Here is a 144179-nt window from a genome sequence, read left to right on the forward strand (position 1 = left end):
AATAAGCCGCACAACAAAAAAATGATATATTGTGAATGAAACTTGTCTTACAAGCGAAACCGCAAGGAAGTCATGGTGGCTGAATGCGTGCCGTTCTATGAAAGCAGTCCACTTCAAGAAAAGTTGCATCTACATAAATAAAAGTATAACTCAATTATTGGTACTAACCAAGAGCGAAGGTTGTAAGATCTGACCACCTAAAAAAATTGTAACATAACCATATCAACTCAAACAAGTAACGACCAAGTCAGTTTTGGCTGACTTCTACCGGTTATGTACACGAAACAGCCACAAGGAGAAGAAATAAGCCGTGCAACAAAAAAAGGAAGGATGTATTGTGAAGGAAACTTATCTTACAAGTGAAACCTCAAGGAAGTCATGGTTGTTGCATGTGTGCCGTTCCAAGAAAGCAGCCCACTTCAAGAAAAGCTCCATCTAAATAAACAAAAGTACAACTCAATTATCGGTACTAACCAAGAATGAAGGTTGTGAGATCGGACCACATCAAAAAAGACTATCACATAGACCTATTATCTCAAACAAGTAACAGCCAAGTCAGCTTTGGCTGACTTCTACCAGTTATGTACATGAAACAGCCACAAGGAGAACAAATAAATCGTACAACAAAAAATGAAAAGATATATTGTGAAGGAAACTTATCTTACAAGCGAAACCACAAGAAAACCATGGTTGTTGCTTGCGTGCCGTTCTAAGAAAGCAGCTTACTTCAAGAAAAGTTCCATCTACATAATCAATAGTACAACTCAATTATCGGTACTAACCAAGAGTGAAGGTTGTGAGATCTGACCACCTAAAAAAAACTATTACAGAGACCTATCAGCTCAAACAAGTAACAACCAAGTCAGCTTGGACTGACTTCTACCGGTTATGTACACAAAAGAGCCACAAGGAAAAGAAATAAGCCGCGCCACAAAAAAAAGGATATATTGTGAAAGAAACTTATCTTACAAGCGAAATCGCAAGGAAGTCATGATTGTTGCCTGCGTGCCGTTCCAAGAAAGCAGCTCACTTCAAGAAAAGTTTCATCTACATAATCAATAGTACCACTCAATTATCGGTACTAACCAAAAGAGAATGTTGTAAGATCAGACCACCTCAAAAAAGATTATAACATAGACCTATCACCTCAAACAAGTAACGGCCAAGTCAGCTTTGGCTGACTTCTACCGGTTATGTACACAAAACGACCACAAGGAGAAGAAATAAGCCGTGCAACAAAAAAAATAGAATATATTGTGAAGAAAACTTATCTTATAAGCGAAACCGCAAGGAAGACAAGGTTGTTGCATGCGCGTCGTTCCAAGAAAGAAGCCCACTCCAACAAAAGCTCCATCTACATAAACAAAAAGACAACTCAATTATCGGTACTAACCAAGAGTGAAGGTTGTGAGATCTGACCACCTAAAAAAAACTATAACATAGACCTATCAGCTCAAAAAAGTAACGGCCAAGTCAGCTTTGGCTGACTTCTACCGGTTATGTACACAAAACGGCCACAAGGAGAAGAAATAAGCCGTGCAAAAAAAAAAATAGAATATATTGTGAAGAAAACTTATCTTATAAGCGAAACCGCAAGGAAGACAAGGTTGTTGCATGCGCGCCGTTCCAAGAAAGAAGCCCACTTCAACAAAAGCTCCATCTACATAAACAAAAATTCAACTCAATTATCTTTACTAACCAAGAGTGAAGGTTGTGAGATCTGACCACCTAAAAAAAAACTATAACATAGACCTATCAGCTCAAAAAAGTAACGGCCAAGTCAGCTTTGGCTGAATTCTACCGGTTATGTACACAAAACGGCCACAAGGAGAAGAAATAAGCCGTGCAACAAAAAAAATAGAATTTATTGTGAAGAAAACTTATCTTATAAGCAAAACCGCAAGGAAGACAGGGTTGTTGCATTCGTGCCGTTCCAAGAAAGAAGCCCACTTCAACAAAAGCTTCATCTACATAAAAAAAAATTCAACTCAATTATCGGTACTAACCAAGAGTGAAGGTTGTGAGATCTGACCACCTAAAAAAAACTATAACATAGACCTATCAGCTCAAAAAAGTAACGGCCAAGTCAGCTTTGGCTGACTTCTACCGGTTATGTACACAAAACGGCCACAAGGAGAAGAAATAAGCCGTGCAACAAAAAAAATAGAATTTATTGTGAAGAAAACTTATCTTATAAGCGAAACCGCAAGGAAGTCAAGGTTGTTGGATTCGCGCCGTTCCAAGAAAAAAGCCCACTCCAACAAAAGCTCCATCTACATAAACAAAAATTCAACTCAATTATCGGTACTAACCAAGAGTGAAGGTTGTGAGATCTGACCACCTAAAAAACAACTATAACATAGACCTATCAGCTCAAAAAAGTAACGGCCAAGTCAGCTTTGGCTGACTTCTACCGGTTATATACACAAAACGGCCACCAGGTGAAGAAATAAGTCGCGCAACAAAAAAAATATAATTTATTGTGAAGAAAACTTATCTTATAAGCAAAACCGCAAGTAAGACATGGTTGTTGCATACGCGTCGTTCCAAAAATGCTGCCCACTTCAAGAAAAACTCCATCTACATAAACAAAAAGACAACTCAATTGTCGGTACTAACCAAGAGTGAAGGTTGTGAGATCTGACCACCTAAAAAACAACTATAACATACACCTATCAGCTCAAAAAAGTAACGGCCAAGTCAGCTTTGGCTGACTTCTACCGGTTATATACACAAAACGGCCACCAGGAGAAGAAATAAGTCGTGCAACAAAAAAAATAGAATATATTGTGAAGAAAACTTATCTTATAAGCGAAACCGCAAGTAAGACATGGTTGTTGCATACGCGTCGTTCCAAGAATGCTTCCCACTTCAAGAAAAACTCCATCTACATAAACAAAAAGACAACTCAATTATCGGTACTAACCAAGAGTGAAGGTTGTGAGATCTGACCATCTAAAAAAAAACTATAACATAGACCTATCAGCTCAAAAAAGTAACGGCCAAGTCAGCTTTCGCTGAATTCTACCGGTTATGTACACAAAACGGCCACAAGGAGAAGAAATAAGCCGTGCAACAAAAAAAATAGAATTTATTTTGAAGAAAACTTATCTTATAAGCTAAACCGCAAGTAAACAAGGTTGTTGCATTCGCGCCGTTTCAAGAAAGAAGCCCACTTCAACAAAAGCTTCATCTACATAAACAAAAATTCAACTCAATTATTGGTACAAACCAAGAGTGAAGGTTGTGAGATCTGACCACCTAAAAAAAACTATAACATAGACCTATCAGCTCAAAAAAGTAACGGCCAAGTCAGCTTTGGCTGACTTCTACCGGTTATGAACACAAAACGACCACAAGGAGAAGAAATAAGCCGTGCAACAAAAAAATAGAATATATTGTGAAGAAAACTTATCTTATAAGCGAAACCGCAAGGAAGACAAGGTTGTTGCATGCGCATCGTTCCAAGAAAGAAGCCCACTCCAACAAAAGCTCCATCTACATAAACAAAAAGACAACTCAATTATCGGTACTAACCAAGAGTGAAGGTTGTGAGATCTGACCACCTAAAAAAAACTATAACATAGACCTATCAGCTCAAAAAAGTAACGGCCAAGTCAGCTTTGGCTGACTTCTACCGGTTATGTACACAAAAAGGCCACAAGGAGAAGAAATAAGCCGTGAAACAAAAAAAATAGAATATATTGTGAAGAAAACTTATCTTATAAGCGAAACCGCAAGGAAGACAAGGTTGTTGCATGCGCGCCGTTCCTAAAAGAAGCCCATTCCAACAAAAGCTCCATCTACATAAACAAAAAGACAACTCAATTATCGGTACTAACCAAGAGTGAAGGTTGTGAGATCTGACCACCTAAAAAAAACTATAACATAGACCTATCAGCTCAAAAAAGTAACGGCCAAATCAGCTTTGGCTGACTTCTACCGGTTATGTACAGAAAACGGCCACAAGGAGAAGAAATAAGCCGTGCAACAAAAAAAATAGAATTTATTGTGAAGAAAACTTATCTTATAAGCGAAACCGCAAGGAAGTCAAGGTTGTTGGATTCGCGCCGTTCCAAAAAAGAAGCCCACTCCAACAAAAGCTCCATCTACATAAACAAAAATTCAACTCAATTATCGGTACTAACCAAGAGTGAAGGTTGTGAGATCTGACCACCTAAAAAAAACTATAACATAGACCTATCAGCTCAAAAAAGTAACGGCCAAGTCAGCTTTGGCTGACTTCTACCGGTTATGTACACAAAACGGCCACAAGGAGAAGAAATAAGCCGTGCAACAACAAAAAATAGAATTTATTGTGAAGAAAACTTATCTTATAAGCGAAACCGCAAGGAAGACAAGGTTGTTGCATGCTCGCCGTTCCAAGAAAGAAGCCCACTCCAACAAAAGCTCCATCTACATAAACAAAAAGACAACTCAATTATCGGTACTAACCAAGAGTGAAGGTTGTGAGATCTGACCACCTAAAAAAATCTATAACATAGACCTATCAGCTCAAAAAAGTAACGGCCAAGTCAGCTTTGGCTGACTTCTACCGGTTATGTACACAAAACGGCCACAAGGAGAAGAAATAAGCCGTGCAACAAAAAAAATAGAATTTATTGTGAAGAAAACTTATCTTATAAGCGAAACCGCAAGGAAGTCAAGGTTGTTGGATTCGCGCCGTTCCAAGAAAGAAGCCCACTCCAACAAAAGCTCCATCTACATAAACAAAAATTCAACTCAATTATCGGTACTAACCAAGAGTGAAGGTTGTGAGATCTGACCACCTAAAAAAAACTATAACATAGACCTATCAGCTCAAAAAAGTAACGGCCAAGTCAGCTTTGGCTGACTTCTACCGGTTATGTACACAAAACGGCCACAAGGAGAAGAAATAAGCCATGCAACAAAAAAAATAGAATATATTGTGAAGAAAACTTATCTTATAAGCGAAACCGCAACGAAGAGAAGGTTGTTGCATCCGCGCCGTTCCTAGAAAGAAGCCCACTCCAACAAAAGCTCCATCTACATAAACAAAAATTCAACTCAATTATCGGTACTAACCAAGAGTGAAGGTTGTGAGATCTGACCACCTAAAAAACAACTATAACATAGACCTATCAGCTCAAAAAAGTAACGGCCAAGTCAGCTTTGGCTGACTTCTACCGGTTATATACACAAAACGTCCACAAGGAGAAGAAATAAGCCGTGCAACAAAAAAATAGAATTTATTGTGAAGAAAACTTATCTTATAAGCGAAACCGCAAGGAAGACAAGGTTGTTGCATGCGCGCCGTTCCAAGAAAGAAGTCCATTCCAACAAAAGCTCCATCTACATAAACAAAAAGACAACTCAATTATCGGTACTAACCAAGAGTGAAGGTTGTGAGATCTGACCACCTAAAAAAAACTATAACATAGACCTATCAGCTCAAAAAAGTAACGGCCAAGTCAGCTTTGGCTGACTTCTACCGGTTATGTACACAAAACGGCCACAAGGAGAAGAAATAAGCCGTGCAACAAAAAAAATAGAATTTATTGTGAAGAAAACTTATCTTATAAGCGAAACCGCAAGGAAGTCAAGGTTGTTGGATTCGCGCCGTTCCAAGAAAGAAGCCCACTCCAACAAAAGCTCCATCTACATAAACAAAAATTCAACTCAATTATCGGTACTAACCAAGAGTGAAGGTTGTGAGATCTGACCACCTAAAAAAAACTATAACATAGACCTATCAGCTCAAAAAAGTAACGGCCAAGTCAGCTTTGGCTGACTTCTACCGGTTATGTACACAAAACGGCCACAAGGAGAAGAAATAAGCCGTGCAACAACAAAAAATAGAATTTATTGTGAAGAAAACTTATCTTATAAGCGAAACCGCAAGGAAGACAAGGTTGTTGCATGCTCGCCGTTCCAAGAAAGAAGCCCACTCCAACAAAAGCTCCATCTACATAAACAAAAAGACAACTCAATTATCGGTACTAACCAAGAGTGAAGGTTGTGAGATCTGACCACCTAAAAAAATCTATAACATAGACCTATCAGCTCAAAAAAGTAACGGCTAAGTCAGCTTTGGCTGACTTCTACCGGTTATGTACACAAAACGGCCACAAGGAGAAGAAATAAGCCGTGCAACAAAAAAAATAGAATTTATTGTGAAGAAAACTTATCTTATAAGCGAAACCGCAAGGAAGTCAAGGTTGTTGGATTCGCGCCGTTCCAAGAAAGAAGCCCACTCCAACAAAAGCTCCATCTACATAAACAAAAATTCAACTCAATTATCGGTACTAACCAAGAGTGAAGGTTGTGAGATCTGACCACCTAAAAAAAACTATAACATAGACCTATCAGCTCAAAAAAGTAACGGCCAAGTCAGCTTTGGCTGACTTCAACCGGTTATGTACACAAAACGGCCACAACGAGAAGAAATAAGCCGTGCAACAAAAAAAATAGAATATATTGTGAAGAAAACTTATCTTATAAGCGAAACCGCAAAGAAGAGAAGGTTGTTGCATGCGCGCCGTTCCTAGAAAGAAGCCCACTCCAACAAAAGCTCCATCTACATAAACAACAATTCAACTCAATTATCGGTACTAACCAAGAGTGAAGGTTGTGAGATCTGACCACCTAAAAAACAACTATAACATAGACCTATCAGCTCAAAAAAGTAACGGCCAAGTCAGCTTTGGCTGACTTCTACCGGTTATGTACACAAAACGGCCACAAGGAGAAGAAATAAGCCGTGCAACAAAAAAATAGAATTTATTGTGAAGAAAACTTATCTTATAAGCGAAACCGCAAGGAAGACAAGGTTGTTGCATGCTCGCCGTTCCAAAAAAGAAGCACACTTCAACAAAAGCTCCATCTACATAAACAAAAATTGAACTCAATTATCGGTACTAACCAAGAGTGAAGGTTGTGAGATCTGACCACCTAAAAAACAACTATAACATAGACCTATCAGCTCAAAAAAGTAACGGCCAAGTCAGCTTTGACTGACTTCTACCGGTTATGTACACAAAACGGCCACAAGTAGAAGAAATAAGCTGTGCAACAAAAAAAATAGAATTTATTGTGAAGAAAACTTATCTTATAAGCGAAACCGCAAGGAAAACAAGGTTGTTGCATGCGCGCCGTTCCAAGAAAGAAGCCCACTCCAACAAAAGCTCCATCTACATAAATAAAAATTCAACTTAATTATCGGTACTAACCAAGAGTGAAGGTTGTGAGATCTGACCACCTAAAAAAAACTATAACATAAACCTATCAGCTCAAAAAAGTAACGGCCAAGTCAGCTTTGGCTGACTTCTACCGGTTATGTACACAAAACGGCCACAAGGAGAAGAAATAAGCCGTGCAACAAAAAAAATAGAATTTATTGTGAAGAAAACTTATCTTATAAGCGAAACCGCAAGGAAGTCAAGGTTGTTGGATTCGCGCCGTTCCAAGAAAGAAGCCCACTCCAACAAAAGCTCCATCTACATAAACAAAAATTCAACTCAATTATCGGTACTAACCAAGAGTGAAGGTTGTGAGATCTGACCACCTAAAAAACAACTATAACATAGACCTATCAGCTCAAAAAAGTAACGGCCAAGTCAGCTTTGACTGACTTCTACCGGTTATGTACACAAAACGGCCACAAGTAGAAGAAATAAGCTGTGCAACAAAAAAAATAGAATTTATTGTGAAGAAAACTTATCTTATAAGCGAAACCGCAAGGAAAACAAGGTTGTTGCATGCGCGCCGTTCCAAGAAAGAAGCCCACTCCAACAAAAGCTCCATCTACATAAATAAAAATTCAACTCAATTATCGGTACTAACCAAGAGTGAAGGTTGTGAGATCTGACCACCTAAAAAAAACTATAACATAAACCTATCAGCTCAAAAAAGTAACGGCCAAGTCAGCTTTGGCTGACTTCTACCGGTTATGTACACAAAACGGCCACAAGGAGAAGAAATAAGCCGTGCAACAAAAAAAATAGAATTTATTGTGAAGAAAACTTATCTTATAAGCGAAACCGCAAGGAAGTCAAGGTTGTTGGATGCGCGCCGTTCCAAGAAAGAAGCCCACTCCAACAAAAGCTCCATCTACATAAACAAAAATTCAACTCAATTATCGGTACTAACCAAGAGTGAAGGTTGTCACATTTAACCACCTAAAAAAAACTATAACATAGACCTATCAGCTCAAAAAAGTAACGGCCAAGTCAGCTTTGGCTGACTTCTACCGGTTATGTACACAAAACGGCCACAAGGAGAAGAAATAAGCCGTGCAACAAAAAAAATAGAATATATTGTGAAGAAAACTTATCTTATAAGCGAAACCGCAAGGAAGATAAGGTTGTTGCATGCGCGCCGTTCCAAGAAAGAAGCCCACTTCAACAAAAGCTCCATCTACATAAACAAAAGTAGAACTCAATTATCGGTACTAACCAAGAGTGAAGGTTGTGAGATCTGACCACCTAAAAAAAACTATAACATAGACCTATCAGCTCAAAAAAGTAACGGCCAAGTCAGCTTTGGCTGACTTCTACCGGTTATGTACACAAAACGGCCACAAGGAGAAGAAATAAGCCGTGCAACAAAAAAAATAGAATTTATTGTGAAGAAAACTTATCTTATAAGCGAAACCGCAAGGAAGTCAAGGTTGTTGGATTCGCGCCGTTCCAAGAAAGAAGCCCACTCCAACAAAAGCTTCATCTACATAAACAAAAATTCAACTCAATTATCGGTACTAACCAAGAGTGAAGGTTGTGAGATCTGACCACCTAAAAAACAACTATAACATAGACCTATCAGCTCAAAAAAGTAACGGCCAAGTCAGCTTTGGCTGACTTCTACCGGTTATGTACAAAAAACGGCCACAAGGAGAAGAAATAAGCCGTGCAACATAAAAAATAGAATTTATTGTGAAGAAAACTTATCTTATAAGCGAAACCGCAAGGAAGACAAGGTTGTTGCATGCGCGGCGTTCCAAGAAAGAAGCCCACTTCAACAAAAGCTCCATCTACATAAACAAAAATTCAACTCAATTATCGGTACTAACCAAGAGTGAAGGTTGTGAGATCTGACCAAACAGTCAATTTAAATCGTTCAACACGATCTCTACATTTATATGTACTTCCAGACTAAGTTTTATTTGTTTTAGATAGGTAGAACTCTACTATTGAATGATCTAAAATCTTTAGATAAAGTGATTTTTTACCTATCTAAAAAATCAGTGAAAAATTTCTGAAAATTGTAAAATTTTATCTTCAAGTACATATACATTAGAAGTCTTGTTGCAGTTACGGTGCAGCCGTTTCCTTTGTGTATGCTAACGTACACATTTTATATTCAAAATGTGTGTATATGTTACAAAATGTATAGAAGCATTAAATATTTCTTGAATTTGTATATACTAGACGATACCGTATCCAAAGATATATGTTATAAATTATGCTAGACAGGTAAATATTTCTTGAATTTGTATGTACCAGACGGTACCGTATCCAAGGGTCGTATCCAAAGGTAGTTCCAGTAGTTTGTAAGAAAGGAGCATATATAAAGGTTAAAAGATCTCTTGCTGGTATAGAAGTATATATAAAGATTTATTAGAGAGCAAATAAATATTTGTAAAGGTTTATTACACCACAAACTTATATGGAAGCAGCTAATTTCACAAATAAATTAATATAAGTGCCAGCAATTTTTAAAGTAATCATTAATATTGGAAAATGTAAGCAAGAGTTATTATACAAAACAAAAATTGCAAAAAACATGTCACATATTTTACATGGAAATATAAGTAAGATTTATCAAACAAAACAAAAATTACAACAAGCATATCATATATTTTACATGTACTCCCAATAGTAGGTAACTACATTAGTTATGTAAACATTAGTTTATTACAAAATGATTAGCAAAATAGCAGTAACACAGTCAACTGATATACCCAAGTCTTCAAATATATAAAATACCTACTCCAGAAAAAATAAATGGGAAGAAATGAAATTAAACTAGAAAAAATATTTAGTTAGATTATTGAAGTCAATTACCAGCTTGCACGTACCTTAGCTAGGAAGCCAAATTGACCAAGCATTCTTGTGCTAACTATATCCAGCATTGTCACATTTGATTTCAGAACTATGCTTGTAAGTATGCTCTGCGAATATAGGAAACAAGTTCAACTTATGAATAATCAATGACCATGTAAAAAATGAGACTGAAAATCAGGAATCAATTCAGAACAGAAAAACAAAATTTGAAGGTATTATGGCACAAAAATTACAGAATTAAGCGGACACATTTAAGGCGGTTCCAAAGCTGTGTCAAATTAAATATAAGTTAAAATGTCAAAACACAATTACAAAATAAAGAACAACAATAAATGATTGATACCTTTGATAGTGTGCGTGAATGAGACAGCAACAACAGCGAAGGATATATTGCTAGTGACGTGACCCCATGGCAAACTGCAACTGGAATAAGTAGCTTGACCAGATCCGAGTTGATAGGCTACAAAAACAAACAAGGTATTGTTATATTTCATTAGTATTCTTTCTTTCCAAAGAATGCAACTGGTTCGAGGGCTGAAGAAACACACAAAAAAATAAAAAATGTCGGCGTAGAGACAAAAGAAAGAATAAAAGTCACAGCTACAGTACTATGCATAGTGCATATTGGTTCATGTTATGGATCAATTTCTTCATTTTCAAAGTTTAAACAATCGATCTAAAATGTTCAATAAGATTTTCGTATGAAAATGTAATTGCAGATCAATTTTACATTTTTTTTAGAATTTTTTACTATTTTTTTAAAAAGGTTGAAAATCACTTCATCTAAAGATCCTAGACCTTCAAAAGTAGTGATTTTCTACCTATCTAAAAAATAGTAAAATATCCTAAAAAATGTAAAATTTAGTCTGCAAGTATATTTTTTATATTATTTCACATTGAACGGTTCAGATTAACTACTTGGACATCGAAAACAAAAATATTGATCCGTAGTACGGATTAATCTGCGCTATGCATTGTACCATAGCCTTACTGAAAATTAAAATGTTAACAAAGTTTTCTATTTAACTTACTGCACGTTCTAGTAGACCCATGCCCCGGCTGACAAGGAAATACACTACTCCCACGGTTAGATGAATTGCTTACACAAAACTGCTGAAAAAGAAGGATAGACGTCAGCTTACTATAAGTTCAACAGCCCGACACTGGGCCCCACACTTTTTACACAAAAAATGAAAGGATAGTAAGCAAAGCCAAATAACCATGTACTATGGGTACAAGAAGTAATTGTGAACTTCTTGTTAAGGATGTTGAAGATCACATTGAGGAAATATATGCATGGGATATCATCAATCAAGTGATGCACTAATTAATATATTTGGGAAAAAATGAGATGGTTTTGGAAGTATGTTCACAATGAGGCTGGTCTTGGCGAAGAGGCTTTAACAAATTGGGCTCGAGAAGCAGTGCTGACCTGATCTGTCGACCTGATATTAGGTTTCCACCTTTAGAGATAGCTCGATATTAACTCGCTTCCATAATAATGGTCCATGCCATGTCTAGCACCTACACATAAAAAATCACAGATAAAATCTGGTTATTGTTAAGGCATAATCTTATACAAATAAGAAAGACCCAAACAACACAAGTATACCAGTCTACCAGTGTACATTACATACCAGTAAGTCATGTTTTGATTTCAAACAAATCTGAAGAAAGAAGAAGTGCATCAAGAACCAAAAAGAGAAGACCGACAAGTTATACATATGCATCTGATTTTCCTAAGTTACAAGCATGATCATTTTTCTCAAGGAAGAAAAGGTTGAAGAATCTGATCATGTGAGAAAACATTTAATTAAGGTGAAAACCAGTTGGCAATTTGCAAGCATGAATGGTTTTATTATACCATGCATTTGCAATTTGAAAACCAGTTGGCAATTCTAACAAATTTGAGACCTAAATTGGAAGATGAACCCAACACAATGGAAGGCGCAGAGGATAAACACTAATTAATGTCAATACAAAGAAAAGAAAAGGAGCCTGGAATTAAGAAAGGTTGGAGATTACTGTACCAGATCAATTTAATGCTGGCTTAACTGGGAGAATCAATTAAAATATGAAACTCTATATAGTTGCTCTAGTATTCACATTGCTGGTTCTTGTTCCTCAACCCACATTTTATATAATAGTTGTAAAAATTATGAATTTTTTTAAAGAGAAAAATGGTATAATATCCTTTACTTCAACAAGGCTCAAAGCTGATGTCAAGAAATGGTACAATTTGTTTTATTTTGAGAAGGCTCAGTTCTCATGAAAAAATGTTTGACAAAGCTTAAGGCCATAATACAGATTATTGTTCACTGGTATTATGGTTCTACTTCTTGCTTTGTTTTTTTCTTTCCCATGTGTTAGTCAATGAGTATTGAACCTGCCATGCTGGCATGTTTTTTTACACGTTGCCTTGTAAGCACCAGTACTATAAGTTGCTTGGACAGAACACTTGTATTGTCAATAAAGGCATGGCACCTGGTAGGTATTATATAAAAGATCTAACTGATTGTAAAAAAAATTTCCCTTATCTATGGTTACTTTCTGAGATCATGGCAGTAGCAAGCAATTTGCACTTGTATATGCAGCTGGACATAAACACCGAATTATCCTACGTATTTTGGCAAAAAAATTCACAATAGTTTTATCCACTAACCAGTATATTGGATAATACACCTAATGATGTCTGCTTTCTTCATATGCAGTTCACATCTCACTCCTGCAGTTCTATTGAATATTGCAGTGCCTTTACCTGTCAGCGTAGATTGTTTTAACAGGGGTAACATTAATTATTTGTTACATAATGAATTGAACAGTTCTTCGACACCGTTAGGGGCCAGCTGGTTTCTACTTCTGTTTTGACTGATTGATGGGATTAGTTCAATTCCTTTTGATAGAGGTTGTAAGAGATTGTGCGGATCTAATAGTATATCATCTCAATTTGTACTAACTTATGACATGTCTCTTGAATGCACTTGCAACATTTCTCTTTTTTTTTTTAACCTCAGTTGTAATATGCTTCTATTGCATCTTTATCATTCTAATCATTGTTGTTAAGGTTGTTATAAATTGTTTACAAACTTATGAAGGGAGCAGAAAGATGGTGACAAGCTTGAATATGTATATATTTCTCAACTGATTCCATTGATAAAGAGAAAAGGCAAAGAAGATGGAAAGACAGTACTTTACCTATGTGCAGGAAGAGATAGGAAGAGATACCAGTAAAAACTTAGCTCAGAAGAGACGGGTAGATAAATCTGGAACCTTTGTTCACAAAACAACCAAAAAATTAAATAGGAAGGAAATAAATTGACAATTTGGAAGAACGGTAATGGAAGAAATGAAATAAATATAACCAATTGAAAACCCATCATTGCTGCTTGGATCTACTGTTCTTGACTCGACACTCACCGCTTAATTCCAAAGACAATAGCAACCATGTGAGATCAGCTTTTATGGAATTTCAATTGCACATTATTAAAAAACAGTACCTGCTTGGTTTATTGTTACAATATTTCAAACATTTTTATAATGTCAAGAGAAATGGAATAAATATAACCAAAAAAGAAACTGAAAAGGTAACACTAACCAACAGCCTCTCTTTCTCCTGCTGAGTTGTCTATTCGAGCACAAGTCAAGGAAAATCAGTAGCTAGTGCATGTGCCAACTTTCTGCACCTACAGAATTGAAAATACAAACAGCTTAGGTGTACCCCAGGAACCAGACTACGGCCCAAACCAGCAGCAAATCAAACCGACAATAGATTATCGTAACACAAGATTAATTAGAAGAATAATTCACTTACTACCTCTTCCTCATGCTAGTTGATTGCTCTGGAAGGGACACCAAGGAAGCGCCTTCAAAGCAGCACTATGATTGGGAAACCGGTCAATAGGGTTGGATGAAGTAAGGTGCCACAGACTTGTTACTTGTAGTATAATATACCTTATAACAGCAATGGCAATTGAGATAAGCCAAAAATACCAGCTTTGATCATTTGGATATGTTCTAAATACTGTTACTTTGTGTTTGTTTTCCATGGGAACAAAACTTAAGTGTAAATTATAGACTAAAACTTAGCCTGTTGGTGCCTCCATTTTGCTAAAAAATTAAGTAGAGTTAAGTGCTAACTATCTGATAGTATATTCATTAATAATTATGAAATAGACGTCTTTTTTTTTTACCCGTGTGTGATAGATGATTATGCACGGAGTGAAATTAAATTGTGCCCGAAGAAATAAATTAAACACAAAACCAATCCTGATGAAGAGGGAATGCTCAGCTTCTTGACCCTTCTTCAATGAAGGGTACTTTACCTCATCTTCTCTCCTCTGTCTCTCCATTCTATAATGACGAGAATAACCTCACCAGTCTTGATGGTGATTCTCTATCTGTTAACAGCAATATAATATATTATATTAAATTATCGACTGAAACATGTAAAAAAATCATTAACGACCCAGCAGTTTCATAATAAATGCTCTGTTTAACACTGCACTTAGCAAAACGAAACATGATATCTAGAATCCGAGGTTCACTGCCAAATTATCTCATCAAAATTCCAACATTCACTTACATCCTCTAGCATATTATAAGAAATGAAGTTAGTTTTTCTCAATTTGACGGAAAAAATCTACCTGCTGTGAGTGTGATCTTAGCAATATTTTCATACGAGTTTGATTCAAATGATAGCTTTGTGTTAGAAGTGTAACCTGCTCTAACAGCACCAGATCCTGATCGACTAGATATCTGAAGTGGTTCTGCATCTTAAACCCTCGAAAATCCTTGTTTCTGCATCTTAAACCCTGAGATACACGATTTCTCACTGAAATTGAAACAAAAATGAAGCGTGAATTGATAATCATGCATAAAAACCCTTGAAACCCCTTTATCAAGAAATTATGGTAAAAATCCGAAACTGAAGCAGAAACTAAACGAAATCGAAAATTTTCACAATTGTAAAAGAAACAAAAAAATTGTCAAAATTAAGGTCAAAATGCAAAATACTAGACCAATTGACAGAATTTCAACATTGTAAGGTGAAATCTAGAGAGGAAATTTAGAGAAAAGTACCTAAGAGGGAGAAGACGCTTGTCAGAGCTCCATGGAAGCGCTCTCTCCCGGATCTCTCTCCCCCTCACTTCTCCCTTCCCACCCTCCTCTCCTTCTCAGTTCTCACCCCTTCTATCCCTGATCTCCCTTTCTCCTCTTCCCCTCTCCCTCTCCCCTCCTCCTCCAACTCCTACCGCCTGAAAGACTTGATCCAGCTCAGCTCAGCGAGGGCTACTGCGGTGGTTCGGTGACGATCGCTTCTTATGCGACGAGATCGGAGGTTTTATAGAAATAATCTCACACGCTAGAGGCGGAGGCTTGGAGCGAGAGGAGAGGCGTAAGACAGAGGCACGCTCTCCCGATCTCTCTCTACCTCATGGAACTAAATGCCACTGAATAGAAGAATAGGAGGAGCGGGGCAAATAGCCGTTGTGAACTTGTGATCGAACGAAAATGGAAAGAGGATTTCCCAAGATATCAAACAAACAGATTTGGAATGGTTTTTAGTTTGGGATTTTAGGAAAGATGATGATAGCAAACATATTTGCTAAGATATCAAACAGATTTGGAATGGAGGAGCTGAGAGAGAGAGAGTCACTCAAACTTATTCGTTTGGGGTTTTAGATGATAGCACCTGAGGTAATATAAATTTTGAGTTTAGAAATTACCGGTGCATTCCGCATGAATCATTTTTTACTTGATTGATTCGACAGTTTTAGCGATAGTCCTTTGCGTGCAGAGCAAGCCATATACTTCAGCTTACTTTTATTTCACTAACCTTACAACTTTTATAAAATTTCGTTAAGATTTTTTTTAATTTCAGTAAAAATTTTCACAAATAATGTATTAAATTAGATAAAATTTTATTATTAATGATTGTCATCAAATAATGCACTGAAAATTCTTATAGATCGAATGGATCTACTAAATTAATGATTTTATGAAAATAACAAAGTTATATACATTTTTATTATTAATGATTGTCATCAAATATACTTGTAAATATATCTAATAAATGATGGGTTTGTAATTTTTGTCATGAAAATAATATTCCTCTTCTCCTCTCCTGTGTTCAATTTTATTTTTTACATCTTATTTGACTGAATTTTTTCAAAAATAATAAATAAACAAGTACATCTTATTTTCGCAAAATCCAACCTCACTACTACCCTGAATTTTTTTTACATCTTTTGTTTTTAATAAAATTAAAATTGAGGACCGAAAATTTTGTTTCAAAAGAATATTAGGAAAAACCTTCAAAAATCAAATGAAATGCACTAAACAGGCACTTCAAAAATCAAATGGTGATGCATTTTATACAGAAAATTAATGAAGAAAATCCAAAGGTAAAATGAGATGCACACAATTACAAGAACTAGTAGAAGAAAATAAATGTACATAGATATGTGAGATTTCAAAATAACATATAAATTAATTATGTATGCTACAAAAGAGAAGAACAGACATATATATATATTATTCTTGAGACTCCTTTGTTCCTGGGTTGACATATAAATAAATGGTTTGAATGATCCTGTCGGAGCTGTCAAGTCTCGCCAGATTTTTTGCTTAGAAATTTTTAATGTTTTTTACTGTTCACAGTAAAATAATAATTTTCAAAGTGGCTTAATAATTAATAGTAAAAAAAATTCAAAAAATATACAATTTAGTCTCCAAGCACATTTCAATACAGAGATCGTGTTGAGAATACGGAAATAAATGAGAATAATCGGCCATAATTGGCCGATTAGTCGAAAAAATCCGTAACGATTTGATCACCATCAACTATTAATGGACAGATTAATCGGCCTAAACGGACATTTTTTTACAACATTGGTACCAATTAAATATCGTTAGAATGTTTTTTGAAATTGTTTATTATCTAAAATATAATACAATTTAAAAAATAAGTCAACGGCTAGACATTTTAGATTGTTAAAGATTTAAGTAATCACTTAATCAATGATAATCGTTTCATTGTTAAAAATTCATTTTACATAAATAGGTTCATTTTAATTATTTTTTGCTTATCACTCTGTTTTTGTACACATAAAAAAGGGAACAGTGCATATTTGAAGAGTGAGGTGTACAGTGTACTAGAATTTTAAAATAAAAATATGATTAACTATATATTGCACGAGAGATATATAAATGGTATTTTATTTACCATAATTAACAACACTCTTAATTTACTAGTGGCAATTGTCCACTGCGAATTTACGATTCTTACCTTGTCTAAAATTAGAACTACGATCAGTTTTTAAGTATAACCTTTTGACCTTGTTTATTTCACGTGCGAGTAAGAAAAATAAAATTATATACTTTTGGTTCTCACAATCCTCATATAATAATATACACAGAGTTTTCATGTTCTGATGTGCTTCCGATTTTGGCAAGGAGAAACATCTTAATAATAGGAACAATATTTTTATTTATTTTTGGTTGTAAAATTTTATATTCATTATCATTCATCAGTTTGTTCTGGTACTCTGAAGTCTGAACGAATACTAAACTCCATGCGGCCAATCTTGAGCCGTTTAACATTTTTGAGAGAAAAAATAATTTTTTTGATCAATCAGATCATTTGTTTTTAACAATACGGGAACTGGATTTGTCCCTGATATTTTTCTAAATCGTGAGTTGTCTAATTTTCTTCTCTAGAATGCGGTCAATCTTGATCCGTCTAATATTTTGAGAGAATTAGAAATAAATACTAATTTTCTTCTCTAGAATGTTTTTTCATATCTCGTGTTGTACTCGATCCTCAGATTTGCCTATCTCAATCTTCAACCATAGCAATTAATCTGATATTGTATTATTATATGGAAACACAAATACTGATCACAGCGTGCTCTCTCTTTTTGTTATTGATCCATTAATTCTTCTTTTTGAAAATGAGAAATTAAATTACTTTTAGAAAAAAAAAAAAAGTTGCATACGAGGGAGTACTTTTAGAAATTAAATTACTTTTAGAAAAAAGCATCTTACCAAGCGATCTTTTAGTGCTGGAAGATACAGAGCTATACTTTCTTTAGTGCTAGCTAGAAAACATAAAATTTTATATGTATTAATTCAACTCATTCTCAATGATCCCATATCCTACTATTATATATATATATATATATATATATAGAGAGAGATGGGCTATGGTGCATTGCAATGCATAGGCCATGGTGTGCATTGGACCATAAATCACCGATTCAAAGTCCAAATGACCGATCCAAACTGTTCATCTTGTTCTCCATATTAATATGTGCTTGGAGACCAAATTTTATATTTTTTGGAATTTGTTTACTATTTATTAAGCCACTTTGAAAATCGCTGATCCAACGATGACTGTTTGGAACAGTAAAATCAGAAGCCACCGTTGGATCAGCGATTTTCAAAGTAGCTTAATAAATAGTAAAAAAATTCCAAAAAATATAAAATTTGGTCTCCAAGCACATATTAATATGGAGAACAAGATGAACGGTTTGGATCGGTCATTTGGACTTTGAATCGGTGATTTATGGTCCAATGCACACCATGGCCTATGCATTGCAATGCACCATAGCCCATCTATATATATATATATTGCATTCATTTGTTGAGTTGTCAAGCTAAGATAATAAAAACGTTTTAATAAGATGCAAAAAACAAAAAGTTAAGTTTTATATATATTTGATTATATTCCATATATATGAGATTTGTACACTAAAAATGGCAATAGTTTTGTGTTGGAATAAATATGAACTAATAAAAAATATATACTAAATGTTTGTTATAGTTACAGTAAAAGAAAGTTTGTGATTCAATAAATAATTATTAAAAGCTTAAAATTCATAATTTAAATATAATACAAAATAATTCACGAATAGTTTGTTGTTTTGTAATACAAATAAGTTTTAGAGGTGAGGGAGTGCACAGCGGTTTGACCAAGCGATCCTGTAAAAAGATTATTTTGATACGCGATACAAATTAATAGATGGTTTGCTCCAATTGAATTTGAGTCGATTGAGTCGGTTCTAAGTTAAATTTAACTAATGACGAGTCGAGAGTTTGATTCTAATTAATATTGATCTAAAAGTTCTGATTTGTGATTAGAGATAATTCTTATGTTTATTTATTTAATTGTTATATATTATATATAATATGAAAAAATGAAATTTTTCGATCAGAATATAATTATGATATGAAATAAATTAAATTGAGGTAAAACACTCATATATTTTACTTGACTTGATGAAGTATAATAATAGTTAAACAAGCCATGCATGCATGATGCATCAATATATACTCCAATTAATTTGGCATGGCCTGCTCCAGATTCCAAGTGAGGCAGACAAATTAAGAGCATCCTCTTTTTTTTTTCTTCCTTAATTTCCCATTCATATTCCATGATATCATTACAACGTACTGTTTACAAACTATAAAATAGTTCAGAAAAATTAATGCTCTCAAGTTTCACAAAAATTACAACAATGCGCGCATAACAGTTTAGAAAAGTTCAGTTCTACTTCTAATAAAAATCCGTGTCAGTTTGGACTTGGGATACACAAAAAAAATATGAATGTTCTTTTATTTATTTATTTATATGTTTCTTAAAATTTGGATTGGTCCTACGAGTTAGACTGTGTTATATATGCATAGTGCATATTGATCTGCACTCTTGTTATAGACTTAAATTTTTGTTTTGAAAATTCCAATGATCAATCTGAAGTTCTGAATCATTCAACATAGTCTCCATATTTAAAAATATGTACTTGTAAACTAAATATATTCAAATTGGCTACAACGCGTAGAGGTTGAATCTGGATTTTTTTTTCTCATATATATACAAAATATGTTAAAATTTGTTAACCAATAAAAACTGGTAGATGCCATTGATTCCAATTGAAAATCAGAAGATGTGAATCTGAGTCTCAGAGTGCAAGCACAAAATGACGATAATTCTTTCTTTCTTTCTTTCTTTCCTTTTGAATTGGTCTGTGGTATCGATGGTATCGTATCGGATCATAACTTTTGCAGAAAGATCTAGAAAGATAGATGTTGTTTTCTCAATTGGTCTGTGCAAAAAGATATATGTTTGACCCAGGACGCTAGCTAGCTGCTCTCAAATTTGGTCGGCCACCGCCAGAGTATTGTTATATAACATTAGTCGATCTTTCTAGATTGTGAATTATCAAAAAGGCTCTTGAATCTTCCAGAAGAAATTAACGGGCTGGACATAGAGAAAAAAGGCGAAAAAAAAGAAAAACAAAAAAACAAAAAAGAATAGAGAGATTGAAGATTGAAAAGAAAAAAAACTAAAATTGTCATCATGTCAATTCATCAGCGGCAGATGGATCGCCTGTCGTCGAAATTCGCCGCGCTCGCTTGTAATCAAGGCCCAGAGGTCCATAAGAGGCCATTAATGGCGGTCAAACATGGGCCGAAATTGTTTTCTGAGGTTGTCAAAAGGCCTCTGATTCGTGTGTGGCATTCCAAGTCACAACCTACACAAATTGTGACACGTCGAAGCATTATTCAGCGCCGATTAGAGGAAATTCACAGTAAATCAACGCCATCTAATCCGATCTGCCTTAGATGTGGTAGTGTAGGTCATCAGGCAGCGGATTGACGTAATGCACAGCTTTGCTTTATTTGCAACAAGTTTGGTCACAAATCGATGATCTGTAGACAATCTACGAATATCTTTCCTTATACTCCAAAGAAATACACTGTGCAAGGCCTTTCACGTGACACTACAGTTCCAGCACTTTCTCCTCCCAAAACGCAGTTGAGCACAGCCACAGAACCATCGGAAACCCTAGATCTGGCCATGGTGGCCCCTCGACGCGGAGGCCGCGTTCCTTTACCGGATCGTCGCCCCCTTCACGCTCAAGCACCACCATTGCTGCGTCGACCGCCTCCCCCGATTGCTCACCCCCAGCCTTTGATCCGACCATTGCCACTGCCGATCCGTGCTCCGATCCAAATCTTCACTCCTACACCAGCGGCTGAGGCGCAAGAACGAGAGTTTCAGCAGAGTTTCATCTTGGATGATACCGAGGGCTGGGGACCCGAACAGATAGAGGAGGTTCTCAACCGCCTCCTTGGTGCTCAATTTCTCTGGAAGGTGGCAGTCTTTGATGAGTTCTGCTACATCATCAAAGCACCATCTATGTCATGGAAACATTCTGCCGTGCGCCGAGGTCACATTCTGCTTGACGGGATCCAATTCCCTGTGGTCGCCTGGGACCCAAGCTTGAATGCTGGTAAGCGTCTCACCTCTATGTGGCTTCGAATTTGGGGATTTAATCGCTATATTTGGGATTTCGTTGAATTTGATCGACTACTCAATCCGTTTGGAGCAGTCGTACTTGAACTTGATGCGGCTACCAGAAATAAGTATGACTGGCGGTTTGCACGGGTTAGAGTAGGTGCTGTTGATCCAAAAAATTTCACTGAACAACATTGGCAGATGTATAGAGATGCCACTGGTTATGTATCTGGTTATGATCTTAAAATAGAAGTGGAGAATGAGAATACAGAAGGTGTTAATGATTGGCTAGCTAGAGGCCCCGGTCGAACCAGTCGGGTCACTCAGCCGTCTAGAGCTCCTATCCCTCCCCCTCCCCCTCCCCATCCTCCCATTGTGCAATGCATGGATGAGGATTTGTTGGATGATCAGAACACCAACAAAGAACAAGGGGAGTCTAATAATAGTAGATGCAAAGACCAGTCGGACAGCCGTGATGGGCACTTTACTGATGACTCGGATGATGATCATGAGACATTCATGCGTACCGTTAACAACATGATTAACCCTGTCTATAAAGGGAATGGTGCCAAAACTGAACCCAAAAAACCGAGAACACAACCCCCCATTTCTGGAGGGCACCGGTCTAACACCACTGGCCGGCCCATCCCTGATTCTGAGAAGTTACGATCCCAAGATCCCGGCACGGCTGGGATTCCTTCTCCTGCTACAGCTCCAAAACTTCACTCCTTCCCCCCTCTTACAACAAAAACTGACAAAGGGAAAAAGACTCCAAATTCTTCTCCTGATAAGGGAAAGAATCCTCCCAAAGCTAAATCTACACCCACCTCTCCCAAGTCGGGAAGGATCACCAAACCCAAAGACACATCCCCTACTAAGCATACCATCTCCTCTCCTGCTTTGCCTTCTCCTTCTACACCTCACACATACACACCTTCTCACAAGCTCCCTGCTGCTACTAAAATTTACTCGTCTGAGCTGAGAGTGCAACGAACCAGCAAGTGTAAGAAGACAGGCAAAAAACCACCAAAACTTCCAGCTGTTCCGACTACAGCACCTCCTCCTGAACCTCTTCCAGTTTCGGCTAATGCTCCAGCCAGACCCCCTCTCTCACACGGGGTCTCTATGAGAAAGAGTCTCCGACTCCAAGCCATAGGAGACCCCTCTTCTACCTTGACAAAGGCTAAGAAGCGGGCAAAGGCCAAGGCAGCCGGTAGACATCACTCTAAAGGTATACCACTCTTGAACAACTTCCCTTATAATAGACTTACTGTTGATCAGGTTATGGACTTGTTTGGAATTTATAAAATTAGATTAGGTGCTGATGCTGATGAGGCTGCTCATATTATTCAAAAAATTCAGCAACATGATAGATCTTCTTTTGAGGAAATCATAATTTCCTTATTAGAACAAACCAAATCTTTAGGTTCCTCTACATCTGTCATTTTAGATAAGGCATCTCTTGCTCATTTGTCTTCTCCTGATTTAGGAAACACCCATGATGATGATGAAACTTTCCATGATACAAATTCAATACTAGATAATGTAGATACTGATAATAATGCTTCCAATTTAGTTTCTGGGGTGCCTTTTGTTTCCTCATGAATATCTTGAATTGGAATGCTAGAGGTCTTAATTCTTATAAGAAAAGACAAATTTTGCATGACATAATTGTAGACAATAAGATAGATATGATTGCCATACAAGAAACAAAGCGTGAGACTTTTAACAATAGGATATTACGCACTATCTCTACTAAGTTTGACATCTGGCATTGGGTGCCTTCGAATGGACGGTCCGGAGGGATCCTATTTGGATGTGATAGTTCTCACTTTAAATATATTAGTCATTCTCTCCATCAATATACTCTTAACATCCATGTTGAGTGTAAACTTGATGGTCAAATTTGGCAAATTATGATAGTGTATGGTCCTGTAATTAGAAATAAGAAAAAAGATCTTTGGAAAGAACTAGAGACCATTAGAGGCTCTAATACAGAACCATGGGTACTGTGTGGGGATTTTAATTCCATTAGACATAGAAATGAAAAGTCGGGTAACTTGTTTGACCTACAAACTAGCTCTAGATTCAATAATTTTGTCCATCAGCATCATCTAGTTGAGCAAAAATTAGTCGGGCGAAAATATACTTTGCACAATGGCAATAAATTTGCTTTATTAGATAGGTTTTTTACTAGTTTATCATGGGAAAACCTGTACCCAGCAAGTACCACTCTTGATTTAGGGAGATACGGATCTGACCATTGCCCCATTATCTTACAAATTTCTTCTAAAATAGAATCCACCTCTCTATTTCGATTTGATCCCATATGGCTAGAACAACCCGACTTTGTGTCCTTAGTAAATAAATGGTGGCACCAATTCTCCCTAGATCATAGAAATATTGCCAAAAGTTGGAATGCCAAATTAAAATTTCTTAGACAAAAAATTAGAGGTTGGACTAGGAATTTCTATAGTAGGAAAAAGAAAGAGAAACAACAGCTATTGGCTAAATTAAAACTGCTAGAGCTCATCTTAGAGGATAGAGATTTTACAGCTATTGAACATGAGGACTGGATTTTTACTAAATATACTTTAGATAACATTTACCTAGACGAGGAGAAACATTGGCAAGCACGCTCTAAACAGAGATGGTTAGAAGAGGGAGATAACAATACTAAATATTTTCATACTATTGCAACACATAGGAGCAAGAAAAATAAAATTCTTTCGTTAGAAGTGAATGGCAATACCATTCACACAAAAGCTGAAATTTCTACTCATATTCAACAGTTTTACAAAGAGTTATTAGGACAACCAGGGCATACCTGTGCTGTTTTAGATAAAGACTTTTGGTGTCCAACCGATAAACTCACCACACTCGAACAACAATCATTAGAAATCCCTTTTTCGCTTACAGAGATTAAACATGCAGTTTTTGCTTGTGAACCAAACGGGGCTCCTGGTCCTGATGGTTTTTCTTTTAAGTTTTACCAAGCATTTTGGGAGTTAATTAGTTCTGATCTATACCAATTATGCCTACATTTCCATTCACACAAAACCAAACTGACTAGTCTGAACAGATCTATCATATGCCTCATTCCAAAAGAACAAGAGGCTAAACAAATATCTAAGTACAGACCAATCAGTTTGGTGAATTGTAGCTTCAAAATTATCTCTAAGATTTTAACTTTTCGATTAGAATCAATTATGCATCGGATCATAGACAATAGTCAAGCTGCTTTTATAAAGGGTAGATATATACTTGATAATGTCATTCTTAGTCAAGAAATTATTCATTCGTGTCACACTTCCAATGAGGAAGGGGTAATTGTCAAGGTTGACTTTGAAAAAGCCTATGACAAAATTAATTGGAGATATATGTTAGATATATTAGAAAGTAGAGGATTTGGTACCACTTGGATAAAATGGATTACTGAATGGTTACATAGTTCCCAATCTTGTATTAGTATCAATGGAGATCTCACTGACTATTTCTTTTGTAAACGAGGCGTAAGGCAGGGAGATCCTCTCTCTCCTTACTTGTATATTCTTGCAGCCGATACACTTAGTAAGATTTTTCAGCTAGGCAGAAATTCCAATTCCATAACTGGATTAGGTCCCAATGTATTAGATAAACATGCACATACTAACTGCCACTACGCAGATGATACAATTCTCTTTCTTAAAGCTGATACAACCAATATTGAGCGTACGTGGTGGGCTTTGATCGCTTTTGAAGCACTATCTGGAATTAAAGTTAACTATTCTAAAACATCAATGTATCCTCTCAATATAGCTGATCCTTCTTCTCTTGCTCCATATTTTAGATGTCAACCAGCCACCTTTCCCATGCAATATTTAGGACTTCCCCTCCATAATAAAAAACTAACCACCCTTGAATGGACTTTCCTTATTGATAAAATAGAAAAGAAACTCCAAAATTGGAAAGGTAGTTTACTCTCTATAGGAGGAAGACTTATTTTGATAAATTCAGTTCTCTCATCGGTTCCTTTATACTTCTTATCCGTTTATAAAATTTCGGATACTGTCCTCAACATAATTGATCAATTACGTCGTCGGTTCTTGTGGCAAGGGTCTCTTACAGGAAAAAAGAAATACTCATTACTTAATTGGCAAAAAGCTTGTTTTGCCAAGGAATTTGGAGGATTAGGAATTTTAGATCTTAAACAAATGAACATAGCATTACTCATGAAATGGTGGTGGAAATTCAAAGACCCCACCTATGAGGGGGCTTGGAAAACAATGATTATGCATAAATATCCCTCTCCTAATATTCCTAAATCTGAATTTTGGACCCATATTGTAGCTTTGTCTTCTTTAGGTAATATTAGTGTCTCTTATACCCCTGGCCTCAATACTAACGTCCTATTTTGGACTGACATTTGGTATCAAAACTGTGCTTTGGCTTCGAGATTTTCCTTTTTATTCAATATATGTTCTAACACTGATGTTCTCTTGCAAACTGTCATCAATACACAAGGAGCTGCACTTACTTTTCGTAGGGCATTAGATAATATTCAATATCTAGAATGGTTAGAAATACTTGAAATCATCAGCCACCTGTCGTATACTCATCTTAATGATAAGCTTAGTTGGCGTTGGGAAACTCATGGGAAGTATACGGTTAGCTCCATGTACAAAATTCTTAACTTTTGCGGTATTCTCCCTAGAAATGCAATGTTGTGGTGGCAGGTTCCAATACCTCTTAAGATTCGCATCTTTATGTGGCTTACTCATAAAAATAGGATTTTAACAACCGACAACCTGAAGAAGAAAGGCTGGCCAGGTCCAACTAAATGTCAATTTTGTGACCAAGATGAATCCATTAACCACCTGTTTGTCACATGTTCTTATACCAAACAAATATGGTTCTATATGGGATCGTGCCAAGATGCCAGCATAACCTGGACCAGCTTTGTAGATGTAATCCAGTTTGCTAACCAACTCCCTAATAAACAAAGATCTGCTTTTCTCTTAGTTTGCAGTGCCATATGCTGGTCTATTTGGAAGCACCGTAACGACCTATGCTTTGAACAAGGTAAACAAAAATCAATTAGACATCTCATTTTTCTAATTCTTTCTCTTGTACACTATTGGACAGGTCGGGTGACACAGCCGGTGGCTGCTGCTACAGCGTTTTGGCTTCCCTCTGACCTAGATGTTCTCCCTTTGGCAAGTTGGCTTCCAGATGATGCGGTTGCTTCCTCCACCGTTACTGACGCCCAAGGAGACCAGCTGATGCTTTATGGAGCATAGCCCTTTCAAAATGAATGTGGACACCTTACCAAATTTTGTAGTTACATATACTTTTCATAGCCCCATTGTGTGGCTTCGCTTTTTTGGTTGTGCTAGGCAGCTGCTGTCTGCTCTAGCTTTTTTGGTTGTGCTTGTCATGTTGATGATCTCCTTCCTTGTGAGTTTTGTAAGGGTTTATTGTTTGTGGACCTAGCTGATTTGAACTTCCGTTGAAGGGTGTAATTTAACTGTTCTCTTCAATAGAAGATGGGCTTCGGCCTTTTTAATCAAAAAAAAAAAAAATATCATATATGTGATAAATTAGGGATATCTCTATATATTTCGTCTAGAAAAATTGAGAGGAACCTCATTAATGGATTGACATATATATATACATGCCAGCTGGATGGGTTTTCTTTTTTGGCGGAGACCCATCCGGATGTTTTGTTCATAGAGTTTAATTTATTCAAAATCAGGTTTAATTTTAAATCAATCACGCTAATTAATTAATGATTGTTGTTTATTTTCTACTTAATTTGGACAATAATGAACGAGTGCGTTAGGTTCATTTTGGATTTATTACTAGCAAATGAAGCTTTAGGTTTCTTAAAGAACAAGTGCTTTAGGTTCAACACGATACATGTACGGTACGGTATGGTACGGGTATGAATATGACAATACAATACAATACATATTAGTCGTTGGCGGTAGGTGACCAAACCGTCATGGATTTTCCCGACTAACCGGCCGATTATTCTCGATTATCTATGATTAATCGCTTGACAGTATCATATCCGTCTGACGACCGCAGACCATTATTTACAACATTGATTTAAATTACTTAGATGATAGATATGAGAAGTAAAATATATAGTTGTTGAAAATGAGGAGAGATGATACATTATTTTAAAACAATATTATGTTTATATAAAATTCTTTTTTAAAAAAATCTTTAAATATTTGTTTACGGCACGAACAAGTACATATCCATCAAATATTATTAATTAATTGCGAAAAAAGTATATCACAATATATATATACTGCGAGAGTGATCATGCTATGGAACAAGTTACGTACTACTATTCGATTATTTTTATTAATATTTATGTTCCAACTTGTACAATCGTCAAAAGTAACATGTGCTCCTCATCAACAATGTATCAATTACTTGCTCATAATTTTTATATGTTCTAATCAAATAATGCATCAAATATTTATGCAAACAATGATACTAGAATGTCTCAAAAGCATGTTGGATCATGTTTGTCTTCATAAATTAATTTCAGTTGTATTTTGAATTCTAATGTTAAAAAAAATTGACAAATAATCTTCAAATTCATAAAATATCAAAAATTGAATTTACGACATGTTGTGTATAGTATTTCGTGCTTTTAATCAATTTTATATACATTTTGAGTGATATGGCGGTACGTAACTTGTATTAACTTATTTAAGACAATTCAAAATGATATATTAATTATTGAAAATTTATACATACTTACATACTTCCAGTGTACATCTATATCGTGTTGCGAGGGCAAATCGGTGTTTAATCTATACGGATCATATTTCAAGTCATAAAGTAATAATAACATAACAGTCATGTATTATGTTATTATTAATTTATTATTGATGTCTTTGGGAATACATTTATTTTTTAATGCTGAGAAATGCATAAATTTAATTAAAAAGTTTGATCAAATTGCACGAGTTTTCATGTTGATTTTACAGTTGATGAAAATAATAAATATTTACAACATGTTTACATGCATCTTCTGAATTTTGTTAAATATAATTAAACAAAATTCTCTAGATGAAAGGAGAAATGTTATTTACAAAAAACAGCTTCACTGAAACAAATATTCAGTAGAGATAGAAAACAAATTTATCCATTGCATAAAACAACGGTTCTGTGGATCTAACTAGGTGCTACAAAACAACGGTTTTACTATTTATTAAGTCACTTTGAAAATTGTTGATCCAACGGTTTTACTATTTATTAAGCCACTTTGAAAATTGTTAATCCAACGGTGGCTTAACAAAATAGTAAAACCATTGGATCAACGATTTTTAAAGTGGCTTAATAAATAGTAAAAAAATTCAGAAAAATATAAAATTTGGTCTCCAAGCACATATTAATATGGAGAACAAGATGAACGGTTCAGATCGACTTTTTAAATTTTAAAATTTCAAATTTGGACCATGTGTATTTCAGCCCATATGCTACCGAAAGCACATTAGCCTATCTCTCTCTCTCTCTCTCTCTCTCTATATATATATATATATAGAGTTAGGCTGGGGTGCTATGGATAGCATAGTGGCCTCTATGCTACGGCTCAATATTCGAGTTTCCAAAATCCAAACGGTCGATCCGAACCGTTCATCTTATTCTCCATATTAATATCTGCTTGGAGACCAAATTTTATAATTTTCTGAATTTTTTTACTATTTATTAAGCCACTTTGAAAATCGCTAATCCAACGGTTTTACTGTTTTGTGCAGCTACCGTTGGATCAACAATTTTGTAAAATACTTAATAAATAGTAAAAAAATTCGGAAAAATGTAAAATTTGGTCTCCAAGCAGATATTAATATGGAGAATAAGATGAACGGTTCGGATCGACCGTTTGGATTTTGAAAACTCGAATATTGAGCCGTAGCATAGAGGCCACTATGCTATCCATAGCACCCCAGCCTAACTCTATATATATATATATATATATATATATATATATAGAGGTAGGCTAATAAACAATCGATTGTTCCTAGCCTCCCGTGCAACTAAGTCATTTTTGAATTTTTAAAGTCCAAATGATCGATCCAAACCGTTAGATGTGATCTCCATATTAAAATGTGCCAGGAGACCAAATTTTTCATTTTTTAGAATTTTTTTACTATTTATTAAGCCACTTTGAAAATCGCTGATCCAACGGTAGCTTCTGATTTTACTGTTTGGTTAAGCGACCGTTGGATCAGCGATTTTCAAAGTGGCTTAATAAATAGTAAAAAAATTCCAAAAAATGTAAAATTTGGTCTCCTCACACATTTTAATATGGAGATCACATCTAACGGTTTGGATCGATCATTTGGACTTTAAAAATTCAAAAACGACTTAGTTGCACGGGAGGCTAGGAACAATCGATTGTTTATTAGCCTACCTCTATATATATATATATATATATATATATATATATATATATACATATATACATACCATGACTAGATGGCTTAGTTTTACTTTTTATTTATTTTTATTTTATGTGAGAAGGTGTCAAGATACTTGATATATACTACCGGCCTAAGTCCGCGAGTTGTCTTGTCAAGATACGGCCTTATCTGCAGCATGGTAAATCTCAACAAAATCCCGCAGATTAATAGCGCCGTATCTTCCAAAGGGAGCATATATATATATAGGACGGTGGTACATCTCTTTTCTTTCCGTAACAAATCAATAATTACAGTACCTGAAAAATATGAAATGAAATAAACAAAAAATACCATTAAGAAATTGAAACATGGGTGAAGAAAACATACCTAATTTCACCTAAAGCTCGTTCTTTTCTTTTTTAATTGGCAGAATGTCCGAAGGCTTTGCAATTTGTATAGAATTAATAATAATTAAGTCTGTGCTGATTACAACATTAATTTACATCCAAAAGCCATCACGGATCACATAATATATATATATATAGCATAATACAGATCGCAAATTGCATATTAATTAATACCAGTGTTCAAAATTTCAAGTGAACCCAACCAAATTCGTTTATTTGTGATACATATTTCTTGGGTGGGTGAGTCATGGGTGCAGAATTATACAGGAAGATTTTAGGGAGAATTTCATATATACCACTCAAAAATTATGAAATTGCATATTTATCATCCAAATTTCTATAATTACATATTTACCGTCTAAAAATCTAATAACTCACATATTTATTCAATTAATAAAAATTGAGATTAATTAAGTTTAAGATTATATAAAATATAATTATTAAGATATTTAGTATCTTCTCCTTCTCCGTCCCTTCATCTTTTGCGCACAGATTTCTTTCCCGTCTGTTTTGACATAACTTTCCATTTTTCGCTTAAACTCTCCTCATCTCGTCTCTCCCGCTTAAACTCGGATAGAAGGGGCAGCAAACTAGATTTAAGGATTCAAACTCCAACTTGATTGTTTAAAAACAAGGTAACCACTCTAACTTTTTCAACAAAATAAATCATACTGAATTCGACGATGATATCGCAACCATTATCAAAGTAGTAACTGAGTTTGAGAATACGTGTTTTATTACTGGCTCAATTTGGAATATATGTTTTTAATATTTTATATTGGGTATAAAGGAGAACAATTCTAAGGAAATAAAAAGAGGATGCTAAATTAATCCTTAATTAATTATAATTTTAAGAAAATTAAACATAATTAATATGACTTTTGGATATATTTGATATATACTAAAGTTATATTGGGTAAATATGTGAGTTATTAGATTTTTAGATGGTAAATATGTAATTATAAAAATTTGGATGGTAAATATGTAATTTTAGAGTTTTTGAGTGGTGTATATAAAATTATCCCAAGATTCTATTTTACAATGCGAATAGTGAGATATAATGCGTGACCAAGTGTGAAAACTTAAAGCAAAACCTATTACTGATATAATTACATTTATGACGACAATTCACTTAAGTTTAAATAAATGTCAATTTTAAAGAATTAACGTTAAATATTTAATTACAAAATATAAAAGTAATTAATGCAATTAAGTCTTATATATATAGTTACGAATTAGCAAAATTAAATTAAATTAAATTAATTAATGTTAAAGAATTAACAATTAAATAAATTTTATATATATTCAAGATATATTCTGTAGTATCAAGAACAATATATAGATGAATAGAACAAGTTATAAATCAAATAATGTCATAATCAGTCAATCGTATTTATGTCCATTTTTATTAATTGAGACATGCAGATTTAATTTATGTCCCTGCTTAAATAAATTCAAATAACTAACAAAAATATACTAAAATTACTAAAAAAAAGTAGACACCTGTACGTAATAAGTATTTAAAAATATTAACATAAGAAAGCAGAAGTATAAAAAATAAAATTCTTCCAATAAAAAAATAAAAATATGCATGAAAATAGATAGGATTAATTATAGAAATTACAGATTTACGGTCGGTAGGCACGTGTTGCAAGTATTATTAGACATATTTAAAAATGCATATGCCATCCGGTTTCGTAATTTTTACCGAAAAATAAATATAATAACGACATTTTTTGCTCAATCCAGTATCATGAATGAATTGACATTTAGTGATTTATCAGTGCATGTTCTTTTAATTAAATTTTATATATATGCATGTTTCAGGTGAAACGAGGTCTTGCTATATATATATGTTCTATTGGTTAGATTGTGGTATATATATATATATAGCAATATGTATAACTTGTTGGATGTACGTACTGTAATGCCCCTAAATGCTAATAAATATAACTAATTAAGTTGGATGTCCAGCTTAGTTAGATTAACAGCTTGTTGGATGTACGTACGTACAGCGCATGCTCAGCTCAATGAAGCGATACAAGCTAGCTAGGTGTCATGAAATATATATATAGCTAGAGGCGAAAATGGAGGAACCGATATAGCAACTGGAACAATAAAGCAACAAATTAATTAATTAAGACCCATGCCAATTAAGGAGCTCAAAGATGAAATTGATGCATGCATCCATGCCGTGCCGTCAACAATGCAATCAGCGCAGGTAATTCGATTCTCTTTTAATCTTTGCGGTACACAACACAACACAATATAAGTCCCCAACCATTTAACTGGAACAATTAATATATGCAAGGATCGATTAATTATATTGGGCAGCGTGGGCAGCGAATTGGGCATGAGGCCCGGCCCCCATTTAATTTATTGATATGATAACCTATAAAATCAAGGAAAATGATTGCCAATTAATTTATTGACTTCATCATTTCAATTTCACGCCTTCACACCATATATGCGTAGGCGTAGCGTAGATGCCACCTCAATCATAAAGTTTTTGGGGTTTCGGGTTTTCAGGTTTTGGATTCTTAAAATTTGCTCTGATTCACATTGTTAAATGCATCCTTTTTTTACGTGGCACATAATTTATGTAAGCTAATTTGTTTGTAATAATAAATTTTAATTATTTGAAGCATTGAATCAAGACATGTCAATTAAAAAAATATAGATGATTAATTTAAGAAAATCCAAAGAAAGGATCACAACAAAATATAAATGATTAGTCTCTCAAAACATTACAAAATATAGTTGAAGAAGGCTGGGAGAGACAGAATGAGAGAGAGATATCCGACATGAACATTTAAATAAAATAAAAAATGAGGAGACTTGAATCTTTTACTGGGTAAAAATATTGACAAAGTAGTGTTTGCTTCATGCAGAGCATTAGTCATCAGCAGTTCTGTTTATAATCTATTGTTTATGCGCTGTAAAAAGGGAAAATTGCTCTGTTAATATTATTATCTCATCGATGTTCAAACTACGTTAAACGTTAAGGGTAAAACTAGGGTGTTTCTAAGTTCACTAAATTTTTTTCGTAAACACAATTCTAAAATCTATATGATTAACTTCAAAAAATGAATCCAAATTGTTGAAATCTATCTACTTTACGAGTAATGTGTCAACATACAAAAAATTTAAATTTTCAAATTAATTTTGTATAGAGTCAAGTGGTAAAAAAAAATTCAAAAAATGAATGCATTAAAATTATTTATAAACCTTCTAATTTTGACTGATTGACTTTATACTAAATTAATTCGAAAGTTTAAAGTTTTCCCATGAAGCTCTGCAAATCCTGACTCGTGAGCATAGCAACAAATGAATAGCTCGGGTTGGTTTGACGTCAAAAATTTGTGATTCGGGTAATAATTTGGTTATAATTCGAGAATAATTCGGTACAATAATAAAGTAAAAAAAACCCCAAGTTAACATTTACATTCATATTCTTGGTGAGCTGAAGTTTTGCACATCCTAACTCCTAAGCATAGCAACAAATGAATAGTTTGGATCGGTTTGGCGTCAAAAGTTTGTGGTTCGGGTAATAATTTGAGAATAATTCGGTACAATAAAGAAGCAAAAAAAACCCCAAAAATAAAATTTGGTTTTTTTTTTTTGCGAATAATTTGTGACTCGCATTATATTCATGAATAAAAGGTATTGTATTTTTTTTGCGTTTTATTCAAATTTCGATTCGAATAATTCGCGTATATCGTTACTATGTTTCTCAGTCCTCAGTCCGTCCTGAGCACAAAATTAATATTAACAGTCGCTTTACGAGTTGCTCCAACTAAATTGACACAGAAGAACAAGCCCTTAACGTGCGCTGGACACGTGACAGTGATTACAGGAGAAGATCGCCATCTACATCTAAAGGCTAAAAATTCGAAATTCTTTTTAATGAGATAAAGATAGGGATATATAAAGTCTTCTATCTTTTATAAATAAAATAATCTTCAACGTAACTCAATATTTAAATATATATATAGTCTCTCACTACTAGAATTCTGAACCTTCCCAATGATTGATCAATTAAGTTCTTGAATAATTTCAAAAGGACTAAGAGAAAGAAAGAGGGGAGAAAAGGTATGAAAAATAATATTTAATGCAACTATATATCAATTGAAAAATTAACTACATTAATTTAGAAACCACGTCTTATTTTGATCAACACCGTATTTTTTTATGTGTACTATATAATACATTGTACTATAATTTTTTTGCTAATTTTGTTATAATCACAATTAATTGTTTTAGTGGTAAACTAAAATCTTAACAATTTATAGGAACCTTCGCGGAACTATAATTAATTCTAGTAATAAAATAAGTTTGCACTAATAATTAAAAAGTTTGCTAAACATTTACTGATAGCTTTAGCAACAATTTGTTATAAGTTACTTTTAAAAAATTAGATCTGTTTGAAAAGTGAAAACTATAAATGTTGTGCTTGTGATTTATTAGTGAGAGGAGGGTTAGGGTGTGGACCAAAGAAAACAAATTAAAATACAAGTTGAATTGTTAATCAGACTGTTTATTACTCAGTCAATTTTACTAAAAACTCCATGCAATTGACTTGTACAACACGATTTGGGATTAATTTAAGCAAGTCCGGAGAAAACAATCAATTTCTACCATTTCTCTAATATCCGATAATCTTAAGGGGTGTAAGTCTAATGTCATCGCCTATATATGACTCTTTTAATTTAGGTGGGACGATGCGCAAGTGGAAACAGAGAAGGAATTGAATTTTCCTTATGACGTGATTTCCTAAGGGCATGAGCCTCTTTTACTGTTTGCTCCCATTTTCTCAACCTGATTTGGGTGGAAAGTGCTCACCAACATCTACTGGACCAGCTTCGGATAAGACAAACCAAATTTCCTCCGTCGTTATTACTGGTTTGTGAACTTGTGAGTTGTGAGTTGTGACTGGTGACCTGTTTCCTAGCTGAGGTGCCATCGGTGATCGGACCAGATCACCAGAATCACTTTTTACTTGGAATTAAGGCGAGAGCATCACAGCTCCTAATTTGGATCTAGAATTACAAAAATTGGAAGAATTTGAGAAGGTTAATAAAAAATTTCTCGAGTCTTTGCCTTCTCTTGGGTCAACATTGGTCAAATCAGCGCCTCTCTTTATCAAAGAAGAAAATCAAGAAGATAATTTTGTCAATGAGCCCCTTTTTTAAACTACAGCATCTTGGGAGGGTGTTTTGGACCAAGGGGTTATTACAAGACTTGTAGAAATTAATAAGTTAAAATATGAGTCAGCTCGTGAGCCGAGTTGAATCGAGCCAAAAACAAAATTCAGCCTTTGCAAGAACAACAACTAATAAAAAAAAAAAACCTAATTCAGCTCCCCATGTCCAAATAATACAAAAGAAGAAAAAAACAGGGGGAACTTCTTTGGGGGTCACTAGATATCAATTAGCATCACTGGATCTCATCTTATGACTTGAACATGTGCTTTCTGGGATCAATGTGCTGATGATATATATGTGATATATCCAAACACTTTTGAGAGCAAGTACTGAGATAAGTTGTATCTATATATGTTTGAGCAAGTACAGATTACCATATCTAAAATCCGGTGTTTTATTGCAATGGCACAAGATGTGAAATTTAATTACTTGTCCCCTCCTTGTACTGCTAAAAGCAATATGTGGCGGCCTGATTAAGATCCAACCAACTACAAACCTCTAGGAACACTACTGTTTATGGACAGTGATTAAGATAAATTTGCATCTCTCACCCTTTATATTCCTTTTTGTTGTACACAAGTTCCTGGAACAACCAACCAATATATCATATCAGTAAATAGCATTTGAGAGGGTTACAGAAATTCAATACCGTTTTTACATAATCACACAAAGGTATCAACAGAGAAACAGACAGCTATCCATTGGTATAGCAAGAACTTGAACACAGTATCAGGAAAATCCTAGGGTTTTATGTTTTCAACCAAAACCAAAAACAACCTAGAGGTCCTAAGCTTAGCTCACAAGAAACCAAATGTCAAAAGAAGCGAAATTTCAATCAATCAGCTTGCTCAATCATCATTTACACAAAAATTGACTTGCTTACTTGGTCCTTTACAAGTTACCAAACCAAAAGAGAGAAAAATCAACATCAAGAAAGAACGTCAAGCTACCAGAAGCTTTTTTGAGAGAAAAAGAGCAACCCTGTCAACGACTAAATCGCATTCCAAACCGCGATTTGGTTTACACAAAGAAAAAACCTAGCTAATTGATGAAGAAGAAAAGGAATAGTTGAATAAAGGAAGGGTGGTGAGGGAATTTGGCCAAGCAATGCGAATGATGACTAATTTATTCAATGGAAATTTCATGAAACTTTGCGAGAGAAGAGGTTTGAAACGACGGAAATTGGATTCAAGAGGAGGAGGAAACTAACGGGTGGCAAACTTTTACCAATGCTAAACTGCTAACGGATATCCGTTTTATTAAATTTATGGATACGAGTAATTATCCGTATCCATCTCCGAAATTAAAACTGTATCCGTATCCATATCCGCAAACTATCTATACATTCAAACATCCGAATCTGCAAAAATCCAGATACAGATCCGAATTTTTCGGATAAAATTTGATCCGTTTACACTCCCAACTAAGTTAGGAGTGGATCTGTGACGAATATAATCTAACATTCACATGCAGTGGGGTCACAGCGAACATAGCTATGGAATAGAAAAAAAAAAAAAAAAAAAAAACCGAGACGATTTGGTTCTCAGTTGCAATTTTCACAAGAGAATTTTTTTTCGTCCCGGACAATTTCGGCTCAGCCTCACCCGTTAATGAGGCACAGTCAAACATGTACAAAAACTTGAATTTACAGGTTCTATAATAAGTAATAACAAAACCAAAGCACATAGTAGACCAATCTAATGAAATCTTCTTTCTGCCTGTAAACATTCCCTAGAAAATCAATGCATCCATCAAAGAAGGAAAAACAAAAACATGGTACTACCCTTATTCAGAGGCACCATCGGTAAAAATTCTCTCGGACATCTGAGTGGCAAGCAGAATTCAAAACGCATCTCCCTTTAATTTTTGTAATAAAGTTATATACTAATACTAACCCTATCTATTTGCAAAGAAAACTTGGAGGCAGTATTACTGGAGGAATGGTAAATAACTTGATCAATATATGGAACAGGCGGAAGAGAACAAAAAGAGCCCATGAACAACGTCTACATCAAAAGCTTTAGAAACATCAACAGGCCTAACACCCTATCTACTCCTATGATATTCTTACACACACAAAAACAGAAAAACCAGCAACCATGCATATACCTCAATAACGGGTCATGTTCCTCCACTTGTCCTTCAAGTCAACCTGCGTTAATATATTTGTTATATTAAAAATATTTCATCCTTCATGATAGAAAATTTGACTTTATTTTGAGAAAAAAAAATATCATACTGCAGTTCGACCAGTAAATTCATCCGGGTAAGTATCCAAAATTTCCTTCCAGTTGCCTTTCCCAATCCTTGATTGCGAAATACAAAAATTATGTTAGAAATTACTAATTATACCACCACAACAAAACAAGAGGGGCTTATTTGACCATATAGGATAAGGAATGTACCAAGCACCTTACATTAAAAAAATATAATCTGAAATTATTCTTTCACTCACTAATACAGAGAGGAGCAAGAAGAAAGAAGGAAACAATCGGGTATCTACTAACAATAAGAAGAAAACTGGGGTTATCAACTATTATCGATATACAAGGTATACAACTCTTTTATACAGCCTGCGTAATAATCCCGTGTTTCATAGATGAGTGACTCGTCATGAGGTTTTATAGGAACAATGAAATTATCTTGTCTGAAACATAGGAGGATAGGAAGTATTACCATGTAAATAATAACAGCCATACTTAAGGTCAGACGATCAGACAAGCAAGCATTAAAAGAATTCTTTTCTCAAAAAAGGATAAAAAAATGTTCATACTCCTTTACGGCTTTTCTCAATGCCTCTTCCTCGTGAGGCTGCCATCTGAGCACCCGTCTTCTTTTAGGTATTTGACCTTTTTGATTTTGTATTTGCTGGGTTCTTTTACTCTGCATAACAGTCTGAGCATTCTCCATTTTGGGTGCATCATCTATTGAGTCATTCCACTTCAAATCACAAAAAGGAAGGAAAAAGACTATTAAACTATAAGCTCAAATCTCCTGGTTATAACATAGTCAAACTGAAAAGCATTTCACGGGAAAGATTTTCAATTTTGAAGTTTGTTTGTTTGTTTGTTTTTTAAATTAGTAGGCAAAATGCATTTTTGGATGATATTGTTGTTTGTCCCGTTTACACTGCCGAATTCAGATCTCACGCAAAATAATTCTATGAGAAAAAAAATAAAAGAAATAGAAGGTCGGTCATTAGCTCAACCAGCACCAGGCAAGACCACAACACGTTCAATATAGTACTGCTACAGTAAAGTCCACAAACCTCAAATGTATGGGCACTTGCATTTCGATCCATAAATTTATGTACTGGCACATGACTAAATCGATTATTCATTTTGACATTTGTGTTGTTTGCATGCGATGTAGAAGCATCATTTGCATTTCTTAGAGTCCCTTTGCCATTCTCTTTACTCCTAACTTGTTTTCTTTCATGATTCCCACAGGACTTTGTCGGGTTCTGCTGATTTTCCTCGCAAATATGGTTTCGTTTGACACCAGCAATACCATTTTTACTGGCACTGGTACAGGTGCCATCAGCTTGTCTAGCACCCTTTTTGGCTGGAGATGTTTCTGCTTGGTTTGCTCCTTTGTCAGACTTTTTACTTGGTGTAAAGTCACCATCTACTTGTTTAGCACCAGGCTTGGTCGCCAATGTTTCTCTTTCATTTCCTCGAGTTGAATTTTGGGTTACTACTCTGTCCGACCTTCTACTTGGGGTAAAGGTATCGTCGACTTGTTTATTGCCAGTTTCGATTGGAGATGTTTCTCTCTGAATTGCTTCAGTTTCTTTCTGAGTTGCTCCTTCGTCAGACTTTTTGCTCGGTGCCACACTTGCAACCTTTTGCTTCTCTGTCAGAAATTGTACAGTCAAACAAATAAGTTCCTAAACAAGTCGATAAGGGATTGATGAATCAAGCTGTGGTTGAGGTAGCTGTTGTAATTCTGGCTCCAAAAGGCTTGTATTTATGTTAGGTGTCATGAGAAGAGACGGCAGAAAATAACGAACATCGTTGTGTAGGTGGTGAGAATGGTTGGTCCATTGATCTGACAAGGTTGTGAGAAGAAAGAGGCGACTAGGACTGATTAAAAAAAAACCATAGAAATTTGTGAGGTAAGAATATGATTTCTCTAGTATCCACTTCATACCCAATTATTGGTACCCGCATACTAAACTAGAAGAAATCACAAAAAAAATGCCAATAGATGACCTAATTTGTATAAAATAACACATAACAAGTAATTATACATATTGTGATTAACAAAAAAAAAAAATGCATGACTTGTGAGTTCATTACTCATATTCAGATAACATCAAGTCATTTGATTTTTCAAAATTATCAGATTGGGTAGAATTCAGATCTAAATCAAGAAAGATGGGTTCTTAAGTTGGCGGGGATACAAAATGTACTGATTTAGGATTACGCATTTGATTTCTACGAGTATCTCTGTCTCTGATTTCTTAAGAAGGGAGATTAAAAAGATACCTATTTTGTTGAGCTGAAGAAGAGAGAAGGGGCGATGCTAAGCAATTCAGAGGAGAGGAGGCGGTAACTTGACGAAGCGCTCTGTCAAGTGGAGATCCATCTGATGACACGAATCTTGATGCATAATCGAACGGTACAAATGCCCATCGAACAAGCTCTGGTCCGATGGGCTTTGGAACGCCCCCGCTTCCGAGTCCGGATCCTCTATTCCTCTTGACTCTCAGAAAAATTTAATATGTGATATGATACGGATACGGATACGAATATAATTTTTAATTTTAATTTTAATTAGAGGGAATTTCATGTATACAATTCAAAAACTTCAAAATTAAGTATTTTTTCCTTCTAAATTTTGAAATTACATATTCCTTCTAAACTTTAAAAACTCACAAATTTATACATTTTATTATATTTTTATATTAAAACTCATTCGAAATTTATAAAATATCCATTTTATCCTTTATTAAAAACATAATAAGCTCCGTCAGACTCAAATTTGATTTTGAAGAGTTCCTATACCGTCCGATCCGCGCACATCGCTTCAATATATGTACATGTTCGCTTCAAGATCTGCGTTGATCTAGCACGCACGAATATTAAAGCAATCCTGATCCACGCGCAACACATTAAATCTGTGCATGTTGCTTTAATATATGTGCGTGTTCGCTCAAGATCCGTGCTGATCTAGCGAGTACGGATCTTAAAGCAGTTCAGACAAAGGAACCCTTTAGATTCAAATTTGTGTCAAATGGGCGTTTTATGCTTTTAATGAAACGATAAAATGGATATTTTATAAATTTAGAATGTGTTTTAACATAAAAAACAATAAAATGTATTAATTTGTGAGTTTTTGAAATTTAGAGAGGGGAATATGATATTTCAAAATTTAGAGAAGAAAATACCTAATTTTGAAATTTTTGAGGAGTATACATGAAATTCCCCCTAACTTTTAAGGTTATCATATCTAAATAGTAGATATATTATATATCTGTTGTTTAGACATAATTGAAAAATATAAATAGAACAAAAGGGTTCATAGTTGCTACCGTTGCTTGCGCGAATCTGCATCGTCTGGATTAACTCAAAAGAGCATCTTTTGAGTTAATAGATGTAGGCCGTCCGATTATAAATGGAGCTCTTCCGGCTTATGTTTAAAACACATGGGATTTTCAATATTAATGCGGATTTAATTCGCATGAGTCTTGAAGTTGAATGAACAGTTCAGATGTATTAACTCAAGATTCTTTTTGAGTTAATGCTGAGGATACGAATTCTGCTTGCGCAAGGAAATTAAGAAACAACTTCCACCGCTCGTTGAAATTGAGTAATGGAAAATTTAACCATATAGTCCAGGCAATGTTTGCAAATCTTTCGCCACATTTTATTCATTACATAACAGCACAACTGCATCTTCATATATATACCATTAATTACATATTTGTCCACCCAATAAAACATTTCAATGCCAACACTTCAAGCAACATAAAACATATATAGCTAAGTTAGTAAACTCAAAACATATTGCGCGTGGATGAAGAACTATAATCCTAGACCAAGCTTACCAATGTAGATCCTTAAATGTTAGTAATAAAATAAAAATGAAACATCATTTACCATGGTCGAGGTGACAATGATATAGATATTATCCGATTTATATTTTAAAAATTACATGTGAAAATTCAATATCTGTGTGGATAATATCCTGGACCAAGCTTACCAATGCAGATCCCTTAAATGTTAGTAATTAAAAAAAGAAAAAGAAATGAAACATCATTACCATGGATAGGGTTGAAAACAGTATGGATAATTTCCAATTTGTATTCGAAAAATTAGATGTGAATATCTAATATCTAAATATCCGTGTAAATATGAATACATATATAATTTTGCATTTTAGTCATTTGTATCCAAATAGTATATACCATATATTTTAATATATATTATGAAAACAAATATTTTATTCACAATTATAATTAGATAAATAAAATGGATTTTTAGTATTTTTCAATAAATATCTAATCCGATTCATATCCGTATCCGTATCCGTTTAATTTAATATCTGATATGTATAATTATCCGAAAATTGAGAAGGTATTGGTTTTTACCACTATCTGCTCCGTTTTCACCCAGGAGCCCATGGAGCTAATTAATTGTTTCTTGTCCTCCACATGAGAGTTGCTATCAAAAAAACAATGTATGGAGCTCTCATCCACAGGAGAGTTGTTCTATCGTGTGCTCAATTAATGTTATTATTATTATTATTATTATTATTATTATTATTATTAAAATTAATGAGGTGACGGAAGACAGACAAAGAAATCTAATGAACTGAGTACTCTTGTTCATTCTCCATTCCCGTTGATAATATTTTCTTCCACAATTTTAAATGTAAATAGTAAAATCCCATGAATTTTTTACAATTTCTAAAGAATATATACCTGTTTGTTAAACATTTTTGTCACCTTAAATTTACACAAAGAGTACGTACCTCTGAACTCTGGTTGACACAACACAATTTGATGAATGATGATTTTGATTCATGAACGAACTGATGGATGCAGATCAACTTCGTGATCTTCTCGTCAGCCTATTTATATACTATTAGTATTAGCACTAGGTGTTGCATTGCGATCCACTTTGGCTGGTCATAACATTGTCTGATTGAATTGTGACCTTAATTTGCTTGTTGCTCGGTCAAAAGTCGGAACTCGGAATGCTGTAAATGATAAATGTACATTTCCATATATTATTGAACTGAAAATTAAGTTACGGTGATTATTTTTTCTGCATTTTATAATTTGTAAATCTTACTCTCTGTGTGAACGATACAATACAGAAAGATTCAATAGAATGCAAAAATAAGATTCGTGCTATCTTCTTTCAATTCTCTCTCTAATTCTAAACTTTTAAATACTCGAATTATTATTATTATTTTTTTTACCACTAACTACAAAATCCAAGTCTTTAAGTGTACATTTTGTTAACATGTTTAGTTGACAGTTGTGTAGTTCGAAAAGAAACTAATATGTTACAACGAGCTTATACTCTTTGAGAGAAAATAAGCGGTGCCGGGTGCCCATTAAATGATATTAACATCTCTTAAGGTAACAATTTAATTACAATTAAGTTAATTAAGTTAGTCACATAAACGGGATGGTTCAAATATAATTAGTCACATAAACCGGATACATTGCTTTTGCATTGATCGATCATCAAGGTTTTCTTGAGAATAAGGAGTTGTAACAATTAATTTTGCATATATAGGACTGCTAATGAGTCGAGTCGGCTCGCGAATCAATGAGTTGAGCGGCTTAATATTTCATAACGAATCGGACTCGAAACTGAAAAAAATCCAAACTCGACTCGGCTCAATTTTAAAAGAAAAAGCTCAGCTCAGCTCGACTGGACTCTTGTGAACACTTGACTCAACTTGATTTGGCTCGTGAGCTCGCGAACCGACTCACGAGCCGACTCATATTTATAAACTAATAACTAAATTTTGTCAAATCAACTTGATTTTCTCAGTCCATCGCGAGTTCGCGACCTAACTCGCTGTTCCGGAGAACTCAACCATTCAGGAGAGACCCATGAGCCCCTTATCCCAGTTGCACTTATAGATTATGTTGCGAAGTATTCTTGATGCGGGTCATATTAACTGCATTCCTAACCCGCTACATATAAAAACATTTGTTATCATGTTTTTATAAAAATTCCTTGGTTCACTGTCCCATTCTCTATTATTATATATGTTTTTTAAAATGAAGCTATACCAAGGAATTTTGTAAACCATTCAGAGCCTTTCATGTTATTTTTTGTTATCATTTTTTAAGCTATACCAAGTTATTATTATTTGTTATCATGTTATTTTTTGTAAACCAACGAAAATAAAAAATGTTAACTTATAATGGTTTTAAAATTATCATGTTTGTTATCATCTTATTTGTTATCATGTTATAAAATTATCAGTTTGAATATTTCAACAATTTCATAGAACTTATAATGGTTTTATTTCTAATTAGTTTTTTTTAATGTTTTCTAAGAACTTATTAACTTTTTAATAAACCAGGAATTTTAAAAAACAAAAGACATTTTTAATAAAAACAGGATGCTCTTTAGTGCTTTAATAATTAATTCTTCTCACGCAATAAATTATTTTCTCTTAATTATTAGGAGGATTTCTGTGTTCTTGCATTTATTTAGATATCATAATTTTACTCAATCCTCCATATGAATTTTCCGTTGTTATTAATTAAGTTTCTTTGATAGAATTTCAATTTGTATTAAGGTATGTATGAAAATTGAAAATTAATATTCGCAAATAATATTATGGACGACTTGACTTGGTAATTAAACTCCACTAGTTTTGTTTCTGCAATATATACCCTTGTCTAGAAAGGTTAAAATTAATATAATTATACTAGTCTTCAAAGGACTTACTTAATACAAATAAAAACTTTTGAATTAATTTTTAGAAATAATGGCAAGTTTCTTTATATCTAAATTCTAATTCCGTGGTCGGTAGTAACTATATCTAAATATTAATTACACATAAATAGAAGTTTCATAAAAAGGTATGAAAAGGAAGGTGGGCGTAGTTTTAACATTTTGCAAGAAAATGATGTAATGGAAGAAATGAGAAAGATGTTTTTTAATCGATTAATTCATGAGGAGGGTTCAAATGCCTCCATGTTTTTGTGCCTCCATCATGCCTCCATCTCTCTCCATCATTTTCAAAGTTCAAACAGTCGATCCGAACCGCTCAACCTAACCTCCATACTAAAATATATTTGGAGACCAAATTTTATATTTTTAGGAATATTTTTACTATTTTTTTAGATAGGTAAAAAAATACTGTTTTCAGATGGTTCAGATTTACTGATTTTGTACCTATCTAAGAAAATAGCAAAAAAATTCCTAAAAATATAAAATTTGGTCTCCAAACATATTTTAGTATGGATGTTAGGTTGAACGGTTCGGATTGACTGTTTGAACTTTGAAAATAATGGAGAGAGATGGAGGCACAAAAACATGGAGGCATTTGAACCCTCCTCTTAATTTATTTGCCATTCTAAATTCAATCACCCAAAAACTATATAATTACATATTTATCATCTCAAATTCTATAATTACATACTTATCATCTTAAATTTTAATATTTACCCGATATAATTAAATATATATCAAATATCCGTTAGTGTTAATGCCTCTCCTCATATCTCCCACTACAAGAATCAAAGACTTTTCGCGTGGGATGATAAAGAGTCATGAGGAGAGGCATTAACACTAAAAGAGAGTGGAAGAGACGAGGAGAGATTTTAGCACAAAAGGAAAAGAGTTATGTCAAAATAAAGGGGAAGCTATTATGTGCAGAAGAAGAAGAGAGAAGGGACTAATTAAGTAAATAATTATATTTATATAATTTTAAACATAATTTTATCTCAGTTTTTAATTAATGGAGTAAATATATGTGTTATTAAAATTTAGAATGATAAATATGTAACTATAGAATTTGAGATGATAAATACTATAGTTTTGAGTAATATATATGAAATTCTCCTCTCTTTTTTTAACTAATTCTCAAAAAATAAAAGTGGTCATTGCAACTTCAAAATGCACCAAACATGCTACTAAATGATGATGTACAGATACTTAATTATTTCAAGATTTGCAGCTCTCCAACTCGAAATAGAATCTCAAACAGTGGGTCTACGGTCATGAACTAAGCCCAAAATTAAAAAATCTCAAACAGTCAAACACACCAAGTTATTAATACTCTATTAATCATTCCTGCGGAAAGACTGAAATGAACCATCATCTTTCGTGCAAAAAAGAGAGAGAAGGTGACAAGAACTTTCAACTAATATTCATCGTTTTTCTGTGACAACACGTACGGTTTAACATGACTGTGTTATATATCGGTTAACATTGCTAACAAACAATCTGGATTCTACTTGTTTTTGTGTGCTGTCCCAAGAATGTGAAAATCATAACACATTATTAGGGGTGCACAAAAAATTCGAGATTCGTGATTCGATTCAAAAGTAATTTGGTTAGAAATTAATTCAAACCAGTTCGATTCGAAATTAATTCAATTTCAAATTTGAACCAAAGTAGGTTCGATTCGAGACTTCGCGAATTGTATTCGAAATTAAGTCGTTAACGTCCGAACTGATTTAGAACTTTTCTTGGGCTGAAAGCCTCTTCACAAGGCTTTAGTAGCCCAGCACGAATCTCATTCGTCTTGGCCTAACAAGACCCGTCTCCTCGCCTTCTCTCTTGTTCGCTTCTATGTTCGTCTTTTCCCTCTTCAATCTCCAGTTCTAGAAAGCACAGCACAAGACTGAGCGAGGTGAGAGTGCATGCGAATGGGAGGAGACGAGATGGACGAGGCAATGAGGACTTCCCTATCTCTTTCGGAAAAACCTCGAAACCAGTTGGAATTGCTCTCAATTTAACCGAATTACTCTCAATTTCGAATCAAATCGAACTAGTTCGAATTATACCGAACCAAATTCGAATTGGCCTTTTAGGTTTGAAATCTATTTCAATTTCAAACTGGGTTTGGTTCGAAATAATTTCGAATTCGAATTCGAACTAGGCCCAATTCGATTCGGTTCGGGTCGTTTGCAGCCCTGCACATCATTGATAAAATTAATGGCAGAAACTTGCCACACCATTACATACTCCAGCATGTCAACAGATAATCCTTATCATTTACAGCCGTTAATTTAATGTAGCACGTTTTCAACGCTAAACGAGGTAGGTTGGCCTTCCCCTTTCCGAACTGCCACTGGGCCCCAGCCCAACTAAAAAACCTTTTACCTAGCCTCATAATCATATAATCCATTTTAAAGAACTTAATTTATAATTAGATCACACAGATCCGCATGTTCTTACTAATATTCAGTGTTGTAAAATGCGGTCTATGCGGCCGCATATGCGGCCGTATATGCGTATGCGGTCCTCGACCGCATAGAATCCGAACTATGCGGATTAATATGCGGACTTTAGTCCACTTAAAAATATTTTATGCATTAACAAATAAAGATCCGGATTCGGATCCTAAAAATTTTAATCAAAGAAGGATATCCAGTATAAAACCGAAACCCATTCTTATTCCTCATCCGGATTAGTCCAGTCGAGTCATTTGTTTTGAGGTTCGCTGCTTCTTTTATAGGCTCACAAGAGATGCGCTTTCTTTGGTTTGGAGTGTTAGTTTGTAATAATCTAGAAGTCAATAATACGATAAATTATCATAAAGCTTTGTTCATGAATTGAATGTTTATTTATATGTCATTTTGTTGCCTTGAGTATTATTGAATTTATGGATCATTTCGAGTTCATGACTGAAATTGTGAAACTCCATAATATAGATGATATATACTCTTAAAAAGTCACTGACCAAGGTAATTAGCAGGAACACTAATATAGATGATAATATAGATGATATATACTAATTTAGTGTAAGTTTTTGCCTTTTCGAAAACCTTCGGATAAGTAAAGTTCATCGAAGAATGTGATGAAGCAATAAAGTACCTGAGTAAGAGCTGTCATTTCCACACAAGAAAGAGATGGTTCTGTCTAGGAAAGATTGAGTCTAAGCGGTCCTCGTGACCCCAATCTTTCCTGGGAGCCCCTTTCACGTGTCCTAATGGCTGGCCCAGAAGGAACTTTGTCACGTTACCAAATTGCTTTATGGACCGAAAATAATATCTGATTTTAAAACATATAAATTGTTTATGTGCTTTAAATGGTATAAATAAGAACTGAGCATAGCTGCAAAATAAAGAATTGGTAACTGATAGATTATATACCCGACTTGGTCCCGTATATAAGTAAATTAGATTTACAGCTTAGAGTAAATTAGATTTACCGCTTTAAAATAAAAATGGATAAAACTAGATTTACCGTCTTTCCAAGGAACCGTGAAAGAAAATTTTCTTTGAAGAAAAATATGAATGTGGGATCACATTTGACATTGTTTCTTTCTGACTTCCTTTCCACGACTGCTTGCTGAAGCATATGAAAGAGGTCTTTTAGGAAAATGTAAATGAGATCATATTCACTATTCTTTCTGTCCGACTTCCTTTCCACGACTGCTTACTGAAGCATATGAAAGAGGTCTTTGAGGAAGATAGGAATTGGATCACAATCGATATTTTTTCTAACAAGCAACTTTCACGTGTCTGTAATGCTAACCAAGGTCAACATTACAAACTGAAAGAAATATACGTGACTCGGTCACATATATAGGTAAATCAGATTTACTGCTATCATATAAAAACGTATAGATTAGATTTACCGTTTTTATAAGAAACCATAAAAACTACCTCTACAAGATAGACGGTAGCTAAAGTCAGTTTCAAGAACTGACTGCTTAACCAAGTCAAAGCATATGAAAAAGGTACTGCTAAGAATAGAAAGTAATGGGGATCATATTCGGTATTCTTTCTAGACTTCCTTTCCACGACTGCTTAATGAAGCATATGAAAGAGGTCTCTTTAAATACGAATAGAATCACATTAGTCGTTCTTTCTGGCGAAATGGTACTGCTAAGGATAGAAAGTAATGGGGATCACATTCGGTATTCTTTCTAGACTTCCTTTCCACGTCTGCTTAATGAAACATATGAAAGAGGTCTCTTTAGATACGAATAAAATCACATTAGTCGTTCTTTCTGGCAAACCTCCTTTTAAATATTGCTGGCACTGTTAAGCATAAACACCAACCCATTAAATATTAAGTAGTATGCCCTTCCCACTCTATCCTCCTCAAACCATTGTTCATTGGTTGATGATTAAACTACTCAGTAGACATCGCCTTTTACCTTTGGTGGTCGAGGGTTATGTCCGACATATCAAACCAAATAGGGTGAGGTTACTTACCGATGATTTCCAAAACAATTTTGGGCTCGTGGCACAGTCTTCGTTAAATACACGTGATGTTTTAACGAAACCAAGAATCACAAAGAGATGTGATTAGCAAGTTTGCTTACCTAAGATAACTAATAGCCATGATATGCATACACTGCCTTGGTTATTAGTGAAAATATGGATCTTGGTCCTACTGCAAACGGGAATAGAACAAATTTGCAGTGGGAGTTTTATTATTGGAATAAAACATTACATGAACAAAGCTAAAATCTTTACTTTAAACGTTGTAGAAATATGGCTAAAGAAACGTCTTTCTCTTTACGCTCTCTATTCGAAAGGTAGACATACGTGAGAAAAAAGAATATATCCTAAATACACCGGTCCCTGCTGAAATAGTAGAGAGCAGCTTTGTCAGTACTCACACGCTTTGTATGATAAGCGATGATGAGAAACTGTAAAAGCTTAACTGTCCGTTGAGCCACGAGTTGGCCACGGAAGTTATCCTGAACTCATTTCCTCCCAGCTATTCGGAGTTCATTGTGAACTCCCATAAGCAAGAGTTGGATAAGAGCTTGCAGGAGCCCCAAGGGATGCTGAGGATCACTGATAAAGACATCGAGAATAACTCTCATGTCCTCATGATCCAAGAAGGTGGAAGAAGATCAAGAAAGCAAAAGGGAAAAATGGCTATTAAGTACAAAGGCAAAGGGAAGTTGGTTCTGGGAACGAACTCTCCCAAGATAAATGTTTCTGCTAACTCTGACTACTATTTTAGCAATAGCAAAGGTCACAGGAAGAGAAACTGCCCGGAGTATCTTGGAGATATGAAGTTTGAGAATGTCTCAAAAGTCTCAGTCTCAAGTATTTATGTTATTGAAATTAATGTTGCGACCTCTCTTAATGATTGGGTACTGGATACCGGATCATGTGCTCATATTTGCACGAATATGCACGCACTAAGAGGATGTTACGCAATAAGGAAGTACAACTCCGAGTTGGAAACGGAGCACAAGTTGCAGCCGTTACAGTCGGTAGGATAGAATTGTACTTGCCTAGCGGGTTTATTCTGGAACTAGAAAATGTCTATTTTGTTCCTACCATTTCTAGAAATATCATATCAATCTCGTGTTTAGAGATGAATGGTTTCTCGTTTGTTATAAAGGACAATAGATGTTCTATTTATAAAAATGAGACATATTATGGATCATCTTACTTGTTAAATGGTCTTTATATGCTAGAAATGGAAAACCCCGTGTTTAACATCAATAACATAAGACTCAAAACGTTTCATGAAAGTATTGACTTACATGAGACATAAGTCTGAATCCTTTGACGAGTTCAAGGAATTTAAGACTAAAGTAGAAAATCAACTGAACAAAAGTATTAAGGCATTACGGTAGGACCGTGGAGGCGAATACTTGAGTTATGGTTTTCAAAATGTACTTAAAGGAATGTGAGATAATCTCATAACTCACACCTCTAGGGACACCGCAATGTTACGGTGTTGCCAAGAAAATGAAACAAACCATGTTGGACATGATTCGTTCCATGATGAGTGACGCCACCCTTCCAAAATCATTTTGGGGACACGCACTAGATACTGCCGCACTAACGATAAATATGGTTCCATCCAAGTCAGTTGAAAAGACTCCATACGAGTTATGGTTTGGGAAATCTCAAATATGTCTTATCTTAAAAATGGGGTTGCGAAGTATTTGTCAAACGTCTGACGTCTGACAAACTTGGTCCCAAATCTGACAAGTGCTTTTTCGTAGGGTATCCTAAGGAAATGAAAGGATATTACTTCTATTACCAGTCCGAGAACAAATTAGTTGTTGCTCGTCATGGTATACTTTTGGAGAACGAGTTTCTTGCAAAAGGAAGTAGTGGGAGTAATGTAATACTTGAAGAAATTCAAGATACATCACACAATATAATATCTGAAACAGATCAGATAATCCCACCACTTGATACTTCGGCTGATGAGCATCTGGAAGAACCAAATCCACAAGTAGCTGTGGAAGAGGTTCTAGTCCTGAGCTCAAGTGCTTCAACACAAGTTGAAGAAGAACTAAATCCGCACACTGTTGCGGATGAAGTTCGACAGCCAGAAGAACAAGTGCTACGTAGGTTAACAAGAACAGTCCATGCACCCGAGAGGTACTTGGAACTACACGAGATCTCAGTCTATGATACTGAAGATCCTTGGACCTATGCGGAAGCAATGGATAGACCCGACTCTGATAAATGGCTGGAGGCCATGAGATCCGAAATACAGTCCATGTATGACAACACGGTCTGGAACCTAGTTGTACCACTTGATGGGGTGAAATCCATAGCTAACAAGTGGGTTTTCAAAAGGAAAACAGACATGGATGACAATATGACTATTTACAAAGCACGGCTAGTAGCGAAAAGGTTTCAAACAAATTCTGGGAATTGATGAAACTTTTTCACCCGTGGCTATGTTTAAGTCAATTCGGATACTCCTAGCAATTGCCGCATTTCATGATGATGAAATATGGCAAATGGATGTCAAAACCGCCTTCTTAAATGAAAATTTAAGAAGAAGATGTGTACATGACATAGCCTACGGGTTTTGAAGATCCAGAGAATGCTGGGAATGTATGCAAGCTTCTTGAATCCATTAATGGATTGAAGCATGCATCACGGAGTTGGAATCTTCGATTTGGCGAAGAAGTCAAAAAGCTTGACTTCGTCAGATGCGAAGAAGAATCTTATGTGTACATAAAAACTAGTGGGAGTGTCATCGCCCTTTCTTAATCTTATATGTAGATGACATACTCTTAATAGGAAACGATATTCCTCTATTTCAATTAGCCAAGTCTTCATGAAAGAAGAGTTTTCTCGATGAAGGACTTGGGCGAGGATGTCTATATACTAGGCATAAAGATCTACCGAGGTAGATCAAAGAGACTTATAGGATTAAGTCAAAGCACGTACATTGACAAAGTGCTGAATCGGTTCAGCATGCAGGATTCTAAGAGAGGATTCCTGCCAATGAATCATGGTACACAGCTTAGCAAGACTCAGTGTCTTTCGACAACTGATGAGCAAAGCACTATGAGTAGAGTACCATACGCTTCGGCTATTGGCTCTATCATAAACGCCATGTTGTGCACTCGCCCAGATGTCTCGTACACTTTGAGTGTGACGAGTAGATATCAGGCTAATCCAGACATAAAGCACTGGAATGCTGTAAATAATATCCTTAAGTTCTTGAGGAGAACTAAGGATATGTTTCTCGTCTACAACATTATCACTTAAAATGAGAGATCATAAACATAATAAGATGTTTATAATTTAATTATAAAAGATATAATTAATATAAAGGTGATGTAAAGATATGTAGAGTTGACACAGTCAGCAACACAGCTGATCCACTCACAAAATCTCTTCCTCAAGCCAAGCACGAGATGCTTAATGCTTCTATGAGTCTGGAACAATAGAAGATTGGCTGTGTGACTTTCTCAGGATCTACGAGATCTTAGAGAATATAGAATTTTGTATATAAGTAGGGCCTACGATGATTGGCTCCTAGCTTAAGTGGGAGATTGTTAGTTTGTAATAATCTAGAAGTCAATAATACGATAAATTATCATAAAGCTTTGTTCATGAATTGAATGTTTATTTATATATCATTTTGTTACCTTGAGTATTATTGAATTTATGGATCATTTCGAGTTCATGACTGAAATTGTGAAACTCCATAATATAGATGATATATACTCTTAAAAAGTCACTGACCAAGGTAATTAGCAGGAACACTAATTACCGCGATAAGGTTAGTATGTGGATTAAAAGATGGTTAAGTTTTACAAACCACCTGACACGAGATGTCATTTTAATCACATAGATACATGTTCTAGAAACATGGTATTTGACAGACCCCGAATGAAACATTAAATATAATTGTGTTCTTGTCATTTATGTTTTCATTCAGTGTCACGTTCTACAGTATGAGGTATTTATCGTTCCCACTGAGAAATATGTATGTGTGATTGTTATCTAACACTGTCCGTAAAAAGCAGTCATAACGGTAGCATTCCCATATGTATAGCTTAGCTGAGGAAGTGATAGTCTACCAAAAGTACTATTTGTCCATCGTATCTCTATACGAGCTATAGCATCACTGAGCCCCTTGGTAGAGTTAGATTATCTGCTAGCGGTATAATTACAAGAGTAATTATATTTGATAATCTGCTCAAGATCAAGAAAAGATTCAGTTAGCAAGGATGACACACATCTACCTTGAAACTGATCTGATAGCTATGAGACAGAAGAACAGACACAAGTAAATTGTTTACTGGATCGTGATATTGTACAGTACAGCATCATCTGTGTAATTGGATGGTCATGATGTGTTGCCAGATGCCGCTCATGATTATAGAAGTTAAAACAGTTTTAACTCTGTTTACCAACATAACACAGATCCTATTGGGTCACACCATATAGGAGCTACTCGGAGAATCTTACTGATTAATTATAAATTGATTATAATTAATATTAAGATGGTTATAATTAATTATATGTGTTATAATTAAATTATAAATGTTATGTAAAAATAACAAGCAAAAACATTGGTTAATTTATAAACGTGTGTGACACGTTGTATAAAAGTTAACCGGTTAATTTATAAATGTGCAGGACACGTTGTATAAATTACCGAAACAACAAACCGCAAGAAAAATATATATATAATTGTTCAGAATAATTATACGAATATTATTTATGTTCGGGCCGAGGGCATTCGGGTCTTTTCAGATTCGTCCTTATCCGCATGACATGTCATTGATCCTATCCAGATGATATGTCATCAATCCTATCCACAAGGGAAAATGGTCATTTCACACCTATGCCACCTTGCATGTGTAGAAACATGGAGAAGAGTGTGGAAGGGTGTGGAAGGGGTATTTTGGTCATTTCACATATAAAAGGATGAGGTGTCAATGGCATACCTTGTAAATAGGCCGAACTTGGAGGGCATTTTGGTCTTTTGCAATCGACCCTAAACACTATAAATAGGGGTGGAGGGGTAGAGAGAAAAATCACTAATTCACTCATACCGTTTCGTGTCGAAACGGATCGGTATTTTCTCTCTTTCTCGGTTTCTCTCCCAAATAGTGTTTCAGTTGAGAAAAGAAAGTTATACGTAGTTGACGTATAATCTTGCGGGTTGTTGTGGAGTATATTTACGGGATCGATGAATAGTGTTTTACCGAATTTAGCGGTATGTCAGTTTTGCATATTGATGAAACTGAGCAACCGAAAATTCGTGTTTACAGGTTTTTGTCTTTTTCCCCGTGAATAGTGTTTTTGCAGAATTCTGCGGTTTACGGTATTTCTGGCAGAAGAAACAAACCGCTCTCTGGTTAGTCCTGGTGGATAACCGATAGAGGTATCACACGTGTGATACTCCGAGTCGATTCCTTCCCTGGTGAGGCTCTCTACTAGCTCGGTCTGCATTCCAACTGTGATTTGGAAACAAGGTATAAATATGTTATATTAATCTATTTAATTGGTAAGTAGATTAAAGTTTTAGAAATCAATCATGGAGTAGAGCTGTAAAAGGATTAAATTGGGTTTTGATGCCAAATGAATACTGAAGGTGGACCGCCTTGAAAAGTTTCCTGACATACCCCGTTTAATCCTGAGCTTAAGTTGGCTGTAGAAATTTTTGTTCTACGGTCATTCCGCAACTTAAGCCTAAACGGGTTTTGGTTACAGCACCGTAAACCCCAACATGGAGGTGTGGGACTAAAAAGATTAAATGTACCGGAGTTCTTTGCCTCACGCGCTTTCACTTGCTGAGCGCCACGTGCTTACACACGGTTTCACCTTTATATATTATTTAAAGATTTAAAGAACGGAATGATTGCTGTTGCCAAGTTTGCAAGCATCTTTCACGGGCCTCCTTGAATATGGATTTGGGCTGAATTATATTGGGCTAAACCTTTGAATACCCTTTTAACTCATAAAATATATATTATTATGCATAATTTTTGGGCCTAATAACACATAATATTATTAATATACAGCATTATTTTATTTTATTAACTTTTTAATCCGCATATATAAATCCGCATAAAAATCCGCATATGCGGCCACATACCGTATATGCGGTATGCAGTAGCCTTCCGCATACCGCATAGAAACAGCATTTTACAACACTGCTAATATTATTATTTTTCTCTTTCTTGTTTATTTGTTAATTGTATTTTTCTTGTACAGAGTCTTAGCATCTTCTAAGAAGTCAACTTCAAAACTTTTCAATTTTATCAAGATTCGTACATTTAATACGTACAAATTTTAAAAATATTCATACAAATTTTGATATGAATCAAACAACTTTAACGATCCGAACTACCTCCGATTCCAATCCCGAATTTTAAAAATATTCGTACATAATTTAGAGTACAATATCATCAATACTATAAATTGACTTTTATTTTTAATATAATTTTTATATAATTGATCTCTAATGTATATTAACTCAAATATTTTGGATAAACGTGAATGTCTCAATGTGTATATATCGGTTAGAGGTGTTTGCTTTCCAAAATTATCACAATTTTAAATTTTGTCTTTTTTTTTTGTGATTTGGTCGTCAAAAATATATAAAATTGTATAGAATTTCATGTAGGAATCACAATTTTTATCTCTCTCTTTTTTTCCTTTGTTTTCTATTCCTATAAATTTAGCATTTCTTATGCATATTCTAAAAATATATGTACATTAATTTGTCATAATTTTTCTAATTATAATGTTAGAAATAGTGTATACATTTTGGAACATAATTTTATTTGTAATACTAATAATTAAGATACATAATTTAATTATATTATGAAATAATTATATTCTTTTCAATTGTGAATTCTCCTTGTTCAAATTGCTTCATGTATTTTTAAATATTTGTTAATTATTTTACTAGAAATTCTTTGTTAACTATAAGTTTTTGTTTTATTAACGTTATTGAATCATTTCAATTTTATACTCTATTATATTATCTGAAATTTTTACACTAAAAAAATATTCTCAAATTCATAGCATTTTAAAAAATCAATGTTTTAAACCATTTATATTGATGCTGACTTATTATTATTCTTGTTATTTTACGTCTTTTAAGTATGTTGTAAATTTACTAAATAAAATTTTGTCAGAATTACAAAATATTTTAAAATTTTACGGTTTGTGTTGACTATATATTTTTTTTAGTTACAAGGTGTTCACATTTTTTCTAAATTTTCCTTTGGCTCTATTTTTATATACATAATATTTTGTTTATAATACATGTCACATGTATATACGTTTCTTTCTCTTTCTTGTCAAACGTCGTGTGTGATTTTAATTAAATTCTTACATTATTACAACAAAAATATCATATTATAAAAAAAAAGCCTTCAATTCAATAGTAACTAAATATGATTAATGTAATGAAAGAATTCAAACTGTAATAATAAATATTATAATATTGTATATTTAAATTAAATAGGGCTAAAATGCCTCATATATATCTTTCATGTTTCATCAGTGTCTCACATTTTTGCTTATGGAGATTTATAGATCCAGACCAACTTTGTTTTCTTTAGAATTTTATTTGTTTTCTCGAAAATTTTAATTCATAATTAAAATTAAAATTAGGATTAAAATTACAATAAGTTCCTTGAATTATGATTGTAATTAGGATTAGAACTTAGAGCATTTAAAATTATAAGTTAGGCTATTATTTTTTTTATCTAGTACCCGATTAGCTAATGAGTTTTAAACCATTTATCTATTTAATCCCGATTCGCTATCCCCCCCTACTGAAAATCCCAGATACGTCCTTGTCCTTATTTATGTTTTCAGAGTATAATCAGTCGATCTGAACTGCTCAACATGACCTACATATTAAAATGTGCTTGGAGACCAAATTTAAATTTTTTGAATTTTTTTTAACATTTACATAATCACTATATTTGGATTGTCCAGAATATTTGAAAAACAAATGATTTCATACCTATAGAATAAAAATAATAAAAAGTTTTTAAAGAATATAAAATTTAATCTCTAAATATATTTTAATACACATATCATATTAAGACATAATAATGAAAATAAAAATGTGAAATGTAGATTAAGACATAAAAAGATACAAGACATTTTAAATCTACTTTTAAAAATAAGAAAGAATATTGCTGAGTCCAAATAACATAAATATTTAGTGCAAAATGAACAAGAAACGTAGAAAAGACGCTCCACCAAATAGTATTCTTTGGGCTCAAACTATAGAGACGATAAATAACGATCAACATTGAAAGAGAAAAGTTGCATCAAGGCTGTAAACTAAGTCATCGGAGATATTATGGCATATTTGTACTAACAAAATTGACATCGGTCTAAAATATATTATTCCAAATAAAAAAAAAAGACGATTATTATTTGGAAACTTTTTACTATGGAAATCAGATCCAGTGCAATACCTGACCGTTTAGAATGAAATCTGAGTCATTACTAATGATTTAAAGACATTTAGGTATCTGAGATTATTAGGGCATGTTCGGCCAACAAATGGGAATGGGCACGGGCACGGGAATTGAACTGAAAAACACTGTTCCTGTGGGAAAAAAAAATTCAGTTCAACTGAATTTTTTTTTTCCACGTGAATAGTGTTTCGGCCGAACATGCCCTTAAAGATTAGCTTCTGGCATTAATAAAACAAAAAATAACATAATAAAAGAATAATAAACCGAGGAGACATTTATCTGTAACAGCTAAAATTTAATGAAGTCCAAAATATCAAATACATAAGAGTTGAATATATAAATATAAGAAAATGAAAGCTGAATATATGATACATGAATTTAACAGTGGAACTTCAATCAGCTAATTTTTTTTTATATTAAAAATAGAATGAGATGAAATTAATTGAAATTTCTAATTAAACGAAACCCACGGGTATTCCCGGCGAACCGCCGCTTCCTCCTCCAGTGTGTAATCGTTCTTTATATTAAAAATTTTGCGGATCTCGTCAAGAGACTTATTGGCCATTTGACCAGCCACCTTTTTGCATGTCAGATCCAGTAGTCCTTTGATGTTCAGATAATGTGCTGCCTTAATAAGACCGAAAATCATTGCATGATCGACATTTGTAAATTCTTTATCCCAGTTCTCGATTTCGCTTTTCAGCATTTTGGTGCTCCAATGAAATCCAGTATAAGATGTGACACCCTCTTGCTCGAAGACATGTTTCTCGCAATACTCGATCACCTTTGCTAGGATCTTGGCAGTGATATTAGGCAATGTAATGGAGACCTCAGCGCAGTTGTCTTCAATCATACTGTTGATCGTGTTAGACATCTTTGCCACCTTCTCTGTCACCATAAACTTCTCTCCGTCGGAGCTCATTAGCGTGATCATTTGCTTATTAACGTTGTTTGACATTTTTGTTTCCTTTGAAATTGTATAATTTAGGGTTAAATTATGAGACTATATATAAGTAATAAGAACATACATTTTAAAATCTATAATTGAAATTTATAATTATGCACTTCTGTTTTAGATAATTACTATTTTTATTTTTTTTATTATTGTAAATATACTCATAAAAAATATCTCTTATACTTATTTAAATTGAACTAAAATGTGCATCTTTTTTCAGACAATTTCAGTTTTGACGTTTTATTTCATTGCTTTAAATATAGTAATATACTCACAAAAATATATTTTTTTTTTATTTATTAATCTTGTTCTGTTTAATCTTGCATGAATGATAAAGCGGGCCATCCTAAATTCTAAATAGATACTCAATTAATTTTGGCTCGGCTATGAATATTCTATATAGTCAAGTATTTTAGGGGATACTCGTTACTATGTCTAAATGTGACCAGTGGTTAGGGGTGGTTGGCATAAAATGTAAAATGTAAAATGTGTTGTGACTGGAACTTGAGCCCCAGGTCTCGATTTTTTTTTATAAAAAAGATATAACTAATCTTAATGATTTAAATGGAACAAATGTAGAGAAGTTGAATTTAATTTATAAAAATTAGCTTTGGCAAAATATCAGTATAGCTGCTTTTTATAAAATCTAACTCCTCTTCTGTACTTGTTCCTTCAAATTTATTAAAATTAATTCTATTTTAAAAAAAATCTCCGGGTTTCGATGACCACAAATTGAAATTCTAACCACTAAATTACAACCACATATTTTGCATTTTACGAAGAGGAGTGAATCATATTAAATAGTTATTTAAATTGTTCTTGTTTCAATTTTAATTTTAAACCATTTGGATTTTATGCTACATTATAATTATTTTGGTTATTAGTGTTATTAAAATATGATATAAAATTACTGAATCAAAATAACAAAATATTTCAAGTTCTCATGGTTTGTGTTTGTTATCGGTTATAAAAAATAAAAGTGAAATTTCGTCCAAATTACAAGGTTCTATACATTTTTTTTCTATTGTTTTTCATACATGGTTTTATCATTATATAATGTTTTATTGATGATACATGTCACATGTAGATTTTTTTTTTTTTTTTTTTTTTGCTTATTGTCAAAGATAAGTTTATGATTTTATTAAAAAAAAAAAATTCATTTTTTATAATAAAAATACTTCAACTAACTCATATAATTAACTAAATATGATTGAAGTAATGGGAGGATTTACACTAATAATAAATATTATGTATATTTGAAAAGAATAATGTTGCACCGTCCAATTAACACAATATTCCGTGCAAAAAGAAGAAGAAACATAGAAAATAGAAAAGACTCTCCACCAAAAGCCGTAATAACCATCAACATTAAAAGAGAGAAAAGTTCCATCAAAGTTGTAAACAAGTCATTAGATAAATTGTGACATATATATTTGTACTAACAATATATATATACATCGTTCTAAAATATATTATATATATCAAAGAAAAGAGACATAATTAATTAATTAAGAAAATACACTGACAATAGTTACTGAATTAAATAAGGTAAAAATTATCCAAAAAGTTTTAGAATTACCATTACCCACATTTGATTAAAAAAAAAAGGAACCGAGTTAAAAACAATTTTCACGTAATTTAATTTAATTTAATTTAATATTCTATGATTGATGCACTTACAATTTTAACGTAATTAATTTAAATTCCAATTATTAAGGCAATTCACCGTCCAATTGGAACTAATGGCATGCATGATATTAATATTTAATATATGATGCATCAGCAGTTATATATAATGACATATATATTTTGACGAAGACCAACGTGCAAAGACTTTCAACCTTCAAAATTAATTCTCGCATATATCGCCAATATTTACAAATTCCAAAAGCTTAATTAATTAACCTTGAATTCCATACCTGACATTTGACACTCATGACTCTGCTCTGCTGCAGAAAAGTCTTTGCACAAATTCCAAAGGCTTAACCTGCTTTCTGCATTACAATTTCTTTAGAGTTTAGGATACATGAATATCATAACCAGTTAAGCAAAGCGAAATTAGGAGGCTGTCTGATATCTATGTATCTTTCTTATCCATTCATTGCTTCGAACCAATTCAAGCAAGCATTGCTGCTAATCAATAATTGAATATTTTATAGAATCAATGAAATAAATTAAGGATCCATATTTCTCTTCTTTTTTTCTAGTTCAACCTAGCCTTGTACCAGTTCTGTACCAATCCATGGTCAGAACTCAGAACTGGATTTAGCTATGAAAACATGGCACTGAGACATAATCCAACTTATTGAGTTCTCAGATCTTGCATGTAAATGAAATAAGAATGCTTTGGTTCATGGATATGAAAAGACTAATGTAAATGAGCCATTAATCATCAAGCATTCTATGATTTTCAATATCTAGCTGTTACGATCTTAGCAGTCTATTACAATACGTAATAACAAAAATAGTAAGGACTTAGGTGCATTTTCTTTGTTCTGACAAGCTAAATCTCAACAAATCCCTTTTGTGAATTAATCTTGAAATGTCAGTTATTTCTTCTGGAATGCATTAATTTAATAAAAAAAGACTGTAAATTTCTATTAAGACCAAAAAAATAAACTAGTTTCCAGTTCCAAGCCCTTGTACCGATCCAGACCTTCTCGGTACCAGTACAAAAAATGAACAGATGTTTACTGATATATTAAGCAGTCCATTTTAATAAAAAGACTCAAATGCCTTTGCATATAATTAATCTTTTAAAATCAGAGCAAACAGGTAATAATCAGATATGCACGCTTAAAGCTTGCTTATAATTTTTGAATTTATCAGATAATTAACCAGAACAGGCTAATTAATTTCGGGTTGAATAATAAAAAGGTTAACTAAATGTTAACTAAATGAAACTCCATGTCATTGGTACCAAAGAACATGATGTCGGTTCAATAAAAATACTAAATAATGATAAAAAGAAAACAAAAAGAAAGCAACAACAAAGAATCTGTTTTTAATTTAGATATTTTGAATAAAATAAGCAGGTTAAGTGATATGTCCCTGTTTCTAATTTTGAAAAAAAAATATGTGAATGATAAGTTTACAATGGAGCGCAGAGAGAAATAAAAAAACAAGAAGAAGATGTGAAAAAAAAAAAAAAAAAAAAACTCATAAGCTTAGAGTGGAGAAGGGGATTGAGAGCGGGAGGGAGAGAAGAAAGAATCTCGACGGGTGATTGAGAGCGGGAGCACAGAGAGAAGGTGAAGCAACGAACGATTGAGAGCATGAGCGTAGGGAGAAGGTGAAACCATGCATGAAACGAAGAGAAGAAGAGGAAAAAAGCATGGGAGAGGCACGTGAAAACTTTTCAGAAATTCATTTGGGGCAGACCAAAAATATTATTAAAATAGAAGAACCAATTTAAACCGTGGGATTAAGTTGAACGACTAGGATTGGAGACAAGGACGACGCTGATTTTCTCAAAGAAAAGCAGCAGAGTCGGATCCCAATTGTTTCTCTGTAGGCTGGGCTCCACACGATCCTTACCGGTCCGCACAATTTTAATACCCCGCTTTTTTACTGGCCCCTTATAATTTCGTAGTGTTGAACATGATCCCATGTATAAATTGTTTTTATCAAAAATAATTCTTAAGTTTACTTTTTTTTTCCCGCTATATTCAGTGGCAGATTTAGGTAGAAGGGATGGAGTCAATTAACTTTATGTTAAAAAAATATATATGTATAAAAATCAGTGTTCTAAATAGCTAGCTATAGCGAAGCTATAATGGTTTTGGACCTAGAACGCTAAGTTACGAGGTAAAACTGCGTTAATCGAGCTACGGCCGCTATAGCGTGTAGCTGCAATAGCGGTCCGCTATGCTACATGGGTTTATGATTTTACAATTTTAATGGACCTTAATGTCCAGATGGGTTTTTTCTACTTTATCAAGCTATATCAATACAATGGAACATGTGCGGGCTATACTGTTATATCAATTAAATTTTGTATCATGCATTAATATATGGTAGTGGTATATTTTGAATATAAAATATATCAATAATTTTTGAATAAGAGATATTTTGAATGACAATTTGAACTTTGTATTGGTTCAATATGAATATTAGAACTTTTTAATCAATTTGATATTTTTTTTTCTTGATGAGACATGATTACTATTAGTAGAAATATAAAATATAATTTTTGAAATAAAAAAATATTATTTATGATAGCTTTCGCTATAGTTGCGCTATTCGCTAAAGTTTTTTATTTTGTCTCCCCGCTATGCCGCTATAAACGCTATTTAAGAACCTTGATAAAATTTATATAATTTAGAGTAATGTCATAGTACTATAAAATATAACATGTGTTCAAAATAAGGGATTTAGAAATCTTGGATCCTGAATAGTGTAACCCTTTGAGCAATCGAACTATTTCTTCACAACTTAATTCCAAATTTGCAAGTTTATCTTCTTCTTTGAATAAGTTGTTCTAACAAGTTACTCAAAACCAGTGTTGTAAAAAACGGTCTTAACGACCGATTAAACAGTCGTTTAATCGTTAACGACAATTAAACTGTTACGAATACACTTAACAGATACCTATTTGCAGATGAAAATGATTAATCGGCCGTTTTTTCCGATTAATCGACCGTTTTATCTTTCAATCATCCATTTATTCTCGTTTATTTCCGTTTATTCCAATTTATCCCAGTGAATATTTATTTTCATATTGATTTTTTTTCATGTGATAGTGTGTGATAATAAGTTTTATAAAATCATGTATTGTAGTTTTATTTTAGCTTGGACATACATCCAACTTTTTTTATATATGTTTTTTCTTCTTCTTACTTACTTTGAATTTGATTAATTCTTCTGTTATGGTGAGTTGCGAAGTAAAGATTTTGTTTTAGTTCATGTTCATATTTTTTATATTTGAAATTTTAAAGAGATAATCCGAACCGCTCAATATGATCTCCATATTGAAATGTGCTAGGAGACCAAATTTTACATTTTTTTTTAAATTGTTTACTATATTTTTAGAATATTTCAAAATCATTATTTTTTATGGTCCAAAATCCATCTAAAAACATCAATGTCTACATATCTAAAGTTAGTAAGTTAGTAAAAAATTTTGAAAAAAAACATAAAATTTAGTCTCGAAGCACATTTCAATACGGATATCATGTTGAGTGGTTCGGATCGACTATTTAGTCTTTGAAAACAGATATATGAGCGTGAAGTAAAATAAGATCCTTACTTCGCAACTCAACATAGTCCATCTCTCTCTCTCTCTTTCTCTCCCTATATATATATATATATATAAGGAGGGTTCAAATGCCTCCATTTTTAGTATCTCCACCATGCCTCCATTTTTAAAAACTTTAATAACTCAAAATTTAAAACTTAAAAGTCAAAATAAAACTATTAGATGTGATCTATATTATTTTTTCTATGTGCTCATAAAAAAATATCGCATTTCAATTTTGGTAAATTTTATGTTGATCGGAACCAATAGATCACCACTAAAAGTCAAAATTTGAAGGGAGGGGGGCTGCCCCCTTGTGCTAATATGGAGTATCCAAGTAACAAAGCATCTTAGTAAATCACTAAATCTACAAAAGCACCAATGTTCCACTTTTTAATTTACAATTTATTTGGGAAGATAATTTAATAATTTCTCATTTATTTTTCGTCAACATTTTTTAATTTAAAAATTAATAGTAATTTGACAAACTAATTAGTAAATTTTGGTAATTGAATGTTCTTGTTTAAATAAATAAAATAATTAAGAGTAATATTAATTGAGAGGGGTGGTATTTTGTCAAGAAAATTAGAGAGGGTATTTTGTTTCAATTTTTTTAAAGCAATTAGTTTGTAAAATTTTCCAACATAGCTTAGATTTATCAAAATGTGCAAGTGAAAAAAAAAATCTCTATATCAATCTTTAGTACATTGCAATGTGCGGATTGGTCCGTGCATTGAATTCATAACTCCATTTTCAAAGTTTAAATAATTAATCCGAACCGTTCAACATTATAACCATATGAAAATATAATTGAAAATCAAATTTTATATATATATTTTTAATATCTTTACTATTTTTTTAGACAATTAGAAACAAAAAATTATGGATCATCCAAGAGGAGTGATTTTCCAACTATCTAAAGAGATGTGAATCCTAGTACTACTAAGTACTAAAACTAAAAAGGGAGGTGCTACACAAATTTGGTTTACTTGGTATCTGATTTAAACTGTAATCCAAGACATGTTAATATTTTATACTAAATCGATATTAATTGACTTTGGTGTTAATTAATTCATGTTGGTGGAAATTAAGTTTAATTAAGTAGTTTGTGTTGTTAAATTTGTTGAATTTGAAAATAAATTAAATTATTCAGGTTTCAGATGAAGTAGGTACGTGTGTAATATTGTCTGACTTGATTTCATTTTCTTATCAAGGTATAAACCTAGCTAGCTAGCTAATATGGTTGAATGTGGGATGAAATTAAAGTGTAGACCAATATTAATATCCTTTGGGAGTTCACATATGGAATTAATTTAAAAAGGTTTTAATTTGGACCTCATCCTGAATATATATATAGTACGTCAATATATATATCTGGTTTGATTATAGAATTAGTATATATATATATATGGTGGAACGGGAGATCAGCCTTAGCCTTAGTCTTAGGACCGGAGCCTAGAAAGACTATATATATATACATATATATTAATGCAACAAAAGAACAACATTTGCCGACAAGGCAAATTAAGTCAGGAAGCGGCGACTGGCGACTGGCGAGGCGATGGATGTGTGCACAACTGGTTAGCATTTGGCCGGGTAAACATATATATATATATATATAGTAATGGTAAGATGGTTGTTTGTTTTGACATATTTCATTTTTATTGTTTTGTTCATATTTAGTGGCTGACGCTTGCTGGTTGTGTGTTTGTTCATTAATAAGGCTTTGTTGCTGTTCTCAACCGTTCCACGATGTGACTGACACTCGAAGAATTGGTGAAGATCTCAGCCTTTATCAGCCAAGAGTGACACATGAACCCTTTTGATCTCGTATATATACTAATTAATTAAGTATAAACAATTGTGCTTCCGATATAAATAAGAGTGTAGATCATGGAGTGTAATAATATAAATTTTCTAAATTTTAGGTACTAATTTTAAAGAAATTAAGTGGTTGTCATCATGCATATATACTTTGCATCTCTGTGATGATGTCAAGCGATCTATCTAGTTAAACACAAAATAAAACCCCACAAAAGTACAGTTCTAATATATAAGAAATTTAGAATTTGAATCTGTCAATCAATCAAACATCTATACAAATTATGAAGTTCAATTTACAGCTCAAGTCTTTGAAAAAATTTAAACTCTAATCTCGTTTTTGTAGTCAGCTTTAACAGTATATTTGAAATATTCTAAAATAAGATCTGTAAGTATTACTTTATCTAAGTTTGACCCTTTGAGTGAATTAAGGAAGAACTGGATTTGTCCCTCATATTAATTTTTCCATGCCTAGCTACAGTGGAATGGGAATGGCTCCAAGATCATCGATCGAGGTATAATTTTAGAACTCAGACGTCAATAACTTCAACAATGTTTTGTTTACAACAAAATAATAGAAGTACTAAGATGCTGGAGTGTAAATAGATCGGATACGGACCGATAATAATAAAATTGTATACTTATATATTAATTATAATTATTTCAATATATATATATAATATAAATAAATTGTATACAACAAAATAACCAGTGTAGCTATATATATATAGCGTGTTTTGTGTTGTTCTGTTTTAGATTATGCAATTTTTTAAATTATTGGTAGATTGTAGTGGTACATACGTACTTTCGATACTGGAACAATTGGTGAATCATGAACGGTTGAGATTTTGATTGGAGATATCTCTCTAATTAGCGCACAGCTGCATATCGCAGTCGTTGGATTTAACGACTCTGATTTACATATTTTCTCCTCTAAATTAAGTTCATAATATCATATTTACCCTTTTAAATTTTCAAAATTCACAAATTTACTCAATTAATCAATAACTCAAATTAATCATATATACTTGATATTCTCCTTCTCCTTGATACTTGATATTTACCCTCTTCCTTCTCCTTCTCCTTCTCCTTCTCCTTCTCCTTCTCCTTCTCTGGTGGCCATGGCAGATGGAGCGGATCTCTTTTGGTTGCTAGCTGTGAGAATATTAAAAAGAACAAGTTTCGTTCGATCCTTCCAACTCCTTTTCATCTTTGTTTGGATTCTCTTCACAATCAATTTGAAGGTCAGCTTCTAGCTAGCTTCAAGCAATTAATCAAGTTTCCTGCTTTGTTTCCAGTCTCTTTGAATTTCCTCTCATTTTTCTCAATTCGCAACCAATTCTCCATTTTGCATTGCACCTAAAGGCTCCATGGCAACCGATGGAGACAAACCAAGCCAACAACATAATTCCATTTCTCAAATATAAAAAGCTTTGACTAAAAGACCATCCAAGAATTGATTCGAGAGCTGCCACCGCAAATTGGGATTATCTAGTCTTACATCTATTAGAATCCAAAAAAGGAAGCTGGCTCATGTCTTTTCCAAATGCCCCAAAATTTCCAAAATCCTTTTATGGGAGCCATTCAATGGAAGGAGAAGGACATGGATTAGGGATTAGGTGATTAATTATATTTTAAAGAATATTAACCATAGTTAATTTTAGTTATTGATTAATTGAGTAAATTTGTGACTTTTGAAAATTTAGAAGGGTAAATATGATATTATGAATTTTAGAGGGGAAAATACGTAATTTTGAAGTTTTTGAGGGGCATACGTGAAATTTCTCCTTATTTTTTAAAATTTAGATAGTTGATTCAAATTGTGAAATATGATTTTTATATAAAAAAAATTGTTTTTTTTATAGATAGAAAATTGCTAATGTTGGATGGTCCATAATTTGGTTTTCCCCTTATCTGAAAAAAAGAAATATAAAATTATGTAAAATTAATCTGCAAGTACATTTTTATATGAAGAAAACGTTAAACAGTTCACATCAACAGTTTGGATTTTAAAAAAAGTGATATGCATCCATAGCGATGGTAGTTGTGTGTTAAGGATGTGTTTGGATGCACTAAAAATATGAGCTATTTGGAATAACAATGTGCACACATATAACAGTTTTGCTATCGAAATAGTTAGAACAGTTGTTATTATCTATTTTTTGTAAATGTTGGAATAACTATTATTCGAAAGTTTGAAGATAGATAAAAAATATATCTTTCTCAGATTTTCATCCACACAGTCTCAAAATGACAAAATTAACGATAAATCTGTCATCTCCATGTCGTAACAATTCGTTTGAGACCCTGTGTAACATCCCGAAAAAAAAAAAGTTATTATTATTTTTGGTAACAAATTTTTTTTATATTATAATAAAGATTATATGATGTTTTGAAAACATATTTTATTTATACAACACTAGATTGTCTTTGAAAAAAAAAATGAATAAAATAATTTTAGTCATTAATGCTCATGTTTCTCTGATTCAATCACTGTTAGTATAATCATAACATTATCATCATCTCTATCAGATTTAATTAATATACTGTACAACTCTATTTTGAATAATTATGGTATGTAAGTGCTACACTATATATATATAGTTTACTTTATATATATCTTCATCCTTTATAGCTTTAATAAAACAAGGTTACAAATGCTATTATGTTTAATTTCCAATTTGGCAATAACCACCATTTCACTGTACTTTCGGGAGTTTAATTTTATAAATAACCGTGTCCCCTAAACGCATCCTTTCTAATTCATCCACGCACCCTTTGAATTAAACCGACTCCTATAAATAAGAACTCATATATACCCTTTGATTCATTAAAGCTCACACCATGTGAAATTCCTTCTCCTGCCTTCTACTTTATTCTCTTTTCATAAAATTAAATACTATTATGATATATCTCCATGAATTATATCTTCAACTGGATTGTCAATGATGGTCATTCCAGTCAACGCATATCTCATATGTCAGTAATCCTTTCTCATTTTATTTCAATTTCCAAAATTCTAATTTCAATTATTGATCGATTGTCCGTCTCATTCGTATTCTGACTACGTCGCAGTGATTTTGAGTTGTTGAAATCCGATTTGAAGTTCTGAAAATCTTGCTATCAGGTAACCGGACTTCTTTATAACTGTGTTTTCGTTTTGTATGGTTGATTTGAATATTGGTATATGTTGCATATTGAATTATGATGGTATATTTAACAGGATAGCGGGTCTGAGGTTAGAATTTGATATGTGATTGTAGTCTCTCACTGTTTGATGGATTTCCCAGTGGGTTGGCGGTCTTCCAATGTTGGATGGATTTCCCATTGGATTGGCGGATTAAAAGAATAAGAAAAGGTAATGTCCCCTGGGCTACAGTCCCCCAAAAATCTCCGTGTATAAAAGCCTTCCTTTTTTAGCTTAGTTCTGACGCGTTTTTAACTGCTACAACTGCCATAATTTTAACTGCTATAATTTCAAGTAAACTATGTATGTTTACAGAATTATATGTGTATGTTTATAGGATAATATGTGTATGTTTACAGGATAATATGTGTATGTTTACATGATATTATGTGTATGTTCACAGAAATAAAAGGTAATGTTTACAGAATTATATGTGTATATTTATAGGATAACATGTGTATGTTTACAGGATAATATGTGTATGTTTACAGGATATTATGTGTATGTTCACATAAGGTGGTCCCCAATAGCTGTCACGCGTTTTCAACAGCTGTCACGCGTTTTTAACAGCTTTCATGCGTTTTTATGTTTACAGGATTTGTTGAATTAGTTTACAGGATTTAGTATTGATGTTTACAGGATTTAGTATTGATGTTTACAGGATTTAGTATTGATGTTTACAGAATTAGTTGAAAATCTCCGGGGATTTTTGGGGAACTGGAGTTGGGGGACTGTTAGCTGCTTCCTAAAAGAATTGTGTTATGAGAATGTGGAAATCACCTGTGACAGAGATTACACATGTGTGAATATGATGTGATTGGTTTTATGGATAACCTAGACCGACATGCTATTGCTAGTTAAATATGCGTGCATAATTTGATGTGAATTTGTGTGGATTAATCTGGTCTATTTGAATGGTTGTTAAAGAAATGCCTCATCTACATAAACAAAAATACAACTCAAATATCGGTATTAACAAAGAGTGAAGGTTGTGAGATCTGATCACCTAAAAAAAACTATAATAGAGACCTATCAGCTAAAACAAATAACGGCCAAGTCAACATTGGATGACTTCTACTGGTCAGCAACACGAAACAGCCACAAGGGGAAGAAATAAGCCGTGCAACAAAAAAAAAGAATATATTGTGAAGAAAACTTATCTTACAAGCGAAACCGCAAGGAAGTCATGGTGGTTGCATGCGTGTCGTTCTAAGAAATCAGCCCACTTCAAGAAAAGCTCTATCTACATAAATAAAAGTAAAACTCAAATATTGGTACTAACCAAGAGTGAATGTTGTGAGATCTGACCACTTAAAAAAAAACTATACCATAGACCAATTAGCTCAAAAAAGTAACGGCCAATTCAGCTTTGGCTGACATCTACTGATCAGGTACATGAAACAGCCACAAGGAGAAGAAATAAGCCGTGCAACAAAAAATATAATATATTGTGCAGGAAACTTATCTTACAAGTGAAACCGCAAGGAAGTCATGTTTGTTAGATGCATTCCGTTCAAAAAAAACAACCCACCTCAAAAAAAGCTCCATCAACATAAATAAAAGTACAACTCAATTATCAGCACTAACCAAGAGTGAAGGTTGTGAGAGCTAACCACCTAAAAAAAACTATAACATAGACCTATCAGCTCAAACAAGTAACAATCAAGTCAGCTTCGGCAAACTTCTACCGGTTATGTCACAAGGAGAAGAAATAAGTTGTGCAACAAAAGAAGAAAGGGATATATTGCGCAGGAAACTTATCTTACAACTGAAATCGCAAGGAAGTCATGTTTGTTGAATACGTGCCGTTCCAAGAAAGCAACCTACTTCAAGAAAAGCTTCATCTACATAAACAAAAGTACAACTCAATTATCGGTACTAACCAAGAGTGAAGGTTGTGAGAGCTGACCACCTAAAAAAAAACTATAACTTAGACCAATCAGCTCAAACAAGTAACGGTCAAGTCAGCTTTGGCTGACTTCTACCGGTTATGTACACGAAACATCCAAAAGGAGAAGAAATAACCTGTGCAACAAAACAGGAAGGGATATATTGTGTAGGATACTTATTTTACAAGTAAAACCGCAAGGAAGCCATGTTTGTTAGATGCGTGCCGTTCAAAGAAAGCAGCCCACTTCAAGAAAAGCTACATCTACATAAACAAAAGTACAACTCAATTATCAATACTAACCAAGAGTGAAGGTTGTGAAATCTGACCACCTAAAAAAAACTATAACATAGACTTATCAGCTCAAACAAGTAACGACCAAGTCAGTTTTTCCTGACAACTCAATTATCGGAAGTAACCAAGAGTGAAGGTTGTGAGATCTGACCACCTAAATAAAACTATAACATAAACCTATCAGCTCAAACAAGTAACGGCCAAGTCCGCTTTGGATGACTTCTACCGGTTATGTACACGATACAAAAACAAGGGTAGGAAATAAGCCGTGCAACAAAAAAATAAAGGATATAATGTGAAGAAAACTTATCTTACAAGTGAAACTGCAAGGAAGCCATGTTTGTTAGATGAGTGTCGTTCTAAGAAAAGAAGGGATATATTGTGCAGGACACTTATCTTACAAGCGAAATTGCAAGAAAGTTATGGTTGTTGCATGCGTGCCGTTCCAAGAAAGCAGCCCAATTCAAGAAAAACTTCATCTACATAAACAAAAGTACAACTCAATTATCGATACTAACCAAGAGTGAAGGTTGTGAGATCTGACCACTTAACAATAACTATAACATAGACCTATTAGCTCAAACAAGTAACGGTCAAGTCAGCTTTGGCTGACTTCAACCGGTTATGTACGCGAAATAGCCACAAGGAGAAGAAATAAGCCATGCAACAAAAATAGAAAGGATATGTTATGAAGGAAACTTATCTTACAAGCGAAACTGCAACGAAGCCATGGTAATTGCATACGTGTCGTTCCAAGAAAGCAGCCTACTTTCAGAAAAGCTCCATCTACATAAACAAAAGTACAACTCAATTATCGGTACTAACCAAGAGTGAAGGTTGTGAGATCTGACCACCGAAAAAAAACTATAACATAGACCTATCAGCTCAAAGAAGTAATGGTGAAGTCAGCTTTGGCTGACTTCTACCAGTTATCTACACGAAATAGCTACAAGGAGAAGAAATAAGCCGTGCAACAAAAAAGAAAGGATATGCTGTGCAGGAAACTTATCTTACAAGCGAAACCGCAAGGAAGCAATAGTTAATGGAAGCGTGTCGTTCGATGAAAGCAGCCTAATTTAAGAAAAGCTCCATCTACATAAACAAAAGTACAACTCAACTATCGGTACTAACCAAGAGTGAAAGTTGTGAGATCTGACCACCGAAAAAAAACTATAACATAGACCTATCAGCTCAAACAAGTAACGGTCAAGTCAACTTTGGCTGACTTCTACCGGTTATGTACACGATACAGAAACAAGGCAAAGCGAAACCGGAAGGAAGCCATGGTTGTCGCATGCGTGCCGATCCAAGAAAGCAGTTCACTTTAAAAAAAACTTCATCTGCTAAATCAAAAGTAGAATTCAATTATCAGTACTAACCAAGAGTAAATGTTGTGCGATCTGCCACCTAAAAAAACTATAGACCTATCAGCTCAAACAAGTAACGGTCAAGTCAGCTTTGGCTGACTTTTACCGGTTATGTACACCAAAACATCCACAAGGAGAAGAAATAACCCGTGCAACAAAAAAGAAAGGATATATTGTGAAGGAAACTTATCTAACAAGCGAAACCGGTAGTAAGCCATGGTTGTCGCATGCGTGTCGATCCACGAAAGCAGCTCACTTCAAGAAAAGCTCCATCTACAAAATCAAAAGTACAACTCAATTATCAGTACTAACCAAGAGTGAAAGTTGTGAGATCTAACCACATAAAAAAAACTATAACACAGACCTATCAGCTCAAACAAGTAACGGTCAAGTCAGCTTTAGCTGACTTCTACCGGTTATGTACACGAAACATTCACAAGGAGAAGAAATAACCCGTGCAACAAAAAAGAAAGGATATATTGTGAAGGATACTTATCTAACAAGCGAAACCGGAAGGAAGCCATGTTTGTCGCATGCGTGCCGATCCAAGAAAGCAGCTCACTTCAAAAAAAGCTACATCTGCTAAATCAAAAGTAGAATTCAATTATCAGTAATAACCAAGAGTGAATGTTGTGCGATCTAACCACCTAAAAAAAACTATAGACCTATCAACTCAAACAAGTAACGGTCAAGTCAGCTTTGGCTGACTTCTACCGGTAATCTACACAAAACATTCACAAGGATAAAAAAAAACCCGTGCAACAAAAACGAAAGGATATATTGTGAAGGAAATTTATCTGACAAGCGAAACCGGAAGGAAGCCATGGTTGTCGCATGCGTGCCGAACCACGAAAGCAGCTCACTTCAAGAAAAGCTTTATCTACAAAATCAAAATTACAACTCAATTATCAGTACTAACCAAGAGTGAAGGTTGTGAGATCTAGCCACCTAAAAAAAACTATAACACAGACCTATCGGTTCAAACAAGTAACGGTCAAGGCAGCTTTGGCTGACTTCTACCGGTTATGTACACGAAACATCCACAAGGAGAAGAAATAACCCGTGCAACAAAAAAGAAATGATATATTGTGCAGGAAACTTATCTAACAAGCGAAACCGGAAGGAAGCCATGTTTGTCGCATGCGTGCCGATCCAAGAAAGCAGCTCACTTCAAAACAAACTCTATCTGCAAAATCAAAAGAAGAATTCAATTATCAGTACTAACTAAGAGTGAAGGTTGCGCGATATGACCAACAAAAAAAACTATAGACCTATCAGCTCAAACAAGTAACGGTCAAGTCAGCTTTGGTAGACTTCTACCGATTATGTACACCAAAACATCAACAACGAGAAGAAATAACCCGTGCAACAAAAAAGAAAGGATATATTGTGAAGGAAACTTATCTCACAAGCGAAACCGGTAGGAAACCATGGTTGTCGCATGCGTGCCGATCCACGAAAGCAGCTCACTTCAAGAAAAGCTCCATCTACAAAATGAAAAGTACAACTCAATTATCAGTACTAACCAAGAGTGAAGGTTGTGAGATTTAACCACCTAAAAAAAACTATAACACAGACCTATCAGCTCAAACAAGTAACGGTTAAGTCAGCTTTTGCTGACTTCTACCGGTTATGTACACGAAACATCCACAAGGAGTAGAAAGAAACCGTGCAACAAAAAAGAAAGGATATATTGTGAAGGAAACTTATCTAACAAGCGAAACCGGAAGGAAGCCATGTTTGTCACATGCGTGCCGATCCAAGAAAGCAGCTCACTTCAAAAAAAGCTCCATCTGCTAAATCAAAAGTAGAATTCAATTATCAGTAATAACCAAGAGTGAAGGTTGTGCGATCTGACCACCTAAAAAAAACTATAGACCTATCAACTCAAACAAGTAACGGTCAAGTCAGCTTTGGCTGACTTCTACCGGTTATGTACACCAAACATTCACAAGGAGAAAAAATAACCCGTGCAACAAAAAAGAAAGGATATATTGTGAAAGAAACTTATCTGACAAGCGAAACCAGAAGGAAGCCATGGTTGTCGCATGCGTGCCGATCCACGAAAGCAGCTCACTTCAAGAAAAGCTTAATCTACAAAATCAAAAGTACAACTCAATTATAAGTACTAACCAGAAGCGAAGGTTGTGAGATCTAACAACCTAAAAAAAACTATAACACTGAACTATCTGCTCAAACAAGTAACGGTCAAGTCAGCTTTGGCTGACTTCTACCGGTTATGTACACGAAACATCCACAAGGAGAAGAAATAACCCGTGCAACAAAAAAGACAGGATATATTGTGAAGGAAACTTATCTAACAGGCGAAACCGGTTGGAAACCATGGTTGTCGCATGCGTGCCGATCCACGAAAGCAGCTCACTTCAAGAAAAGCTCCATCTACAAAATCAAAAGTACAACTCAATTATCAGTACTAACCAAGAGTGAAAGTTGTGAGATTTAACCACCTAAAAAAAACTATAACACAGACCTATCAGCTCAAACAAGTAAAGATCAAGGCAGCTTTGGCTGACTTCTACCGGTTATGTACACGAAACATCCACAACGAGAAGAACTAACCCGTGCAACAAAAAAGTCAAGATATATTGTGAAGGAAACTTATCTAACAAGCGAAACCGGAAGGAAGCCATGTTTGTCGCATGCGTGCCGATCCAAGAAAGCAGCTCATTTCAAACAAAGCTCCATCTGCTAAATCAAAAGTAGAATTCAATTATCAGTAATAACCAAGAGTGAAGGTTGTGAGATCTGACCACCTAAAAAAAACTATAGACCTATCAGCTCAAACAAGTAACGGTCAAGTCAGCTTTGGCTGACTTCTACCGGTTATGTACACAAAACATTCACAAGGAGAAGAAATAACCCGTGCAACAAAAAAGAAAGGATATATTGTGAAGGAAACTAATCTAACAAGCAAAACCGGTAGGAAACCATGTTTGTCGCATGCGTGCAGATCCAAGAAAGCAGTTCACTTCAAAAAAAGCTCCATCTGCTAAATCGAAAGTAGAATTCAATTATCAGTAATAACCAATAGTGAATGTTGTGCGATCTAACCACCTAAAAAAAACTATAGACCTATCAACTCAAACAAGTAACGGTCAAGTCAGCTTTGGCTGACTTCTACCGGTTATGTACACAAAACATTCACAAGGAGAAGAAATAACCCGTGCAACAAAAACGAAAGGATATATTGTGAAGGAAACTTATCTGACAAGCGAAATCGGTAGGAAACCATGTTTGTCGCATGCGTGCAGATCCAAGAAAGCAGTTCACTTCAAAAAAAGCTCCATCTGCTAAATCAAAAGTAGAATTCAATTATCAGTAATAACCAATAGTGAATGTTGTGCGATCTGACCACCTAAGAAAAACTATAGACCTATCAACTCAAACAAGTAACGGTCAAGTCAGCTTTGGCTGACTTCTACCGGTAATGTACACAAAACATTCACAAGGAGAAAAAAAAACCCGTGCAACTGTCACACCCCCGGACAACCCGCCGCGCATTTATGCGCTAGGCGTTAAGCACATCACATACATCACCAATAAAAAAACATTCAACAAGCCACTTTATTTAAAAGTAAAGGGAGTTCACAAACAAACAGAAAAGGGACAATATGTCAGACATGGCTAGTCAAACAGTCACTGCCATGTCCACACAAAATATTGTTCATACAAATATTAAATAAACAGATAGTGGCTATCTTAACAACTTCCGCTAATTTCCTCACCCGCGGCCTTCCTCCATGCTTTCTTCTTCGTTTCCTGGAACCCACATAACAGGTGGTACGGTGAGAGATCGAACTAACTCTCAGTGCGGGATTTAGTTCCAGCCCGGTGCTTTTACAAATCAATGCATTTAATTCCCCCAAATAACATAAAAATAAGGTTTTTGAATTTTTCCCCATGTCCCTATCAATTCGGATATGCAAATCACTTTAAAATAACCAGTTTTTATTCCCGCCCCTTTCTAACTCATTTCAAAAGGTTTTAAAATTTCACACTCTGGGAATCCATGCCCGTACATGAAAACCCGGCGAATCGCCACGCAAGGACGACCCGATTATCACACTCTAGATGGGCCATTTCGGGGGCCCATCCGGCGAACCGCCGCGAATTTGGCGACCCGTTCTGTTCTGTTCTGTTCTGTCCTGTTCACACACTGGGCTGCCACACATGGACAGCCCGCTTTTCAAAAACACATGCAGAGCCGCCTCACACGGACGGCCCCAATTTAAAACGATTCATTCAAGTTCCCCATTCTCAAATTTCCAATTCAATTCCTATCAATTCAATTTCATGCATCAAGAGTTCCTATCATGCAATTCTACACAAATTCAAACGATTGTTCGACATTCACAACATGCAGTTTATCCACCAGATTAAGAAAAAGGACTACTTACCTCAATCCATGCATTTTTTTTTTATTATTTGTAAAAAGACCAGGAACCCGCACCTGTTGTCGTGTGGTTGTTCACCCCTGCCTCTACGTTACTTCTTACTTCAGAATTCGAACCTAGACCATGTATCACGGTTTCTAAATTAGTACTTATATATTTTCATTTGACTGTCATTCAAGATATAATCAAATATATTTATTGCCATAATCTAACTTATATAAACAAATTTAATAACATAGTCGAATTCCAAACTAACTGTCGGACTATTATCAAATTAATTTATATATATATACATATGTATTATAAAATAATTCGATTTCAAATCTGAAATGCAAACAGACAAAAACTAACGACACAAGTTTCTACATTGATTAAATACAAAAATTGAAACGTATCTGACTATCTAAGTCAAGGCATGTTTATATAAATATAATATAAGACAATCAAATTCCAAATGAATGTAACAAACAGAAACAAACAAAACGCAACTCAAATAACTATTAGTTTAATGAAATTGAAAACATTGGTTTGCACGGATTGGTCAGTATATGAATGAAAAAGAAATAAAATAAAAAAAATTGACAACAAGGATAGAGTTTGATGACCTCTGTGACTATGGCGGAAGAAAAGGAATAAACAATTGAGAAGAATACAGAATCGGCGAAGATGCGGAAGAAAGAAATAGAGAGATGCGAACAGACGGTTATTATCACATATATAACGCGGCTTCTAACTTGAATCAGGGGGGGCGGCCAAGAAGAGAGAAAGAGAGAGAGAAAACTTACAGGAAAATTTGAAGAGGAAACAATTGGGAATGAGAAGAGAGGAGGGACTTTGGTTGGTTATATTATTGGATGTGGGCTAAACTTAGGATTGCATTTTTCTAATTTGGGCTTACTAATTGGGCTAAGAAATGCATAATTAAAATTTATATGCAGAATTTAGATATAACTTTCATGTAAATTAATAAAACGTTTTGCTATTTATTTTCTGAACTATATATATTATTCTTATTTTATTTTGATTCAAATTGGATTCTAAATTTAAAATACCCGAATTCAGAAGCGTTACATCCTCCCCCCCTTGGAGATCCTGTTCAGTCCCCTGAACAGCCTCGGCGTCTATTTCTTCGAACAAATTTGGGTACGTGTTGCGCATCGTCTCTTCGATTTCCCAAGTAGCTTCTCGGTTGGTGTGACGTCCCCATTGTACTAACACTTGTCTGATGGTCTTACGTCGGAGACTTATCTCCTTAGTGTCCAGTATTTTCATGGGTCGTTCTTCATACACTAGAGTTTCATCTAGTCCCAGATTTGAAAAGTCGAGGATGTGGGAGGGATCTCGGATATATTTCCGTAGTTGAGACACGTGGAAGACTGGATGTACCTTATCTAGGGTTGGAGGTAGCGCCAGTTCGTATGCAAGTGGTCCGATTCTTCTAAGAATTTCAAACGGCCCCACGTATCTCGGGCTCAGTTTTCCAGCCACGCCAAAACGTCTCACTCCCCTCCTTGGAGAGACCTTCAACCAAACATGATCCCCGATTTCGAACTCTAGTGGTCGTCTCCTCAAGTCTGCATACTTTTTCTGTCTGTCTCGGGCAGTGTCTAGTCGGTTTAGGATCAGTTGAGTCCTATCCGCGCAATCCTTTACCATTTCTGGCCCTGTTGGCAGTTGTTCCCCGTTGTTCCCCCACCACAATGGGGTTTTCCAGCGGTGCCCACACCAAGCTTCAGATGGTGTCATATCGATACTAGTATGGTAGCTGTTGTTGTATGCGAACTCAGCCATTGTCAAATGGTCATCCCAGGACCCTTGAAAATTAATGGCACACGCCCTCAGCATATCCTCTAAGGTTTGGATTGTTCGCTCTGACTGACCGTCCGTCTGGGGGTGATGAGCAGTACTGAAATTGAGTCGGGTTCCCATTGCTTCCTGAAAGCTTTTCCAGAAATGCGAGGTAAATCTAGTATCCCGGTCCGATATGATAGTTTCAGGCACTCCATGATATTTGAACTGACATTGAAGAAATAATTCTGCTAACTCCCCACCCGATGTAGGGGTTCGTAGGGGTATAAAATGAGCTACCTTGGTCAGTGTGTCTACAATGACCCAGATTGAGTCATACCTCTTCTGGGTACGCGGTAACCCAGTGATGAAATCCATGGTAATAATCTGGAACTTCATTTGTGCTCTAGAGTTTGGATATAGCAATCCTGCTATCTTCCTTCGTTCGGCTTTCACCTGTTGGCAGGTGATGCACCTAGCAACGAACTCCGACACGTCTTTCTTCATGTTGGGCCACCAAAACTGTGTACGAAGGTCCTTATACATCTTTACCTCTCCCGGGTGAATGGTATATCCCGACTCGTGGGCTTCTCGCAGAATTTCACTTCTCAGTCCTCCTTGTTCTGGCACACACACCCGCTGGTTGAAATAGAGGAGCCCATCCTCATTTTCCTTGAAAGTCGACATTGGATTGGTACGGGCCAATTCCCGGTACCTTTGGTGTTGCTCGTCGCCTTGGTCCGCGTCCCGGATTCGAGTCTTCAGTTCTGGCTGTACCGATATCGCTGCTAGGGTGAGTACCGCATTCTTCGCGGTTCCCTTAATGTCAGTTTGTTCCTGAATCCAACTGGTTGATACACACACCCCCAAATTCATCTGTCGCATCTCTTTGATCAGTTCTGTCTCTTGGGTTATGGCTTCCGCCAAATTTGTCGCCCCTTTCCGGCTGAGTGCGTCTGCCACTACATTTGCCTTCCCTGCCAAGTACTGTATGTCTAAATCATAGTCTTTCATTAGCTCCAGCCACCTTCTTTGTCTCATGTTCAATTCCTTTTGAGTAAACACATACTTTAGACTTTGGTGATCCGTGAATACTCGGCATTTCGCCCCATAGAGGTAGTGCCTCCATGACTTGAGTGCGAAAATTACTGCTGCCAATTCTAGGTCGTGTGTGGGGTAGTTTTGTTCATGGTTCTTCAATTGTCGTGATCCGTAAGCAATCACTTGCCCGTCTTGCATTAGGACACACCCTAGGCCGTTCTTTGACGCGTCAGTATACACTGTGAACTCTTGATCAGGTTTGGGCAATGTTAATACTGGGGCACTGGTTAGTAGTTTCTTCAAAGTTTGGAAACTCTCTTCTTGACTCTCCGTCCATTTGAAGGTAGTTCCTTTGTGTAGGAGCTGGGTCATGGGTCGGGCTGTCTTTGAGTACCCAGGCACGAAACGTCTGTAGTATCCCGCTAACCCCAGGAAGCTGCGTATCTCTGCCACACTTTTGGGTTGGGTCCATTCTACCACTGCTTTGATTTTATCTGGGTCTACCCGGATACCTTCCCCTGTTACTACGTGTCCCAAAAATTTAACTTCTTTCATCCAAAATTCACACTTAGAGAATTTGGCGTACAATTGGTGTTCCCGTAACCTTTGTAACACTGTACATAGATCCTTGGCATGGTCTTCTTCAGTCTTCGAATAGATCAGGATGTCATCTATAAAAACAATGACACAACAATCCAGTAAGTCGTGGAATACTCGGTTCATCAAATCCATGAATGCTGCCGGAGCATTGGTTAACCCGAATGGCATGACAGTAAATTCATAGTGTCCGTAACGGGTACGGAATGCTGATTTCTCTACATCTTGTGGTTGAATCTTCAATTGATGGTACCCCGATCTCAAATCGATCTTGGAATATACTGCAGCACCTTGGAGTTGATCAAAAAGGTCTTCAATTCGTGGAAGAGGGTACTTGTTTTTGATTGTGACCTTGTTCAATTCTCGGTAGTCGATGCAGAGTCTCATGCTACCGTCTTTCTTCCTGACGAACAGCACTGGTGCGCCCCATGGCGAGGTGCTTGGTCGTACGAACCCCAGTCCTAAGAGTTCTTCTAACTGAGCCTTCAGTTCTTTAAGCTCCGCCGGTGCCATCCGGTACGGGGCCTTAGAGATTGGGCGGGTACCAGGGAGTATGTCTATATGGAACTCGATTTCCCGATTAGGGGGTATCCCTGGCAGCTCCTCTGGGAACACATCGGTATACTCCGAGACGATAGGTACCGACGTTATCTCGGGTTTTTCCGCCCCGAGTTGCATTATGGTGACTATAAATGCGGAATTTCCACTGTCTATGAGTCTTCTTGCCTGGCTGGCAGATATTGTCGGGGTCCCGCCCCCTCGTTTCCTGAGTCGAACAGAGAGGTCGTGGAGACCTGTCCTGTTAATGACCATCTTCCCTTTTTGGCAGTCAACCGTCACGCCGTTTCGAGTGAGCCATTCAAGACCCAACATTAGATCGTAGAGACCCGTCTTAGAGACTATGGGGTTTATCGGGAATTCCCTCCCCGCTATTTGGAGTTTTAACCCTACGCTCCGAAGTTCTGGGGTGGTATATTGCAATGCGGGGGTACTTATGTTCAACAATTTACCCGAGTTCCGAGTTGGTACACCGTGTTTTTCTACCCACTCTTTTGCTATAACCGAGTGACTACACCCAGTGTCTATGAGTACGAAAACAGGAATTCCAGAAAGTTTAAACATACCAGTCAGAAGGTCAGTGGCCACACCTTCTCCTTCATAACCTTCATCAGTCGGGCTTCCTCCCATCTCACAATTGCAACAATCATGCGCATGCATTCCCACCTTTTGGTTCCCACTGCGGTTGTTACTGGGAGGATTGTAGCTACTAGTCCCTCTGCCAAGCGGTGCTCGTGTAAGCGGACCTGCATTTCCCATTTGCTGCCCGGGATAACTTCGCGTGACTGGGCAGTCCTTGATGAAATGCCCCGGTTTGTTACACCGATGACACAATCCCAAACGGAAGCTGCATTGCTCCGACGCATGGTTACGGCCACAGTAGTTGCACAGAGGTGCTGGATTAGCCTGATAGTTAGGCCGGGCATTCCCGAAATTACCTCTATTTGGGGCCGATTTCATGGGTTCCTCCATCTTGGGTCGTACATTCCTTGATCCCCCAGCTTGACTGATACGGCTGTCATATGACTCCGCAGTAGTTGCCCTTAACATTAACTCTGACAGTCGGTTGATTCCCGGAATGTCAATGATCTGAGCAAAACGGGGGTTCAGTCCCCCGAGGTATTGCTGTCGGAGGCGGAAGTCGTCTCGCACAATATCCGGTGCATATCTCATCAGATTTTCAAACTTGGAGTTATACTCCGCCACCGAGTTATTTCCTTGTTTCAAACTTGTAAACTGTTGTCGGAGGGCCTCCCTTGACATCGTGTCCATGTAGCGCCGCTCGAACTGGCCTTCGAACTCGGTCCAATTTCCTGCCCTGTCGGTTTCACCCAACCCACGTTTCACCTCCTGCCACCAGAATCGAGCATGACCCTCCAGTAATTGGGTCGCTAGTTCTACCCGGTGTTCCTCAGGGGCTCTCAAGATTTGGAGTTTGTCCTTGACATTTGCTACCCAGTTTTCTGCCGCGGCAAAGTCGCCGGTCCCATCGAAGGTCGGGGGACGTAACGAGGTGAATGATCGGTAGTATTCAAAGAACGTGTCGGCATCCCTAGGATGTCGCTGTTCATAATCCATGGCTACCCTCGTCACTCGCTCCAGGCCTTGCAGTAGTGCATCCAACTGAGGGTTCTCGGGCGGAACTCTAGTTTCGTCTTCTGCGTCGTTCGGGCCAGTGTTAGTCCTAGTTCCTCTCACCATCTATTGTTTTTGCTGTGAAAAAGGGTGTTGCTGATGTGAGATTTCGATTCCTCCAAGATTTATACATATATGTATTTGCATTGTTATTAGTCTTAGAGTTCATCTTAAAACTTACGGTTATTCAGCTCAAGGCAAACAATTGCCATTAAAAAAACTTAAAATTACAGTCAAACTTTAATTCCTTTAGAATATAACTGCCAATTTAAATCATTCAACCGAATTTAAATACATGTAAGGGTTATAACTACGAAATTTAAAGTGCCCTAATCGGTCTCAAAATATCCCTTAAGTATATCCCTCCTAACGTGGTACGTCCAGTCGTTCCGAACCTCTGACATTGTGAATGGTTCTGCTTCCCTTTCCGCTCTTATAGCGGGGTCTTCTTCTTCCTTCTGGGGTTTTTCCCCGATGAGCATGCTCCTACCTCCAGCTATGGTTCGCATTTCTGCCCTGAACGGCTGCTCGTGTGGCGGCCAGAACACTAGGCTGCGGTGCGCGCAGTCTATCAGCACGTGGTGTTCTTTTAGCCAATCCAATCCTAGAACCATCTCGTACACTCCGGTGTCTCTCACGATTGGGTCTACCCGCCATTGTCTATTCTGCGTCTTCACTTGAAGATCCGGACAGTATTGTTCATCGTGCTCGAGTCCTGCGTAGAGACGGCGTCTTCCGGTGTCCTCCACTCTGAATCCGCTAGCCTCCACTAAATGGGGTGAGATGGCGGAGTAGGGACAGTTGACGGAGATGGCAGTGTTGACAGTAATTCCGGACAAGTCAACCCATCCTACCATTTCCTTGGCTTCCGCAGTCGTTAGGAACGTCCTTAGCCAAATGGGCTGTCTACTATTCTGATGTGCCATCTAAATAAAAAAAAAGATTTATCTTTGTTCAATTACTACAATTTATAGTGGTTAGTGGTACTATAGAAAATATATATTTGTTGTACTTCCAAAACGATTCATACTGTAGCTATACAAAAATATAACTTGTTACTATTATGAGAACTATATTTATATCTAAACTCTATTGCCGATTTTAGCTACTAACGCTCTCTTAGCGGAAATTTTATTGATGTGGTATGTGCTGGCTCTGATACCAACTAAGTTGTCACACCCCCGGACAACCCGCCGCGCATTTATGCGCTAGGCGTTAAGCACATCACATACATCACCAATAAAAAAACATTCAACAAGCCACTTTATTTAAAAGTAAAGGGAGTTCACAAACAAACAGAAAAGGGACAATATGTCAGACATGGCTAGTCAAACAGTCACTGCCATGTCCACACAAAATATTGTTCATACAAATATTAAATAAACAGATAGTGGCTATCTTAACAACTTCCGCTAATTTCCTCACCCGCGGCCTTCCTCCATGCTTTCTTCTTCGTTTCCTGGAACCCACATAACAGGTGGTACGGTGAGAGATCGAACTAACTCTCAGTGCGGGATTTAGTTCCAGCCCGGTGCTTTTACAAATCAATGCATTTAATTCCCCCAAATAACATAAAAAGAAGGTTTTTGAATTTTTCCCCATGTCCCTATCAATTCGGATATGCAAATCACTTTAAAATAACCAGTTTTTATTCCCGCCCCTTTCTAACTCATTTCAAAAGGTTTTAAAATTCCACACTCTGGGAATCCATGCCCGTACATGAAAACCCGGCGAATCGCCACGCAAGGACGACCCGATTATCACACTCTAGATGGGCCATTTCGGGGGCCCATCCGGCGAACCGCCGCGAATTTGGCGACCCGTTCTGTTCTGTTCTGTTCTGTTCTGTTCTGTCCTGTTCACACACTGGGCTGCCACACATGGACAGCCCGCTTTTCAAAAACACATGCAGAGCCGCCTCACACGGACGGCCCCAATTTAAAACGATTCATTCAAGTTCCCCATTCTCAAATTTCCAATTCAATTCCTATCAATTCAATTTCATGCATCAAGAGTTCCTATCATGCAATTCTACACAAATTCAAACGATTGTTCGACATTCACAACATGCAGTTTATCCACCAGATTAAGAAAAAGGACTACTTACCTCAATCCATGCATTTTTTTTTTATTATTTGTAAAAAGACCAGGAACCCGCACCTGTTGTCGTGTGGTTGTTCACCCCTGCCTCTACGTTACTTCTTACTTCAGAATTCGAACCTAGACCATGTATCACGGTTTCTAAATTAGTACTTATATATTTTCATTTGACTGTCATTCAAGATATAATCAAATATATTTATTGCCATAATCTAACTTATATAAACAAATTTAATAACATAGTCGAATTCCAAACTAACTGTCGGACTATTATCAAATTAATTTATATATATATACATATGTATTATAAAATAATTCGATTTCAAATCTGAAATGCAAACAGACAAAAACTAACGACACAAGTTTCTACATTGATTAAATACAAAAATTGAAACGTATCTGACTATCTAAGTCAAGGCATGTTTATATAAATATAATATAAGACAATCAAATTCCAAATGAATGTAACAAACAGAAACAAACAAAACGCAACTCAAATAACTATTAGTTTAATGAAATTGAAAACATTGGTTTGCACGGATTGGTCAGTATATGAATGAAAAAGAAATAAAATAAAAAAAATTGACAACAAGGATAGAGTTTGATGACCTCTGTGACTATGGCGGAAGAAAAGGAATAAACAATTGAGAAGAATACAGAATCGGCGAAGATGCGGAAGAAAGAAATAGAGAGATGCGAACAGACGGTTATTATCACATATATAACGCGGCTTCTAACTTGAATCAGGGGGGGGCGGCCAAGAAGAGAGAAAGAGAGAGAGAAAACTTACAGGAAAATTTGAAGAGGAAACAATTGGGAATGAGAAGAGAGGAGGGACTTTGGTTGGTTATATTATTGGATGTGGGCTAAACTTAGGATTGCATTTTTCTAATTTGGGCTTACTAATTGGGCTAAGAAATGCATAATTAAAATTTATATGCAGAATTTAGATATAACTTTCATGTAAATTAATAAAACGTTTTGCTATTTATTTTCTGAACTATATATATTATTCTTATTTTATTTTGATTCAAATTGGATTCTAAATTTAAAATACCCGAATTCAGAAGCGTTACAGCAACAAAAACGAAAGGATATATTGTGAAGGAAACTTATCTGACAAGAGAAACCGGAAGGAAGCCATGGTTGTCGCATGCGTGCCGATCCACGAAAGCAGCTCACTTCAAGAAAAGCTTTATCTACAAAATCAAAATTACAACTCAATTATCAGTACTAACCAAGAGTGAAGGTTGTGAGATCTAGCCACCTAAAAAAAAATATAACACAGACATATCGGCTCAGACAAGTAACGGTCAAGTCAGCTTTGGCTGACTTCTACCGGTTATGTACAAGAAACATCCACAAGGAGAAGAAAGAAACTGTGCAACAAAAAAAAAATGATATATTGTGAAGGAAACTTATCTAACAAGCGAAACCGGTAGGAAACCATGGTTGTCGCATGCGTGCCGATCCACGAAAGCAGCTCACTTCAAGAAAAGCTCCATCTACAAAATCAAAAGTACAACTCAATTATCAGTACTAACCAAGAGTGAAGGTTGTGAGATTTAACCACCTAAAAAAAACTATAACACAGACCTATCATCTCAAACAAGTAACGGTTAAGTCAGCTTTTGCTGACTTCTACTGGTTATGTACACGAAACATCCACAAGGAGAAGAAAGAAACCGTGCAACAAAAAAGAAAGGATATATTGTGAAGGAAACTTATCTAACAAGCGAAACCGGAAGGAAGCCATGTTGGTCGCATGCGTGCCGATCCAAGAAAGCAGCTCACTTCAAAAAAAGCTCCATCTGCTAAATCAAAAGTAGAATTCAATTATCAGTACTAACCAAGAGTGAAGGTTGTGAGATCTGACCACCTAAAAAAAACTATAGACCTATCAACTCAAACAAGTAACGGTCAAGTCAGCTTTGGCTGACTTCTACCGGTTATGTACACAAAACATTCACAAGGAGAAAAAATAACCCGTGCAACAAAAAAGAAAGGATATATTGTGAAAGAAACTTATCTGACAAGCGAAACCAGAAGAAAGCCATGGTTGTCGAATGCGTGCCGATCCACGAAAGCAGCTCACTTCAAGAAAAGCTTCATCTACAAAATCAAAAGTACAACTCAATTATAAGTACTAACCAAGAGCGAAGGTTGTGAGATCTAACGACCTAAAAAAAACTATAACACTGACCTATCTGCTCAAACAAGTAACGGTCAAGTCAGCTTTAGCTGACTTCTACCGGTTATGTACAAGAAACATCCACCAGGAGAAGAAATAACCCGTGCAACAAAAAAGACAGGATATATTGTGAAGGAAACTTATCTAACAAGCGAAACCGGAAGGAAGCCTTCTTTGTCGCATGCGTGCCGATCCAAGAAAGCAGCTCACTTCAAAGCATACTCCATCTGAAAAATCAAAAGTAGAATTCAATTATCAGTACTAACTAAGAGTGAATGTTGTGCGATATGACCACCAAAAAAAACTATAGACCTATCAACTCAAACAAGTAACGGTCAAGTCAGCTTTGGCTGACTTCTACCGGTAATGTACACAAAACATTCACAAGGAGAAAAAAAAACCCGTGCAACCAAAACGAAAGGATATATTGTGAAGGAAACTTATCTGACAAGCGAAATCGGAAAGAAGCCATGGTTGTCGCATTAGTGCCGATCCATGAAAGCAGCTCATTTCAAGAAAAGCTTTATCTAGAAAATCAAAATTACAACTCAATTATCAGTACTAACCAAGAGTGAAGGTTGTGAGATCTAGCCACCTAAAAAAAACTATAACACAGACCTATCAGCTCAAAAAAAGTAACGGTCAAGTCAGCTTTGGCAGACTTCTACCGGTTATGTACACGAAACATCCAAAAGGAGAAGAAATAACCCGTGCAACAAAAAAGAGAGGATATAATGTGAAGGACACTAATCTTATTAGCGAAACCGCAAGGAATCCATGCATGTCGCATGCGTGCCGATCCAAGAAAGCAGCTCACTTCAAAAAAAACTCCACCTGCAAAATCAAAAGTACAATTCAATTATCAGTACTAACCAATAGTGAAGGTTGTGCGATCTGACCACCTAACTATAACACAGACCTATCAGCTCAAACAAGTAACGGTCAAGTCAGCTTTGGCTGTCTTCGACCGGTTATGTACACAAACATTCACAAAGAGAAGAAATAACCCGTGCAACAAAAAAGAAATGATATATTGTGAAGTAAACTTATCTAACAAGCGAAACCGGAAGGAAGCCAAGTTTGTCGCTTGCGTGCCGATCCACGAAAGGAGCTCACTTCAAGAAAACTTTATCTACAAAATCAAAAGTACAATTCAATTACCAGTACTAACCAATAGTGAAGGTTGTGAGATCTAACCACCTAAAAAAAACTATAACACAGATCTATCAGCTCAAACAAGTAACGGTCAAGTCAGCTTTGGCTGACTTCTACCGGTTATGCACACGAAACATCCAAAACGAGAAGAAATAACCCGTGCAACAAAAAAGAAAGGATATATTGTGAAGGAAACATATCTAACAAGCGAAACAGCAAGGAAGCCATGTTTGTCGCATGCGTGCCGATCCAAGAAAGCAACTCACTTCAAAAAAAGCTCCATCTGCTAAATCAAAAGTAGAATTCAATTATCAGTACTAACCAAGATTAAATATTCTGCGATATGACCACCAAAAAAAACTATAGACCTATCAACTCAAACAAGTAACGGTCAAGTCAGCTTTGGCTGACTTCTACCGGTTATGTACAAAAAACATTCACAAGGAGAAAAAATAACCCGTGCAACAAAAAAGAAAGGATATATTGTGACGGAAACTTATCTAACAAGCGAAATCAGAAGGAAGCCATGGTTGTCGCATTCGTGCGGATCCACGAAAGCAGCTCACTTCAAGAAAAGCTACATCTACAAAGTCAAAAGTACAACTCAATTATCACTACTAACCAAGACTGAAGGTTGTGAGATCTAACCACCTAAAAAAAACTATAACACAGACCTATCAGCTCAAACAAGTAACGGTCAAGTCAGCTTGGGCTGACTTCTACCGGTTATGTAAACGAAACATCCATAAGGAGAAGAAATAACCCGTGCAACAAAATAGAAAGGATATATTGTGAAGGAAACTTATCTAACAAGCGAAACCGGAAGGAAGCCATGTTTGTCGCATGCGTGCCGATCCAAGAAAGCAGCTCACTTCAAAAAAAGCTCCATCTGCTAAATCAAAAGTAGAATTCAATTATCAGTAATAACCAAGAGTGAAGGTTGTGAGATCTGACCACCAAAAAAAAACTATTGACCTATCAACTCAAACAAGTAACGGTCAAGTCAGCTTTCGCTGACTTCTACCGGTTATGTCCACAAAACATCCATAAGGAGAAGAAATAAACCGTGCAACAAAAAAGAAAGGATATATTGTGAAGGAAACTTATCTAACAAGCGAAACCGGAAGGAAGCCATGGTTGTCGCATGCGTGCCGATCCAAGAAAGCAGCTCACTTCAAAACAAACTCCATCTGCAAAATCAAAAGTAGAATTCCATTATCAGTACTAACCAATAGTGAAGGTTCAGGGATATGACCACCAAAAAAAACTATAGACCTATCCGCTCAAACAAGTAACGGTCAAGTCAGCTTTGGCTGACTTCTACCGGTTATGTACACAAAACATCCACATGGAGAAGAAATAACCCGTGCAACAAAAAAGGAAGAATATATTGTGAAGGAAACTTATCTAACAAGCGAAACCGGAAGGAAGCCATGGTTGTCGCATGCGTGCCGATCCACGAAAGCAACTCACTTCAAGAAAAGCTCCATCTACAAAATCAAAAGTACAACTCAATTATCAGTACTAACCAAGAGTGAAGGTTCTGAGATCTCACCACCTCAAAAAAACTATAACACATACCTATCAGCTCAAACAAGTAACGGTCAAATCTGCTTTGGCTGACTTCTACCGGTTATGTACACGAAACATCCACAAGGAGAAGAAATAACCCGTGCAACAAAAAAGATAGGATATATTGTGAAGGAAACTTATCTAATAAGGGAAACCGGAAGGAAGCCATGATTGTCGCATGCGTACCGATACACGAAAGCAGCTCACTTCAAGAAAAACTCCATCTGCAAAATCAAAAGTACAACTCAATTATCAGTACTAACCAAGAGTGAAGGTTGTGAGATTTAACCACCTAAAAAAACTATAACACAGACCTATCAGCTCAAACAAGTAACGGTCAAGTCAGCTTTGGCTGACTTCTACCAGTTATGTACACGAAACATCCACTAGGAGAAGAAAGAAACCGTGCAACAAAAAAGAAAGGATATATTGTGAAGGAAACTTATCTAACAAGCGAAACCGGAAGGAAGCCATGTTTGTCGCATACGTGCCGATCCAAAAAGCAGCTCACTTCAAAAAAAGCTCTATCTGCTAAATCAAAAGTAGAATTCAATTATCAGTAATAACCGAGAGTGAAGGTTGTGAGATCTGACCACCAAAAAAAAACTATAGACCTATCAACTCAAACAAGTAACGGTCAAGTCAGCTTTGGCTGACTTCTACCGGTTATGTACACGAAACATCCACAAGGAGAAGAAAGAAACCGTGCAACAAAAAAGAAAGGATATATTGTGAAGGAAACTTATCTAACAAGCGAAACCGGAAGGAAGCCATGTTTGTCGCATGCGTGCCGATCCAAGAAAGCAGCTCACTTCAAAAAAAGCTCCATCTGCTAAATCAAAAGTAGAATTCAATTATCAGTAATAACCGAGAGTGAAGGTTGTGAGATCTGACCACCAAAAAAAAACTATAGACCTATCAACTCAAACAAGTAACGGTCAAGTCAGCTTTGGCTGACTTCTACCGGTTATGTACACAAAACATTCACAAGGAGAAAAAATAACCCGTGCAACAAAAAAGAAAGGATATATTGTGAAATAAACTTATCTAACAAGCGAAACCGGAAGGAAGCCATGTTTGTCGCATGCGTGCCGATCCAAGAAAGCAGCTCACTTCAAAAAAAGCTCCATCTGCTAAATCAAAAGTAGAATTCAATTATCAGTAATAACCAAGAGTGAAGGTTGTGAGATCTGACCACCAAAAAAAAACTATAGACTTATCAACTCAAACAAGTAACGGTCAAGTCAGCTTTGGCTGACTTCTACCGGTTATGTACACAAAACATCCACAAGGAGAAGAAATAACTCGTGCAACAAAAAAGAAAGGATATATTGTGAAGCAAACTTATCTCACAAGCGAAACCGAAAGGAAGCCATGATTGTCGCATGCGTGCCGATCCACGAAAGCAGCTCACTTCAAGAAAAGCTCCATCTACAAAATCAAAAGTACAACTCAATTATCAGTACTAACCAAGAGCGAAGGTTGTGAGATCTAACCACATAAAAAAAACTATAACACAGACCTATCAGCTCAAACAACTAACGGTCAAGTCAGCTTTGGCTGACTTCTACCGGTTATGTACACTAAACATCCATAACGAGAAGAAATAACCCGTGCAACAAAATAGAAAGGATATATTGTGAAGGAAACTTATCTAACAAGCGAAACCGGAAGGAAGCCATATTTGTCGCATGCGTGCCGATCCAAGAAAGCAGCTCACTTCAAAACAAACTCTATCTGCAAAATCAAAAGTAGAATTCAATTATCATTACTAACCAAGAGTGAAGGTTGTGAGATCTAACCACATAAAAAAACTATAACACAGATCTATCAGCTCAAACAAGTAACGGTCAAGTCAGCTTTGGCTGACTTCTACCGGTTATGTACACGACACATCCATAAGGAGAAGAAATAACTCGTGCATCAAAAAAGAAAGGATATATTGTGAAGCAAACTTATCTAACAAGCGAAACCGAAAGGAAGCTATGGTTGTCGCATGCGTGCCGATCCACGAAAGCAGCTCACTTCAAGAAAAGCTTCATCTACAAAATTAAAAGTACAACTCAAATATCAGTAGTAACCAAGAGTGAAGGTTGTGAGATCTAACCACATAAAAAAACTATAACACAGACCTATCAGCTCAAACAAGTAACGGTTAAGTCAGCTTTGGCTGACTTCTACCGGTTATGTACACGACACATCCATAAGGAGAAGAAATAACCCGTGCAACAAAAAAAGAAAAGATATATTGTGAAGGAAACTTATCTAACAAACGAAACCGGAAGGAAGCCATGGTTATCGCATGCGTGTCGATCCAAGAAAACAGCTCACTTCAAAAAAAGCTCCATCTATAAAATCAAAAGTATAATTCAATTATCAGTACTAAACAAGAGTGAAGGTTGTGCGATCTGACCACCTAAAAAAAAACTATAAAACTATCAGCTCAAACAAGTAACGGTCAAGTCAGCTTTGGCTGACTTCTACCGGTTATGTACACGAAACAGCCACAAGGAGAAGAAATAACCCGTGCAACAAAAAACAAAGGATATATTGTGAAGGAAACTTATCTAACAAGCGAAACCGGAAGGAAGCCATGTTTGTCTCATGCGTGCCGATCGAAGAAAGCAGCTCACTTCAAAACAAACTCCATCTGCAAAATCAAAAGTATAATTCAATTGTTAGTACTAACCAAGAGTGAAGGTTGTGTGATATGACCACCAAAAGAAACTATAGACCTATCAGCTCAAACAAGTAACGGTCAAGTCAGCTTTGGCTGACTTCTACCGGTTATGTACACAAAACGTCCACAAGGAGAAGAAATAACCCGTGCAACAAAAAAAAATGATATAATGTGAAGGAAACTTATCTAACAAGCGAAACCGGAAGGAAGCCATGTTTGTCGCATGCGTGCCGATCTAAGAAAGCAGCTCACTTCAAAACAAACTCCATCTGCAAAATCAAAAGTAGAATTCAATTATCAGTACTAACCAAGAGTGAAGGTTCTGCAATATGACCACCAAAAAAAACTATAGACCTATCAGCTTAAACAAGTAATGGTCAAGTCAGCTTTGGCTGATTTCTACCGGTTATGTAAACAAAACTTCCACAACGAGAAGAAATAACCCGTGCAATAAAAAAGAAAGGATATATTGTGAAGGAAACTTATCTAACAAGCGAAACCGGAAGGAAGCCATGTTTGTCTCATGCGTGCCGATCCAAGAAAGCAGCTCACTTCAAAACAAACTCCATCTGCAAAATCAAAAGTAGAATTCAATTATTAGTACTAACCAAGAGTGAAGGTTGTGTGATATGACCACCAAAAGAAACTATAGACCTATCAGCTCAAACAAGTAACGGTCAAGTCAGCTTTGGCTGACTTTTACCGGTTATGTACACAAAACGTCCACAAGGAGAAGAAATAACCCGTGCAACAAAAAAAAATGATATATTGTGAAGGAAACTTATCTAACAAGCGAAACCGGAAGGAAGCCATGTTTGTCGCATGCGTGCCGAACCACGAAAGCAGCTCACTTCAAGAAAAGCTTCATCTACAAAATCAAAAATACAACTCAATTATCAGTACTAACCAAGAGTGAACGTTGTGAGATCTAACCACCAAAAAAAAACTATAACACAGACCTATCAGCTCAAACAAGTAACAGTCAAGTCAGCTTTAGCTGACTTCTACCGGTTATGTACACGAAACATCCACAAGGAGAAGAAATAACCCGTGCAACAAAATAGAAATGATATATTGTGAAGGAAACTTATCTTACTAGCGAAACCGCAAGGACGCCATGCTTGTCGCATGCGTGCCGATCCAAGAAAGCAGCTCACTTCAAACGAAGCTCCATCTGCAAAATTAAAAATATAATTCAATTATCAGTACTAACCAAGTGTGAAGGTTGTGCAATCTGACCACCTAAAAAAAACTATAGACCTATCAGCTCAAACAAGTAACGGTCAAGTCAGTTTTGGCTGACTTCTACCGGTTATGTACACAAAACATCCTTAAGGAGAAGAAAAAACCCGTGCAATAAAAAATAAAGGATATATTGTGAAGGAAACTTATCTAACAAGCGAAACTGGAAGGAAGCCATGTTTGTCGCATGCGTGCCGATCCACGAAAGCAGCTCACTTCAAGAAAAGCTTCATCTACAAATCAAAAGTACTACTTAATTATCAGTACTAACCAAGAGTGAAGGTTGTGAGATCTAACCACATAAAAAAAACTATAACGCAGACCTATCAGCTCAAACAAGTAACGGTCAAGTCAGCTTTGGCTGACTTCTACCGGTTATGTACACGAAACATCCACAAGAAGAAGAAATAACCCGTGCAACAAAAAAGAAATGATATATTGTGAAGGAAACTTATCTTACTATCGAAACCGCAAGGAAGTAATGATTGTCGCATGCGTGCCGATCCAAGAAAGCAGCTCACTTCAAAAAAAGCTCAATCTGCAAAATCAAAAGTAGAATTCAATTATCAGTACTAACCAAGAGGGAAGGTTGTGCGATCTGACCACCTAGAAAAAACTATAGACCTATCAGCTCAAACAAGTAACGGTCAAGTCAGTTTTGGCTGACTTCTACCGGTTATGTACACAAAACATTCAAAAGGAGAAGAAATAACCCGTGCAACAAAAAAAGAAAAGATATATTGTGAAGGAAACTTATCTAACAAGCGAAACCGGAAGGAAGCCATGGTTATCGCATGCGTGTCGATCCAAGAAAGCAGCTCACTTCAAAAAAAGCTCCATCTATAAAATCAAAAGTATAATTCAATTATCAGTACTAAACAAGAGTGAAGGTTGTGCGATCTGACCACCTAAAAAAAACTATAAAACTATCAGCTCAAACAAGTAACGATCAAGTCAGCTTTGGCTGACTTTTACCGGTTATGTACACAAAACATCCACAAGGAGAAGAAATAACCCGTGCAACAAAAAAGAAAGGATATATTGTGAAGGAAACTTATCTAAAAAGCAAAACCGGAAGGAAGCCATGCTTGTCACATTCGTGCCGATCCAAGAAAGCAGCTCATTTCAAGAAAAGCTATATCTACAAAATCAAAAGTACAACTGAATTATCTGTACTAACCAAGAGTGAAGATTGTGAGATCTGACCACCTAAAAAAATTATAACACAGACCTATCAGCTCAAACAAGTAACGGTCAAGTCAGCTTTGGCTGACTTCTACCGGTTATGTACACGAAACAGCCACAAGGAGAAGAAATAACCCGTGCAACAAAAAAGAAACGATATATTGTGAAGGAAACTTATCTTGCTAGCGAAACCGCAAGGAAGCCATGCTTGTCACATTCGTGCCGATCCAAGAAAGCAGCTCATTTCAAAAAAAGCTCCATCTGCAAAATCAAAAGTAGAATTAAATTATTAGTACTAATCAAGAGTGAAGGTTGTGCGATCTGACCACCTAAAAAAAACTATAGACCTATCAACTCAAACAAGTAACGATCAAGTCAGCTTTGGCTGACTTTTACCGGTTATGTACACAAAACATCCACAAGGAGAAGAAATAACCCGTGCAACAAAAAAGAAAGGATATATTGTGAAGGAAACTTATCTAAAAAGCAAAACCGGAAGGAAGCCATGTTTGTCGCATGCGTGCCGATTCACGAAAGTATCTCACTTCAAGAAAAGCTATATCTACAAAATCAAAAGTACAACTGAATTATCTGTACTAACCAAGAGTGAAGATTGTGAGATCTGACCACCTAAAAAAATTATAACACAGACCTATCAGCTCAAACAAGTAACGGTCAAGTCAGCTTTGGCTGACTTCTACCTGTTATGTACACGAAACATCCACAAGGAGAAGAAATAAGCTGTGCAACAAAAAAGAAGCGATATATTGCGCAGTAAACTTATCTTACAAGCAAAACCGCAAGGTAGTCATGGTTGTTGCATACGTACCGTTCCAAGAATGCAGCCCACTTCAAGAAAAGTTTCATCTAGATAAACAAAAGTAAAACTTAATTATCGGTACTAACCAAGAGTGGAGATTGTGAGATCAGATCAAACAGTCAATCTTAACCGTTCAACACGATCTCCGCATTTATATGTACTTGCAGACTAAGTTTTATATGTTTGAGATAGGTAGAATACTACTATTGAATGGTCTAAAATCTTTAGATAAAGTGATCTTCTACCTATCTAAAAAATTATTTAAAAAATTCTAAAAATTGTAAAATTTGATCTACAAGTACATATACATTGTTGCGACGTAGCCACAACCATTTCCTTTGTTTATGCTGACATACATATTTTATATTGAAAATGTGTGTATATGCTACAAATTGTACATAAGCATTAAATATTTCTTGAATTTGTATGTACCTGAAAGTACCATATCTAAAGGTATATGTTACAAGTTATGCTAGACAGGTAAATATTTCTTGAATTTGTATGTACCAGACGATACTGTACCCAAAGGTAGTTCCAATGGTTTGTAAGAAAGGATCATATATAAAGGTTAAAGGAACTCTTGCTGGTATAGAAGTATATATAAAAATTTATTAGAGAGCAAATAAATATTTGTAAAAGGTTATTACACCACAAACTTATATGATAAGCAGCTAATTTCACAAATAAATTAATATAAGTGCCAGCAATTTTTAAAGTAGTCATTAATATTGAAAAATGTAAGCAAGAGTTATCATACAAAACAAAAATTGCAAAAAAACCATGTCACATATTTTACATGGGAATATAAGTAAGAGTTATCAAACAAAACAAAAATTGCGACAAACATATCATATATTTTACATGTCAATAGTAGGTAAACTACATTAGTTATGTAAACATTAGTTTATTACAAAATAATTAGCAAATTAAATGGCAATAACACTTGGGTAATATGATATAACACAGTGCTTATGTCATACACCGTCATTCACGGTGTAGTGGTGTACAGCTTTCATCATCCGCAGAACGGAGAACAATGCAATGAATAGTAGAAAAAACAGGGAAAACAAGTGTTAAATGTGAGAAATTTGGATGAAGAGGCAAAGCAGTGTACATAAAGATTATAGGACAAAATAAAGAAGAACAGCGCCTATTAGATAAGATTTAAGTAATAAGTTGAACCTGAAATAAGGCATTTGAGGATCGCCCGCAGCACTAATCATAGGGTCGATTCTGAAATAATTGTCACGAATAGTTTGCAAGAGCTGCACAAAAGCAAAGCACATCAATTATATTTAAAGAGAAATTGTTGTTGATAGGATTTAAAAAGTAAAAAATCAGAACTAGTAGCAAGCATGAACCATATTTCTAGATATAAACATACGTTTCTCAGGTTTGCAACATACAACCAGCATAATTAGGATTATTTTTGCAAAAAAATAGAACCATTCTGTCAAGAATTGACAATTTAATCTACATCAGTATCACTGATACCCAGTCTAAAGAAATAAGTCAAGAAAATCAAATGTTGAGTTCTCAATTCATATGCACAGGTCATAAAAATAAAATGTCACATATTTGTTCCACTGATAAAAGGACAAATATTGAGAAATTCTAAAAGAAGCAAAACCTGATCAAGCAAGAAAGGGGATGGAGATGGGGAGGGAGCTTGAGCGGGTGGGACCACCTGAGGGACGCCATAAGGGGAGGGAATCTGTTCAGGCATGATAAGAAGGTCAACGTTGTCTTCTTCGACCAGTGCATACTGTAAAAGAAGCAAAAAGCTAAAGTAAACAAAAATAACAAATCTCAATGTTCGTAATATGCCATGGTATAATACTGGTGAAAATACTAATGCTGTTCAAAGCACTATAATTTCTGTCATATTTTATAATTCTTGCAAGTCTTTTATGGCTAGTAGCTAAACGAACAACTTTTAGCATTACCAATGCACTTTATCTTTTGATCTTTCAGTATTTTTAGTTATCCAACGTGGAAATACTGCAAAGATTTATACGGAATATCCTAACTGTATTTACTAATAAAAAAACACACTTAAAAAACTGCTCAGGAAATCCTCGCCCCCGTGTCAGTAGAATGATGCCATTTGGACAAATTAAACATCATAAAGACATGTTAACTCAATTCAGTTCGCGAGAACAATTAAACTCCAAAGAATACATGCCATAATTTGATATGCATAGAAAGGAACCAGAGTTGCTAATATGAACCATTTCAGCAATAGACAATCTGCCTTGATGATACTAACTATTAATCATCTAGCATAAAATAACCCCACAACAGATTCGATAAGAAAGAAACTTAACTTAATACAACCCTAGAAGAAGGATGCCTTCCCCTCCCACTTGCGAAGTCATCAAAGTTGCTCTTGTCAGTTGGCATCAGTGGCGAGGCTAGGAATTCAATCAAGGGTAGGCAAGCATAACTATATAAATAGTTGTAAAAAAAAATTAACATAAATGAACATCAAAGGTTTCAACTAAGTCAAAAGTTTATAACAAATATTAAAGAAATATATTAATGCTATAAAATCAAGTCAATGGAGGGAGCTTTCCTCTACGGTTACTCATATTTTGCCATTGTTGCATAATTCGTTCATCATCTACCTCATCAAATAACTCACTCTTGACGTAAGTAACCAAACATTGCTAACCTGGGAGATGAAACCTGGACATGCTTAAATTAAAACATTGAAATGTAGATAAACTAAGAAAAAATGAAAATGAAATTGAAAGCCCAATGTTGCAGACATTAACCGAGCTCTTGAATTAATTGATCTTACAGGATACATGTCTCATTTGTAACCAATATTGGCTATAAAAGGAGCAATCTGTGGTGACAATTGCCTATAAAAGGAGCAATCTGTGGTAACCAATATTGCCTATTATTTGAAAATGATTCACTTTTCAACTTGGAAAAATAAAGGAACTGAAAACTTGAAAACTTGAAGCTAACCTGTGGTGACAATTGCAGATTTTATGGCAGCAGGGGACCAATCAGGATGCACTCATGCACAGATTTGAGAAGTGCAACAATACCACTCCAGGTGCGGCTATATCAGGCTGTACGTCCCATTAGAAAAATATATTAATTCAACTCACAATCTCTCTGTGTATTGTTAGAGACAGCTTCCCCCAATTTCTATATTAATTGAATTATAAAACACATACCTTGAGGATACCGGGAAATGTCGGGTTTGGCTCTCTTGATGAAAATGCTGCAATTTTTGGTGCCAGTACTTGTTCTCCTTCTATACTATATACCGGGGAGATTTTTACCAGTGGGTTCCTGCTTTCAAATTAAACAATTACACAATGGATTAAACTCAAATTTTCAAGCAAATTAATTGACCAAGCTCTTGATTTTAAAGGTCAGAACTTAAACCGAATTGGATTATAAAATATTGTCTGTAAAACGGCAACCTTTGCAACCAATTGGATTATAAAATTGACCAATCACATCAAGAAGCAAAGAACAGAAGAGAAGGGCTTCCCTTGCAGAAATTTGACTTGTCTTGAAAAGGTTTATTCAGAAATTTTCTTCTCTAATTGAGTTAACAGCCGTAATCTATACTAAAACTAATCCATAAAACATCCCAAGACAATCTTTTAAAGAAAATGAAGTACAAAAACACACTACACAACCAGAAATACACCTGTGAAATTGGAAAAAAGAAGAGAAAAAAAACTACAAACCAGAGATGAGAAGCAATTCAATTGTCACCACAGATCGATCCTTCTCTTCGCACTCAAGATCGATCCTGCCATTCCAGAGATGAGAAGCACAGGATCGAGCGCCTCGTCATCAGTAACCTTCTCTCTACCGAGCCTTTCTTCTTTCTCTCTACCTCTCCGATCGAGCAGCACCGCGTCTTTCTTCTTTTCCTTCGCCCAGGACAGAGTGGCTGAGCGGAGAAAGAAACTATTTTCCTTCGCGCAGGAGAGAGCGTCAGGTTCTGGACCTGGGGTAGGCAAGCCCATCAGAAAAGCCCGGTCCAAAAAAAAAATTCTAGGGGCAGGCAAGTGCCTACCCCTGTTTCATACTGGACTCGCCCCTGGTTGGCATCAACCAATCCATGTTGAATTCATTCCATCTTTCAGCTTCAAGAGAAGAAAAAAAAATAGTTAGAAGTGTGGTTTTATTTCAAAATAACAAAATTAATTATCAAGGTTTTTAAACGAAAAAGAAGCCATTCAGTGGAATATACTTCTCATGCTAGCATGCAATTCAGTGGAATAATTCCATTCGATCTGAAAATTAATTGTGTGTTGGACATTTTTTTTTCTAAAAAAGGTCCCAACCTTAATGGCAGCTGCTTTAGAGGGTACTCAAGTGGAAAGGTTCTGCTCATCGTGTTTTCAGGTACCGTACAACTATAGTTGCATACTGTTCATTAATGTTAGGACAGTTACAAAAAAATATTATACCTCCAGTGTGGCCGAAACTATGGCGGCCATCATCTTGGTCTATATAGGACAGTACACCAAGTCCAGTCAGGAGCAGTAATCCACCCGCAACGCACCCAAAATATTTTGGAAAACTACTGCATAAAAGAGGTTAGAAATGTTTATCTCCTTGAAAGTGTTTCTATCCTTCTCTTTTCTTTTTGTTATTCATCTTGAAAGCATGATAATTACCTAGACAGAAATGTTGCAGAGGCTGAAGCTGTGAGGATAAGAACACCTACAACAACAAATGCTATGTTCATAGCTACTAGTTTTCGCCTTTTCTCCTCATTAATCTCGTCTGCAAACACAAAAAATAATATTATCATACATTTTTTTATTTTTTTTGAAGTAGAAGACCACTAAACACTACAAATCTCAAAACTAGAGTAAAGTTGAGGTATTTTAGATTTCCTTTTTTTCTGTTTATTTAAGATATCAAAAAGAATTACATCCATAAATTTTTTCTTTGAGCTGCATCTTCTTGTGAGCTGAAACGAAGCGAGACTGAGTCAATCGATTCTCTCAACGATGAAGGCAATGGTACCTGTTATCCATAACAAAATACCAAATCAAGCACACATAAAAAAAAAATAGAACAGGAATAAAAAAGAAGAAAAGAATGACATATCTGAGTATCAGGATTGAAACTGCAACTATTGTGAATGCGAGAAGTGTGCCAACACTAACCTATATAATTTAAAAAGGAGTTGCAATGATTGCATGCGAATATAATTCTACAAACTATCAAAGACTATACAACAAGGTGATTACTGGTACCATACCATTCCAATTAGCTGACAGACCTCCATGAAGAATGAAAGGACAGCCGCGCAGATGCCGGTAAGAACATTACTCTTCACTGGTACCTGGGTTCTTTGATTTACATCAGAGAAGAATGGCGGTACAAAATCTGTCTCTGGCCATTGCAATTAGTATTCTATACTGGATTTATGAAACAAAAAAAAAATTCCTTTGTCAGTTCGGAGCTGATTGGAATCTTGCTTGATTATATGAAATAAAGGAAATAATAAAACACTAGTATCGTTATTGGTACTAGTCCAAGTACATGAGGAAGAACTGAACCTGCAACAGAAATAATTAGTTTACTAGCATTTTTTGTCTAAATTGGTTTACTATGTTTGGTTGCAAAACAAGTATAGCTAGAATAGCCAAATCAAGAATAGCTATTGTTTGTCTTGTTAGAATAGCCAAATCTCAAAATCCTTATTAATTAGCGACCAACAAAAGAATCAGGTTACAACCTAATTAAAGAAAACTATTGAAGTAAACTTGATCAGTGATGTGCTCTAGTATAGTAAAGTAGTAACCACAAGGTTCAGCACATCACTCCAAGCAAATTGGATAATTAAATGCAAAAAATGTTGTTAGAAGGGAAATTGAGCAAAATTTCTAGCACATAACAGTGAATTCTAAGAAATTAGCCCGAGCTATAGATAGAATATAACAGTGAATTCTAAGAAAAATCAACCATATACCGGATTCAACAGTAGCCATAATTAAATGCGTAACTAGAGAAGAGAGATGGGGGAATATCAAGTTTGAATTACCATAAACAATAAAAATTCAAAAAGAAATGAAATATATTGCTTACCAGCTCAACGTATCATGAAAACAATTGACAATAATGATCAATTGAGAAATAGAATGAGAAAACAATACCTAACAGGTTTAATGAGACAATTTTGATGAAAATTTGTAGTTATACCTATCATCTTCTATCTCGATGTCTCTTACACCAACTGTTCCAGTGTTTGCCTTTATATGTCTGGCTTGATCCACATCTGCAATAATTCAAGTTTATTTACCTCTAAAGTGAAGAATTTAGAAACTATGTAGTTATGAAGGACAAATTAGTGAAAAAGTTCTTCATGTTTCAACCAATTATTTTCAGTGTTTAGACTTTAAGAGAGTTCTGAGCCAGTATAGTTTGGAATACCTTATCTAATTAAACATAGGGGTCAAACCGAAAAATTCCCAGCAGCACTTCTAAACTCTAGACAAACTTGCCTACTACCCAGGACCAAACTTTAATGAACTCAATTCACTCAACATAGCAGCCAAAAACCAGCCACAAAGCAGTACCTCAACTCAATTTGAAAAGTGACAGAAATTCACTATTCTAAACAGTGCCAATTAGCACCATTGTTATTGTTATAAAGATTAAACGCAGTTAAAGGTTCTTAAAATTCTTGGAAACTCCCTGAGGTTCTAGTACAGCATGCAAACCATAACCATGCTTAAACTAGACTGAAACACCCATTTTGACAATTTAAATCTTGGATCAAGGAGACCTAGACATGACATGCCTGCTGTGATTTTAATCCATACGTTTTTTCTCAATTTAAGGGAAGAAATCTATGAGTTTGATCTGTGCATACAAGTTTGATATAAATGATGGCATTGTGTTAGGAGTGTAGCCTCCTCTAACAGCACCAGATGGTGATCCAACTAGATCAAACCCTAAGATATACGATTTCTACGAAAATAAAGATCAAATCGAAATATATGCTTATCTGTGCGCGTCAGAGGTCTAAAAGGCCGGCTCCTCCTCCTGATGCTCGGCTTTATCTCCGTCTTCCTCCCTGATCTCTTCTCCTTCGCTCCCTTTCTCCTTTCTCCTTGGCCTCCTCTCCCGCGATTTCTCTCTTATCTCGCCTGCTCTCTCTCTCTCTCTCACGAGCTCTTATCTCTTTCTCTCCTCACGCAACTCGCCTGCTCTCTCTCTCTCTCTCTCACGAGCTCTTATATCTCTCTCCTCACGCAAGACCTTTGTCTCTTTCTCTCTCTCTTTCTCTCCTCCCGTGATTTTGTCTTTTTCTCTCCCAAAGAAGAGGAAGGAGCTAGAATGAAGTGAAACGCTATCCTCTGCGTGAGCATTCACTATAAAGTAACAAAAAAATAGCGAAACATAAAATTAGATGCTATAGTGAAAAGATGTTATAACATTCATAATTCTTTTGTATTAAAAATAGTATCCAGAAGATATCTCAAACAACACATTATATGCTTTAATGGCCTTCTGGTTATTGCACTTACATTATCTGGTCTTCAGAATAGGTTGAATGAAACTGGCTAGTTTTGGTCCAGAGCTTGTATCCCTTGAGTGAGCACTGTGCAGTGTATACCGCTGCTGCGGCAAGGAGAGAAGGTCGGTACCGCAACATGTTGTAATCCACCAAGCACAGCTCCATTAGAAAATATGAAAGCAGATCCATCTATGATCACAAAACAAAAAATAAATAAAACTGTTGGGTAAAAATTAAAAACAATCATATTTTGTAAAAACAAGTAGAGTATAATAGTTTAATAACCTGTTTATCAGACTGAGCAGCTTGGAGAAACCGTTTCATGAAGACATATGGAGTCGGTACAGACATGTTGAATTGGAGAGTCTTTACAATCAGCCATTCCTGATCAAATGTTAAAAAAATGTTGCAATATTATAAAGAAATTCTTCTTGTGACAAAAAATATACCAACTAGTTATAGTATTTGCAAAAAGCACCCCATACATGAACATAATTTCGATGCTACCAGAGAGAAAGATAAAAAGCAGTGACCTTTGCCCAATTTTTTTCACAGAGAAAATAATTCTTGAAGCTAAAACAAAAATTACTTCTAACCTATCCATTAAAAATAGGTGTTCTCGGCAAATGATTAAGCTGGTTTTGCCAAATAAAATAAACAGCCGAGTGCACACAACAAGTCTATAATGCCTTCTTACCATGTTAAGGATTTCCTGACGTGTGTAGGCATGGTCAGAGATTTGCACCAGATCCTCAACTACGGGCACAGAGACCTCCTCATATTTGCATGCAAGTAGCATTGCAGTAACTCCAACCAGCTGCAACTTCTTTCGTTGAACATTTTGCCGTTCTAGGAACCGGTCAATAATGTTCACAGTTAGATATAGTGTCTCATCCATGAGCTCAAACTTGTAATGCACCTGAATATGGAAAAGAAAGAAAAAAAAAATTAATATAGATGAGTTACAATAAGTTAAATTCCGACAATTTAATCCTGAAAATCTAACAAGCTTTTTTTTATCACAAGTTTTAACTAGTTACAATTTTCATGTATGAAGATCATATGAACTATTGTGGAAAGATTTTGGTTATGTTTAGAAGTCGGGGCTTTATATTCATTTTTCTTTCGTTAAAAAATTAGGGGCACCTTTGTGATTTTTCTTACCTTTAAATAGTTGGTGCATCCTTTTGACATTTTTACTTAACCTTGGTTTGAAAACATTACTAGTTTCACAAATGCCGGCAAAATTACCTCAATGAGTCAGTCAATCAGAATAGCTTGCATCTGATCATTGATGTCTGGTTGCTTAGCCATGTACTCAGGGTTCACACAACTTGTTTCCTGTGAAGTAAAATTAGTTAATTAATTACTTCTAAAATAAATAATATTAATACACTTTTCTAACTTAGTTAATAATGAAAGGGCCTATTCCTGAGAGATCACCACTTTTCCTCAAAGTTTGTTTTCTTGGAATGAATATTGCCAGATTAGCACATCTGGGCACCAAATTATATTTGGAAATTAGATCAAAATGATGACTCAATTTGGCATTATTTCACCCATTTTTGGCAACATAAAATAGATTGACAGCCCAATGAAATAATAGGTAACCAGAAAATTTTGAACAATGCACGACTAATTAACAGGTACTACACCAGACAAAAAACACATTTCCAAAACAGTACAAAAGTGCTTGATTTGCATATATTTGGCAAATAGACCAAAGTACAGACTGAACTGTGACCTCATTTTACCACAGTTTTGCAACTTAACTTGACAACATTCCCAAAATTGTAAAATAAGGCTTGATTGCACATTATAAGAAGAAAAAAGTACCTCAATGTTTCTGTAAGTCCCGTATATTTCTTCGACGTAGTCGACAACCTTTAACGGGTTCTTGGCTCTGTTTAACACTGCACTTAGCAAAACGAAACATGATATCTAGAATCAGAGGTTCACTGCCAAATTATCTCATCAAAATTCCAACATTCACTTAGATCCTCTAGCATAATATAATAAATGAAGTTAGTTTTTCTCAATTTGAGGGAAGAAATCTACCTGCTAGTTTGATTCAAAAGATGGCTCTGCGTTAGGAGTGTAGCCTGCTCTGACAGCACCAGATCCTGATCCAACTAGAGATCTGAAGCTCCCTAGCCCCAGAAAATCCTTGTTTCTGCGTCTTAAACTCTGAGACACACGATTTCTACATTACGAAACACCGCTCAAAATCAAAAGATATGCTATCTTGTGCCGTTAGAGGTCTGAAAGGCCGGCTCCGCTTCGTCTCTGTCTGCCGCTCCTGGCGTTCTCTCCTCCCCAATCTCTTCTCCTTCGCCATGGCTGACATCCCTTTCTCCTCCGCCTCCTCTCCCGCGATCTCTCTAGCACGCCTGCTCTCTCTCGCGCGAGATCGCTTTCTCTCTCGCGCGCGCGATCGCTCTCTCTCTCTCTCTCTCGCACGAGCTCGTCTCTCTCTGCTCTTTCTCTCCTCACGCTTTGTCTTTTCTCTCCCAGAACTTCTAGAATGAACTCCCCAACTGGAGGAGACCTACATTTTACTTTTTAGTGAGCTTAGAGAAGTAAGGTTCCTTTCTTTGTTACTTCTTTAACAAGCAAGATTACTGTAGCGGTGCTGTCAAAAGATACGGAAAATCTTTTGTTACCGTTCCAAAATAATATTTCTTTCTTTGATATAATTTAATCAATAGTATTTAAAACTATATCTTTACATAATCGGATGACATAATTAAACAAGTAAAAAAATCAAAATTAAATCTCTAAAGTCGGTAAGATAATCTATTTCTTTGTTTGATTTAATTAGTAGTATTTAAAATTAACTATATCTTTATATTATCGGGCGACATAACTAAACAAACAAAAAATTCAAAACTATGTCTTAAAAGTCAGTAAGATAATAAATAATATGGCTTGAATTTATCGGAATGTGCAAGTGAGAAAATAAAAATAAAATTCTCAATATCAAACTTTAGTACATATTTTGTCGTATATAGCTGATGGGGAAGGCATTAGACAAGTTTCATCAAGTTATCAGTTCAAATCTCTATTAATCTTTAATTAATTCATTTTATTTTCAGGATGAGAAAGGCATTTTATTTTCCTTTATAGAGGACTGCAGGATTTCAATCCAGATATGGTTTACAGTATTTGCACCGCTTTTTTTTTATCAACATGACATTATATAAAACTTCTAATAAATAGACATTTAAATGCTACTCTCTCGATCGTATGTTATTGTATATTTTTTTTCTTAAATGTTACTTTTAAAGTTATAAATATGTTATTTTGTTTGAAATTTGTTTTTATCTCTTGCATTCTAAAATGATGTTCTTTTTCAAAGTCAGATGTAAAATAAATAAATAAATATTCCTCAATATTCATTATTTGTATTACGTTAGATCTTTGAGATTTTCAAAGATATTAGAAGAGAAAATATTTTATTATATTATGAAAGTATATCAGCATTAATTATATATGTTAATTACAATAGTATCAATTTGAAGCCACTGCTGCAAGCCCTGATTGGTGACAGAGCAAACAATATATATGTCGAAATAAAATCATTAGATATAATCTATATTATTTTTCTTTACATTAATTCACATAAATGATTATCATTTATTAGATTTATTATTATAGGAATCAATGAGTTAAAAATCAACATCCTAAATTATTCACACAAGTGTATTTGTGAAAGCTCTTGATATCAATTAAAACAAAATCAAAAGGTAGTAAACTGTACACGTGAACATAGAGAAAATAATATTCATCCTCTATATGTCATATTTTGTATATTATTTTGTATACCATTAGTTACATAAAAAATATCACTTTTTGGTTTTGATTTTATATGAATCAATAAGTTGAAAAATTAACATTCAGAATTTATTAACATCGGTGTATTTTTGCAAGCTCTTGATACTAATCAAAATAAAATCAAAATATTGTGATCTTTTACGTGTGCATAAAGAAAATAATATATATCATCTCTAGATATTTTATTTTGACATTTAAATTTTAAATTTTAAATTTTAAATTTTAAATTATTGTGGCTTTAAATTAAAAGCATGATGGAGGCACACAAAATGAAAGCATATTTGAACAATCCTATAATAATTAATTATAATTATTGTTTCCCTATCAAATATATAGAAGAATAAATATCCCTTTATAAGATTTAAGCATAGAAATCGCATTGAGTGGGTAGGATCTCAAATACGAAAAAAGTTTAGCTATAATTTGATCGATGTTATACTTCTATCGCGGTTATGATTTTTTTTTTTTTGAGATACAGTCCAGTTGTACAACAAATTTAATCCCTGACTATGGTATTTAAATAAGTATTAGAATGAGTAGTAGTAGTTCTACAGTTGTGGTTGCAGTTGTCGTACGTTGTCATTATTAAATCATGAATATTTTCTTTGTGATAAAATGTGAAGTATATTATTTAATTTAACAAACATATATGCGTTTTCAGGGCTGGGTTCAATTAATGCACTAAAATAAAATAAAAAATGTATGGAGAAGAGAAAACAAATAATTGTGTTACACGTTTAGAAGGACCGAGATGGAATATTAATATATTATTGATTATTCAACAATTGTCAAAAGTAATTAATGCACTAAAATAAAATAAAAAATGTATGGAGAAGAGAAAACAAATAATTGTGTTACACGTTTAGAAGGACCGAGATGGAATATTAATATATTATTGATTATTCAACAATTGTTACAATTGTCAAAAGTAATACATATTATATATATATGGAATTTAATCCCCATGCACTTTCAACCAATAAATCGCGAATCATCGATCCCTGCACTTCCCGATCGAGGTAGCATGCACGGCCTACACGACAAGTGAGCCCAATTAATTGCACTTAATTATGCGGTGAAGTGACCTAGCTATATATTTATCCTAGATCGGTTATCCTCAGCAAAGTCACTAACCTATGAACAGCACAACACCACAAATTAGTCAAAGAGATGTGAAATCATAACAATGCAAATGATAACATGCATATATAATAGTAAGTTGGATAATAAATGCTTTAATATATTTGTGCTCAATTAAACGTGAGACTTTTAAAAATCATAACAATGCAAATGCTAACATGCATATATAATAGTAAGTTGAATAATATATAAATGCTTGAATATATTTGTGCTCAAACGTCATCCTTTTAAAAATCATTTTGTTAAATTATTGTTAAGATTCTTTTAAAAGTTTTGATTACATGCAAAATGAAAATAGCACAATACTGTACATGCCTTGGTACACTTACCATTTAATGCTAATTCTTGGGATTTGGGAAAAAGCGTTGGGACGGGTTGCTTGAGGCGGTGGACAAAAGATTTCTCTCTCTGCTGCGGATTGATTTCTTAAAATTTAAATGCTAAATCTATCCAGAATTAGATGACAAAACTAAATAAAATAAAAATTAGAACTAAATCTCTAAAAATCAAATCTCGTGTCAAAAATTATATGGCTGAGATTTGTCAAAATGCGCTAATTGAAAAAAATGAGGGTCAATGCCCCTCATTTATTTGTATATACAAGGTAAAAAAGAAAATTAAAATTTTCTTTCATTAAAAGTTAAGTATATAAAAATATGTTATTTTACTAAATTCTTTTTTTTTTTGTATCTTGTACATTATTTAGTTTTCTAGATTAGATGTAAAATAGAAATAAATATACTGCAATGTTCATTATTTGTATTTCCATAAAACTATATAAAAATTAAAGCTATTCCAAAAACAGAAGATTTTATTATATCATATAAATAAATTGATATTGTATACATTGATTATTGGTCTCCAATGACATTGACATTGGTCTTGCATTAATTGTACTACAGTTTTCTGGTGTCTCCACAAATTTATATTTTATTGTTTCGTTTTGTGATCACAAGTTGAAAAGTTGAATTAATTTGTATTAATTGGTGGAAAACACATCGTATCGTGTAACTTCTGTATAGTCACTGGCATAGTCTGCTGCGGGTTGCTGATGAATGGAAACTGTAATGTTGTGCAAAAAAGTGATAAATGGAAACTGCGGAACTTCAAAAAAGGCCACCATGATTCTGAGCCAATTTGCGGATTGTTGTGGGAAGAAACATGGTGCTCTAATTTGCTGATTTTTAAATCAACACATCATTATTTAAAAATTGTAATAAATAACAATTTTAGCCTTCTCATGTTCCTAATTTTAACTATTTTCTTTTAAGGATGCCAAATTGAAAATTCATTGACAAAATTTTATATTCATTAAATAACTTGTAATTTTAAAATGCAACTTTTGAAATATTATACATGTTATACGCATACGATACCATGAAAGTAATGATAGTTGATGCAAGTTTACAGTGACAAGCAACTTAAAGCTTATAACAGGGTATATTAAAAATCATATTTTTAAAACCTGATTTACAGACTTTGATTTTTATTATTGTGTAAAAAGTGAATCTAATAATATTACATTTTATATCCTAATTTACCTTGAATGTGTGTCAGACTTAATTTATTCTTGACATTTTATAAAACTGGAGTTTAAGAAATTACATTATTGGTTTCATCATATATCTTAATTAATATCTGATATAGAATTCTGACTTAATTAATGTTGCACACAGAGAAACTAATTATATATTGAAAGAAATATGATGACAGACTAATTGATCTTAAATAGGGTCCCACCATGCATCATTCGTGCCAGCGGCTTTCTAAATTGTATAAAATGGCATGATACCATGCTTGTCAGACATATATATAACAAATTATCAGAACCCATTTTAACGAAGAAATCAGAAGAAGCATGTTTAATAAAAATAAAATAAATTTCTCAGTATCGATTAGTACATATCTTTTGTTATAATGCAGATGTGAAAAGCATCAGACATGCTTGATCAAGTTATCGGTTCAGACATTCATTGATCTTTAATTATTTACAAGTAAAATGATATTTTTTTTCATGAACCTGCATCACTCACGCATACATCGAGCGAGATATGTTTGAATTCAAATTATCCAAATAATTAGTAAATTAATGCAGAATTTAAACATTTTGTAAGATAGATCAGTGCAATACTCGGGGAAATCTGAGCTTTTGCAGACAACATCATGACCTCATTTAAACAAATTCAAATTTTCACGAGTTGAGAGAAAAAATAATCAATCAGACTAACCTGACCCCAACCCCATTCGTGACATTGAACAAGATTACAAGACATTAAATTTCATATTTAATCTCTCTTATACTTAGTAAATATATATTCTTCTATGTGAAATTGATAAGGTCATTCAAGTATGAATGATTTAAGATAACACTGTGAAAGTTACTCTGGATTAATATTCATCATATGTAGAATTGATTTAAAAATCTGATTATGAGAATTTTTAATTTGTGTTAAAGTTTGAGAGTTTGGAGTTATTTTCCTGCACCATTGTCTTTTTCTTTAAGACTTAATTTTATCTATTCCGATTACATATAAAAGAAATAAATCATCCCATTCATCGTTCCATAAACAAACTTAATTGTTTGAACTATATATTAAAATGATTAATTAATTATAAAATTCTAATTAAGAGTAAAGTAAAAGTAATAAAGTTTTTGGAACCAATTTAATTTAATTTAATTTAACTTTTAATTGTTAATTTAAAATGGGTTAAATATTAACGATTGAATTAACATAAACTTAATTGTTTGAACAACAACAAAAAAAAAAAAAATTAATAAAACAAAATTTATTCACAAAACGTCCCATCACAATACTACGTTACGTACGTCTCCCATGCCAACAAAATGTATTCCTTAATTAATTTCTCCTTGACTTCCTCCCTCTCTCACTCTAGATCTCTCCTTTTCCTCTCCTCTTTTTTCCTCTCACAAATTAAACTGACTTGTGGCTTTTCCCTTGCTGACTTACACTTTCAAGTCAACTTTGAAATATATATATATATATATAGGAGAGTAAATGACACTGCCAGTAACTTCTACTTGTAAATGACACTTTTTATTGATTTTCACAGAATAGCTATAAATAGCTTATTCGGCATTTCACATGTTTTTTTCACCCGTCTTTTTCTTGCGCTAAGATGATAATTGAGGCTATTTATTTTACCAAACAAGTCTCAGATGTCCAGAATTGAATTATTTAATTTGATCCAAAAATATTAATTACAGCTTTTGTGATTGATCCGGTACAGGTTTGTGCTTTACTTAATTTGTGATGCAACTGCATGCATATATATAATTCAAACTCTTCGGAAAATAAATTATTATAAGAACCATTAATTTTAACTTAAAATATATTTTGTAAGAATTATCTACATTTATATATAATGTTATGTACAAATCAATATTTTTTTAAACGAAGATAACAATACAATTAACCATGCAATAATTTGACAGAGAAATACAAATAAAATATAATATAATATTTTGTGTTGGTCTTAATTGAAATTGATGATCTTCTATCGTGATATTGCAACACCATTCTTAATGTCAAGTAACATTTTAATGATAAGTTCAAAATAAACTGATTTTTTTATAAAAAAAAAAATCTAATTAAAGAAAATTTTGTACATAAATAAATATATTTTAAAAAAGAGGGGTTTCAAATGCCTCCATCATGTCTCCATTTCTAAAAACTTTCATAATTAGAATTTTAAAATTTAAAAGTCAAAATAAAACGGTTGGATATGGTCTACATCATTTTATCTATCTACATGTAAAAAATTATTACATTTCAACTTTGTTTTGATTGTCATCAAGAGCTTATAAAAATGTACTAATATAGATAATTTATAGACATTGATATTTCGACTTATTGATTCACATTAAAAACAAAATCAAAATGTGATAATTTTCATGAGAGCATAGAGAAAATAACATAGATCACATCTAATGGATTTATTTTGACGTTTATGTTTTAAATTTTGAGTTATTAACATTTTAAAAAATGGAGGCACAATAGAGATATTAGAACCCTCCTCTTAAAAATACATGTAAAAATCTATAATAAAAAAAGGATAATTAATCCATAAAAATTCATACAAAAGAAATACAAATATATGTTTAAATAAGAAGATACTATTTTAATAATTATACTCAGTTACAAAATCATATTGATAAACAACAAATTGACAATCGTAATTAAGTAGGTAATAAAATTATAATAAACAACAAATCAACAATCGTCAATAGATACACATGGGCCCCTTGTTTTTCTACAATTACCTTATTTTCCTTATCATCAATTCGAAAAACCATATATATATCGGTGTGTCTTTTTTCGTTTCAAGTCTAAAAAGATATTCTTTATTTCCTTTGTAACTCTAATCATAGAAAAAGAGTTTTGTTTGCACGTCACAGAAATAATGTTAGTTCTAATTGTTCTATACTTATTTATTTTCTCCAATATCTCAATATAATTGCTAAATATTTCCTTAACACATGCATGCATATATACTTAATTTGTTGTTAATTGAATACATATTTTAATTATTATCTAAAAACGCAGTGAGTTTTGTCCTAGATATATAGTTTTCAATAGTGCATGCAAATTGCAAAATACATGAACTAACTACCTAAAGTATCATTCTGAAAGGGTCACATAATTAAAAAAGATGTGTTATCTCTACATTCAAATTGCACATACATGAGCCTGCAAGCTACCTAAGTATCATATTACTTGAATGGTCTCATAATTAGAAAAATATATATGTTATCATATCTAAATGCTTATTTTGGTAATTTTTTTTAAATTACTAATAAATATGCTATGTGTTAAAAATAATTTCAATCTAGTAACTAAGATAATATATTTTGTGTAAATATAGCATGTTTGAATTTTAAATAGAAGATCACTTGTGAATTTTTAAAATCAGATGACTTTACCTCATTTTTATTATAAAGAAAAAAGTCGTTCTCCGTCTCAAAAAAGAAAAAGAAAATGTTGAGCAAATTATTATGTGTCTTCTCCAAACTTAAAGACCCGTTGCGTTGATCAAAGATCCATTTAATTTCCTTTCGTAAGGCAAACACCAGCCTTTATTTATTGCATTTTTGGGATGCAACACGGTGCTATTGTTTTAATTTCAACAATCTAATATATATGTTTGTCTTCCTTTTGTTTTCAAGACATTGATAAGTTGGATTGTCAATAAACACACAATCTATAAACCCCTGATTATGCAATAATTATTTACAATGTACATGCCAGCCAAACCCCATTAAAAAAATAAAGGACTAGGTTTTGTGTTTAAATTTGAAAATTGTATCAATCTGTGATGAAATTATATATATATGTATCTGTTCTTTAACTATTTAATTCATTATTACTATGTTAATTATTTTAAAATTAGTGTTGTATTATTTTAATTAGTATATTATGTTATGTTACATACATTGGGTATTTTATCTTCTTAATTAATTACAAAATTTATAATAGTTATCCAAATATAATATTTAGTGGTAATTAAACATTAAATATTTGTTAATCACGTTTTATTTAATTTGTTTGCAATTTGAGTTATTCAGAAGTTGAATTATTCAGCAATACTTTATATTCCAAATTTTTTTTTTTATTAATTTGAAGATTCTTTGGAACAGCTAACGCGAGCTCCAATTCTCACACATAACATGTGCTATGAGCTGGCATCAACCGTGTTTTGGTTTCACATAACACGTGCTATGAGCTGGTACCGGTTCGATTTCACTTGAAATAAAAAAGTTTCCTTAAAATATATGGTATGTAATTATTAAATCGAATTATTTACAATTAAATAAACAAAAAATTAAGTTCTTCTTAGATACATAAAAAAAAAATTCAAAAATATTAGTAAAGTAAAATAATATTTTTAATTACTAGATTTTATGAAATATATTAAAAATGGGTGTATTTGTTTTCAATATAAATAATTTATACTGTTTCACTTTGAAAATCGCCGATCCAGCGGTCTAGAAATTTTTACTGCTCACCCGGATTTTCAGATTTTCAAAGTGGCTTAATAAATAGTAAAAAAATTCCAAAAAATATATAATTTAGTTTCCAAGCATATTTTAATATAGATTAAACATCTAACGGTTTGGATCGGCTATTTGAACTTTGAAAATGAAGATATTGCGTGAAGTAAAAACGTGTTTTACTTCGCAACTCACCGTAGCCTTTCTCTCTCTCTCTCTCTATATATATATATGTGTGTAGGGGTGTAAATGGTCGGATACGGATCGAATAGTGGTCTTACCGATCCGTATCCGTTATAATTTTTTGGATACGGATACGGATAGTCTTGAATATGGACACGGATCGGATATTAAATATCATGGATACGGATCGGATATCGGACGGATACGAATATTTTTTATAATTACCTTGTTAGTTACAAAACATCTATTATATTATTAAAATATTAGTCACTGATTATATCATAGTGTTATATTGTTCATCAAAAAAAAAAATATATATATATACCAGTGTTGCAAAATGCGGAAGGTATGCGGAAGGTATGCGGAAGGGCACCGCATACCGCATATACGGTATGCGGCCGCATATGCGGATTTTTATGCGGACTAATATATGCGGATTTTAAAATAAGAATTCATATATAATTTGTATCATTATATGCATAATCTCACAACAAAAATAAAAATACAAACATAAATGTGAAATAGTGAATAGCTGTAGTCAACATATCAGTTATCACAGACCACAACTCACAAGTCAGTTATCACATAACTCAGTTATCACAGCATAATACATAAATTTGATAGCATACAAACATAATGCGGTTCTATGCGGCCGAATATGCGGCCGCATATACGGAACCGCATATGCAGAACCGCATATGCGGAACCGCATAGAACCGCATATGCGGCCGCATATGGGGAACCGCATATGCAGAACCGCATATTAGACCGCATATGTTTTTTCCTATGCGGTTTCCAACCGCATACGCATATGCGGCCGCATATGCGCCGCATAGAACCGCATTTTGCAACACTGATATATACACATGCAATTTAATAAATTATTCGTACAATATGCAATCTAATAAATCAATTTAAGAACATATATCATATTTGTTGTGGTTTAAAAGCGTAAACAGTCGGATACAGATAGTTAAAAGTCTTACCGTATTCATATCCGTTATAATTTTTTGGATACGGATATGGATCGGATAATTTAAATACTTTTCCTGATTCGGATTTGGACGAAGTCGGATATTATCCGATCAGTTTACACCACAAATATGGCGAGATGTAAATATCTTTTTGCAATTAATTCCTGATGACACAGAATTTTTTTCTAGCTTAAATGGTCTTTGATAACTGCTTATTTAGTTACCATCATTTAAACAATAATAAACAAAATTTATATGGATTTTAAAAAATAAAATCATTTTTTTATCATGAATGCAACTTATGGATGCACACGACCACCCAAGACAAGGACGCAATTATTAGTTGCGCACTCGATTTTTTCATCAAATGGACTGAGTGACTGGCCCAGTTAAGTGCGCAGTTAATAGTTGTCTCTGTTCTCGGCGGTGCGCATGCAGCTATTAGTTGCGTTCTTGATAAATTTTTTTTTTTAAAAGATGGCAATAAAAAAAAATTGGATTTAATCTTTGAAAAAAGGGCCCTAGTAAATAGTTTTTATAATCTACGTAACTAGCATATTGCACAACTATAATTTGCGGACCTGTAATATGAAAATTGACTGAAGGCTTTTTCTTTATTTCAAATATGGTAAAAAAAAATATATTGGTGAATTCAATGCTCGCAAAAAATGGTGCTAAATTCGAATTTAGCTGTGTTTGGCAATTGCGGCGAAAACAAAATTTATTTTACTATGCTAGAATTCTCTGAATAAAATAATTTGCAATCTAGAGACAATTTTTTCACACGCCTTAAAATTCAAAGGCAGCGGCGCATCTAGGGCTGGCAAAAAAATTCGAGGTTCGTGATTTGATTCGGGTTTGATTCGGGTTTGATTTGAGTTTAATTCGATTCGAAATGGGTTCGAATTGAAACGAACCAAACCAGGTTCGGTTCGGAATTAATTCAAACCAAACTCAAACCTAGCCTGGTTCGATCGAAATAGGTTCGTGATTTTTTTGTGGTTCGAATCTCATAAAATCACCGGCCATCCATTTATCTCATGAAATTAAAATCCAAGATAGAGAGTCATAATTTAACTTAGCCGACACTCCCTCGCTCTCAAATCTCAATAACCTAGTTCTCTCTCCACCTCTCCCTAACTCACTCTCCCTCTAGCTCTAAAATCTAGCTGACACTCTCGGCGACTGGCTGTCTCTCCGGCCTAGATGACTGTCTCTCCTCTCTCTTCGGTCGTCTCTTATAGTTCATACCAGGAAAGTCAAATCTGATGTATTTTTTCATGAACAACTTTTCAACTTAAAAACACTTATTTCATAGTTCATACCGGTAAAAGGAAGCCATGTGAATTTTGTCCCGCGAGAAAAAATTAATGTATAAACTACCGGTATAACTAGGGCTGCTAAAAATAATTTAGTTCGTGATTCGGTTCGGGTTCGATTCGAAAAATGTATAGTTCGCAATTAATTCGATTCGAAATGGGTTCGGTTCAAAATGAATCAAACCAGGTTCGGTTCGAAATTAATTCAAACCAAACTCAAACCTAAGGTAAGTTCGGTTCGGTTCGGTTCGGTTCGTTACCACCCCTAGGCGCATCTAAACATAATATAATAAAAATTAAAAAGTCACATTAAAAAAGTAGTCGTATTTTCTCGATGAAGAAGGTTCCTTTTCTACAACTTTTAGTGTCGTTGTCTAAAGTTTTAAAAAAGTTAGTACTTCAAAATTTAAAATTTAAATAATGAATCTTCGTTGTGATTTTAATCTCTTCTTAACCGATGCATGCACATAAAAAGATCTATAAATTATGTGTTCAAGCTAAATGTACTTTAAGTGAACTGTAATAGAAAAATTTTGTGTTCATTTTTTAATCTAGATCTTTTACTATAATAACTTTAAAATTTGTAAATGTTAAGTGCATGTTTGGATTATGACAATCATATCTATTATATCTCTCCTCCTTATTAAGGAGCTTAATATCTAGATCCTGCAAGGGTCCTGATTTACTGTTTTTTTTTCGGAAGGATGCTCAGCCGTTGAATTTTCAGATCGCACATAGACGAATTTTCCAAATTATGCGCTTCAACACTTAAGCATGCACTGATCGTGCCGCATATGATCCCAACGCCCGTAGATCGTGCGCCGTACCCGTGGACCGCGCCTCTGAACCACGCACGGCGCCTGCGGACCGAGCCTGTGCACCGCGCACCCTTTTTTTCTGCTGAAGGCGGGATTCGAACCCAGTTGGGTTCTGTTGGTGCCAAAATTCTTACCACCACACTAGAGTTCACATGTGTTATCTTGTAGATAAATATAGTATTTAACTATTTTTCTATACAAATTTGATTTAAATTATAATTATATAAATATCATATATAAAATAATAAAAAAATATATATATTAATAGCCGTATAGTATCCTTCATTTTTGAAAATAACTGTATCGCCGTATCCGTATCGTATCAGTATTATTATTGCTTTGAGATTTGTGCAGCACGTATTTGAACGGTTGATTTTCAAAAAGGTCACGCAAATAATGAAATAATGAAACGCTTGATCTTCTTCATTTTATAATATTTTATAATGAAATAATCTGTTTCCGTTGCAATGCACAGGTTCGATGCTAGTAGGAACTATATATGACTTTGAATCTTTTGAAGAGAAGTTGGAAAAATTCAAAGACAGAGAAAAAGAGTAAAATAAATAGAGTCTTCAAAGTGGTCTTTGAAGTATCTCTTGTTTCATAGTTTGATCTTTAAAATTTTAAAAACATCATATTAGTCCTTAACTTTTCTATATATAACAAATCAGACTTGTCTCTGTCATTGGTAAAAAAAAAGGCTGAAAGCCAGCGTTAGTAATATTACTTCTTTCCTCAAAAAAAAAATAGTAATATTCTAAAATACAAGACCAAGTTGATTGCTTCATATATATTCTACAACTTGTTTAAATGAAATTATTGAATTAGTTTTCTTAACTAAAATATTTGCTTTGTTCATATTTTCCGATCGTTCAATTTTTGCACCTCATTAGAAAATTTTCATAAAAAGAAAGGATTTTCAAATTTTACTTTTTTTTTTTTTTTTGCCTCATTTTTGTTTCAAAATTGTCCGAATGTTTGCATTGTGCATTATTCAAGCTGTCCTTTATCGCTCTTGTTGTTGTTTGTGTCTTTTATTTAAGATTTGAATTACTGCATCAAATTTCTCTTTGTATTAAGAAAACGTCTCCAGTTCTTATTGACTATTTTAATTGTTCAAATCAATTTCGCTTAGTTAATAATTTTACATACTTCTCTTCAAAATTATTTTTAAAATGTTTATTTATTAGATATGTTATTATTAAAGAGCACTGGTATACCTCAGCATCTATTGAATTTTACTTTCAAAAATTATACCTTCGTCTCTCTGAAAAGTTTTTTTTTAAAGAGAGATGAAATCTCGTGTCACTGCACTAAGCCTGCAATTCTATTTTTTTTCCAACACAGTGTTATATTAATTATATATGTTATAGAGAATGCGTAGATTCTTTATTTATATTTTTTTTGTCAAGAATATGTACGTAGTTTGATTAAAATGTTCCTTTCTACAATAAAAAAGTATTATATTGTAAAAATTAAAAAAGTTGCACTAACCAAATTGCCTAACACCCACTATAAATTAATTATTAAAGACATCATTGTAATCTTACTAAAATTTAACAATATCACATGTAACGCAAGACTTTGCGCTTTATTTATTCTTAAAATAATCTATAGAAACCCCGTTCCACCGTGAGAGAAGGACAACAGAAAAAAAAAATTGTAGCATAAGCTAGCTGCGGCTTAGATCGTGATTCCAATGGAAGACACGTGGATCCATCCATCTAATTCAACACTTCTATTTTTCATAAATTTAAATCCGTCTGTATATTATAAAGATATTATAGAAAAAATAGGACCTTTCTAATTATTTTTTTTCAAAAAATAAAGACGTAAGTATATATTTTTTTTCATTTCTTTTTCAATGGAATAAAAAAATAATGTAAATTATGCTTTTCAAGGGTGTACGAGTACATATCCTAAAAAATAACACAAAGATTGAGTTTAAAATCGGACCATTCAGTCTAAATCGCAGTTAATTTGAAATTCACGTGATGCTTTAAAATTTGTGAAAAAAATTTAATAAATTGTCTGGATTCGTGCCAGTGGCGGCACCACATTGCATCAGGAATAACCAATTGCCTATCCTGGATTTTCAAAATCGAGTATAAGTCTATGTATAATTGTCACACCCCGAGGCCCACGAGGCGTGACAGATGCTCCTGCCGTAGGCATACGGTTGCCCGTATACCTACTAGGCAATTACGATATGATAGAAAGTAAAACATAACGCGCAAACAAAACCAATAAATAACATAAACAGATCACAAATCCCAGCTGGTCAGGTTACAGTATACAAAACCCGTATCTCGATGGATACGCATCACAAAATGACATAGAGAATATATATATATAACCAAAACATAACTATATACATAATCTCTAATGTCACAATACCAGACAAGCTAGGCAGCGGTGAAACCAGGGCCTACCGACCTCGTGCCTCTCCCGGATCAGCCGAACCAGCACCTGAAAAATTTACCCAAAAGAGGGGATGAGAAATAAATTCTCAGTGCGATAAATTGCCACAAATCGTTCCTGGACTTGCAATCACAGATTATATTCAAAAATAAAACACAAATAAAGCTCCTATCAGTTTATAACCATATATAAACAAGAATGCATAAATTCAACAACATACATCCAAATGAAATCACAATTCAGAATTGTCAAGATGAAATTCAATCACACAATATTTGGTTTAACTCGGTTTCAGAATATCTGGTAGTAACTACAAATGTTCCACCAATCTGGACCCCAATTCGTTCCCTCTCATCTATAGGGTTACAGACACCTACAGACGGCTGCGCCAGGTAAAACCTTTTCTCATGACACTCATCTGTAGTTACAGGCCTAACCGTTTAATTAAAAGTCTGGTTTCAATTCACATCCAGAAAATCCATATAAAGCAAATTGACCATCCAAATGCATTACCCCCTGGGTAATGCCTCTGATGCACAAGTCACATATAACCACAATCATAATACAAAGTCACTTACCCCTCGTCCCAACCGGTACTGGAAACTGCCGAGGGCCAGACGATCTAAAGCTTTAGAACACTGGGCATCAAAGTCTCTGCAGAGACTTTGACAAATCCGATTTCACCCCCTGGGTAACATCATCACGGTGGATAACAATAATACCATATCCACCAACCAATGGTGATATGAAGCACGGTGACTTTAATTCCAAAATCAGATCATTCAGATCAACACAATTAATAACCATACCAGCATGCAAATCAATCAGATAAAACAATTCAAGTTTCACTTATTTGGGCAATGCAATGCATATGCAACACAATCCGATAATGCAATTCAATCAATAATCAACATGTCAATCGAAACACAGTTTAATTCTGAATATAAAATATCAAACAAGTCCAGAAACCCCGCACCTGATTATGAAAAGCGTATCTCGCACTTATAGTTCGGACGTCTCGAAAGATCCCGCAAAATCTTGCTCAACCGAGCCTACACCTATATTAACATATATACTTAATTCAATATTTGTTCGACGATTGATATGCTTACTTGAGTGATATTATTTTCTATATACTTTCCTTAAGATAATCCATTTTGGAATAAGTGATCAAGCCTTTCTCAATAAATATTAAGCCTTTCGAAGACAATATTAGCACTTCATCAAAATATTATGACTTTGTTTAATTATCACCATACTCAATAAATATTAAGCCTTTCAGAGACAATATTAGCACTTCCTCAAAAATATTATGACTTTGTTTAACTATCACCATACTCAATAAATATTAAGCCTTTCAGAGACAATATTAGCACTTCCTCAAAAATATTATGACTTTGTTTAACTATCACCATACACAAAAGAGGGAACAAAGAAAAGAGATCAACACCAAATTAATTTCAGATATTAAGAGAGTGAGAGAAGAACTTACCAATCAACACCTTTGTTTGTTGGATTAGACTAGACAAATCAAAATATTTCTCTAATTTTCGGATTTGAACCAAACCCTAGATAGAAAATCAAGATTAAGATAGAATTGAGAAGAGAATCACTAAATTAACAACCTAGAAGCATAATGGAGATAGATTACTCATCATTTATACAAACATTTCAGATTTGAGCAAAACCCTAGCAATAGAGATAAAATTCAGATTTTTGATGAGAGAGGAGAGAAAGGGAGTACCAATGGGGAAGCTAGATGGCCACTAGAATGAGAGATTCTCAACAATTTCCATTCTTTTCTTCAATTTCTCAAGGTTTCTTGGTGGATTTTTGAGAGAGAAGAGATGATCTCTCCTTCTCTTTCTTTTGGCAGCAAACACACAAGGGAGCAACGAAGGGAGAGAGAGGGTTGAATTGTTTACATGCATTTTGGACATTTTTCAAAATAGACCCTCCACTTGTTTGATATTACTAAAAGAAGAATATACATATATAGATATGTATATAAAAATCTCCATATTTCTTAATAAATCTTTAATTTATGTAAGGTATAAATTTCAAGATTTGATTAAGTCTGACTGTTTCGAAATTTCAGACTAATGTTATGTTATAATTGTTTTAATCTTCAACTCCTAGTTCAACAACAAAATATATATATATATTTTTTTATTATGTTTTAAACATTCTCATTATTATTATTATTTTTCTATTATAAAAATTTTCTTAACGTAACAATAATCGAGTTGTTTTCTGTCGTTGAAAAAAATTTGTTAATTTTTGAATCTGAATTAGTTAATTTACATTGTTCTGCAATTCATTATTTGCATCAGCAAGAAAATTTATCAACTCTTAATGAAAATCTTGACTATATTCCTGATTCGAACTCAAAATAGTAATATGAATTCTATATTTGGTTTTTCTTGTATAAAGAAAAACCAGAATAGCATAGCTTATGACAAGCAATTCAATATAGCATCTGACAAATCTATTAGGGGACCACAGCGTTGATAGATAATGAAATCGATTTAAATTCTAAAATGTATGAAGTCATTTTCCAAACGGGGACACCCCGAAATTTTTTTATATACCATAATTAAAAAAAAAAAAACCAAAACACCTCTATTTTTGGGAAATTCTACATTTATTCAGGCCGCAGAGTCGATCTGCAGCCCTACTTAGCGAGCCGCAAGAAGTGTTTTGGATTGTCGTAACATGCATAATGAGGCCGCAGATTGGTATATAAAAATTTCGGAGGGACACAGAGGTGTTTTGATTTTTTTTTTATTGTATTTAAAAAAATTTTAGGGGTACACCATCCAAAATAAAAAATAAAAACCTTTTGTAGCTAACATGCATAAGAGGCCACAGATTGGTATATAAAAGTATGGTCTATGATGCATTGACCAAATTGTAGCTCTTGAATAACTACCGGGTATGTTTTTTATCAGATTTCAAATAAATGAACTTGCAAATATGTATTATGTAAATTTTTTTTTCTCATAGAAAGAAAGAAAAAAAAGAAAAACAGAAAGAGTACTTGTGATTTTTCATCCGTAAAAAGATAGATAGAGAAGACACTGGTCCTAACTCAGTTTTCTTCTTCTTTTTTCTCTATGAAACTATAAAAAAAATTTAAAAAAAAAATCTTAGAATTTAGATATAATAGAAAGACTCTATTTATTTTCATTAAAAATAATATTTGAATAGAAAAAAAAAACAAGTACTCCTTTTTGTATTTTTGGATCGGTGACTCTCCTAGTGATTAGAAACAAACTAGATTAGGATCAGTATCTTCCCTACCGATTCTAATATTAGATATTTTTGGATCTGTGTCTCCCCTACTAGTCTTTCTATTAATGAAAAATCACAGGTACTTTATCTATTTCTCTCTTATTTTTTATTATTTTCTACAAAAAAAAATTCCCTACTATATAATAATGCACAAAGTGTGTATTTTTACAGATGGTTTGAAATTGAATAATCAATGTCAAAGATCATAATAACACCAGGTGTATATTTTATCAAACGTGAATTTGCATAGTAAAAATACGTATTATATATGTAATAGTTTAGTGTGCATTTTGAAAGATTTGAGTAATGATTCTGAAAATTTCAAATTAATTGTTGTTGATAACGTCAAACCACATGACAGTTGTATTTTGCACCAGTCAGATGTATATATTATTTAATAGATAAGTAGAAAAAAATATTAATACAGACCTATCTTGTAGTCTGTAGTCTGTAGATCCTTCGAGGGGCCCGCTGGATTGATTTTTCCATTAAAAAACAGAACAAACAGAATAATTAGGGATTATCCCCAAATGTAACTCAATTTCAAAATGTTCCAAAAATTATATATTCCATTATTTGGATTGCTGGTCAGGAAGGATTACAATTAATTAATTAGGAGAAGAAGCTGAAGATTTCGGAAGTTATTTAGCTCATGGTATATATATTTATAAAAGATTTAGATCATATATAATATACCATGAATAAGATTGTTATTAATTTAAGGTTAAACGCAGATGTCAGACGTAAGAATCAAATATGAATTAGCCAAATTCGTTTCCATACAGATCAGATAACAAAATCCAGAGAAATTAAGATGACTTGATTCTGGTTATACATGCAAGAACCAACAATATATATGAAATTATGAAACAAATATATATTTATAGAAAAAGAAAAATTAATCAGTACTGACTACTAAGTTCTCGATCTGATGATACATAAATTAAGACTTAGATATAATATAATAAGAATAGCATCAGTATCACACAATGAGGGAGCGCGAGCCTGGAATATTGGAGCTCTCGGCTCAACCAATTAATTTGGAAAAAAGGATAGAATTAAGTAATTATTTTCTTTCTTATTATATATATATATGTCTAGCCTTTCCTCTATATATTAATTGCTCTTGAATTTTTTATATAAGAAAAGGACCGTAAACGATTAGCTATAGTTTTGCAAGAAAAATAAATTGTTATCAACCCGGCGGCCATTTTCAGGTTCTTTTAGGGCAATTAATTAATGTCATGTTGAAATTTTGTATGACTATATATATATATATATATATAAATTCTATATATATATTTCGAGTTGTACGTATCACACATAAGAATTTCTTCATTTTTGGGAGAGGATATATATGGTGCTACTCTAGGAGAAAATTAATGCAGTTTAATTTTGTTTGAATTATATATTAAGTACCGCACGACTTGGACAGATTTACTGCTAATATTCATAAATCATGTCCATAATATTAATTTGATCCTTCGAGGGGCCCGCTGGATTGATTTTTCCATTAAAAAACAGAACAAACAGAATAATTAGGGATTATCCCCAAATGTAACTCAATTTCAAAATGTTCCAAAAATTATATATTCCATTATTTGGATTGCTGGTCAGGAAGGATTACAATTAATTAATTAGGAGAAGAAGCTGAAGATTTCGGAAGTTATTTAGCTCATGGTATATATATTTATAAAAGATTTAGATCATATATAATATACCATGAATATATAAGATTGTTATTAATTTAAGGTTAAACGCAGATGTCAGACGTAAGAATCAAATATGAATTAGCCAAATTCGTTTCCATACAGATCAGATTACAAAATCCAGAGAAATTAAGATGACTTGATTCTGGTTATACATGCAAGAACCAACAATATATATGAAATTAAGGACAATTATGAAACAAATATATATTTATAGAAAAAGAAAAATTAATCAGTACTGACTACTAAGTTCTCCATCTTATGAGGGAGCGCGAGCCTGGAATATTGGAGCTCTCGGCTCGACCAATTAATTTGGAAAAAAAAGGATAGAATTAAGCAATTATTTTATTTCTTATTATATATGTGTGTGTGTGTGTCTAGCCTTTCCTCTATATATTAATTGCTGTTGAATTTTTTATATAAGAAAAGGACCGTAAATGATTAGCTATAGTTTTGCAAGAAAAATAAATTGTTATCAACCCGGCGGCCATTTTCAGGTTCTTTTAGGGCAATTAATTAATGTCATGTTGAAATTTTGTATGACTATATATATATATATATATATATATATATATAGAGTATGACTATATATATATATATATATGACTGAGAAGGAATGATGATGATGAGATAGCAACTTTGACTTATTTGACTTTCGAGTCAAAAATAAATGTCGTGCTTGTAATTTGATTGAAACCGGTATATCCTACTTGAATAGGGCTCATCATTTGTTCTTCTCGGAAACATCAGAATATCTCCAGGACCGACATTTTTATTTTTACCCCATTAAATTTTTTTTTTTAAATAATAACCAAAGTTTAGTAACAATTTTAAAAATATCCCACCCGTGAAATTTTTCCACAAGCTGAAATTTTAATTCCAATTTTTTTTTTATAAAACAGAAATTTATTTTTATTTTTTATTTTTTGTATTGAAATATTAGAAATGTTGGATACATTTCTTTGAAAATAGAAGGAATACAATATAATTTGATTTATTAGAAAGACTGTAACAAATAACCCGGATCAATATTTTTCAAGCCGGATTTTTCGCGGCTGTAAGAAAAATTAATATATTTGTTTATGTGTTATTGGAAAAAATAAAAATGCTTAGATTCTGAGTTACTAATCCCGGTTCAAAAGTCACTTTTATGTAATCTAGAAAATATTGTGATCCTTCTAAAACATTTAATTTATGAAAAGTTGTATCTATTTTTGAAAAAAAACAAAAACTTTAAGTTATTTAATAATTATTATTCAAAATGAATTCTCAAAATAGATACAACTTTTTATAAATTAAATGTCCTAGAAGGATCACAATATTTTCTATATTACATAGAAGTGACTTTTGAACCGGAATCAATAACTCAGAATCTAAACATTTTTATTTTTTTCCAATAACACATAAACAAATATATTAATTTTTCTTACAGCCGAGAAAAACCCAGCCTGAAAAATATTGATCCGGGTTATTTGTTACAGTCTTTTTAATAAATCAAATTATATTGTATTCCATCTATTTTCAAAGAAAATATATCCAACATTTCTAATATTTCAATACAAAAAATAAAAAATAAAAAATAAATTTTTTTTTCTGTTTTATAAAAAAAAAATTGGAATTAAAATTCCAGCTAGTGGAAAAATTTCACGGGTGGGGTATTTTTAAAATTGTTACTAAACTTTGGTTATTATTATTAAAATATTTTTTTAATGGGGTAAAAATAAAAATGTCGGTCTCCAGGATGTACCATCTGCAGTTGAATCCCTGATCATGTAAAAAATAAAAAATAAACTCATACAAGAGCTATTTTTTAAAAAGAAAATCAAAATTACCATGTCCGCATATATATGCTACGCAACCAAAGTCTATTACGCAGATTTACTCTTAATTTCACTGAATTTCATACATTAATATGAATTAATTTAGTGATAAAATATAGCTGGAAACAAAATGTTACATTTGGTAGAACTATTTTTACTATTTTCTATCAATATAAAAAATTAGTAAAAGAAAATTTTACGTTGAACAGTAGATCAATATGAATTCATAGCACTAAATTATCTGTGATTTAAGATAGATAGATTCGTAATATTTTTTTAAATGATTCCAATTTATTCAATAATTGTCATATAAAAACAATAATATTTGTTAGGTATTTGCTTATATTATTTATCCAAAATTACTTGTATCAGTAGTAATTTATTTGGTGGATCGGGTTTTCGCAAAGAAAATATGACATAATTCATTTATTTCATCTATAACCTGTCTGTGATCGTTTGCTGGGCAAGTGGCCAGATTTAATTAACAGGGTTCTATGATTTTTTATTGTTTAATAAATTTGCAGCTTAGTACTTTTCAAATATCAAATTATAAATTCCATTAATTTCATTTTCGAAAAGAAGAAATAGGCAAAAGAGGGAGCTAAAAACTAAAGTCACACTTGGCAGTACCTGTTCTCTGATTCCATTAATGGTCAGATATTAGGTCCATTGTTCAATTAATTAATTAATTTTAATATTATATTCACCAACGGTTCAATACAAAATCAATAAAGCTTTGAAAATTTTAGAAACAATAAATGAAAAAACCGTGAATATCATTGGCTCATTGCGTATCTTAGAGGTTAGAGCCCAGCGGCTGGCTAATCATGACACCTAGCTAGCTAGCTAGCTAGCTACCTATTTAACGCAGAGATCGATATAACATGACACTGTTCTAGTGATCGATGGGCCCTTTTTTTTCCCTGGTTTGATCTGATGACACCATGAATATTTATCTAATCTAAGTTTGTACAGTTGCGTTAATTAAGGAAATTAATGTTGTGCAATTGGGTTAAGATAGAGCTAGTTAATTAAAACGATGGAAGTTAATAATTAGTTTAGAAACTGCAACAACAATTAATAATTGTTAATCATGTTATGCTGTTCGGGATGCATGCATGCATGGTTTATAACAATTATATATATATGAATCATCACATGAATTAATTGGATATATATTCAAAGCGGGAGGCATCAAGTAATCTCTACTTACTGTTGTAATACACTCATAATTAAGGTATTAATTATGACATAAGAAAATAATTCTAGGACTTAAAATGAATCTCAGTTTCAATTTTGCTGGAAGGAAACATATATAGTAACACAAGCAAATGCACAATTTGAGGACTTTCAATTTACTCAGATTTTTTTATTGCTATTGTTAAATTAAAATGAATCAATTTCATTATGCTATTTCTCTTTCATTCAATAATTCCTTGCCTATTTTGCTGCCTACGTCCTTGCATGTACTAAATTTGTAGAATAAATTGGGAACCAGGATTTAATAAAAAAGTTTCAACAACAACCAAATAACAATATATTTTAAAAAATTAATATATAAAACGCGAATATCTTATTGCTATTATTTGATAGAATATTGGTTTTCCTCTATATTTCTATTCCTTGATCTTTTAGAACTCACTTTCTGGTCCTTATGGATGTTTGTATTTATTTTTGTTTAAATATATAGAGTAGATGGTAAGAAGAAATTATAAAATGATACATGAAAAGTTAAAAATAATACTAGAATAAAATGGATGTTTAAAAATTTGACCAAAAACACCTCATTGCTATTGTTTGTTAAATTAAAGACTGCTTTTTCATGAAAGAATTTTTTTTTTTTGAAACCTTGATAGTTAGCTATCAGGCGCAATTACAACTGTTCTCCATGAAAGAAAACTTAAGTTAGACCATTCGCACAAATAAATTTGTAAATAATTTCCTATAAAAATCAAAATGACATTTAAATTATCACATGAATTTGTAAATAATTTTGATAAAAAATGATGATATATAACAAGATCCAATGATAATATCTTTGGCCAGTTTGCCCAACTATAAGAATTATTTGAAGAACTCTTCGAGTATATATGTTTTCTAGAATTTGGCAAAACACTATAGTGAGATAATATTGCTCCTCACATCGTTTAAAATTTGGGAATCATTTTGTCACACCCCAGATTTTTACTATCCGGAGCGTGATTATATAAGCATCTTCACACCTTTCCTTGGCCCGTCAACCTACGTCGCCAACAGAAATGAAAACAAAATAACAAAACGGAGTCAGCTACAAAGCTCAGTAACCGGTTATTTAACGACGCGCTTCTCTATAATTGGCTTAATTTAACAACCATTCAAATAGACCGGATTAATCCACACAAATTCACATCAAATTATGCACGCATATTTAACTAGCAATAACACGTCGGTCTAGGTTATCCATAAAACCAATCACATCATATTCACACATGTGTAATCCCTGTCACAGGCGATTCCCACATTCTCATAACACAATTCCTTTAAACCGCCAATCCAATGGGAAATCCATCCAACATTGGAAGGCCGCCAACCCACTGGGAAATCCATCCAACAGTGAGAGGCTACAATCACATATCAAATTCTAACCTCAGACCCGCTATCCCGTTAAATATGCCATCATAATTCAATATGCAATACAAATATTCAAATCAACCATACAAAACGAAAAACACAGTTATAGAGAAGTCCGGTTACCTGATAGCGAGATATTTGAAATTTCAAATCGAATAGCAACGACAACTCAGAATCACTGCGACGTAGTCAGAATTTGAATCAGATATAGAATCGAATAATAATAAATATTTATAACATTTATCAACGTGTTAAGATGTGTATTTGATTGATAGAACTTGCGATCAAGAAAATAAATAGAATTATAATTTGTCAGTAAGTGAATACAATAGATATATACATATGATATACCTAATTGAAGAGTTTGATAAACTGCAGATGAGGTTGCGACAAAAGCAGAGGGGAGATAGAAATAAGAAATTAAATAAAATGTGGTTTATAATCTGAACATATATTGGGGCTGCGAGGGATGAAACAGATGGATGCGGCAGAATAAATAAAAACAAATGGAACGATTTCAAAGGCAAGTGGTGGTTTTATAGGAAAGCGGCGGAATTTGGATTGCAGAAGAGAAGCGTCTTTTGATTGGATTTCATTCCTTTTTTTCGATGGATTCGGTCTATTTGATAGGGTTTAAAAAAATCAGTTATGGATAATTTAATATGTAGAAATATAGAGAAATAAATAGGAGCGGTGGCATCTAATGGAAATTAATAATTTTCTTTTATAACGAATGGACGCATTTATGCGGCCACCAGATCTAAAATTCAGAGAATAACATTTCAAACATTTATTTTTCTTTATCTTTATTAATAATAATATTGTTAGGAAGAAAATATTATATTATATTTTTTTATTACTATAAATAATTAAAATCTATTATCAAAAGACTTATAATTTTATTTATTACGAAAAGCATTGTTAGCATAAAATAAATTTAATTTTTCGGGATGTTACACATTTTGTGTTTTAAAAAAATGTATTAAATGCAATATAATAAAAATAAAATTGCATGCCTTAATTATTATTACACTTTGATCTTTTAGTGATGAAAATGTTTTATTTTGTTTCAACAATCAGATTCTGATTAATTAAACCCTTAATTAATTAATTAATTAATGTTACAACAGCTGTTTTATATTTTAAGGTTGTTGCTTATGTAAACCAAAAAATTATGGACGTTCCGTATGAATTTAGTCAGACAATAATAATTTAATTTTATTGATATGAATTTTTATAATTTTAAAAATTAATGAAGAAAAGATGGCTTGGACTTAACACACCTCATGCAAGTCATGCTTTCAATTATCACAAATCAATCATATATCATGACTTACTATAAAAAAGAAGAAGATGATGTTGACGAATAAATAATTCTATATTGTTCTTTATTAATTAAATTGTTAAAGCAAGCTTAATATTTTTCAGTTGGTATACGGAGGCAAAACCAAAATGCTTCATGAAATTACAGAAGGCAAAAGTAATCAAGCAATCACCAAAATTCATTTCAAAGAAAATATATAATATACAATTATCTCCTGTCCTGTGCACAAAGTATCATGGAGAAATTAATCACGGCATAAACAGGTTATAACATCTACCAGTAATCTGGATTTTGTTTGAATGAAAATTTTACAAGAAAACGTAAATAGTTCTCAGAGGTGATGGGGATTAGTAGAATTAGGACAGGTGGTATTAACAGAAAAGAAAAAGAGAGCGCAACGGTTATGGACCGTCAGTTTCAATTGTACTTAGTCAGGTAACCTAAGGCTAAGGGGATATGAATTCAAATTAACTAGTCCATAAGGAGATGTTGTTGTTTTTCCTCTTAAATGTTAAATATTTGCCGATACATTAATTGCGTCGCTAATTGTCAAACGAAAGAATATTGATCTGATCTGGTTTAAACAGCACAGACTATGTTGATTGTTGATACGGGCCGGACGTACGTATTTAAGTTTACTACATTTGATGGGTATATATATAGTCGACGTCCAACCAAAAAATGGGGATCTGCAAACTGCAAAGGCCAAATTTAATTTTCAGGTAATCAAGGGCAATGCCAACAGGTCAAACATCATTGTCAATATAATTAATTATCAAGGTAATTAAGGAGAAGCTAGCAATTAATTTTCTGCTGATCGAAGAGATCATATCTGCAATGATTCAGATCTTACAGAGATGAAAGAAGTGGCGCGCGGAGGCATTCCTCGTGTTACACCAGTGTTTTAATTTGATGATCGATCGATCCGTTAAATAATTAGCTTTATCATATAAAAATTGGTTCATCCATCGCTTCTTTGGACCTTGTTATCATAATTAGAACCTAGCTAGCTACTATCTGATGAGACATTATATATAGTATTGTTGTAATACAGATTTCAAGCACACACCTTCAGACTAGGGTTAAGCTGCTTCTACCTCTGTAACAATAGTCTTTGGTTTCAATCAAATTCCTACAAGACGTCATCGAAGGTGTTCTACTGCACGATCAATGTTGACAACACTGGGATTGAAGTTCGGTTTGAGAATTACCGGACTCAAACCATTTTGCCCTGACCATTATAATGTGTTTAGGGTTTAGGGTTTAGCAATTTATTAGCTTAAAATGTTGATATAACATTAATAGATCTTATTAAAATTAGAAAGATGATCTTCAATAAAATTAGTGTAGACATCAAAGATCATATTTCTAATTTTAATAAGATCTATTAATGTTATATCGGCATTTAAGCTAATAAATTGCTAAATTTATAATAACTTTTTTAATTATGGCTACTAATTTTTTTGCTGACTGTAAATAACAATGTTAACAATATTTTAATTAGAAAGATGTTCAGATTGAACATTATTTGATGCTTCTAAAGAAAAAAAATAGAGTCGGGAGTAGCTCGATGGGTATCATGTCAAATTTGATTCGATAGTAAATCGTAGCCGTTCGATTTTTATCAAAATCTGAACACACTGAATTAACATGAGTCATAGAGTTGTTCACATGAATTTTAACACTAATCTAATATATAGCTCATGAGACCAAATTTAATTCGATATTCATCGGACTATAAAACCCTCAAATGGTTATGACAATACCATTTACATCAAGACCGGAGAGAATTCAAATTAATCTCGTGTTTGAAAGGACGTGGTCTTCGAGAAAATGGTATTTTTCCTTTTGCATTTGAATATAACAAATTGGCACTGAATTATGATATTTCTATCGCCTTCTATTTTATAAAGGAAAATAAATGAAAGTAGCAAGCTTTGGTGGATTTATGTTATTTGATCGTCAAACTATATATATAAAAAAAAAAAAAAATTAGGTATGGTTAGATTATATTTCTTCTTCGATTTTCAAAATATTTTCTCAAAATTTTGTAATAGAAAATACAAGAAATATTTATCCAAATAAAGTATTAATTCTTAGAATTATCTTTTCCCACACATAAAATGCGCCCTATATTTATATTTAGAGTACATGCATCCAATTTGTCGGTCAATCCTTACAATTTATATAATAAAACATAAAAATTAAATAAAATTTGCTATCTAGAATTTTAAATAAAAGTCATTGTTACCTGGAAAAGTTTGCTATCTGTACAAATGAAAAGTTTACTCTCGCTTGTTCATATGTATAATTTTTGTTATCTGTAATTTTTGTTAATAAAACATCAAATGAAAAGTTTGTTATATGTACATATATATGTATAATTTTTGTTTAAACAAGTGTTCTTGTATTAAGCATATTTCACACTTAGTTAATAATTAATGGTTAATAATAATTAATGGTCAGGGCAAAATGGTTAATAATAATTGATGACATAAGATACATATAATTTCACACTTAGTTATTAAGTATTCAATTAACTGTGTCCAGAATATATATTTAGATTAGTTGCATATATTAGAAAATCTCAAGGCCGGATTAGTACAAATAAAATAAATTAAGACGTGGCTCTGTATGCAAATTAAGACCCAAACACATGATCATATATATAATTAATTAAATCCCATGAGATGTCTCAAATTAGAACCATGCATAAAGAACATACTAAAGGATCGACTAGCATTTTTTCTTAGCCTGACGTACTCGTTATATTTACTGATGCTTAATCTGCATTGCAGACATGAATGAAAAGTTGTGAAAATTTATGGAGAAAATTGAAAGGGGTGGATTCGATGAAAACCCAATTTGTTTTGCTTTGATATCTCTCAATCTCAACTTTTGTATTATATTATATTATATGCTCTGTCCATTACAAGTTTAATCCGGCCCAACACGACCCAGTTTAGTAGGCCCAATCCAATAGATTAATTTAAGGCCGACTCAGTAATAGTAATTAGTAGAAAAACAGAAGAAACTGATTAGCTATCCTATCCTGTAGTCTGTAGTCTGTACTCTGTAGATCCTTCGAGGGACCCGCTCGATTGATTTTTCCATTATTAGTAGTAATAGTAATTAGTAGAAAAGCAAGCTTATGTTTGAGATGTTTTCATCATCTTAATTTCCTTGGTTGTTTTTCAACTACAACTTAAGGTCAAAAATGCGTTGACCCAGTACGAGTCCGGATCCCCTAATCGAATCTAATCTAATCTAATCTAATCTAATCTAATCTAATGTAACTCAATTTTTGGGTTTTGCATCTCCAGCGTCTCTTTCGTTCAACGGCTCAGAGACGTTGCCCCGTTTCTTTTCTTTGAGAGAAGATGAAAGAGCATTCTCCCCGCCAATTACTGACTGCTGAGTGCTGATCAACGAAACAACCAAGTATCTATATAAAATTGTTACACAACTGAAATGCTTATTATATTCGACTGCAGTGAAAATTTTCAAGCTTTTGGATTACTTTTGCATAGTAATGTACCTGCTAAGATGATTTAAATCAGGACTGCCGTGGCACCATCCAGCATTTCTCAGTCTCTTTTTCTGGGGAAACACTACGCTCACTGCATCTTGACTGGTCTGCTCAGGATGCGGTCCAGTTTTTCTCCATTTGTGTTCCCCGTCCAGTTCTTTTTCATTTGTCCTCAATATATTGAAAGGTGTATATCCCTCCATCTAAATGCACTACACTCACCACTCCAACTGTATATTGATTTTGTCAATCATCAAAGAAATAGTATTATTGGAATAAGGGGTTGTCATTGAATAGTAACAAAAGGTGCTATTTTGGGAATCATTATCCTCTCGGGTATTGCAGAGGATCACCTCACTTTACGAATTCGGGTCATCGGTTGTCTGCAGATTCAAACGGCCAATGCCCTTTCATTATTTTATCAAAAATAAAAATATTTCAAGAATTTCCAAAATATCTTTCCTTCCGTCCTTCGTCACTTCGTTATAATATCTTAATTTAATTAATTTATTCATCACTTATTAACACTCCCCCCTAGCCTGTTATTAATTAGTTTCGTGTATATATTACTCCTTAGTGCAACACGTTTTTCTAACTTTTTTATTTATTCTTCGGAATTTTGGTGAACTCCAGACCAGCTAGTTGTTTCAATCACATTAACAAATTACCTTTTTTATATTCTTAAGTTTTTTTATATTCTTAATTAAAGATTGGTGGTGTTAATATTACATCCATGCCCAATAAAAAATAACGATAAAAAATTAAAATTTCATTGTAGATAAATCTGTCGAAATTATGATTTACGTAAATTGTAACAATGTCAGTAGTTAATTAAACTGTTGAAAATAGAAATAAACCTTTGATTCTAATTTTGTAATGATAATGGTGCAGTGATTATTTTAATAATTAGAACGATTTGTTGAATTTGAAAAGGTTAATTGTCTCATCGACTTAATTTTTTTTGTGTACAAGGGGTTATATTTAACATTATAATTTATCTAAAATTTTACGAAATCACTTTACTCAAAAAAAAAAAAATTATGAAATCACAATTAATTATCTCCGAGTTCCTTCATAGACATCTTTATTTTTTTTTTATCATTGAGCTTTATATAGCTTTTTTTTTATCTAGTGAGCAGTATTTTTTTTTGGGTCAAATTGGTTGTATACCCATTAATTAAATTTTAGCTTTTTAAATTTCTTTCAAAAATTTATATTTAATATTTTCCATCGAATTTCAAATTGATAGATATTTTCCACTATATACTTAGAACTCATTAAATCAGTATAACAAAATGTTTGTAGCTATCGGGAAAAGGTGGCAGTCTTTTGAACCATTAATACATCAAAGATTTCATCCATAAAATAAATGAACATAAATTAAATGAACACAATCAAGTATAGAATGTACAAGCAACGCATAACTAATTTGTTTTTACCTCTTTATACATTTTCGGTGATAATAGTTTTCTGAACTCTTTCTTTATTTAATTGTATTTATTATTTTATTTTCATTTTCTAAATATTATGGACTCTTTTAATGTACGCCTCATCTAAATTAATTTCATCTTCATAGTAAGACACAAGAAATATTACTAATAACTTTTATCATAAATAAAATATTATAATTCATAATCGAAGTAAATGGTTTTCTATTGTTACCGTATCATATATTACTTGTGAGTGAACAAAAAGGTTATCCAAATTTCATTTTAAATGGTACTATAAGTAAATGGTTTTCTATTGTTATCCATAAACATCTTATCAGAAACAATATGAATAATTAGACAATTGAATAAACAAATTTCATTTTAAAATTGGTCTTGTTTAGATGGGTTGTGCAAATTAATTTGCTCAAGTTGTTAATTAAATTTATAAAAAATTGACAGACAATTATTTATAATTAATGTCCTACTCTCATTATTATTATTTTTACTATATTATTATTATTATTATTATTATTATTATTATTATTATTATTATTATTATTATTATTATTATTATTATTATTATTATTATTATTATTATTATTATTATTATTATTATTATTATTATTATTATTATTATTATTATTATTATTATTATTATTATTATTATTATTATTATTATTATTATTACTACTACTACTACTATTGTGATGATGGTGGTGGTTATGAACCTAGAGAGAGAGACTCAAAACAGTATACTTGCTCCTTAATTTGCTTTATGTTTGAATATGAATATGGTTGCTCAAAGTAATTAAAGGTTCAATTAATCCACTGCAACCCGAAGATATATTATGTGATTAAGGGTGGAACTATCAGGGTTTTGTGATGGAACGATACCAAAAAATGGAACTATTAGTGGTCTGTCAAAGCAATTGTATTAGGGAAAGTGTGGTTCGATTTTATCAATATTGGAATTTTTGCTGCTGGAGATTATTCATCAATTGAAGTTCTAGAATAGAATATGGTCTTATTTGAAACGTCCAATTAATTCACAAATATCATTTTGGAGACTGTACGTAAGTAAAAAGATCAAATATGATATTTGTAATGTTCAATTAAAAAAATATCCAATTTATTTAACGAATTGGCATTGCGCTTAACATAGAGTTAAGATTCTTCATTTTGACTCGATTTTTCACGATTCATATTTCAGGTAATTTTTTTTTTTACGAAATAAATAATTATTTCAATTTTTAGCCAGGATCTCATTTCATGCACAATATCACATGTATTTAGTAATTTTAATGAATTAAATGTTCCGAAATACAAAACGAAACCATTGAGCACAAGAATGTGTTCGGAGTATATTGTGAATTAATGGAGGCCTTTTTCTATTTCTTAATTTTAATGAATTTAAAGCATGATCAGAGCACATGTTCAACTCCTGAATTCATAGTTGTTCTTTATAAAAAAAAAAAGTAGGCCTTTTTCTATTTCTTAAAGCATGATCAGAGCATAATTTGTAAACACATACGCTCAGAAAATAAGCATGAAATTGTCGAACATTTTGTGTCAAAAATATCATTGTTAAAGATTTTTAAATCTAAACTAAGATTAGAAAAATGGAGCACAACAGTTATGTTTTAGCCTTTTGCTTGTTAAATGAAATTTTTGCACTCATATTTGTATCATAATCTGTGTTGTTAAACGGAGTAATTGAATTAGCATAAAATCCAAAAGCCCTAATATATTGGGAAATTTCATGGACTTGGCTATTGGGCCGAATATGAGTGCCATATCCGTATTCGAATATATATTATATGAATAGATTATTTCTCATCTCTTATAAGTTCATTAATATTTATATTTAATATTTTAATTAATATTTGTATCTTAGAAGTTCATAAATCTTAATTATCCGACCATTATTTATTTTATATCCGTATTCGAATCCGTATCCGTTTAAGGCGGATTTGGTTTTGAATTTTGATATCCGTTTACTATCCGTATCCGTATTCGTATCCGCTCATTATCCGACGGATGCGAACATGATATCAGCATTATCCGCTCCGTATCCGCTCCGTTTTCACCCCTAAGATTAGTTCCAGTCATTAATTTTGACTAACATCAACAGAGCATAATTGACACTATTCAATGGAAAAAAAATTAACGAAAAAAAGACCAAGTAAAAAACAGACGACCATTTAAGTTGCAAATTTTTTTTCGTGCGATAAACAAATTACTAAAATCAGAACCAAAGATTTTTGGAAACTTTACCCAAGTAAAGTTTGAGTTAGTAGAAAGTGAAGTTCCGGTCGGGTCCACTAATGGGTTGGGCCGAGCTGACACGCATGTGCTTTGTGCCTTTGTATCATTTACTTTACAATCAGATGCCAAACTTGGTGATAAACACTGAAAGTCCATACAATCTCTGTGTGTAAATCTACCATATCGAATTGGAAAGAAAAAAAAAAAATGGTACAACCAAATTTACTTTTTAGAGAGAAAAAACAGGGGCCAATCGCTTGCCACCCTAATTAAATCCGATGGGAGAAATGTCTTCAGTCAACTATTCCTACATATTCACATCACAATCGTTGTCAAACTACAAAATATCCTCACTTGTTTATATATGCAGTGCCAAGAATTGGAAAATGAACCATAACTAATGACAAGTGTGCTGAAAACTTCCATTGCCCGTAAACTGAAAAGATATAATATATAGTTGAAAGTTCTAGAGATGTAAACAGATTGGAACAAGGCCGTACCGTTCCTACACATCGCAATTTCTAAATGTGTTGTACGGCACAGTACTGAAGATGAACACAACAAGTTTAATGGCACAACATGGTTAGGTACGACGTGCTTCGACGTTCCGTGCCAGTACTTAAACGTACCATGCTGGTTTTTTTTAGATCTTGCTAATTTGTTAAATTAAACATGTTTGCTATAATGTTCAAAATATCATAAAAATATCCTAAAATTCCATATATATTTTTTTTGTAAATTTTAGTCTTTTTTAATAATTTGTATTATTTTTGTTTCGCTATAATTATAGAAAATATTTTCTTGGAACGTGTCGTGTCGTATCTCTATCTACATATACTATATCGTACATGTGCCTAGACATGCATGCTGTGTGTAAATCTCTGCCACGTTGTGCCGTGGGTGCCATATATGCTTTTGCAATACACTAGCTAAGAGTAAGAGGTGTAAACAGATTGGATACGGACAGAGATAATAGCTAGCTAGCTAAATGGTATCCATATCTATATATATTTTATATGTTCTACTCTTTCACGTAACCAGGAATCCTTCTTCTATATATATATGCATGGGTTCAAAAAAATAATACATCGATCCTAGTGCAGGTGCAGGTGCAGGGTCGTCCAGTATAAGGCCTGCCTCCGGGTGATGGAATTGAAACGAAGGCTAATTTAATTGGATCTAATGTTGCCCCACCGATTAATTGCTTACTCAGTTGATATATGTATTATTGGGTTATGAAATGCTAATGTGCCCTTTTTAACAATGTATATATAAACCTTAGGGATGACCTAGCAAATTCGGAGCGGATAATGCTAATTAATATCATTTTTTTATCCATCTTCCAATTAGCGGATACAAATACGATTACAGATAGTAAAAGATGTCAAAATTTAAAATCAAATTTACCTTCAACGAATATGGATACAGAGCACATAATCTATGAATAGATATTTGAATACAATATGAAGTTAATAATTGTTAGATAATTGAGTCATATGAATAATGCACTTTATATTATAGTAAAAAATATTATAATCAAAACCTACTTGTTTTTAGTAATGCAAAAAAAACAATATGAGTTTTGCTGCCGTGTGACCTGACCTGGAGCCTTCAAATGAGCCACGTAAACTGCGTAAGATTTATACGTATGATTTTGGTGGCTGAGAGATCCATTGTACGCCTTCACAAAATGACAAATGACTGCAACTGTTTCGAACGGACTCCGTATCTTCTCAGTATATGGAAAATATGAACTATATATACTTGTGACTCGGCACCGCATATGGCATTTGATTTGATTGATTGAATGCTAACTTTGTTGTATAAATTATATCACATATGAATCATATGGTCCTTCGCTTAGTTGACTTGCTCAACACAGCTCGATAACTCCTCTCCATCTCCATGAGCACATACTTGATTGTAAATTGGAGAGTTGGTTTTAATTTAAGTTTAACCATAATTTGATTAGTTATTTAAAATAGATTTGATTACTTATCATGATTTGATTAGAAAATTGAGATTTATTTTTAATATAATGGGTTTGAGCCCGATCGACTCGATGATTTAAGCTCAATTCAGTTAGCTATTTAAATCCGATTAAATAATTTCTTACTCTATTCTTATAAAAGTTCTACATTAGCCCCTGACTATACTATTAGCTATATTAAATTGTTAATTTCATGCTTTCCATGTCTTATTTCAATTGCTGAGCAGTGGAGTGGGCTTCCTGCCTTTCTGGGTGAAAGTGAATTCACATGCTGCCAAGGCCCAAGGAGGATTGAAAAACAAAATTATAATTGTCAACTGCTATTTCATACCCCTTTTTTTTTTTCTATTTAATAAAGTTTCAAAATAGCTATTAGTTTGTTATTTGATCGCCTTTGATTATGTTAGGTGTGATGTGGCTAAATTATGATTAGAACAATACAAATTGTGAAATTAGGTACATATTAATTACGTTAAGCCAAAAAAGAAATAAGTTAAAAGAAAATGATTGAGTACAAAAGTAGATTTAAAAAAATAAAAATAAAGGTTCGACTCAAAATTTTCAACTTTAATAATTTACAAAGAATCCTTTCGAATTTATATTTTCCACATAAAATGTTGCCTTTTAGTCACATTACATTATTAAATTTGGTATAAAGCAAAATTTTAAGTAAATTTTTTAGGCCTCAAATACTAAATTTAAGAGAAAAAATTATGCAAGCACAAATTGACTTTGGTATAATATAAAATTTTTGTCTATATTGAAAAATAAAGGCAATATATTTAGTTACATATTTTTAAAAATGAAAATAAAGGCACTGATCCAATGAAAATTTCATTGCTATAATTTATAAAAAGTAATGGTTATTGAGCACAAATTGACTTTTAAAGTTTATGAAAAATGAAAATTATGTAACTAAATCCACTTCATAAAATTTTAGAATGGTTATTGATTATTTTTGGTAGCGAAACATGATTTTCTTTCATTATTAAATTGTTGTGTTTTTTTAATAATGAATTGAAATCAGAAGTTTGCTTTATGGACAAGCATATATTGGAAAGTGTTTGCTAGAGATTTTAATAATAGTTTGGAAATTGCTTTGTAGACGTTATCTATTAGAATATATTTGCAAGTATATTTGATGACAATTATTAATAATAAAAAATTTACAACTTCGTTATTTGTGTAAAATAAATAATTTTAGTAGATCCATTTAATCTATAAATATTTTCAGTGCATGCAATTAATAGTAAAATTTTATCCGATTTAATACATTATTTGTGAAAATCTTTACTGAAATTAAAAAAAAATCATAAAAAAAAATCTCAACGAAATTTATAAAATTGGTAGGGTTAGTAAAATAAAAGTGAGCTGATGTATGTGGCTTGCTATACACGCAAGGCATGGCGCTGTCAAATTAAATCAAATCCACATCATTTATTACAGATATTCTGTTCTGAGATATCGCTATCTTTTGAGATCTTTTCTTAAAATGGAAATGAAATATTAATATACTAATATCCTAATATAGTCGGTTTGCATTTTGCATATCATTCCATTTCTATCATTTCTAGCTGAGAGAGAAAGGGAGAGAAAAAGGAGATTAACAGCTCAAGGGAGCGAGAGAGCGAGAGAGAAGAGAGAGGAGTCGCACTAATCAGTTCGTCGTCGTCGATCGTTGCTTGGCCTCCACCTCTCCCCACCACTTCTCTACCTTGGAGACAGCTATTCCAATTCGTTTAGTCCCCTCTTCCACTTCTCCCCCTCCCTTCTCCTCCTACAGTAACCGCTGTTCGGTTTAGAACAGATCCGCGCCTCCAACTTCGGTGGTCCCCGCTGTACTCGCCTGGTAAGATTTTTCCTAATTCCAACATCAATTTGTATTCTCCTCCGCAAGTCCTTACCAAATCTTTCAGATTTGCTAATTTGTGCTAATTTTTCAACTCTTGCATTTCCCTCAATTGGAGGTTCAGAAAGAAGGAAATTACACAGCAGCGTTTGAACAGTTAGAGATGTAATCTCCATTGCGGCTGGGCAGATTTCTCCGTTGCGACTGTGCGACATTGCTTGCTCACTGGTACAAATGAAATTGAGCACCAAAATCAGTGGTAAGCTATTACCCAAAATCACTGGTACAAATGAAATTAAGCACCAAAATCACTGGTACAAATGAAATTAACCACCAAAATCAGTGGTAAGCTATTACCCATTACATGCACATAACATATCTCATCAACAGAAAACTCATCAGCAGAAAACTTTGATTTCAGTATCCTTATTTTTTCAAGCTTTCTGTTAAATTTTTTCTCCTCACTTAGCCTTACAGGCCACAGCTGCCATTTTCATATAACATAGCACATTATTTTTTTTTATTTACTTTCTAGATTGTCAAAATTTGGTTGCAAGTTCTTCTCTGTTTTGTACTATTTACACATCAGATATGATTGCATGAGGTTGCATTTGCTTCCAAATTAGTAATTACAAATATCTATGTAATGACATATTAGGGATGTAACAACAGTATATAGGTTAATATATACAATACTTCACTAACGGGATGTAATGATAATACATGGGCTAATATGTAAAAGGACTTCAGTGAAAATGGGATGTAATGATAGTATAGAGGTTACATTAAAAACAATTTAGTTACACTCTTCCTCAGTCCGAACAAATTAATTATATTGCCGAGTTGTTATATCCAACATTTACTATATGTTTTGTCTATTTATCAGTGGCTTCCACAGATATATGCTTCAACAAATTGCTATAGTTTGGCTCATTTGGTGATAAATTAGTGTCGGGTACAAAATCTGACAAGTGGTATTCAACGGATCGCATCTCCACATCCCCTAGAAAATAGAGTCAACAGATATCAACAACTTTTGCATATTTTCATGCAGAGTCAAACACACAACGCAAAGAAGATAGTGAAAGAACCCTAATCGGGATTGGGGAAGTTCAACAACAACAAAAAATAGAAGAAACAAATATGATAAAATAGAGACGAAACAAGTTCAGTACTGTATTTCTTCCTTGGTAAGATTTCTTCAACTTTACTAATGCATTTCTTTTATTAAATTACAAATTTCTTCCAAAAAATGATTTTCAATTCAATTTTCTTCTATTTTAATTTCATGCAACACAGAGAAGATAGTGACAAATCCCTATTCGGGGTTGGGGAAATTGAACAGCAACAACAAAGAGCAGAGAGAGATGATAAAATAGAGAGCAAACAAGTTTAGTACTACATTTCTTCGTTGGTAAGATTTCTTCAAATTTACTAATGCAAAAGAGAATTAAGGAGCCGGAGCCGGTGAGTGTCAGTGGCGGTTGGCCGCTTTGGTGTGGCGTGCTGGTGAGGACGATCGACCTCCTTTGTGTACGGGGGTTCTATTTTTCTTGTAAGAGAAGAAATATAGAGGTAAAAGAGAATATGGAGTAGATCTGTAGGAATAGTGTACTAAGTTGTTTTCGATTAAATTGTAATGACTACTCTTTTTGATTAAATTGTTCCTGTGACTACAGGAGTATCAATTGGCAGATCTTTAATCTCTTGAGCTAAAACCCTAAGCTACTGTGCCTCACTTGTATGATTGCCTCTAATTTTTCTGCTGTAGCAAAAGCAACCGTTTATGAAATTGATGTGTACAAGACCCTCCAAAAGTGTCTTGAGTTAAGAGATAGTTATGTTTTTAGAGAGGAAGTTGCACCATGGGAGAAGGAAGTCACTACTGACCCTAGCACACCAAAACCTAACCCTAATCCTTTCAGCTGTACCCCTGAAGAGAAAACTGAGGTTAGTAGTTTAATAATGTTTAGATATGAAAAAAGAAGGTATTTAATGTACTTGTGTACTTGACTCATGTATATGTATTAACTTTTTTTTTTCCTAATGTAGCACTATTTTCAAATGGTGGACGGTGTTGTGCACGTGTACACGGATGAAGATTGCAAGGAGAGAATTTATCCTGTGGCTGATGCTACCACCTTTTTCACTGATTTACATTACATCCTTGGAGTAATTGCAGCAGGAAATATCAGGACTGTGTGTCACAACCGTTTGAATCTTCTAGAACATGAAATTTATAGTCATTTAGGGTTGGAAATGGGTGATTAGATTTTATGATATGCATTTGGTTAATACCCAACCTAGCATCTAGCTGGTGAAACAATAGCCTGGATCTTACCTGTTAACTTGTTGGGTCAGTTTAAACTGGGTTGGATTGAACTGACTGGTCCATATATTGAGTATATTTTGTGCCTTTTATGTTAACAACAATGCCAAGCTAAGTTCTAAAGGGGTTGGGTTATGATCTTCTCTACTGACCCAAATCTGATTTGATCCAACCTGTGTCAAGTCTCGAGCAAAATATGGTCAACCTGGTGGACTGGTAGTCTAGGTGAATCAGACAAAAATTAAAGCCGTCTCATTATTACTTGGTTATTTGCTTGTGGTTATGATTTGTATGCAGAAATTTAAGTTTCATCTGATGCTTAATGCGGATAAGGAGTTCCTTGCCTAAAAAAAGTGCACCACATCGTGATTTTTACAATGTCAGAAAGGTTGACACACACGTTCACCACTCGACATGCATGAACCAAAAGCACATGTTAAGATTTATCAAATCCAAGCTTAGGAAAGAACATGATGAGGTAGGATTTAGCTTATAATTAGGTTCTTTTCTGTCAGTTTCAACTGAAAGTGTTGCTAAAAATTTGCATTATTTTAGGTTGTGATTTTTAGAAATGGGACCTATATGACCTTGAAGGAGGTCTTTGAGAGCTTGGACTTGACTGGGTGAGGATTGCAAATGTCAATTTTAATTGGATTGTTCAACAAAGTATATTTTAATGGTGATCACTTACTGTTTGTTTTTTCTTTTCTTTTCTTTTCTTTTCAGATATGACCTGAATGTTAACTTGTTAGATGTCCATGCTGATAAGAATACCTTTCACCGTTTTGACAAGTTCAACCTAAAATACAATCTTTGTGGTCAAAGTCGGCTCAGAGAGATTTTCCTTAAACAGGACAATCTTATTCAAGGTACACTGCTCA

General features: G+C 34.0%; 3 protein-coding genes and 3 long non-coding RNA genes across 15 annotated transcripts in view; 1 reads left to right on the forward strand and 5 right to left on the reverse strand.

Annotated features, from left to right (window-relative positions):
* Window positions 1-14154: 14154 nt before the first annotated feature.
* On the reverse strand, window positions 14155-104943 carry LOC144543647 (uncharacterized). The gene is made up of 2 exons (XR_013508025.1): window positions 104568-104943; window positions 14155-14782 (listed from the first exon to the last, which is right to left on the reverse strand). It is a non-coding gene; the product is annotated as an uncharacterized LOC144543647 (long non-coding RNA).
* Window positions 37430-58165, reverse strand: LOC144576302 (uncharacterized). The gene is made up of 6 exons (XM_078326636.1): window positions 57678-58165; window positions 39371-39443; window positions 38627-39247; window positions 38132-38298; window positions 37598-37664; window positions 37430-37510 (listed from the first exon to the last, which is right to left on the reverse strand). The coding sequence occupies exons 1-6, from the start codon at window positions 58163-58165 to the stop codon at window positions 37469-37471; spliced, it is 1458 nt and encodes a 485-aa protein (XP_078182762.1). The 3' UTR covers window positions 37430-37468.
* On the reverse strand, window positions 96119-100301 carry LOC144543669 (cationic amino acid transporter 4, vacuolar-like). Of its 8 annotated transcripts, none has more exons than XM_078292014.1 (11): window positions 99853-100301; window positions 99593-99701; window positions 99383-99498; window positions 98986-99055; window positions 98651-98916; window positions 98126-98243; window positions 97911-98017; window positions 97609-97622; window positions 97262-97348; window positions 96565-96699; window positions 96119-96199 (listed from the first exon to the last, which is right to left on the reverse strand). In XM_078292014.1, exons 1-5 carry the CDS (start codon window positions 99878-99880, stop codon window positions 98904-98906), a joined length of 336 nt encoding a protein of 111 aa, XP_078148140.1. In that variant the 5' UTR covers window positions 99881-100301; the 3' UTR covers window positions 96119-96199; window positions 96565-96699; window positions 97262-97348; window positions 97609-97622; window positions 97911-98017; window positions 98126-98243; window positions 98651-98903. The 8 variants fall into 8 exon arrangements, with proteins under 8 accessions (XP_078148140.1, XP_078148137.1, XP_078148143.1 ...); XM_078292011.1 differs by having other exon boundaries at window positions 97262-97380; XM_078292017.1 differs by lacking the exon at window positions 97609-97622 and having other exon boundaries at window positions 97262-97380; window positions 99383-99495.
* Window positions 102135-104638, reverse strand: LOC144543646 (cyclin-B2-1-like). The gene is made up of 7 exons (XM_078291985.1): window positions 104509-104638; window positions 104287-104363; window positions 103702-103791; window positions 103148-103369; window positions 102736-102834; window positions 102461-102639; window positions 102135-102304 (listed from the first exon to the last, which is right to left on the reverse strand). The coding sequence occupies exons 4-7, from the start codon at window positions 103346-103348 to the stop codon at window positions 102283-102285; spliced, it is 501 nt and encodes a 166-aa protein (XP_078148111.1). The 5' UTR covers window positions 103349-103369; window positions 103702-103791; window positions 104287-104363; window positions 104509-104638; the 3' UTR covers window positions 102135-102282.
* A 14036-nt stretch (window positions 104944-118979) lies between the features above and the next one.
* On the reverse strand, window positions 118980-121032 carry LOC144543775 (uncharacterized). Of its 2 annotated transcripts, XR_013508069.1 has the most exons (4): window positions 120894-121032; window positions 120642-120717; window positions 120126-120207; window positions 118980-119197 (listed from the first exon to the last, which is right to left on the reverse strand). It is a non-coding gene; the product is annotated as an uncharacterized LOC144543775 (long non-coding RNA). The 2 variants fall into 2 exon arrangements; XR_013508068.1 differs by lacking the exon at window positions 118980-119197 and having other exon boundaries at window positions 119511-120207.
* A 19680-nt stretch (window positions 121033-140712) lies between these two features.
* LOC144543921 (uncharacterized) overlaps window positions 140713-144179 on the forward strand; it is a 4187-nt gene continuing 720 nt past the window's right edge. For both annotated transcript variants that reach the window (XR_013508107.1, XR_013508106.1), the window contains exons 1-7: window positions 140713-140969; window positions 141088-141228; window positions 141856-142159; window positions 142269-142544; window positions 142741-142919; window positions 143022-143776; window positions 143854-144167. This is a non-coding gene — a long non-coding RNA (uncharacterized LOC144543921). The remainder of the gene's footprint in view (window positions 140970-141087; window positions 141229-141855; window positions 142160-142268; window positions 142545-142740; window positions 142920-143021; window positions 143777-143853; window positions 144168-144179) is intronic.

The sequence above is a fragment of the Carex rostrata genome, chromosome 25, assembly GCF_964058835.1.
Source record: "Carex rostrata chromosome 25, lpCarRost1.2, whole genome shotgun sequence".
Lineage (NCBI taxonomy): Eukaryota > Viridiplantae > Streptophyta > Magnoliopsida > Poales > Cyperaceae > Carex > Carex rostrata.

Coding starts and splice junctions, on each gene's coding strand:
- LOC144576302 (XM_078326636.1), bottom strand. CDS start 58,165: ATGTCAAACAACGTTAATAAGCAAATGATCACGCTAATGAGCTCCGAC. Junction 39,444..57,677: donor GCGGTTCGCCGGGAATACCC/GTGGGTTTCGTT, acceptor TTTTTTAATCAG/TCCTAGTCGCCTCTTTCTTC. Junction 39,248..39,370: donor CTCACCACCTACACAACGAT/GTTCGTTATTTT, acceptor CGACTTGTTTAG/GAACTTATTTGTTTGACTGT.
- LOC144543669 (XM_078292013.1), bottom strand. CDS start 99,880: ATGCAGCTCAAAGAAAAAATTTATGGAT. Junction 99,499..99,592: donor TCTGCAACATTTCTGTCTAG/GTAATTATCATG, acceptor TCTTTTATGCAG/TAGTTTTCCAAAATATTTTG. Junction 99,056..99,382: donor TAGTTTCGGCCACACTGGAG/GTATAATATTTT, acceptor CTTCTCTTGAAG/CTGAAAGATGGAATGAATTC.
- LOC144543646 (XM_078291985.1), bottom strand. CDS start 103,348: ATGGATGAGACACTATATCTAACTGTGAACATTATTGACCGGTTCCTA. Junction 102,835..103,147: donor GTCAGGAAATCCTTAACATG/GTAAGAAGGCAT, acceptor ACATTTGATCAG/GAATGGCTGATTGTAAAGAC. Junction 102,305..102,460: donor TATTCTGAAGACCAGATAAT/GTAAGTGCAATA, acceptor GTTACTTTATAG/TGAATGCTCACGCAGAGGAT.